Source organism: Alternaria viburni, assembly GCF_023758015.1.
Source record: "Alternaria viburni strain BMP 2772 chromosome Unknown scaffold_34, whole genome shotgun sequence".
Lineage (NCBI taxonomy): Eukaryota > Fungi > Ascomycota > Dothideomycetes > Pleosporales > Pleosporaceae > Alternaria > Alternaria viburni.
Window position 1 is genome coordinate 1 of NW_026055803.1, and position 102,962 is coordinate 102,962.

Genomic DNA, 102,962 nt, shown 5'->3' on the forward strand with positions numbered 1-102,962 from the left:
AAAGATCTAGTAATAAACTAATTATTAGTCTATACAATACAACGCATAGACTAATATAATTAGTACTAGTCTAGATTATAAATCTAGAAGATAAGAAGAATTTAGCAGACTTAGATTATAAATCTAGAAATTAAGTAGATTTAATTATAAATCTTTATCTTTAGGCAGAAATAGGCAGACATTTATATAATTATTCTAGTAGCTATTTTCTATAAAAAAAATAGCAATTCTCTATAGTTATTCTTTACCTAGTAATAATATTATTACTTTTTACCTATTATCTACTCTATAATTATTTATTACAATCTTTATTAGTTATACTATTTATTATAGTATTTAACTACTTTGTTCTAACAAAGCTATATTCTATTATTAGAGAATAGTTCTTGTTACCTATCTATTCTTTACATAGATAACTCTATATAGTAATTTTATTATAAGTATATTATTAAACTTCTAATATTTACTATAATATAGTAGTATAATTATATATCTTATAAAAGTATAACTATCTATTATATATTTCTAATAAAAAGAGAATATTACTATTATATTAATATGTTTTAATAATACTTTAATATACTATAGTAAGGTAATATAAAAAAAGAGATATACAAAAGGTTATATTTTTTAAAGCTAAATATCTAGCTAAGTAAAGTAGCTAGACTAAAGGTTTTTTAATATTATAAATAGCAAGATAATAGACTAATTTATTTTAGCTTAGTAAACTAGCTTACTAAGCCTCTAGGTTATAGAATACTAGCCTAAAAATTAGCTTTTAAAAGTTACTCTCTAAATTAAAGTATATCTTTTTATATAGTATAAAATAGTATAGTTTTTTAATTTTACTAGATACTAGATACTTTCACTAATTTTATACTAAGATATCTAAGTAGTAGCTATTTTTAATAATTTTTAAATTAAGATTTTAAATTCTAACTTTAAAGCTTTATAACTTACTTATACTTATTTAGATAAAATTAGTTTAATAGTAAAAACTATATAGTTTTAGCTTAAGATTATAGCTTAGTTCTAAAAATAGTTATATTCTATTTTTAGTATATTAATAAACTTAAATAAAGTTAAAGTAGCTATAAAAAGCTAATAATAAAATATAAAGTAAAGTATACTAATAAAAGTAGCTTATATAAGTAAATATTACTAGTTTATAAAAGAAAGTTTCTAAAAATAGAAACTTAATATTTTAAGAATTTTAGACTTTAAAGTAGTATAACTTTATAAAAACTAGAAATTAAAAGCTTAAATTAAAAATCTAGGCTATATAAGATATACTTATTTTTATTATTAAGAAATTACATAATATAGATAAAGTTTATTTATTTAGCTTTATTTTTAATTCTTACATAACTCTTTAAGTAGAACTTCTAAATTCTAAGAAAATTACTAATAATAGAAAAAAATATAAAGAATAATATAAAGAAATAAAATTAGTTATTTTAAGCTTAATTAAAAAGACGTAGCTAGTTAAAGCAAGGTTCTTTTTTTACTTTTATCTTAACTCTAGTTAACTTACGCTAAAGGCATACTAAGTAAGTATTTTAGTAAGCTAATATAAAGAAGAAGCTCTTAGCTTTCTAAAATACTAAAAACCTTAGTTCTAGCTAGTCTAGTTATCTAGATATTAAGCTTTAAAAACTATAACTTTTTTAATAACTTTTCTTTTATATTACTCTACTATAACTCTAATCTTAAAGTTAGTTACTATAACTAATTAGAAAGTAGCCTTAATTATCTTAGAGAAGCTTTTATCTTTATTTTAAATCTTTTTAGCTAGATAGTAGATCTATTATCTACTTTAAAATCTACTTTATAGTAGTAGTATAATAATCTTAATAGTATTAATAGGCTTAGTAGTCTTAAGATATAATATAGAATAAGTAAGATAGACTTAAAAAGCTCTAATAATAGTCTCTATAATAGTCTTTATAATAGTTTATATAATAATTTTTAAAATAGTCTAACTAAAAGCTTTTTTTTTAGTAGTAGTTTTAAAGTAGTTTATAGAAGCTTTAATAAGTAATATAATATAGTATAAAAAATATAATTAATATAGATATAAAAAGAGGTAATATAACTAGTAATAAGATTAGCTTTAGATAAACTTACTAACACTAAAAGAGCTTATAAAAAAGATATTAGAGATATAGTTAAAAGATTATTTATAGTATAGCTTTAGTATTAGATTTAAGCTAATATTTATATATTTTATAAGTTTTAAATCTTTTATTTACTATAAGCTATAAAATAAAAATAAAAATAAAAATAATAATAGAAATTAAAAAGTATATATATAGTAAAAGTATAGTTTTACTAACTAAATATTTTTATATTTTATTACTTTATAATTTAAAGCTTTATTAGTTATTAGCTATTAAGAATATATAATTATATTATAATTCTCTTTACTATAAGTAGATATTAGTATTTATAAAATAGTTATTTTACTAATTTAAATTTTAAAAGCTTTAACTACTATACTAAAAGTAGTAGTACTAAAAACTTATACTTTAGTATACTAAATACTTATACTTTTAAAGATTTAATTTTAACTTTTTTAAAAATATATCTTATTATATACTAGTAATTAACTTTACTTTTTTTAGACTACTTTGCACTATAGAATTAGTTTACTAATAAGTTAAGATTTTCTTATTAAATTAAATAATATAGAAAAGAATAATCTAGGGCTAAGCTTTAGCAAAACACTAGATCTAGGTAGAGAGAGTGTTGCAGGTAGCTGTAGAATCTCGCACGTGGGTGACACGAGTGGGGTTCGTCCGGTGTCGATCCAGACCGCACGCTAAATGCAGACGCTAAGTAGCTCAGAACCCCACTCTCCTGGTTCTGACCTATGTTCCTGCATATCACGATTCCCATATTACCGCAATCCGATCATGTCGAAAAAGGTAAGCTACGGATAGCAGATGCGCTGTCGCTGGAATGCACGCTAAGCCACACGCAGGGAAGCGACACGCCTTCTTCCATTCGGATCCGCGAGAATCAGCGGCGCTCGCGTAATCAGCGGAAAGAGCTCATCCAGGACCTGCAACGACGCGTGCAGGAATATGAAGCCAAAGGCATCGCCGCTACCCAAGAGATGCAACGCGCAGCTCGCAAGGTTGCAGAGGAAAATGCACGTCTAAAGAGCTTGCTGGCCAGCCGTGGTGTCTCGCGCGAGGAGGTGGATGCGTATCTACGATCCTTTGATGCGCCAAGCGCTCCAAGTCCCTCAGCTGCCGCGCTTTATGCTCAGCCAGCGATGCGACCTCAGGTCTCACTTACTCCCGCGCAAAGTCCTGTCGGATACGCGACTTATCCTGTCTCTCAGTCTGTTGTGCGGTCTCCGGCGCAAGTTCCTGAGCCAGCCCCTGCACAGACCCCAATCCAGCAGCGGCCGCACCAGCCAATTCAACATCATGCACAGTCCTTCCCAGACACCCACCATGTTCGTCAGTCAGTGGTAGGAGCCATTCAAGACGCAGCATGCGTGCCCGAGAGAGCGAATGACACGACCGATTCGCCGTCTACTGCTGCTCATGGGCCTGTTGCAATGGAAAACCAGGAGAGGTCATCTTGCTGTAGACCACCCGAGACACAGGGAGCCTTCGATTCTCGGATGAAAGAAAGCTCGATGACCGATCCAAGCGTAGCATCGTCCCGCAGCGTCGCAGAAGACGATGATTGTCCTAACACTACGAGTTGCTTTTGTCCACCCACATCTGCGCCTCAAGGGAAGTCGCTCGACAATGGTTTGCTAATATCATGCGAGACTGCTGCCACCATCATATCAGAGATGCGTGGCGACGGTGATAGACATCGGATACGGGCCAGTCTGGGTTGTCAGGGAGACCAAGAATGTAGTGTCAAGAATACGCTTGTTCTGGAGCTCATGGATGAGAGGTAGCTTGAACCGATACAAAAGATCGTAGTCTTGGTCTTCCTCTTGTGCAACGTCTACTCACACGCGCAAGCAACTTCCTTTTGAGGCTGACAAATGACGTCACGCCGCGTGGCAGCCCGTCTCAACATCGTTACCCCATAATCTTTCAACACTCGCAGCCTCGACAGCCTCCACTTACTGAAACTCTTGACAATGGCGCACAAGAATGTCAATGCGAAAGTGCTTTACTCCTATCCCGTCGCGTCATCAGGTGCTGACAGCCTTCCAAGTCTACAAACGCCGAGCGGGTGCGCAACAATCAGCGTCGCAGTCGCGCTCGGCGCAAAGCATACGTTGCCGAACTTGAAACGAAGCTCCGCGAATCTGAAAACGGATGTAGTCAAGACCCTACGACAGCAGAGCTCGCGAGAGCTACCCAGGAGGTTCAATCGCTCAAAAAGCTGTTGTATACGTTAGGGCTTGACGAAGCATTCCTCGAGGCTTTCTCGAGAGCCCAGCATCTCGCAACACAGTTATCAAGCAACCTAGAGAGCATCACCCACATCGGAAGTACGCCTGAAACATCTTTTCAACATATTAAATCTATATCGATCAGCGAGGTAGGCTCATATATCGCAAATGTCACCACAATTTGACGAGGCTAGTTGGACACAAGCTCTATTGTCCCCTGCCAAAAGCAAGCACATGAGCTTTATTCACCATTCGGCGCGGAGATAGACATACAGAATGCGAATATGCAACTGAACCTAGTAGATTCGTATGCGATCGACGCGTCGCCACCATGGGAATCGCATGATATGCCTGCTATCATGACTCCTCTAGCACACACCAATGGAGGTCTAAGTTTATTGAGCCCGATTCAGGAAAACTCGACTGACTTTTCGCCAGCATCGAACGGACTACCAGCGCAACTTTCAGGTTCGACGACGCTTTGTACAACCGCTTTCTCCCTCGTGCTTGCACAAAACCCCGACGGCCACAGCTCAGAATATCTGGACAAGAAGCTAAGGGCGGGCTACCGATTCAGCACGTCTCCGTTGGAAGGTTGTCGCATAAAAAATCATGTCTTGTTGGAGGTTCTTGCAGAGATTGCATGAGCGTTGATCTAAGCATGCATGCTATCGGTCGAGGGCATTTTGGCGACGTTTCACCCTCCGTAGCTGAAACATGAATCCACTAGCCACTACATATGAAAGACCTGCAAAGATCTGAGTATAAAGATACTCACGGGAGGATGAAGACCGTCTGAGCTTGAGTGCGATTCCCTCGGAAACTGCTTCAGTTAGTTAAGGCTCCTCTCGACCTTCAGAACGAGGCGCATACCTGTTGCTGGGATGATGACTGCCGCCCAGGATAGGGAGAGCAACGACTGCAGGTTCTTGATGCCTGCGACTTCGACGCAGAGCGGGCCAATGGTCTGGTTGGGGTAAGTGGTCAGTGGAGCTGTCTGGAGTGCGTCTCGGTTGCGATCTCCACTTACCATCCAGAATACACCAACGATCGCGCCGCAAAGGATGGCAAAGAAGACCGTTAGTGCGTAGGATGTAGCAGGCAGCCAGAATGCAAAGCATGAGACACCGCACAGCAAGGTCAACGCTCCTGCCGTATCTATCCTGCTCCATCGATCACTCAGTATACCGATAATTGGACGCCCTACTGCAGTTCCGACGTTCAAAAGCCCGATGATGTCGGTAGCTTGAGATCGCGAAAGCCCTATCGATAGCGCAAAATCGGAGAGCGAGAAAAGGAGAACAATGTATCCCAGCATGCTGATGAAAACCCATGCAAGCAGCAATACCACTTCGTAGCGCCGCAGAAGTTTGGTATCGAAGCCTAGTTGGGATGGCCGAATGGCCTTGTTCCTGTCGCGTATGAAGACCGTCGCAGTAAGATTGGCCACGAAAGCGATGATGCCCGTGATGCGCAGCGCCCAACTAATGCTAAATCTTTGGATGATGGCCTCGGTGCCCCAAGTGAAGGCTGCGCCGCCGACGCCAGACCCTGCTGCACTAATACCGTTTGCCAGGCTTCGTTTCCGATCAAACCATTGCGACAGGACTGGAAGGCAGGGGATGTATAAGAAGCCAATCCCACAGCCGACTAAGACTCCCTGCGAGAGGTGAAGCTGCCAGATTTGAGTCGCGAATGAGGCAGCGATGAAGCCGCCGAGCTGCAAGACCAGGCCGCAGCACATGGCAACATGCGTTCCAAATCTGCGACAGAAAACTGTCACAAAGGGTGCCACGAGCATAGCAATGGCAAAGTTGAAGCCACCGATGAACGCATAGTCCCAGGTAGAGGCTTCGGGGAAGATGTCGTCGGCTAGGTAGTGCGATAGATAAATGCCATAGGCCTGAAGGTTGTTAATATGATGCACAGTGGAAAGAATGTCTCTTCCAATAAGCGACCTTGACTCACAGATACGGTACCCCATGTGAAGCAGTTTATCGTAAAGCACGCTGCTACACAAACCCAGCCGTAGCCGCCATCGGGGGGCGTATGCTCTGCATTGGTAGTGTGCTCTCCTACGATTACCTCATCGAGCGTCAGTGGCGGTGACACCTCGCTGTGCTGTCGGGGAATGCTGTCTTGTTTCGTCATCTTTGCGGCATGCATTCAGAAGCATGGTGCCTTCTGCTCCAGCCGGCGCCACTATATATGCGCGTAGGAGATATGTCACTTGCATTTGCGGGGTGTCACCACTCACGGATGATCGACAGCACTAGTCCAGAATCGGTCGAGGGCTGTTGATACATTCAGAACCTGCGCTTTACTACCACACTGTATGCCAGACTCCTACTTTTTTGAGGCAATGCTGTTCTTGCATTCAAATGAGGTTTGGATCAATTCGAAGGCCCCGCGTTGGTGGACAAAGCCGCATGCTGCGTGTCTGGGGCAGGCTTATTAGCTTCCTTTGCTTGTTTCGCCCGCTTCTCTTCCCTCTCACTGAACCTGTCGCCGAAGAGATCGAAATGAGGGCGCATCACTATGGTGTATTTGACGAACTCCTCCATGCAGTCGACAAGTCGGTCTCTATTACCGCTGGGCATTAGCCTGCTGCCAGCGTCCTCCTCGGTGAACTGCTTGTATGCCATAGGTATGGAGCTTTGGTTCGGTATGACGAACATGCGCATCCATCGACCGAGTATTCGCAGGGCATTGACTGTATTGAAGGACTGTGATCCGCCGTTTACTTGTGCGATTCCGAGGGTGCGGCCCTGGGTCGGACGAACAGAGCCGGTGGACAGTGGTATCCAGTCGATCTGGTTTTTGAACACGGCCGTCTATAAGAGGACAGCCATTAGCATGACGTTCAGAAAGTATACTGAGTTTTAGGGCACCAGCTTACGAGAGTCCCATGCTGCTCAGGACATATCCATATATGCCCATCGCTCCATTTACTCAGTTCGCGTAACTCTTGCACTTTGGGGTGTGTGTGTTGTACATCGTCCTTGACTGGTAGGCCAGTGGGGTCGTACATGCGAACGTCGCAGCCAAGGCGGAAAAGTATTCGGCTCGCCTCGTACGATAGCAAGCGCGAGTAAGATCTGCCTGGAGTCAGTATATGCCATTGAACGCACCCATGGGGGCACTTGGCTGGAAGTAGTCTGTACCTTGATCGCATGCTTCCGTGCAAGACCACCACCCTGAGCCTGTCGTCTCCACGCTGGAGCAACTGTGTATCGACCATCTTCAGTGCAGTGCTGAGTTCTAATTCAGCCACCCAATCGTCCTCAGCATCTTTCCCCTCAAGTATGAATGGCCGGTAAGCCTTTCGAACTTCCACATCGTCTTCAGAAGGTGGTATCGCCAATGAGCGACCTTGATACGCGGGATCAATGTCGAGTTCAGTTCGTGCACGTTCGGCCGAGGTATTGTTCAGATCTCCGTTCGGTATCGTCGCCATTGTACGTGCGAATTGGAAGGAGATGCGCAGAGGTCTGGAGGTGATGGTGCTGCGAACACCGATACTGAGGATTGAGCGGTAGATTTTCATGAGCTAGCGCATGTGGATGCGTACGAAGTGCGTCGAGATGTGAAAGTGAAATCGCATCGAGCTGCTAGCAAACTGGCAATACGTTCCTGCAAAGGTAACTTCGGAATACCGTTTATAGACGCGCAGGTAGCGGCGACACGAGAGTGCCTGGGAAAACACGTCATGGTTAACCAGCATGTCACTCCACATGTCCGATTCGTCGAGATTTCACGGACCCTGCGTCCCAACCCCGGAGCCTCACTTGGAATGCGATGGCTTCCAAATACTGTCCAAACTTCATAGCTAGGGCTGGGACATGTACCTTAGTCAAGCCATGGTTTAGGTCCGCCCTGCCTGCTCGCATCAGCGTCCATACTCTCCACTTGGCCGTCAGGAGTCTTAGTATGTGAGGTACTCGGTGTCAGTAGATGCGGGATGTGAAGCATCGCATGCAGTATGTGATGACCTTCGCGAAGAAAATTATAGAACACGAGGCATTTGGTAGTGTCGTACTTGCACTTGGTGGGAGGTGCTGTAGTGGGGATAACGGTCGAGCACGTGGAGGGGTAGCCAGAATGCTTGGCGACGTTTTCGCTCCCGGACCCCTGCAAACGTCGTCATGCTGAAAGTTGTAACTGAGAGTATCTTACCCCCACACCACAACTGAGCAGCAACATGGAGTACGACACTTTCACAGCACGTGAGTATACGCGCGTCTATACCAGCCGCTCCATGACTAATCAGCACCAGCGCAGTACAGCACCAACGACGCGACGTCGTTTGCCCACACTTCGGCGCGCTCGCGATGGCCCATCATCATCACCCAAGGCATTGACGACGTGCACCGCTCCCTGCACGACACCAAAGACGAGACGGCCATCACAGAAGGCAAACAGGTCGTTGCAGAGCTTGCCAAGCTGAAATACGAGCTCCAGCACGACCGCGAGCTCACTCCGATCCCCGATGATGGCGAACGCGATGTCGATGCATACAACAAGGAATTAGCGGCGAGAGGCAACCCCAAGTGGCACAATGTGTCTTGGCTATACGCCGAGTGCTATCTGTACAGGTATGTAGGCCTGAGTCGCTCAATGGTGCGTGCTAATGGCCATAGGCAGACGCATCGCAAGCATCTTTAAGCAGACCACCAAATGGCGCTCGTACGACATCTTCGCTCGCCAGAAGATGGAAACCTTCAAATCCTCTCGCCCCGCCGTCATCGAACTCGCTGCACGCTACAAAGACATTGTCACCGAGCTCGAACAGAAGAAGACAATCAAGGGTGCAGAGTCGCAGGAGCAGCTCGAGGCTGCAGAGAAGGTCCTGTTCACCGAGATGTGCGAGATCTGTCTCTGGGGCAATGCGACGGATCTGTCCTTGTTGACAAACCTGTCATACGAGGACATCCAGAAGTTGCAGGGCTCTGAGGCGCGCAAGAACTCCGAGAAGAACATCCTGGTCAACGACCTAGACAAGGCGTTCGAGGTTCTCACGCGGGCTCAGAAGGAGGGCAAGAAGGAACGTCGCGTTGACGTTGTGCTTGACAATGCTGGCTTCGAGCTCTTCGTCGACCTGATTCTCGCTGGATATCTCATCGCATCCGGTCTGGCGACAAACGTTGTGTTCCACCCCAAGAACATTCCATGGTTCGTTTCAGACGTCCTGCCAGCCGATTTCGGTGCACTCCTCATGGCACTAGCCGACCCACAGAGCTTCTACAGCGCGCTATCGGAAGACGAGAAGCACGCTGGCAAGCAGTCCGTACCGCTCTCTGAGACGGAGAGCGCGAATCTGCAATTCCTCTTCCAGCATTGGAGTGGTCTCCACGCAGAAGGCCAATTGATGATGCGACCAAACGACTTCTGGACTGCGGGCGGCAGCTACTGGCGACTTCCCAAGAGCGAGCCGGACTTGTACGAGGATCTCAAGGAAAGTGAGCTCGTCGTCTTCAAGGGCGATCTCAACTATCGCAAGCTAACCGCTGATGTGAGTGCCCTCTTCCACATTTGTTCCTCGCATTACTGACCAACACTAGGCTGCTTGGTCTCCTACCACACCATTCACCGAAGCCATTGGACCAATGGGCCCTGGCTCAGGTCTACGAGTCCTCGCGCTCCGCACGTGCAAAGCCGACGTCGTCGTCGGGTTAAAGGACGGAGAAGACGAGCGCATAAAAGCATCAGAGGGGGGCGGCGGAGACAGTGGGGCGAGAAAGTGGGCTTGGAGTGGCAAGTGGGCTGTTGTCCAATTTTCGGACGGAAAGGCCTAGTCGACCAAGCACATCTGAAGTTATGGACATGTTTGAGTGTGGATAGACTATAGACATTAAACTTAGATATGACAGAAGAAAAGTGAGTACATGACATGATTGAGCGCCGGGCTCTGTCGGCCCCAGGCCGCGATGGAATTTTTAGTAGACGCCTCTCCTGATGTCTGAGGCGATCTGTTGAAGCTCCTCAACCGTCGGTGGTTGCTTGTTGCCCTTCAACAGTTTGATCTTGGAAAGGCTCTCCATCTCTTTGATCTTCCTTGCGACGAGGCCATTTTTAGCAGGCCGTGTTTTCGGAATATCTCGTTGCTGAAGGTGCCCCTCTAAGCTGGGTCTGCCGCTGGTTGGTTGCTGGGCAGGGCGTGCCCTATCTCTATGGAGTACATCTGCACGTGCAGTAGGCTGGTCGTGCGTCTGTCTGAGCTGTCCACGAGGTTGCGAGACTTCTGCTTTCGCCGCCGAATGTCCTAGAGCCCTCAGATCTGTTACAAGTCAGTGTTGGGTCGAGGTGATGGGAGTAGACTGCGACATACCATGCAGGAGTTTGTGACCATCTGGCTCACTTCCTCGCCATTGTCCATTGTCACGCTTAGCCCACAGCCTCCTCATCGCGTCAAGCTCAAGGTGATATTCCAGAGCTCCGGAAACTGGAATGCTACTGCATATTGCTACCATGTCCAGCGTTTGGCTGTGCACTTCGGCGTCTGCATTAGCCTTCACGAGTACAACCTCTAGCGTGCTTAAGGGTTCTCTCGGTTGGGGTGGAGGTGAGTCTCCGCGGCAAACAAACTCCAATGAGTCAGGACGCTTCGCAGATCGGAAGCTGAGCTTGCGACGGAGGATCTTCGGCCCCGCTGGACTTGCCGAGCGACTGCGTTCTGTTGGTTGAGTTGGGGTACTGTCCTGACCAGTAATGAGGGTGGTCACTGTGCGTAGAGAATCGATCACGATGGAAGTGTCTTCCTGTGCATCCTTCTTCCTCTTAGTTGCGCTGCGTACAACTGTAGCTTCTGCGCTAGGGACTGGGAGCTGGATACGGATGTTCGCAGCACGGGAGAGTGCCGACTTGACCATGTGAGGTGGCGTACTGCTCGTCCAGCATCCCCAGTACTTGCCAATGTCCTTCTCGGCACCGACGCTGGCACCACCGATGTCAGATAGATCAATGAGAAAGAGGCTGTCGCGATAGAGGATGTCTAGTCCGAGCTCGCGGGCCTGCTTAGACACCATCAGTGCCGGATGCATCATGAAAGATCGGATGTCGATGGTGCTCGGGCCATGGCGGTGCCGGCGTCGTGGCTGGGGTGTGATACGCGACTGGTATGGTGTGATGGAGACCGCGCGTTCTTCAGCGAAAACGTATGACAATATGTGATTGACTATTGCCTGGGGAAGTTGAAGAAAGGAACGCGTCGACTCTGGGAGACCGCTGGTAGCTTTTGTTGTAGGCGCTGTGCTACTCAAAGCGCTGGCGAAAGTAACGTTGGTGGCGTAAGACTCTGCTGTCGAGTTCGACGAGGCTGAAGATCGATCCGATTCGTCGACGAGTGATTCGTCAAGCATTATCATACACTCTATGGTGTGCGCATCCCACTTGTCGTCAAGACTTTGTGATGCCGCTGAGGAAGGTATCGGCTCTTTTGCCATGACGCGTCGAGGCTTTGCGTTCACATTGCCATGACGCGATGATGCAGCCTTTGGTGGTGGTAACGGCTTGTTCTGACCGGGGAACAAGTCCTGCATGTACTTTTTGGTCGTAGCATATGCTTTGGGGTCGAGTGCGTAGTTCGCAAAGTCAACGCTGAATCGAGGGTCTGGAAGCTGAAGTGCCAGTATCGAACGGGGCGTAACCTGCGCCATAATCGTAAAAGCCTCCTGCCTGTTGTCGTTGGGGGGCTGTGAATTGCGGAATGAGTGACGATAATGGTGATGACCAGAGAAAAAGAGGAACAACGACGAGTGGACGAAAGCCTGCGCCACTAGATATGAAGGTAACGACAGAGTCAGAGTCCAGCTCTCGATGGTGAACGATCGACGTGATCATCAACGAAGCTGGAGAAGACGATAACTCCATTCTTAACCCACATTAGATGGCGATCACACCTCTTACCCTGTCTTCTTCCCATGTACAGACAGACCCATGGCTAGCAGGTTCAAAAGCCGTTACGAAAACGGCCCGGGCACAGATGTGATGTAACCGTATGTCCTTAATATTTGGAGGCGACGTGAGGCCCGATCCTTTACCTTGATCCCATTCGCTCGATGTAAATTCTACCCACAAACATTTCTAATGGCGCTACTAGGGTCTCTTGATCAATTGATAATTGCCGTTGATAAGGCTCCGTCGCGTGGTCGAGATCAAGGTACATTACTCAAATGCGTGCAGCTGTAAAGGAGCGGGAAGGGCCTGAGGCTTCATCCGAGACTCAGAACGTTCGAGCGTCAATGCAGAACGAAAACCTGAAACCTGACGTACCAGATTCGGCAGATCGACATGGCTGGGAACTCATTGCGAAGTGGAGACGATGCGCGAACGCGACCGTGTGCAGGCAAGCGTTTGCTGCCTCAGTGGGTGGGGATGAGGCTGTCCAGAACGCACAAGCGACGTGCAATGTTTCATGCCTTGGGCATTGACGAGACCCATGGCGATGGGCGGCTGAAGAGGTAGCCGAGATGTACCGACTGCATATGGAGATGAGATATACTGGGATTGCCGAAGCCTACTATGAAGCTAGTCGCGTAAAAGAGGTCGCCCACGCTCCTCTGCTGCAGGTACTATTAAGATCGTGCAGGATGAAGGAAACTTGGAAGCCGCCCATGGCGAGTTGAGCTAGCGCCTGTCACGCCAAGCCCCCGTTGTTTTCGAGGCCTGAAGCCTTCCGTCCGGCCCCACATGCGCGTCACGACTATGCACCTCGCCTCGTCGGGTTTGCCTTCAAAGTCGCGTCTTCTCCCTTGACACATCACTACAATATGCGCCCGATGCCAGGCGAAGCTGCAGAGGGACTCACCATCGTCTGGGCTGCCTTTACATCCGTGTCTGCGGCGAATTGAGAATTTGCACCAGGGCGAGTGGTCCCTACCCATTGCATAGTTTCTTAATGTCCCATCCAGTATTGGAAACAGTCGACAAACACCCCAGCCACTGTCCGGATAAGCCCGGGAAGGCTTTCGCATATCAAGCCAAATCAGCACGCATCGCACGACCATACGCATCGACAAAACATCGTCGAGTCCGGGGCCCTGGTCCACGTCCAAGAAGGACACCCTGCGGCGCCAGCATCATCAATATTATAGCCACTCAACATAAGTAAAGGTGTTTGTATATCTCAATGGGTCACTCGATGGGCTTACAAGTCAGTGCCCCAGCCTCCCCGTTCATGCAAAGCGTTGATATGGGCCATGATTGTCATGGTCAAATCCAAACACATTACCTGCAGGACCGTCAAGCTTCTATAGATCACTACTTGTTAAGACACCGATCTCCATATAACGACTCCATCAGGATACATTGTCCGGATTCCCGAATCATGAAGACTTTTGCGCTCTTTCCAGCGCTTGAGCAACCCGCGTGCGCGAGGGGTCCTGTCAGGAAACGCGGTAATCGCCGTGAACCCGCTCATCCAGGCTAATGATGGTCAGTTTCACATACCAGTGACTGCCCAGGTGTGAAGAATCACCCGATATCGGACGGTTCTTGACTTGCGAAATTGCGATTATGCATTCGCTGTCGGAACAGAGAATGATCATCTTAGACGTGCGAATCGATCCTGTTCAAGTTCGTTCTCAAGGGGATGATGGTCATTGGCGATACCTTGGTCTTGGCATCTGCGCTCCGCGCTGGAATGAGTGTTACTTATCAAAATCCTGCACACATACTGTAAGGCGAACTTCATCAGAAATGTACGTATGAAGCGTTCGCTCGTGATGATGCATTTTACAAGTCTACAGGTCGATCACTAATCTCCATATTCACCGGCATCGGCTTAGACGACTACTTACTTTCCGATGCGATGTCTCGAATGAGCCTGCGTACTTCATCGTCGTTCATTCGTTCCACTCCCAACAGCTTGTTGTCATCCAACTGCTCCCAGCGTAGCGCAGGGACTGTTCCTGCAGACCATCGAATCATATCACCGATGACCTCCATGTCGATCTTCCCCGCCATCATGGCCTCAGTCGCGGCCTTGAGCTTTTGATCCATGTCTTGGCTCGACTCCTCCCAGCGATCGCTGCCCAGGGTCTCCTTCGCCAGTGCCACCATCTGCTTTTGGCTCTTGATCACGCTCGAGATGTAGAAGGAGCGGTTCTCGGTCTGTTCAGCCTTCTTTAGCACGTTGGCGACGGCAGTACTGATCGAAGAAAGCATCGTCCAAGCCATCGGAATCATTCCATCGTTCATGTATTGAACCTTTTTGCTCCGAATGTCGATGTTGATGAATCCAGTCCGCAGGTTCCAATCAAGGAAAGCTCCATTGGATATGGTAGTGTATGTGATCTTGCCTTTCGCGGCCAGGTCCTTGATGTGCTGATAAGCCTGGTTCTTCCCGTGGTGAAAGAGCGGCGATCTCGCTACGGGGTCCTCAGGGTCAACGCTGAACTCGCCCATTACTATACGATAGACTCCCGCGGAGACAGCAGCTTCGATGATTCGTCCCTGGAGGGTCGGATCGGGCCCAGATGTCGTATCCACGATAGCATCGTGACCGCGAAGGGCTTCGGCAATCGCCGCGGCAGAGTTAGTGTCGACGACCTTGACTGACACGCCAGCAGGAAACTTCTGCCCCTCCTTCCGAGCAATAACGGTAACATTGAACTTGGCTTCAAGAAGACCCTTCAAGACCTCAGACCCAAGACTGCCGGTCGCCTGAGCAATGTCAGTAGACCGCCTTCTCCTGGTACTCGTAGCTATGAACTTACACCTGCAATTGCGACATTCGTGATCTTGCTGGACATGATTGGTGTGCTTGGTGTCGATCTTATGGAGAGTATAGTTTGAGAATGTGGTGGTGGTGTAGGCGATCCTGTTGTTTTGGTGGCTTGATGTGGTCTTTTCTGGTTCTGAGAAGCAGGCTGTGGCGATAACTATATACATCATCTCGACATCGAAGACTAGGTGAAGTCAACCAAACGTGCGCAGATACCTAGTCATCCTAGATTCGTCCGGATTGCAAAGCATGGCATCAACAGGTTCGCGTTTTCGGCCATAACTCAGTCAGCCTCAAGTTAAGCGTGCCACGATAAGTCCGGTACGCTAGTCGTGCGACGGGACGGCAAGGGCCATACTTCCGTTCCGTCACATCTCTCGCGGCCCTGTCTGGATGACAGCTGGAAATCGCCTACGTCATAAAATCTCAGCTGCTAAATCAAGGTGCTATCTCGGGCAGAAGACCTAGCGCAGTAGGGCGGGGTTCTAGAGAGTCCCCGAGCCCTGGAGATGTCTGTTAGGTAAACGCCGACTAAAGCAAGCTAGACCTCGGCACAAGCGCCAACGTCGGCGAAGGACAACGATTATACAGTTTATATCAAGGTGTGGTTTTTCTCTCGCGCGACAGACACAAAACGCTGATGAGAGCGCGCTCGTACCAAGAAAGTGATAGCTATCCACCGGCAACTGATCAAAAGCGACATCAGTCCCAGACTCCCGGATACGATCCTACTACAACTTTTACTACCACATCAAGCAATGGAGTAAGCCTCCCTTTTCCAGATTCAGCTACCATTGCTAACCAGAACAGGGATGGCCATGCCTCGAACGGTGAGGCCCCATATTACGATCTAGGGGAATACAGACGAGATGCTCAAACGACATCTCACGAAGCGCAAGCATGGTTCGCCCGTGGTCTTGTGTGGTGCTACTCATTCAACCATGAAGCAGCCATGCAGTGTTTTGAGGCGGCGACTGTACATGATGCGAGTTGCGCATTAGCCCACTGGGGTATTGCTTACGCTGTTGGCCCGAACTACAACAAGTCATGGCGCATGTTCACACCGGAAGATCGCACAAATTCCATCGAAAAGATACTTCGCGCCTTGTCGCAAGCCAATGACGTCGCGGCCGCTGCCTCGCCCGTGGAGAAAGCACTCATCACGGCCCTCAATGCTCGCTTCCCAAAGAGTAACACAGATGTTCCAAACGACCTATCGGCGTTCAATTACGCCTATGCAAAAGCTATGCGCTCGGTCTACGAAGAGTACGGGGAGGATCTCGACGTGGTCGCACTATTCGCCGATGCCGTCATGTGCACTCGTCCGCGTCAGCTCTGGGACCTCAACACCGGGAAGACTACAGGCACAGATGTGGACGAGGCAAGAGCCGCTCTGGAGAGAGGCTTGGCACGTTCCGATGGTCTCAAACACCCGGGTCTGTGTCATCTGTACATCCACATGATGGAGATGTCGCCTTTCCCAGAAGTGGCTTTGCCCGCGGCTGACAGTCTGCGACGACTTGTACCTGATGGCTCTCACATGCAACACATGGCCACACACATCGACACGGCCTGTGGCGACTACCGTCGCTCTGTCGATTCGAACTTTGACGCTATACGTGCGGACGACAAATACTTCGGGAGTGGGGCCAAAGCAGCTCTCATCTACAACGCGTATCGATCGCATAACATCCACGCTATGGCCTACTCTGCCATGATGTCTGGTCGGTCTCGGGACGCTCTCTATGCTGCGACACGGATGTCTGAAGTATTGACTCTGGAGTTCATGTCGATCAAAACGCCACGAATGGTAGACTGGACCGAGTGGCAACTTGTAACGCTGCCTCACGTGTTGATTAGATTTGGTCGCTGGGAGGAGATTCTCGAGCTCCCGGAGCCGGTAGATCCGGTTTTACTCTGCGTCTACAAAGCGACAATCCATTATGCCAAAGGGATTGCTTTCGCAGTACTTGGGAGGATAGATGAGGCAAGCCAGGCAAGAGACGCTTTCGAAAAGACCCGTCAGTCCGTACCGGAGGACCGTATGTACAGTCCCTCCTCTCCAGCAGAACCCATTCTAGCTGTAGCGTCGGCCATGCTGGAGGGCGAGTTGGAGTATCGCAAGGGTAATCACTCTCAGGCATTCTCCGTCTTACGACACGGCATTAAGTTGGAGGATAACCTCGCCTACGCTGATCCGCCACTCTGGATGCAACCCGTTCGCCACGCTCTGAGCGCACTCCTTCTGGAGCAAGGCCAGTCTGAGGAAGCCGAACTGCTTTATCTAGAAGACTTGGGATACAGTGATAGCCAGCCTCGTCGGAAAGCGCGCATCAACAACGTTTGGGGACTACATGGTCTTTATGAATGTTTCATGCGGAATGGAAAGCAGGAAAAGGCCAAGAGCATACGCCTCCAGCGTGACATTGCCGTGGCTTCCGCTGACATTTCCATCGAGTCCTCATGTTTTTGTCGACTGTCAGCGTCAAGCAGTGAGCAAAGCTGTCATTCTACATAGATAGCAACTTGCCGGATCGGATGAGTGGAACACTGATGCTATTTCTGTTCCTTTCGTCGATAAATCTATGGCGTGGCGCTGTCAACATCAAACTTCGGTTCTCAATCGCTTGGCATGCGTGAAACATATGCAAATACTGCTCTACGATGTTTATGATCACGGCGTAAGACTTCATGCAGAGTTGATGGCACAGATGAATAACACTGGGTAGCATTCCAGTAGGCTTTCTTTATAGTGATTGAATCCGACACCGTCATCCATCTTCGACAATCACTTTCCGTCCAAGAACTGCAGCTCCTCGGCTGTAGAAGTGCGACCCAACACCTCGTTCCGCTGCGGGAAGCGCCCAAACCGACGAAGTGCGTCCAGCTTGCTTTCACAGATGCTAGTAATAACACCCTTCAGCTTCGCAAAATCGCTCCTTCGTTTGAGAAGCACGTCGCGGTACTGGGCGAATTTACCGTCCCATCCCTCGACATCCCTCTCTAGCAGCCTCTCATAGTCACGGAACATGTCAAAGTGTGCTTTGTGTAACGATTCTGCTACTGCCAGGCTCTCGCAATGTTCCATCGGCATGTAAAACCAGAATCTGTATGCCAGTCGGAAGCGAACTTCTGAATCCATGGGGGCACCGGAGTCAATCGCTTTGGAAGCCACTTCCAAAGCCAGACTGTCGAAAACGGTGAAGGCTACACGAGCTTGAGCACCTCGGAAGCAGTTTCTTGGGAGTTGGTCAAGCAATATGATCAGACTGATCCAGTGCATAGGCTTGCATGGCTTTGCTGCTGCTATGATTTCCGCTCCGTTTGGTTCTACGACCTGAATGAGTTCGAGCAATGCGCCAAATTTATCCCTGTGGCTAAGTAAGCTTCTGTTCGCGGGAAAGTATCTAGGATAAGCTGAGTACTTACATACATTCCTGGTCGTAAGCATCATTCTGTGAGAACCATGGCGCCGAGTCCTCGATGCTAGGGCTGATGATGTGGTCGTGGTCTTGGAGATGACGAAACCAAAAGGCTGAGATCTCATCCAGTTTAGCGTGCGACAGGTCGTTTTCGAGAGATAGCTGCGACATGGCTTCAGGGTGATGGCTGCAAGAGTTGTGAAGTAGCTTGGTCGTATGAAGATGTGTGGGGTGGGAAGGCAATCCGGGTATTCTCAACACAGACACGTACTTTACTCAGTCCATGACCTATTGCACGACGCGTGATGCCAAGCTGATATGTCAACACAGTTCGACTACATTCGTCCGCTGCCGTAGAACTCGTCCGAAATTGCAAGAGGTCGTCTTGGCTTCTATCGGTGTTCGCTGCGGACTTAACCATCTTTCAAGGTCATGTTTAGATCTAGTCGGCCCGTTTACCGGCACCGCTAAGACGAACGTACTTCCGTTCCGTACTGCTAACTGGGTACGCTACATTACCGTTTCTGGACTCTGTCGACAGATTTGGTAATACTAGACTTGCGACTACGGGTGTTGCCGTCCCCGACTTCGTAAGCAGACTGTCCCAAAGTCGACTTGTTGACTTTCAAACTCTACTCCACGACCAGAGACCCCGGATTTACCACCAGAGTACGAAATACTACATCACGCGCGGTTCATCGAATGAGCCACGCTCGTATCATACGTAATCGCGATCCACTGCGTTTGCTGGGCATTGGTCAAGGCCTGCGCGAACGAGGAGAAAGTTCGTCCGCCTCATCGACGCAAGACGCGAGACGAAGAGTAGCATGAAAGTCTGTTGGAGAAATGAACTATGCGTAGGAGCGCATGCTCAGTATATAGATCGTTACAATAACAGCCTTTGTGTCCATCACATCTCTTCTCAATCTCCTGCTTGTACTACCAATCTCAGTCAGCTTTCTCTTCCAATCACCTCGAACAAAATGCTAGCAACCCGAGCATTCTCAGCTCTGGTGGTGGGCTTCTTGTCATCCAGCTCGTTGGCCTTACAAATACGCCAATCCGAAGTACCTAAAGACCTTGTACAGCGTGGTCTTGCAGCCATTGGCATCAACTCCAACACGTCGGATGTGCGCAATGTGAGGATCAGTGGCTCTCAATTCCGCACCAAGTCTATCGTCACAACGATAGCCCTGGATGGCATGGACCAGACAGTCGTCCCATACGGTAGCCAGACGATCACGTATTCGTACGAGACAGGCAGTCTGAAGCAGCGCATTGACAAGGTTTCTGGCTTAGGGAGTAGGTCTTCTCTCTCGATACCGTTTGATGGGAAGCTGACTTTGAGATCCTAGCTCTTTGGATGTTTGCCCGACCTGAACTCGAACCTATGGACTACTCTGTAGTAGTACAAGGTGGTGATGACGCGTTTGCTGCTGTGGTCAGGGGAAGCTATGCGCTTTTTGACCCGACGGCTGCTCCAGAAGGCTACTTGGATGGTACTACGTCCACTGAGATATTTGTATCAAAGTCTGACGATCAACAGGATATCTCGCGGCGTATATGATCTCCGATGGTCAAAAGTGGGATCCGTTGCTGCTAAGCAAGATCTCTGCAAATGACTCCACTCTCCGATTCGAGCCGGTGGAAGGGGGCTTACTACTCCCAGCAGGTTGGTCATCACTTACCGTTCTTGCTATAACCTTTCTAACCTGAGTGTAGTGTTTGACCAAGCACTGAACATGTCAATCATCTTCAACCCCGACACTTACCTACCCTTCGCTATCCGCACATACGAAGACCATCCCTTTTTCGGTCCTTCGACGAACGATCTCCGAGTATACGACTTCGTCTCAGTTAACGGCCTCATGATACCCCGTCACTACAAGACCATGTACAACAACGAGCGCTTGTGCATCGACTTCCTTGCAGACGAAATATCAGTCAACACTGAAGTCGAGCCATCGTTCTTCGATGTCTCCGTCGAACGCGGCGAACTGAGCATTCCCGTCGTTGACCCCGCCCTGACTGCTGAGATCGGTGAGAAGTACACGAATTACATCTGGTTCGGTCGGAACAACTTCACAGTCGAGTCGCTCAGTGGATCGCAACCGTACGCAGATCTACCCGGCGTCTGGGTCGTCCGACCACCTGGTGTATCCGCGTACCGCCAGATCCTGCTTGAAACTGACACCTATGTTGCTGTTCTGGATGCTCCCGCTGAAATCGTGGCGGTCTTGCTCGAATGGGTCAGGATCAACATTGGAAAGCCAGTGTCGCAGGTGTGGGTAAGTCAGCGATCTTAATCCGCCTAATTACTACTCTGATGAGCTTTGCTAACATTGCATAGCCTACGCATCATCATCACGACCACGCTTTCGGTGTCAAGGGCTACGTCCAGAACGGAGCGGAAATCGTCTGTCCTAAGATGGCTGAGTCGTACTACGCCGATATCCCCGGCGCCAAGTTCGAAACCTTTGAGTACGTTGTCATCTACGCTTGTCACCAGACCAAGCGCTAATCTACTTCAGACGCGGAGCGCCACACATCATGGAGACCAACGGTTTCAGGGCCACGTTCATCCACATTGAAGGCAGCATTCATGCCCAAGACCATAGTGTCGCCGTCATCATGCCTGCTTGTCCCACCGAGGACAGCACAGTCGTTGTGTTTGATGCCGATCATGTCACCCAAGCGCAGTTGATGGCAACACACAACGACCATAACGAAATTGCTCAACTGGTCAACGCTATGGTGAAGCACCGGGTAGCGAAGTCAGCGGTGTAAGTTCCCAAAATACGCTCCCGAAACGTGGTCACTAATTCTCGGTACGCAGTCTAGTCTCTGTTCACGGTGACTTGGCCAACATGACTGATGTCTATGACGGGATTGGTTACTTGTTTCCCGACTATACGCCATTTGACTTTGAGTACCGCGGCGACAATTGTACCGTTTGATGAGGAAAGCGAGGAAGGCGACTGCGACTACCTTGCAACGTCGCCTTCTTTGCCTGTGCAATCAGCTGTGCGAGTAGCTACGTCGTCCAATGCAGCAATGGAAGGTCATGTCGAGAAGGTGTCGCCTTTGAGCAGACAGGGTGGTTGTATTGATTGAATCTGGGCCATTACTACCGAGAGGGATAGGCTCTGAGACTAAGTGAGAGGACGCCTTGATACTTAGAATCTGTCGCGGTGAGGTATCCGCATGGAAGCATGAGCGATGGAGGAATGACATGCCAGGTGTTCGGTCGCTACTCAAGCAAGCTTTTAAACTCCACTGCGTGGCACTTCGCATGTAGTTCGGTGCTCTCGTGATATGTCTTATCTCAATCTTCCAGTCTTGGATCCTTTCTATTCCTCTCGCTCATTCTTTCACTCATCTGTGTGATCTCCTCGGACGCGTTACTCTCAATCTTCTGAGATCTTTGATCCAACTACAGATATGTCAGTAAATGACTGCGATAGGATTACCGTAATACTCACCCAATGAACAGCCGCAGTCACGCCAAAGAACGCAAAGACGACCACGATCATCGCGATATACCCTTTCTTCCAGTACGGCGCATCGCTTGCTGGATAGAGTGCAATACCCCAGAAAGTGTACAATATCGACTGCACCATACTCATGATGTACAGCGTGACCGATCGAGAAGCGTCATCACCACTGCGTTGAGAGATCACGCTAGCCCATCCGTAGAGAATGGGGTTGACGATGTACGAGGTACCGGCCAAGTAGAATGCGAAGAAAGTTCCAGCGGTCGGAAGATTGGGTATCAACAACAGGATTGAGACTAGAAGCTGCAGAGCGCCAGCTAGTATAACCATCGGTATGCGGCGATTAGTCATGTCGATAACGTAGCCGGCCCCAACGTTGGAGACAATAGACACGGCCTGTATGCCTAACGGGTAGGTCGTAGTCGCATACGAGGAGAATTTCTCGCTGTTTGCTTTCATCCAGAGCAAGAATAGACCTTGCAGAACGATGGCTTCCAATGCGCAGGCTACTACTGAGTAGAGAGTAAAGATGTAAATATCCGGTTTGGCTAACAGTCTCTTAACAAGGGATTTGAGACTGATGTCATGGCTCCAATCTTTCTTCGGTGGCAGGCGACCTATTGCTAGCTGAATTTCCTCTTTGCTGAGATAGGGGGCATCTGTAGACTCCGGCAAGTTGGGGAAGAACATGAGTCCGAAGATGCCGAAGGGGATTCCCATTGCACCGTCTGAAAGCGATTAGTGGCGATGGTCTACCTCAAGAGGTGGACGTACTGATAATAAACACCCATTGCCATCCTTGAAGCGAAGTCTGACCATGCAGACTCTCGTTCATCGCGGTCATCATCACACCAGCGAACATGCTGCCAATCTGCCCAATAGCCGTAAAGATGGCTGTACGTTTGGCAATTTCCAAAGGCTTATACCAGCTACCAAGGATATAGATGGTGCCGCTATAGAGACTTGATTCGAAGAAGCCCTGGAAGAACCGAACTACGCATAGCTGGGCGTAGGTCTTGCATGCCGCAGAGCACATTGTTAGGCCGGACCACACTAGCAATGTGAAGGGCAGCCAGAACCGGGGCGCGACTTTCTGAAGGATGAGGGCATGCGGTATTTGACCAACACAGCTGCCCGCAGTAAACATGGCAAGCAGAATGCTGTATTGGTCGCCCTCGAGTCCGAGAGACTCCTTCAATCCAGACACGTAGGCATTGGCGAAAGCGCTGCGATCAAGGTAGTTGAAAAAGTATGCAGCGCAGCAATACACCTGGGATACCATCAGCTGCCATTATGTCAATTGATATCTTCTCCCCACCAGTATAAAGCAATCTGCGGTTGGTTAGATGCGCAACGTGGGGATCTGACGGGTGGTCCGACGTACCGAGCTTGCGAACCAGTCGCCTTTCGAGATCTACCATGTTGTCTAAGCGTGTGTAACCAGACCGATCATGGTGAGAGCGAAGCATAGCTATTGCATTCATCTGAACTCATGCAGGGACGGCGCGATGTGGAGGTCATGGTGACGGTACCTTGCTGGCCACAAACGAGCCAATCATGTCGCCGATTTTGCTAAGCATGAGCAAGTTTCCGTTATCGTAAGAGAGGGTCCTGCCGCAGCCAAGTCGCAAAATTTCGGGGGCGACTATCGTGACCCGTCGACCACGCTTGCCTGGAATAGACACAGAGTCACTAGCTTGGGTGTGGCGCCGCTACGGGGGGATCTCACGATGGCTGCCTTCACGTGCGCGATAATCAGGCACCACAACCACGACAATGCGCACAGACTCCACGGCCCGATATGAGGCTACGGGAGAATCGCACTCACCAGATCTCACTAGATCTCACTGAGCGACCAAGATCTCTATCAACTCTCCGCATCACCAGCCCAAACCATAACCAAGCCTCAGTCTGAGTCAAGGACGTGCTTTACTCTACGTCGATACAACCCACCACCCAGGTAGCTACATACCACCTTCAATATGGCCTTCAAGATGGCGACCACTCCACACATCGTCGCCCCCACAGCCCCCCACACCCACACCATCATCTTCCTCCACGGCCGCGGCAGCGACGCCAAAACCTTCTGCTCGGAGCTCTTCGAAAGCGAAGACACTTCCGTGCGAAAATTCACCGACATCTTCCCCAGTATAAAATGGGTCTTCCCCAACGCACCACCATCCTGCGCAGTTACCGAGCGAGAAGTAATACCACAATGGTTCGACATGAAATCCGTGCAACGGCCCGATCAAGACGCCGAGTCGCAGAAAGAAGAGCTATGGCAGAGCGTCGCGCAGATTCTAGAAGTTCTTGAAGAAGAGATGAAGCCCGTGGGATTGCGCAATGTGATTATAGCGGGGATGAGTCAGGGGTGCGCTACTGGTATTTTTACTTTGGTCACTTCTGGTATTCGCGTTGGAGGCTTCATGGGGCTGTGTGGGTGGTTGCCGTTGGCGGAGGAGCTATCTACTCTGATGGGGGTGCCTGGACGGGAGCGGGGTGTGTTTGAGATGCCGTTGCTTTTGCAGCATTGCAAGGACGACGAGGTTGTGCCTGTTAGGAATGGGGAGAAGCTCAGGAAGAAACTTGGAGAGTGGGGTGGGGTTGTGGATTGGAATGTCTTTGAGGATGGTGGGCATTGGCTTAATGAGCCTGGGGGTATGGATGGGTTGGTGGAGTTTATTCAGGCGGTTATGAGGGCATCACCTTTCCCTATACCCGTTAAAGAGGAAAAGAAAACAGAGGAGAAACCGAAGAGCAGAGATTGGTAGAGCGGGGTAGACGTCTAGGAGGCAAGTGTTTGGATGTTTCCCTTTGAGGGTACACGGCTACAGGAAGACGTCATTGTAGATATTGTTCCATATCCATATATGGCTTGAATAGACCTTGGAATGAATATTACACTCCTACAACCTCTCCCTCGATGCTTTGTCCTCCATCGTATTCATCGTATCCATCGTCCTGCATCTCCCCTCCACACATCCAGAGAACATGTCTACAGCAAAGTCTTCCCACTCCTCAAAGCCTCCAAATCACCCATGGTAAACCTCACATACCGATCCTCACCAGGCTTCATCCACATGACGACGTCATCACCGCCACCCACAACCTTCGTACCAAACTTATCAATCTCCATGCCCTCCGCCCGCAGCGGCGCTTTGTTCTGTTTCTGGTTATCCGTATTACTTGCTTCCTTGACTAAGCGCAAGAAGACCGGTACTGCGTATCTCGGCAGCTTACTCCTCGAGTACTCCAACAACGCTTTCCAGTCGAACGTCTCGGGGCTGACCCCATCGGCAAGTCGGAGGGCTACGCAGCCCGCGCGACCATCGTGCCCAGGCACAAGTGTACCGTATACGATGGCCTCACCCACACCAGGGTATTGTCCGAGGACCTCTGCTACTTCAGCTGTAGACACGTTCTCACTCTTCCATCGGAATGTGTCGCCTAGTCGGTCAAGGAAGAACCAGCGCCCATCGTCATCCCGTCTGAGCGCATCACCAGATCGGTAGAACAGATCGCCCTTCTTGAACACGTTCCTCTCGAACTTCTTCGCCGTAGCCTTTGGGTTGTTGTGATACCCAGCAAATGCTTCTTCACCCGGTACAGCGACCAAGATCTCGCCACCCTCGTTATACGGATTGCGCTTCACGAACCCAGTCTTGGGGTCTCGGAGTAGTTCTCCAGTTTCCGGGTCGATGGGAACAGGAATGTATACGTCGTGAAGAAGTCGTCTGATGATAGCACCGTGCTGTGCTACTGTCGTCGCAGTGAAGGGACCTTTGCTGTGAACCACCATACCCAGAACGCCTTCTGTCGAATTGAAGAATTCTATTACTTCAGGGACGTTGAAGCGCTCTTTGAATCGGTTCCAGACATCAGGTCGCATGCCGTTGCCGTACATGGCGCGTAATCGGTGGTCTCGCTCCCGTGGATGTGGTGGCGCCATAAGCAGATATCGCGCTGCTTCGCCGACGTAAACGAAAAGGGTAGACTGGGAGTCGTGGATGTCGTCCCAAAATGTGCTAACGGAGAACTTTCGTCCTATCGCCACGCTAACACCACCTGAAAGTGCTGATAGCACAGATAGGCCACCTGTACCGTGGAATAGCGGCATGCAGCAATACCATCGGTCTCCGTTTGGCCCGGCTTTCTGGTCAAAGGCAAGAGTTTGCGGGTTTCCTCGTTCGTGGAAACGGTTTACCATGAACTTTCCTCCTTTTGGTAGGCCCGTGGTTCCTGATGTGTACAAGAGACATGTCGGATCGGAACCCTTAACATTTTCTCTGTACTGATCGCCGGGTACTTGAGTGCTGTGCTGCTGAACCTTGCTAATCAGGTCTCGATCGACCCTGAAAGCTGTGACACCCATCTCTTCGACTGTCGTCCTCACGCCCTCGAATCGTTCTTGACATCCCTCTTCCTCGTCAACAAGCACGACCTTCACATCCGCGACTTTGAGACAATGCACCAGTCCTTCTCCTTTGAGGTTGTAGTTAAGGTGGGCAGGCGCGGCACCGATGGAAAACAGACCCAACCAGATAACCATGAAGTCTGCGCTGTTCATCATGTAAGTAGCGACCATATCCCCCGGCTTTACGCCTTGGGAGAGAAAGAAGTGTCCCCATTGGACGGCGCCATCGTGGACTTGTTGCCATGTGTACGTTTTCTCCCGCGACCAGATGGCTTGGTTGTTGCTGTAAAGTGGAACGTGAGTCGCGAAAGCGTACCAAGGGGATAGCCTCTTAGTTTTCTCTATGTTGACTTAGCTCCGAACTGCGTTTCAACGTAAGTAAAGGTATCGCTGGAACTACATACCGAGTTGCTCATAGTAGCTAGCTGCGTTCTTCTTGAACCTCAGTCCCCTAAGGTCTTGTGCAATGTGGTATTTCGCGTTGATGTAGGCTGCTAGCCCGGAAATAGCTGCTACAGATGCAGCAGCCGCTGTTGCATCCATCTTGACTGATCTCGGTCTCGGATTCCTCTTTCGGGTAAATGTTGGACGTGGGTGTGAGAGAGGCACTGGGAGTGAAAAGCTTCAATTCAAGGAGGAAACGCAATGGCCCGGTGTGATCGTCTTCCACAGTTGCCGTTTGTCGGTCCTACTGCTGGCTGAGTCCGGAGCTAATAAGATACCGAGGTCGAGTCAGTTTAGTGGGTCTTGCGAGACGCGTAGTGAGTGCGGGGGTGACCTAGCGCGTCGGACATTTGTACAGCGATTGCTTGTCTTTCGGGGAAAGCTTTGCGAGGCGTGGAGCGAGGTTTGACTTATGACGGTGTGTTTGCTGTGGCAGAAGCTTGTGGCTGAGATGGCTACAGATTACGGTCAATGTACCGACGATAACCACGACTATATCAGAATGCGGCCACCCTTGCATACGGATGACAGCTATATTTCCTTTCTTATCTGAGAAATGTATATGCTGACCTATGGGTGTCATTCGACGCAGCTATAAAACGGCTCGAAATCTCTCGATCGCAAAACGCGTCTTCCTAATGTCTTGAACATAAACTTGGCACAACACGGCCATTGTCTTATTTGACTGCCTTCTTCTCCTTCTTGCCAATGTTCTCCGTGCCCGGTGGCACCTTGAGTCCTCCAAACACCAATGCGCCGACTCCGACCATGCCGGCAGCTCCGGTCGCATATGCCGTCTCGCGGCCCGCCCACCAGTAGAGAGTGCAGAAGATGAGGGGTCCGAGGGAACGTCCGATTTGACCTGATATACGTTAGTAGATGTTCCGATGGAGATGGGAGTCTTGGCTTACCGAAGCTCCGATGGTTGCCCAGCTTGTTGCCTCGCTCATCAGCGCTCGCCTCGAACGACGAGAGACTGTTGAGGCCGGTAACGACCGTCGCGCTTGTTACGGCAAGAAGGGCAGCGGCCCCGTATAGTGCGCCCTGCGTCTGGACCCTTCCGAGCATGAGGAAGGCGATGGTGCAGCTTACCACTCCCATTTGGACCACCTTGAGAGGGTGCATCCGCCGCACCACAGATCCTTGGAGGAGGGACGCGACCAGTCCAATGAAACCGAGCAGTCGGCCAGAGTCCTTAGCCTGGTAAGAGAAGAGATCGTATGTCATGAAGGGTAGCGAGAACTCCATGCCGCTGAAGAATAGGATGAAAGTGAAGTGCGTAGCGTTGAGTAGGAAGTGCGAGTTCGTTCGGCCGCGAGGTTTTGGTGCTTCGCTGCCTTTCGCATGCCCGTTCGCGGTGCCGTTCTCAGCCTTGCTCGCCGATGGCAGCGTCTCTGGGAGACTGATGTAGAGGTAGATGGTCTCCGACACGATCAAGAACAGAGAGAAGCCCGCTGCCATGGCGAACGGGTTCTTGTCCATGACCTGCAGGGTGGACAGGTATGCGCCCAGCGCTGGCCCGAAGGTGAAGGCGATGCTGAAGCATACGCCCACAAGCGCCATGGTCGAGCCTCTCTGACTGTCGTCGCTGATGTCGGTCGCGATGGCCATGGCAAGCTGCACGTTGCCCTCGCTCAGTCCTCCCACCACGCGACTGGCAAGGAAAGTGCGGAAGTCGGTCGCTGCGACCCAGAGCGCAACGCTGAAGATGTTGCCCACCATAGACCACAGAAGAGCTGTGCGCCTGCCATATTTGTCTGAAAGTGTTCCGATAAAAGGAGACGCGACTGCCTGGCACAGCGAGAAGAGCGATCCGAGTGCGCCGCCGAGCAGGACTATGTCGTAGCGGGAGTTGATGGGTTTCGCGAACGAGTTCTTGTACGCATTGAGGCCGGCGAGAATCTTGGAGAGAATCGTGTTCGGGTCTCCGGTTTCATGGTTACGGTAGAACTCGATGAGTTTGGGGAACAGCGGGAGGATGAATGTAAAGGATATCTGTCAGGGTCAGCCCACGCGAGCGGTTACACGCGACGGGGATGACGTACCAAGTCTAGCAGCAGCGAGATGAACAGCACCTTCAACACCCTCTTCCGCAGTGCCGGCGGTACCGGAGTCGTGTCTGAGCCCATGTCGAAGATGTGCGATGGTTATCCAGCCCAGTCGCAAGAACCCCGAAGCAGCGAATGGAGATGTGGACACAAGTAATCGGCGGCAGCTGTCTGGTTAAAAGCAGCGCAGCGAACGAATAGAGGGGAAGGGTCTAGTTCAGCTTGGACTGCAGACCCTCATCTAATGATACACTAGAAATAGAACAAGTCGCGAATTGTGGTCATTGGTGGCAAGCGCCGAAGTGTATTCGGGTCATGACGAAGTTTGGCCGTACACGGGTGGCTCTGTTCGTGAAACAGGTGGAACAGGTGGGCACGAACCACGTACTTGAAACAAGACAAGAAAGTATCTGAGGCAGCCACGGCACCCATGCCCACATGGACAGAGTCATTGTATTGGTCTGCTGCGAAAAGGAGATGTGGCTTCTGTGAGCGCGCCATGGCTTGAGCAAGTATCGCAGGCGCGGATGCGACGCTCGAGTAGACAAGCCGAGGCAATGTGGAGCTTCACGCCGATCATCCATCCCCAGCATCACCCGACTAAGCCGATAGCGTACGTGTAGACGGCGAGCATTCCGACATTCCAAATGGTCTACCAAAGATACTCGTAACATTCTACATTGTTCCAGGCTCACGATGGGCAATCCGGAGGCAGATCGGCTAAAGGCAATGGCAGCCGTACAGGCCATGTTCGAGAAGTACAAGCTACTTGCAGCTCGTAGGCCAAAGGACCACGTGGTATGGAGATATCGATACCATTCACGAAGCTGCTGTTAATCATGACCAGGACTTTGACCGCGAGGTCATGCTGAATCTGGAGCTTGTGGACGCTACTCTCGATGGCACCGTTACCTACGAGTTCTTCATCGCGCCCAACCTGTCCAACTTGAACAGTATGTAAAGGGGTGTTGTCCGATCTGTTCACTACTTGGAGCTAAACTGTGGTAGACGTTATGCATGGAGGTGCTGCTGGAGTTATATTCGACATGTCAACAACGACAGCACTTTGTCCCCTAGCTCGGCCTGGCTTCTGGGAATTCATGGGCGGTGTCACACGAACCCTCAACATCTCCTACCTCAAAGCTGTGCCAATCAACACCAGAGTGCGGCTCAACAGCAAGGTAGTGAGTATCGGAAAGCAGATGGCCATGATCAGAGGCGACATGACCAGTCTGGACGGAAAGATCACATATTGTACCGTGGAGCACCACAAGGTGAACGCGCCCGTGATCAAAGAGCACCTAGATGTAAAGACAGCATGGGATGAGGAGTTTGCCAGAGAATGGAAAGCGAAGGGACTAGACGACGTGAAGAGTAAAATATGATGAAAAAGCTCAGGCCAAACGCCGAGACATGAATTTTGTACACTTGCTTGAGAGCATGCTGTGACATCATCAAGAGTCTTTGCTCCATGGTGACTGTCGCCAAGGGTGGTATCATATGGCCTCCGTCTATTTCCTCTTGTTGAACTTCTTGGATTCTGTGTTGGGTCAGCATCGTCCGTACACCCCGTCTTAGAGACATGATGCTTACCAGCAGCAGTTCTCTTCTTCTTAGGCGCGCCCTTTCCTCTCGACTTCGCAACATTGAGGTGCTCTAGCCAGTCTTCCTCCTCTTCATCGATGATCTGGTGCTCGGGGTACAGGCTTCGCAATTGACTAATTGTTCCTATCCGCGGCGGGTAGTATGAAGCGACGGCGGGACCCTTGAGGCGCTGGTGCAGGATGCGCGATCCGAGACGGATGCGTTCGGGGTTGTATGTGGTGTTGAAGACTTTGCATTGGACCTGCACGTGTCAGTGACATAGACAGAGACTTGTCAGTACTCATACACACCCTCATCAGGTCCAAGACCCTCTGCCGTGGGACCGCCATTGTGCCTGCGATGCGGGTCTGCGGCGTTGCGGCGATGTCTGAAATGTCGCGGAGGTGCCCTTGGCGCTCCCGACTAGCGCGACTGACCCTCTCACCAACTTTCGAGGCACCATATCGTCACCAACCACACACCCAAAGACTAACCACCATTCCTGGCTATGGCGTCGCAAAAACGTGGCGGAGGCTTCAATCACTATGGCCGCGACCAACAGCACAAGAGGCACCAGCCTCAGCCTCAGCATCGCAATGGCGCGAATCACAATTCCCATCCACCCCAGCCTGAGCTCTCGTCCATGGACATGCAGACTGGACTAACGGCTCTGCTGGACAGATTTATCGCAGAAGAGGCGACTGTCGGGGCAGACAAGGACATCCTCCATCACGCGCACGAGCTCCGCCGCCTACTTTGCGCCCGGGACAACCCAATCTCTGCCAGAGCGAAGCGCGAGCTCGACGAGAAACGGCCTGACAAAGCAGTCAAAGTCGCCATACCCGATTACATCGAGCGCAAAGTACGCGCCGCCCAGGACCTGCCTCCCCTGCCGCCTATCAAAGAACCCCACCTGCACGAAGCCGTCTTCACGCATCGATCCGCCATATTCGACCCGAGCATCCCTGGCTCCACGCTCGGCGGGGACCTCAGTCTAGACTACGAGCGACTCGAACTCCTCGGCGACGCGTACATCGAACTCATTGCCTCCCGCGCCCTCTACAACCGCTTCCCACACGTCGACGTCCCAGACCTCTGCACCTGGCGCGAACGACTAGTCGAGAACTCGGCTTTGAGCAAGTTCTCCAACGCCTATGGGTTCCCAGACCGACTGAAGCATCGCTCTCAGTGGGACAAGAACTCCAAGCAATACCAGAAGGTCGTCGCCGACATCGTCGAAGCCTATGTCGCAGCAATCGTGCTATCCGACCCAGAGAACGGATTCGAGACCGCAGAGACATGGCTGACTGAGCTCTGGGCACCACAACTTCTTGGCTTCAAGGAGAAGATTATCGAGAACCCTCAAGCCAGAGACCAGCTCAACAAGCTTGTTCTCGGCAAAGGCGTCAAGCTCAGCGCCAAAGAGGAGAAACCCATGACCTACGACTCGAACAGCGTACAGTGCTACCACATCGGCATGTATCTCACCGGCTGGGGCTACGACAACGAATGGCTCGGCAGCGGCGATGGACAGAACAAGGTGCAGGCTGGTGTTGCCGCGGCCGCAGACGCCCTGAAGCGGAACAGCCCAGTACTGCAGGACGCGATACGGCAGAAAGATGAGCTGCGAGCGGCGCGTCTGAAGGAACAAGAAGTGAAAGACAAGACTGCAGGAGGCACTGAACCGCAGAACACCCTCAACACTGAAGCGTCAAATGATAAAGTGTCAGACGATAAGGATGCTACACAGAAGAAGCGGAAAAAGGAAGATGACGATGCATCACATGAGAAGAAGAAGCATAAGAAGGAGAAGAAGCACAAGGCTACGGCTGACAATGGCAGCTCCTGATCATGTCGTGTCACGGCGATTGCCAATACCCTTGCTCTCGGATTGAGCATTGCTGAGTACAATTGTTCACGTAGCTAATTCACGATGTCTTCCCATGTAGGCGATGGCCAGGTAGGTAGGTAGGTAGCCATCAAGACGTGTTCTCTTCACTCGATGCTCTCGTCATGAATCTGAGCATCCAAAGCCTGTCCTCCACCATGAAATGATCAAAAACTCGGCGCGGATAAGTAACTCGGCCTGCTAAAGTCTCGTCCCCGGCACGATCATCTATACGTAAGAACACAGCGCATCAGCGCAATATATGCCTGATTTCCTGTATAGCAGATCCAGACTATCCATACTTCGACGAAGAGATTCGGATATCCGATAGCATACATCGAATGCAATGATCTAATTCCCATCACTCACTGTATTCAATTCTGATGTAACGCATTTCGCGCCTCCAGCTTTTACTTCCTACGAAGTCTTTGGTATGCCTACCCTTAACGCCATGTTTTCCCAAAATCCTCCTCTACTTCTTCAGCGCTCGCCCAGCGATGTCCTTGCGGTACTGCATGCCCTCAAAGTGTATGCACTCGACGCCCTTGTAAGCCTTCGCAACAGCTTCTTCCAGCGTAGGCGCCGTAGCCGTAGAAGCGATGACGCGACCACCAGCAGTCTTGAGCGTGTTATCCGAGAAAGAGGTTCCGGCGTGGAAGAGGACAACATCTGTGTTTTCTTAGCATCATCACAACCTCCATAGATAAGAGGAAAAAAAAGAAACTCACCCTCAGGAACAGCATCCAACCTCATAACCGTGCCCTTCTCATAACTCCCCGGATAACCCCCCGCAGCCACAACAACCGTCGCCGCACTCCTACCCGAAACCTTAACATCCACACCCTCCAGTCTCCCCTCCGCACACGCCGCCATAACCTCCGCTAAATCCCCCTCCATAAGCGCCAACAGACTCTGCGTCTCTGGGTCTCCAAACCGGACGTTGTATTCCAGCACCTTCGCCCCGTTCTTCGTCATCATCAGCCCCGTGAAGAGCACGCCCTTGAACTCGTAGCCCTCGGCGCGCATGCCGTCGACGGTGGGTTGCAGGATCTCTCTGTCGACGCGCGAGAGCACGTCTTTCGGTGCGATTCGCGTGGGCGCGTATGTTCCCATGCCGCCGGTGTTGGGGCCTTGATCGTTATCGTAGATGCGCTTGTGGTCTTGTGCGGGTGGAAGGGATTTGATTGTGCGGCCGTCGCTGAAGGTTAGGATGGAGAGCTCGTCGCCTTCTAGGAACTCTTCGATTACGACTTCGTCGCCTGCGGTGCCGAATTCGCGGGTTAGCATTATGTCTTTGAGCGCGGCGTGGGCTTCTTGTTTGGTTTGTGGGATGATGACGCCTTTGCCTGCTGCGAGACCCGAGGCTTTGATTACGACGTTGTGGGAGATGGAGTCGAGGTACGCTTTTGCGTCGTCGTATTTGCTGAAGTTCTCGTAGGCGGCGGTGGGGATGTTGTGCCGTTTCATGAAGTCTTTGCTGAAGGTCTTGCTGCCTTCCATGCGCGCGGCGGCTGCGCTGGGGCCAAAGGCTTTGATGCTGCTGAGGCCATTGTCGCGGAAGTAGTCGACGATGCCGGCGACGAGGGGGGCTTCGGGGCCGGGTATCAAGAGGTTGATGTTCTTTTCTTTGGAGAAGGTGACGAGGCCGGCGAAGTCGTTGTCTTTTACGGTGGTAACGTTGGTGACTTTGTCGGAGAGGGTTGCGGTGCCGCCGTTACCGGGGCAGACGTAGATGTGCTCAATCGAGGGGGATTGGAGCAGTTTCCAGGCGATGGCGTGTTCACGGCCGCCGTTGCCGACTAGGAGAACGCGGAGAGATTCAGACATGGTGTGTGATGTGTGTACAATGGCTTGTTGCGGCGTGAGGGTGTTTGCGCCTGGAAATTTTTGGGAGCGCATGCCCCGCCGTGGGGTAGCATGCAGGGATCTGCGGGAGTGAGGTCACTCAGCCCTACCAGGTCCCTGAGCTGTCGCGTGTCTTCCACTCATGACACTGTATATACACTCACAGTAAAGACGCAGTAGACACCCCAGTTCACATTTTACTGTCGCATGGTCTAAGTGCTGAAGTATAAGAGTCTTCACAAAGCCTCAGCGGGGAGAAGTCATGACCGACGGTCAGATGAAAGCTAGCATTCAGTCGAATGGTCTACACTATTGGATTACGGATGAAGATTTGGGATAGGGTATCGATGTAGTAATAGTGTACATACGCTGAAACGTGCACTGACAAGCAAGCTGACCCCAGTTCATACGACGATGGACCTGCCCTCATATCGTCGTCCACAAGACTTCCGGCACCTGCAGTTGCACCTGCAACCTTTCTTGAGAGATCCATACCAGTAGTCCTTCAAGCTTGCATCAAGCTGCAGTATCTGGATAGACACAAGTATATAGATGATCTGCCGATCTTTGCGCTCTTCGTGTGTAGCCAGCCAATAGAGTACGAAGATGGACACAGATCTCATCAACATCCATGTGATGTCGTAGAGGAAGTGGCCAATGATAAATGACTATCCATCATTCTCGCGCTCAATACTGCGCTCGTGTTCTCTGACGGAATGGCTTGAAGCGCTCATGGGTGGTTGCGGAGCTGATTTGACTTGAGCGTCGAGCTCTGAAGAAGGCACAAGCGTGTCGTCTGATTGCGGCTCTGCGGGCGAGCATTCGCGTTTGCCGAATAATTCCCGTTGCACAGCACCTGGAGTAAAGTCACATCAGCCAAGGCCATTGTGATTCTGCTTTGCCTTCATGAAGAGCTGACCTAGCACGTCAGGCTGTGCTATGCCAGGATTCTGCATGTATGGTTGTTGCTGATGCATGGTCGGCATGTGTTGGGTGTTGTGGTTGTGTATGTTGAAACCGGCGTCTTGTTCGCGTTGTTGGCCGAAGAGCTCTCGTAGAGACAGTTGGCGGCCCATTGGGGCAGAGGAGGCGGCCTCGGGAGGCACGGTCGCTTGTACGGCAGGCTCGAGGGCTTCGCGGCTCGCTCTTGCCCTGTCGGCGATGTCCATCATCTTGGCGGCAGTCTCGACACGGCAGTTGGCGGTTGAGGCAGGCGGCGGGTCGGCGAAGATCCAGATGCCGTAGACCTGCTCGCCCTGGATGATGACATAGGGATCGGAAATCTCCATCTCTTCACTGCTAGTGAGCTCCTGGTAGAAGTTGTCTAGGCCGCGACGGTTTAGGATGATGGCGCAGTATCGCTCAGCCCCGATGGGCGAGGGAGTCAGTTGGCAGATGAAGAGAGTACCCTCAATGCCCATCTTCTCCCATGACTGCGTCTCGAGGTTGAAGGTATACAGCGCGGCATAGGGCGTGACGTGCTCTATGGCGACGAGATCTGCGTACTCGCGACGCAGGACGGAGAAGTTGAGCTCTTCGTTTGACCGCGGCGGTGGGAGGGGCACGTCGACAGCAGGCGGCGCGTCCGTCTCGTAGTCTGACGGCTGGGGAGGCGCTTGGTTCTGGTTTGCGCGGGCTTTGCGGTGTGGCGCCATGGCTCGATATGGATGTTTGTTGTGGTGGAGGTGAAGGAGAGGGAGAGTGTGGACGGGATTGGTGTAGTCAGGCACCGGGCCCTGGAGAGCTCCTGCCCTGCAGCGTGGGGTGTCGAGGAGCTAAGCACAGCCATGCCGAAAGCCACTGCGCCGGTGTCCTGGCACTGCCCGGCTCTTCATCATCGTCATTGCCAGCAGCGGACTGTGGCTCAACCGCCTGGTGCCCGCTTACCCACTCAAATCATAACCATGGGGTGAATGCCTTCCTGTTCACGCAGACCCTGCATCCCTCCCTGCAAACCTTCGCCGCCCACCCTCGCCCGCCGCCATCCTCCTTCACCCCGCCATGGCGCCCGACGCCTCTTCCGTGCGCTCCACTGAGCGCCTCGATGCCACCATCCCCGGCGCATTCGACCCGCGCACGCCGAGCATAGCTTCCATCACCACCCACCAGACATCCCTCTCGCAGGCGTTATACGAGCGCCGCGCCGAGTACACGCGACCGCGCAACGTGCGCATCAAAGTCGGCACCTGGAACACGGGCGCGCAAAAAGGCACCGAGCAGGATGTCGGCAAGTGGTTCGTCCAGGGCAAGGGCATTGAAGAGTCGCTCGCTGGGCTCGGCGTGTCCGACCCTGGAGAGCACGGCAAGGGTAGCAGAGAGAGCATTCCCGCCCAGGAAGCACGGCATAGCACGTCAGAGCCTACTGTCCCCCACCGCGAATCAGGAGAGGTCCCGGGCAGAGAAGAGGTCGACATCTACGTGCTAGGTCTCCAAGAGATCGTCGACATCACGTCTGCCGCAGAGGCTCTGAGACCCTTTACCGACCCCTCCACGGCGAACAAATGGAAAGCCTCGCTGGAAGCTGTGCTGCCCAAGGGCTATCAGCTGGTATCAGAGCAGCAGCTCATTGGTCTGTGGCTAGTCATCTATGCCTCCCCAGCCGTCCTACCGCAGATCAAGAATGTTAGTACCACAAGTGTCGGCACTGGCTTGATGGGATACATGGGCAACAAGGGCGGTGTCACGACCCGCATCGTTCTGGGAGAGACAACTCGACTAGTCTTCATAAATTCCCATCTGGCGGCTGGAGCAGACAAGTCATCGTTGGAGAGAAGAAACTGGGATGCAGCTCAGATCAACTCCCGAACACGCTTCGATCCTGTAATAGATTCCCTAGGCTCTTCGCAGAACACCGGTGAAGGTTTAGGTGACGAGGACTTTGCCTTTTGGTTTGGCGACCTGAACTATCGTCTCCATGGCATGCCAGGCGACGACGTGCGCCGCCTACTCACCATACATACAAAAGACTTGGACAAAGAGGAAAATGCCGGTCGTACTTCGACATCTGACGACTCCGGGTATGGCTCGAAGCAATCATCTGAAGAAGCGCGCGACGCCGTTCCTATGCCGCCAGAACTCGATCCAGCCTCACTGCAAACCACCATCTCATCCCTACTACCGCACGATGAGTTGCACCAAATGATGAAGAGCGACAAGGCTTTTCATGATGGGTGGGAAGAAGGCCCTATTCGGTTCTTGCCGTCCTACAAGTACGACGTCGGCAAAGTTGGCGTTTTCGACTCAAGCGAGAAGCGCCGCTGTCCTAGTTGGTGCGATCGCATCCTTTACCGTACGCGAGCAGCCAAACAGGCCCACGAAGCCAAACTTAGAGATCGGGAAGAAACGCGCAAATACCGCGAAGAAATAGAGGGGATCGACCTGCCAGGCGACTACGACGTCAACAGCGTCAAGAATGTCTTGTACGCGTACGACGAAGACAACGATGGTGACGACGACTATGATGAGAATGAAGACCCAGAGCCTGAGCCGATCAAGACCAAAGATAATCTTGAGGCTGAGCTACTGCTTGAGTACTACACCACCCACATGCGTGTTCTCAGCTCCGACCACAAACCCTTGGACGCTGTCTTCAAACTGCAATACGACGCCGTGATCCCTGAGCTGAAGACTGCCATTCATGCCGAAGTCGCTCGTGAGATAGACCGCCAGGAGAACGAAGGCCGCCCGTCGATTGCAGTAGTGGTAGAACGGGCGACTGGCTCTCCATCTGACGGGCGAGACAAAACAGACAGCACCTTCGAAGGTGTCGACTTCGGTGACGTCAAGTTCGCAAAGTCTACAAGACGTAACATCACCATCGCAAACACTGGTCGGGTACCAGCCACCTTCGGGTTCGCTGATCGTCCGGTGGACAAAGACCAACCTGCCGGCCCATTCCCGCCATGGCTCTCTGTTACTTTTGACAAGGCCCAAGACAAGCTTGATAAGCCAAGTCCAGACGACATCCATCAGTACTTCACACTCGCGCCTGCCGAGGTACTCAACGTCGAACTGAAACTCAAGATTGAGAGTACAAGTTCAGTTCGCGATCTCAACGAAGGGGATGCCCTGCTTGACGAAATCCTCGTCCTCCGCGTTGAAAACGGACGTGACCACTTCCTCCCAATACGCGCCCACTGGCAACCGTCGGCACTTGCACGGTCCATTGACAAGCTGATCAAGATCCCCGAAGGCGGTATCAGAAAGCTGCAAAACCAGATACCAGCCCGTGGCGAGGTAAAATGGAGCGTGCCTAGGGAAGTATTTCGGCTGACCGAGGCGATAGAAGACCTGACGGAGCGAACCCTGGCCGAATGGGACATGACCAAGAGCGAAGGGGAGAGGGCGCCTTGGCAGGACAACGCAGGGTGGCCTTTTGTTGAGGGTCGAAATAATAATGGACATGACAGAGAGGACGAGCTTGCAGGGATTTATGAGGCGCTGGACTGCGATACCCCATTCGTCGACGCATTCTATCCGGAGACCCGCAGCACCGAGCGGGTCGAAATGTTAGCTGAAGCCCTCATCACTTTCCTCTCCAGCCTCACAGACGGCGTGATCACCAAGAGTCTGTGGGAAAAGTTAGAAGAAGCGTTAGCCCGTCAGGAGAAGGCCTCGAAAAGTGCATCTTCCCCGTTCTTCACATCTGACGATGAGAAGATGGCCATCTTGGAGGTACTAGCGACAGCGCCCAACCACAACGCTACCTTCCTTCTCATTCTCTCCTTTCTCCAAAACATCGCGAACCAGATCACTGAGGTGTCGAAACCGCGCCCGGAAGATAGCAACAAGAGAGCAAGCATGGATATGAGCCTTCCGTCCAGTCCGCAAGCCAAGGTCAGAAGGAAGACGTTGAGTCGGGTGCCTGAACAGGCTATCCGCCAGCTTATCGTGAGGAACTACGCTGTCGTCTTTGCAGATTGTCTGGTCAAGTGGAAGGATGGTGGTAGAGAGAAGGAAAGGGCAGCTAGGAAAGAGAAGATGGTTGGAGTGCTTGAGTTGTTTCTGAAGCAGGACTAGTCATTGGAAGATGTAGTGATACCCGATCAGTACCTGGTAATATCAAACGAAGTTTCCTGTAATGCGCTCGATATTATCTTGTATAATGTCAACGCTTGACATATTTTCGAAGTTCGGTGGTCGATCTCTGTCGGTCAGGACAGTCCGTGGTTCTAGAAGCCGTCGACGCACGCTATACCCCACGCAGCATAGCGCCACCATGCACGATCCCCGGTTAGAACATTAGCGCATCCGAGATATCAAAAGTCGCGCTTCTTTAATTCGCACTTCAGCCCCCTCCACAGCCCTCAATCATCAGTTCGATAATATATGCACCACCAAAAATGTCATCCACAGCCCCCGCCTCACAGATCCACCTCCGCACCCCCCCAGAGCCCGGAAAGAAACCCGCATCCCGCACCTACCTCATCTACTTCGTAACCGGCAACCCAGGCCTCGTAGAATACTACCGCACCTTCCTCACCCACCTCTACGGGCTACTAACCCACAACACGGCCTCAGACCGGTCCACAGAATTCCAAGTCTACGGCCGCAGTCTCTCTGGCTTCGAAATGAACGACGCTGAGATCAAGACGATGAAATGGCGGAAACAGCCGCCGTATGGGTTGCAGGACCAGATTAGGCATTCGGAGGATGAACTTGCGGAACTTGTGGAGGAGGTTAAGGAGAGTGGTGGTGCGAGGGATGTTAGGGTTGTGCTGGTGGGGCATAGTGTGGGGAGTTATATTTGTTTGGAGATTATTAGGAGGTTGAGGGCGCATGGGATGGTGGGGGAGGATTTTGAGACGAGGGTTGTTGGGGCGGTGGGGCTGTTTCCGACGGTGGTGGATATTGCGAGGAGTGAGAGTGGGATGAAGGCTTCTGTGAGTACATTTTTTTGTTTCTGTTGTTGGTGGTTCGGGTTTATTTTGAGGGGCAGTCCGTTCTCGACACTCACATGGGCTGGGTTCTTTGATTGTTGCAATTCCTCTCATTTGAAGGGTACCTTTCCGTATGGGATGGTCAAGTATTGCGGGAATCATGAGTGGCTCGTCGCTCTGCGTCATCAGGGATGGGCTCTGTTACAGGCCCGTTTTCGTACTGCTTGTTTTCGTACTGCTTGTTTCCGCACTGCTTGTTTCCGCACATGCTGACAGTGTCGTATAGCCCTTCCTGAAGAACTCCAATTTTGCAACCTTCGCAGCCCTCTTCGTCAACTTTCTTACAATGTTCCTGCCCATTTCTCTTCTCACGACCCTAATCGCAAAATTCATGGACTTCCCTACGGACGCCGCGCAGACCACCGCCGCCTTCGTCAAATCCCCTCACGGCATCCACGAAGCACTCCACATGGCTCGCGACGAGATGTTCCAAATTGACACCGACATCTGGGACGAGGAGATCTGGGGCGCCGCCGCTTCAGAGCCCGCAACCAAGCATCCGCACCCGCGGCCCATCTTGCGCTTCTTGTTCGCGCGAAAAGACCATTGGGTTGCTGATGCGACGAGGGATGCTCTCATTCACACTCGTGGGAGGTTTAGTCGTGGGGATGGGGTTGAGGAGGTGGAAGGGCAAGGCGAGAATTGGAAACCCGTCATGGAGATTGATGAGAGGGAGGGGTGGCCGCATGGGTTTTGTATTCGCCACGGGGTGCCGGTGGCGGAGAAGGTGGCGGGGTATGTTCGGGCGATTGTGGCGCAGGATATGGCGAGGAAGTAGCGACTCTTATTGGTGGGTTTCAAGAAGCATTTCACAGCATGGGGTATATGTACAGGGGCAGATCAGGTATTCGCGAGACCGAAGAAAAACAGAATCTTTATGTTGCAGTAGATCTGACTAACATTCCATGCAAGATAGTTGGGATTGATGGGGATGCTGGTGTGATTTTGGATACGTTTTTCTTAACAAGACATAGTGTTGTGTATGCAGCAATGCGGCACAGCCCCTGCCATCATGGGTAGCAATGGTTGGTTGCAAATATCATGCACGAGATCAGAAGTCATCTTCCCCGCTTTCAGCCTGTTCATTCTCAATCTCTTCCCACTCCCCAGCCTCACCGTTCACACCCTTCGTTCGCTCTTCATTTCCTCAATCGACGTCTCGCTCCGGTACTCAAGATCACTTCAACGCTCTTTACCTCCCGCATTTTATACGACTCATACGCGAGGAGATACTCTACGAAAGAGAGAAGTATCGCATCTCCAAGAACCCCCTGGCCACGCGAGCGAAGCATTCACAATGCCACGCAAACCCCACAAAACCCCGCCAGCTCAGCCATACCAATATAACGAGCTGCCTCGTGATGGGTCTTTCCGCTACATCGTTCTACACCGAGGCACCGGAAACGACCCTCTCAAATGCAGTCTACAGACAGCGCCCTTGGCCAAGACAACATTCGAGGCTATATCCTATGTCTGGGGCAAAAGCAAGAAGAACAAGAAGATCATGTGCGACGGCCGCGTGATCAGAATCACCAAGAGTCTTTCCAATGTGCTGCGGCGACTTCGACTCCCTCATAAACGGCGTAAGCTATGGGCTGATGGCATTTGCATCAATCAAGATGATTTGGAAGAGAAGGGGCACCAGGTAGCCATTATGGGGGATATATACCGGTCGGCGAAGTGTGTCTTGATCTACATTGGACCCGAGGACTATGGCGATGGACCATTGGTGTGCTCTTTACTAGATGACGTCAATCGGATGTTCGACGAGACCTGCAAAGACATCAATATGGCGCGGGATGCTTTTCCTTGGCCCAAGGATGATGATGCCCTCCTGTCCGACTCTCGGTGGAATTCTCTGAACAACTTATTCCGTCATAAATGGTTCGAGCGCGGTTGGGTTGTCAGAGAAGCGGCATCTGCGCGGTACGGTCTAGTCATTTGGCATAATAGCGAATTCAACTGGAAAAAGCTGATGCGAGTAAACATATGGCTGGTAATGCGCGGGGAACGAATAAAGACAAAATTTGAAATCAAAGCACGGACCGTGTGGTCCCATTCGGAGGCTTTCAAACAGAAGGACGAGGCCTTTATTGCAACTTTATGTAAGGCGCACCAATGGCGGTCGCCGTCGTTATTAACACAGCTCAGCGCTGGAAAAGCGCTGAAGCTATCAGACTCTCGCGATAGAATATACGCTTTCATGGAATTCTCTGGCGGCATCGAGGGTGTGGTTACCATAACCCCCAACTATCACGAACACGCTCTAGACGTGTACCATCAATTCGCAGTAACATATATTCAACAAACAAAGGATGTACAGATGCTGGAATATGTTTGTCACCACCCTCATGCAAATTTTCTTGGCATACCGTCATGGGTACCGCGCTGGGATAATCGTAGATGGTCAATTCCGAGAAGAGGAACTTCACGCGGGGTGACTACCACTCCTAGTGACGGATCATATTGGAATGCCATGATCTATGATGATCATGACATCCTTTCCGTAAGAGGTGTCGTTCTCGATAGCGTTCTGTGGGTTTCAGACATCTTCAAAGGAGAAGAATGGGATATGTCGGACACCTTGAATGAGGTCTGGGACAGTATTTCTCAGACGCTCAACACTTCGCCTTACGGAACTTCTCACGGTTTCGATGCCTTCTTCGATTGTCTAACCTGCACTTCATACTACGGAAGATGGTCAGATTGGCGTCGGACTAGGGCTACATACATTACCTATCGCAAGACCCTGCTGCCTCTGTACGGCGGATCGGCATCCGGCGACCCCGTACACGACGATGATCTAGGATTTGATGCAGAGGAAATTTGGGATCACATCAAGGGCAACATTACGGACAGGCGATTCATCTTTACCAGGCGCGGATACTGGGGCCTGGCTCCTGACGTTACCAAGGAAGACGATTCATGCGCAATCATCTTTGGTTGCGAAATGCCCTGCATTTTGCGACAGACTGATCGAGAGCAGCACTACGAGTATCTCGGGGCGTCATGGATATTGGGCTCACATACGAATGAGGGTGATGACGACGACGTCGTTTTTTATTCTCACCTAGGTGGTGAGCGCAGCAAGGAGTGGGAAGATTGGGGCGTCGAAGAACAAGACATCCATCTAGTGTGAAGTAGAAGACCCCATTCTACCAGCTTGCAGAAATTTGAGATGCACAAACGCTCGCCTGACCGCTACGACCAATGCACGTCTTGAGCGACACACTCACTTCATCGGTATTAGCGGTAACAATACCAACCCTCCTGGACATACGCCTTCCCCTTCCACCCTGCGGTATGTTGCCATCTAAAAGCTTTCTCCGGTGAACCAACAACGGGATCCACCCTATTCCGCTCAACGTCGCCTCCGCTTTGTGCCCCGTAGTAGCGAAAGTAATTGCTCTTACAGGCTGCCGCAAGCTTTCAGAGATTCAACAACCGGATATGTGTATCTATCATGGTTAGGTACGTGTCCTCTAATCAAGAGAAGGCAAGCTGGAATGCAGTTCGGGACTTCGACTGCGTTTTGACAAGGTTAATTTCGTTGCTATGCTTATGTTGCTCCATTCGCGCAGCTGAATCCATGGTATTGGTTTGGTCGAAGGATGCGATGCGAGATACGGGGTTGGCATACGCTGATAAGATAGTGTGATTGGAATATGAAAAGAATTTAAGCAACGATCGACAGAAGGATTGTACAGATTATCAGGCAACACAGAGACAGATAAGGTTCAGTTTGGGAACCTACCCCGTTCTGCGCTGTTGTGACGGGTACCGGGCATAGCTATCACACGAATCACGCCTACTGAAACCCATCTTCTAGGTTGCAAAAAGCACGACACCGCCGCCACCGATTCTTTCTACCCTGTTGCTATCATGACACTAGGTTTTGGAAATGATCAGGCTCATTTTGCGAGGACGGCTGATGCTGTGGCTTGTCGTATGTCTGCGTTGTCTGCGTTGTCTGCGTTGTCTGCGTTGGCTGCGTTGGCTGTGCTTGGTATGAAGCGTGACAGCTGTTGTGACTTGCGATGGTGCCCGTGGGGCGTGTGAGGTGGTGGGAGGAGAAGGTGTAGGCTAGGCGTGATTGTTGGAGGGGATGAGATTCCATCAGGGTTTTGCCTTTAGGTATATGTGAAGGAAGATGCGAAATCACCCATATGAACCTTTTATGATTCGGTCATAAAACTGAGGGGAACGGGTGAGAGAGTGAGGGTTCAAAGACTGAGATAAGCGAAATCTTGTCTAGATGGTGTCGGGACGTTGTGTGGATGATTTGGATGGTGGAACCAGGTGATAGGAAAGAGAAGAGACTGCCTCGGCGAAGACTGATTGAATTGAGATCTAGACGCTGTAGGGTGGCTCGACGTTGAGTGATCGATAATGCTTTGCTTAAAGAAATGCCTGAGATGTGCCGAAATGATAGGAGGATGATGACTCGCTAAGATGCATCCAATTAGGATATATGACGTAAGAGATCAGAAAGAGATGGGATCTTGACAGCGATTTCTAGAATGGAAGAAAGGGTAGCTTGAGGGACTTGGTAAAGTGCGACGGACTGGTCGCGGCGGGTTTGGCAGCTGCTCAACCCAAGCACAACAGATGCGGGCTCAATGCGATGGTGCTAGACTTGGGACTAAGCATTTCGTCCCACCATCCGTCGTCGCGCTGGCATGCCGCATCCTGATTTGCAAGCCAGGTACGCATACCGCTGATACGCCTGAGCACGGGTGGGAGTGTGTTCTTGTCGCCCTCTCGTATTGGTACGACGCGCTGGTATAGGCGGTCGCGTTTGTCTGAGTTTGCAGTGACTGCAGCAACGAAGAAGGGCCAGACGGGGTAGATGGCGGTGTATAGTGGGCCTTTCACCGGTAGCGAAAGGAGGAGAGTATGGAGTGCGTCGGAGAGCTCGAGGATGGAGGAGTGGAATCTTGTGAACCTGGAGACATGTCAAAATGTGAAAGCTTTAGACTATATAAGATGCTTACCCGTAGACGCGACAGCGCAGGTAGATGAGCGCGGCGAGGCGAAAGGCTTCTGCTGTGGCGAGTAGGATTTCTTTCTCTGGCCCATCTGGCTCTGAACTCCACTGCTTTAGATCTTGAAGCTGTTTCTCTTGTGCTTGGGCGTACATGAGTTTGTTTAGTCTATATGGGCCCGTCGGAAGTGATGTTATGGATGAAATGAGGAAGAGCAACTGAGGTGAGACTCCCAGAGTAGTCGAAATCCTGGAAGAATCGCTTGGCGATATACTGTCCAACCAGTTTGTCGTCTCGAATGCATGCTGCCGAGTGTTGCTTAACTGGTGAGAAGTTCGTGCGGTACGAGCCAGGATGAGCTGAGCGTGCAGGAACATGACGGGGTCAGATTTGTGGGTGATGGCTTCCGGGGGAATCGCATCGAGCACATTAGCGTGACATGACCAGCACATTAGAGAGTCGTCCTGATTGATCAGGCCGTGATGCATCAGTAGCATGCTTGTGGCCAGGGCACCGGTATAGTGATGACCATCGCTGATTTGTGATGCTAGAGCTTGAAGTGCTTGCGTCGAGTAATACAGTTCCGCTTGGTGATAGGTATCCTTGTCTTTCGGCATCTGTTCGCAGAGGTATGATGCTGAGAGACTGAGGATAGCGTAGCGTGTGCTCAAGCAAGTATCCGCAACCTGTAATAACGACGTATACACATTCGTCTGCGATGCAACGGTGCGACCCGGGCAGATGCCCCTGACATAGAAGTCGATGAGGAAGTTTTCCATATCTCCAGCAGCGGGGACCATACTTGGTGGGAAATACTTGATGAGACTTGCGGGTCCCGTCTCCTGTGAAGATATGCTGTCACGAGAACGGACAGATCGCGTCGGACTACGTGAGCATATCTGTAAAGCTTCTACAGTTAGCATTGGTGAATCGACTGCTCAGATTAGCAAGCTATGTTTGGTACTCGTATGGTGAAACGCATACCTTTAGCGCCGATAAGATCCGACAACTCGGACAGAAAGTCTTGACAAGCGTCCGCCTTTGATCTCTGGATGTATCGAATGCGCTGAATCACTAGTGCTACTGCGTTCGCATCTTTCACCAAATTTACGTACGGCTGTCGTTGATGAAGTGTCGCTTTGAACTTTTCGAACTGGTTGCTATTGAGCTCGCCCAACCGCCAATATAACTGGCCCAGGACTTCGAGAAGCACGACGCCGGGGCCTTCACTAATCATCCACTGCCGGATGACAAGCAAATTTCGTCTGCTGTTCCTTTGGTTTCCCTCGGTTGGTAGATCGACTACTCGCCCAAGAAGTCGGTCGATATGTGTGCAGTCTAGACTTCCGAAGTCCGCGGTTATTGAAAGATGTTGGAGAGCGTCGTTGGCGGCCTCGAGAGCTTTGGCGAGTCGTCTGTCTGCGTCCATAGTGATGCGCTGCACGGTCGATCGCGTCGGTAACAGTACGTAGTATGTGTTGAACAATATGTGCCGGGACACTGGAGAGATAATTGCAACCGTACCAGACGGGTTTTGCGGGCTAGGCTCCACCGAGTATTGTTATATCGCTTTTGGCCCAGAGAGAAAATATGTACTGAACAATGGGCCTGCACTGAAGTAAATGGACAAGGGGAGGTGAAGCATAAACAAGAGACAGAAGCGCCAGAGGCACGGTACCTTGTCCAGCATCGCGTCTGAAACTCTGCAAGCATACGGTGCCCGCAGGTGAGGCTCCGCCTTGCTCGCCATGATGAAAATGCACATCAAGAGGCTGACTTCATGCAGGCTGGGCTGCAGATGAGGCCGTGTAAGTCCCCGATTTAGGTCACCACAACGCTAGCTAGCGCGGATTTGGCGAGATGGAACGGATGTGGTCATGAAACAACATGTCGACTTCCAGTTTACCAAACGCTGACAGGAGATGGCGCGCCACCACCTGGGCGTAGTACCCGTAAGGCTGGAAGGATGGGGCTATTCAACGCAGACATGCGGCACAGCGTTTGGGACGCATGGAGCACATGGCACGGCGCATGTCGACAAGGAATTGTTCGCGATAGCAAGAAGAACGTTTATGGACTTGAGTCGTGTCTCGCCGGGAACGGCTGCGGTTGGCGAGTCTCGGTCATTGTTGTTGGCGAGGTACAGGAAGGGCGAGCTCGAAAGAAAGGGTGAAAGCCGGCGAGCCAGCCGAAAGAGGAAAGGTGCATAATTTAGCGACGACGGTGAGGATCACTCAGCCACATCCCCAGCTTGACTTTCCCTTCAATCGGGATTTCACCCAAAGACCATGCCATCGGCGCGCCGCTTCTGCAACGTCGGTGCACATTGCTCTCCGCACCACCGACGACCTCATCAGGGCCCGAGCGAGGCAATCGCTCTCCGACGTAAAGTACATGCGCGCAAAGCCTCGGATGCCGAAGAATGGCCTGTCGGGGGCATCCGCTCCTCGTGGGTCTGAGCGGCAAGCATCGACCTCTCGTTCCTACGTAGCTGGCTTGATACCAATCCGGCTGTCCGCTACCTGCCTTTACAACGATCGCGAACTTGTTGATCATTATGAGGCAGGTGTGATCCGCTTAAGGTTCATGAATGCCTCTGCTAGCTCTCGAGACGACGACCGACATCAAAGTCCTTTCACCAGGTTGACCGCTAGATGCACTTATCACAGGATCAAGACAACACAGCCACGATTTGGTTCCAGGCATTTCCAGCTGCGGCTCCAGGGATCTCAAGGTCCAGGCAGCTCTTATACATCTAACAGGTATATCTGCGCAGGGGCCGAGTCGATTGTGAAACGCTAAACCGGAACGGTATAAGGAAAAGTGACTTCGATGAACAGTGCATTTGTTGAGAAAAGTATGGAATTTGACGGACACTGATGACTCGCATAGTCCTACCACAACGCCACAAGGGCTGCCACAGGACATGGCCATCATTCCATCTTCAGCTGCTCGACGCAAAATGACATTCTTAAAGTCTATTCAGCATTTGGTCCGCTTCAAGCGATGTCTTCAGGTTGTTAGACACGCTGGTACGCCGCACTATTCCACTTTTACTCGGCAAGGTGGTCTGTACTGGCATTATCATCAGTAAGCTCTCCCATTGACCTAACGCCCTTACCAGCAGGTATCCAGAGGTCTGAAAATACTCGACCGGGATGAAACACTGTCAATGCAGCAACTGCAAGGACTATCATTGGCCCTTCAGATACCACACATGTGGCTTCGTGATCAATCAGAGCTCCGCCGAAACCGGTCCAAAGCTCAACGACACGATATATGCAGCGCACATAGATGGACACAGTTGCAACAAGAAGACTCCACTGGAAACAGATCGAGTTCTTTGTCGAACGAAGATGGATGCACAATGGTGGCTGGGTGCATGACAAGCTGCTCGAGAACTTCGCATGCCGCACACGGAGAAGAGATTCGCCCCAAAGAGCCAGGAAAAGAGTCATGGTGATGACTTGGGACATCAGACCAGCAATTTCGATATTGATTCCCGTTCTTGAGCTATCCGTGTCTCCTGCAGTTGCCGCCATGCCACCACCAATAACCTGTAGGACAAGAGCGAGCAGATCGCAGCCGACAAACACGTACGTGTAAATCTTGTGTTTTGACTTCGGAAAGTCGGCCCTGAAGATCACGATGATGCGTCCTAACGAGAGATAGATGCCGGCGGTCAGGAGAGCGGGTGATATGGTAAGCGTAATGCAGTTACTCTCTCCTGCTAGACATGGACGTAATACACGGACGGGCTAACTTACGCAAGGAAGAAGTTTGAGCTGAAAGGGTCCAGGTTGAGCATTATGCGGCTAATATATCCCACTGCCTCTCGAGGACGTCAGCGCACATGGTACCCGTGAAAGACCAGGTCATGTTCCGGACGCCATACCACAGCTGTCCACCGAACATTTCCAAGCAACAGAGCATAGAGATTACGTTTCCCCCCATGTTGGTCGATATTCGATGACTTGCCAGGACTCTGGACATTCGCCAACTGAAGACATGTCTTCAAGGTTGTGCTCGAACACGACTAAGCCCTCAGCGACACCGTGATCTCATTCTATCCGTTCGATGCACCGTATTAGCGACCGCCGATTTCGCAAGTGGTTTGCGCATCACTGCTGTGAGCTTTGGCGTGTGCCTGCGGCTGATACATAGCCACCGTAGTTCAAGCGAACAGAACTGGCGCAGGCGCAGCGGGAGGCTGCCGTTTACAAGCCTTCAAACATGCGGAAATAACCTGATTGGTCAAACGTCAGGAACTTTCCATCGGCTTGACTGGTTGAATTGAAGTATCAGAATAGCAACGAAACAAAAGGGTGCAGGCTGAAGCGAAGAGATCTACAACGGCGAACGCCATTGTTGGGGGAGCTGGCCAATGACGCACAGTCCAACTTCCCCACTTCGCCTTGTCTCCGTCCTCAACCCTAGGCCTCCCAGGCGCAGCGATCCTTCGCACAACAAACATCACTTCTGCATTGGTGTTGTCGACGCAGATAGAAGTCGGGAGCGGCCTTTGCGATCTTCGCAAGCCAGCTCGTCGTGCAAGGATCAGGACGAGCCTGCCCTTCAACGAGATCAACACGCCGGTTGCAGCTTCATGAGATCTCCTTACTCCTCGGATCTTATCTTGTCTCTTCACTTCGCTATTCCACTATCTCCACAGCATCTACTGCTTTTCAAAGGGTGCCGCGCTAGCTGCTGAGCCCACGGGATAGAGGCGAGCTCATTTAGCGGATAAATAGTTAGCCGACTCGGACTAGGTGTTTACAAGGCATGTGATGAATGGTCAGCCATGTTGCAACATTGGTGGCCAGTCAAGCACGAAAGAGGAAGAGCTCGCATTGGACTTTTGTGACATTGCCATTTGATCTATCGGTATCCACATGTACTCCCAAAAGATTTAATTACGAAGAACCCTAAATATTGCGCCTGGATGCTTAAGATTGCCAGACCGTGATATCGCTAAGCTGTGGAACGTTGAAAAGGACAAGCATGACAAGTTACCTGGCGCGCACGCATATCGGGCTCGAAGGGAAAGATTAGCACCGAAGTTGAGCAATGGATCTCACCCCTCCAAATCTGATGATCTTCGAGCACGGCTTGTAGACTAGAGGGAAATCTACCGCTCGTAGGGCGCTTGATTTGGCGCTCTGAGAGAACGGACAAGAAGGCGAATAGCGGATGGAGTAGTTACATGGGATGTATAAAGGCAAATTCCGTAGCGACCAAAGAGGGTACAGATGACCAAACTGATATTGCCCAAGCGAATGACGCCTTCCTAGGTTTCGTGGTATGTCGTTGATCGTTCGGTAAGGACGGAAGCCGAGAAGCCTGGGTATAGCTGGGAAAATGTACATGGAAAGGGTATCGAAGTCCAGAAGCGTGAAACAGCTCGCCATTACTCTTGTGGCCCCAACTGGAAGAAGTCTTCATGTTGTAGTGGCGTGCCCAGTAGGGTTTAGTGGCCGCCGTTCTTCCTGAAGTTGAGCAACTGAGATAAGCTCGCCAGGCTGCATCCGCTCTTGAGGAAGTCGTGGCTAATCAACTCTCCGGCACTTGCTCGTGACTTTACGTCGACGCAAAGGCAGACCGACAAGAAGGCCTTGAGCTCCTTCGAGAGCTTGTCTGGCTTCTTGAGACGAGGAGTGCCATTGGTGGCAATGAGATACAAAGCCTTGAGCGGCTCCTCATTCAGGTAAGGTGGTTCAGACTCGATCATCTCAATGGCCATGATACCCAAAGACCAGATATCGACCTTGTTGCCGTACTCTTTTTGCTTGACGACTTCAGGGGCCATCCAGTATGGAGTTCCTACCATAGTCGCACGCTTGCTGCGCTGCTCGGTAAGCTTCGCACTGAAACCAAAATCGGCTGTCAAAGGTTAGCAAGCTATCGTTAGAGGATACGTGGCGGATACATACTAATCTTGACATTGCCACGGCCATCGAGCAAGACATTGTCACTCTTGATGTCTCGGTGGATGATGTTCAAGTTGTGGAGATACTCAAGTCCCTTGCAGGTCTGATGATTGTCAGTGTAGATTCCCGAAAGTCCGTGCTACGTAGCTTACCTCGAAGCAAATAGTCGCGATCTGGTCTTCGCTAATGGAAGGGTTGTTGTCAATGATGTCGGTCAAAGCACCTCCCTCCATGAACTCCATGACGACCCAAAGCTCGGACTGCTCCTCTTGCAAGAACGCGTCCAAGAAGTTGACGATGTTGGGGTGTTTGCTGTCCTTCATGACGATAATCTCATTTACGATAAGTTCTTTGCGTGGCTGATTGCGGAGATCCATCTGCTTGATAGCGACCTGTGCACGTGGGCCATTTTCTTGCATAACCCTTCGGGCCATGGGCGAAGTGGCACCTTCACGGATGCGAGCGACATACACGGAACCACTAGCACCTTGACCAATCTTCTTTTGCTTGTTGTACGAGTCCAGTGGCCGTTCTTTGGATACGACCTCCCGGAGCTTCGCCATGACCTCGCCTTCGGACATGCTGGACATGCGCACATCCTTCCGTGCTGGCTCCTCCTTGGGCTTAGCAGTAAGGGCCTGCTCGGCCTTCTTCACTGCATCACTGACAGGAGCATTCTGGGGCTTAGCAACGTTCAACGGCTTGGGTGCAGCACCTGGCTGGTATTGCTTTTGCTGTTGGCTTTGGCCATTGGCAACCCTGGGAACCTGGCCACTCGAATTCTTCGAGGCCATGGGCGGTCGCTGCTGAGATGACTGCGGTTTGGAAGGAGATGTGCTGTAGCCACCATTCTGTTGCTGAGGTGCTGGAGGCGCTGGACGCTGTGCGACTGGCTGCCGCGGGGGCTGCTGCTGTGGGCCTCTTGCGGAACCAGGAGTCGATGGCGCAGGGCGGCTGGGGTTGTACCTCTGACCTGACGGGCTCTGATCTCGCGAATAGCCGCCTCCGCCAATTTCTTGTTGTGCTCCTCGAGGAACCGTTGTTGGAAACTCCGCCTTCCACGCAGCATCAGCTTCATCCTGCAGCCTTTTTTGGTGCTCGTATTCCTCCTGCCTCTGCTTCTGGAGTTCGCGTTCGCGCTGTGCCCTGACCTGGTCCTCTTGCCTCCTCCTATCCTGTTCGTAGCGATCTTGTTCGTAGCGATCCTGTTCGTAGCGGTTTTGTTCGTAGCGGTTTTGTTGCTGCGAAGCCGAGTTTTGTTGACCGCCATAGCCTTGACTGTAGCTGTCTTTTCGTTGATAATTGCCAGGTGGTGCAGGGCGCGGGGGCGCAACAGAATTGCCGCTGCCACCGTATCCAAGCTGCTTCTCCATTCCAGCATTTGTTGGCGGGGTCGGAGTGAGACTCGGGTATTGCTGAGGGTCCTCGGAGCGCTTGACAAGCTTTTCAGTGTAGAACTCCAAAACTTCCAGAACAGCCTTGGGGTTCTTCGCGTAGTCGTCTTTAGTTAGGGCGGATGCGGTGAGAAGCTTCTCCCATTCTACCGGCAGACCGACGAACGCTCCGCTGTTAGGGTCGAAGCCTACGTGCACTCTGTGGGTGAAGTTGGTGGGGTTGCTGACACCGCCCATGCTGGGACAGCGCTGGTAGATGCTGTCGATCCACGAGTAAACGTCATCGTCAGTCTCGACCTTGCATGTAATAATCTTTGTGGGGCCATCGCGGGGCGGGGACGAGCCCTTGCTGGTGTTGGCAGCCCTGGTGATTTCAAAGGACAAAGGCTGCGTGTCTGATCGCTCCACGCCGAGGATGTCTCGCAGTTGAATCGTGGTTGATGCTTTGGAGGCATTAGGGCTCTTGAAAAAGTTCAGCTCGAATTCGCGCAGTACCAGCCACCGGTCGGTCCAGATCAAAGCTTTGACCCAGGATGCATCCTTGACCTTGACCATGCCCTCTTTGACTGTGGCCGTTGTCGAAACGCTTCTCTCGGACTGTGTGCGTATAAGCGACATTTGCGAGCCGTTGCTGAAAGCAGGCGACTGCATACCCCGGCCGGCCATGTTGCCCGGCTTGTTGGGGTTGGTGTCGGGGAAAATGTTCCTGGTGGATGATTGCGGTGCTTGGATGGGTGGTTTTGGTGCTGCACGGGCGTTCTCGAATTGTCCATTGGGATACATGCTGGAGTAATGTGGTCAGCGGCCGGTCTCGCGAGTGGCAGTCTGATTGAAACGGGGCAGGTGACGCTGCTGCCGTTTGGGGTTGAAAGGCGGTGTTTGGAGCAGCCAGACGACAGCTGAGGAAGGAGCGCCAGGGGACTCACATGGGCAGACTATCGTTGTAGCAACAACAGTCGAATTATACAATAGCTACAATAGCTTCCTGAGTCGTTCACTGCCTCTGGTGCGGCCAGGCAGTCGAGGGGTGAGTGTGGTGAATAGCGGGGGACCCGTGCTCAATGGAGTGAGCAGGTAAGTGGCGGGGCGATGTTGAGCGAGGTTTGGGTCAACTCTCACTGAGACAGAGGGCGCTGGGGTGGTGTCGAGGACGCAGCGTACGGGGATGGGGGTCGCGTCGAGTAAGCAGCAATGCGAGGGTCGGGCTGCAGCAGAGCGGGATACCAGTCCTGATCCTGAAAGCGAGGGGGCGCTGCTGCCAATCCAAATCGCAAAGCGTCGCGCCGAGTCGTCTTCAGCGAGGATGCCACATTCGAGAACTGCACAAGCAGGGTAAATAGGAGAAGCTGGCAGGCTGCGGGCGAGAGCGCAGTCGTGTCTGGTGCACGCAGTCGTGGTAGGGCCTGGAGTGGAACCCTTTCTCCTGGCACCATTGGCTTTGGGCACTGGCGCGCTAGCATCCGGCACGGAACTTTCTCTCACGTGCGCTCGACTCCTCTTCGGACGTCGAGCCTGAAAGGAACGCGATGTGCACTCATTGGCTGTTGCCACTCGCGAAGCGGATGACCACCAGCGGCATGAGTCTACTACAGACGTTTCATCAGCAGACAGGCGCGACAACGGCAGAGGGTCCGGCTTGATCGCCCGGCGGTTGCAAGTACACCATCTTGTTCAGCGTTTCAGAAGAAGGCAAATTGACGTCTGAAACCCTTCTGGCTGGCCGCCAAAACCTTCCACAGCCTCCACCGGTGCATATTTAGAAACCGTGCCGCTCGCGACGTCGGTGGCTGCTTGCCTGCTTGTGCAAAAGAAGGGTTCTCTACCAAACTACGGGATTTCACGTTGTGTCAAATGTCATTGATGTTCGTCTACATTTTTACAGTTCGCACTATGCATCCATTGCAGCTGCGCACATGGTCGCCATGTATATATGGGAAGGTATCGCGACGGCAACCACTATATATCATGTCCTATTGTTTCACGTCCCACGGCGCTCGATACACCGAGTACAAATCAGCATGTTTCAACCGTCTGTTGGATGATGCCCGCCTCCGACCCCACCATTACAGCCGCTATCCCTGTCGCGACACCCGGCGATGCACGTCATGACAACAGGGGCACATGTGCACAAAGTGAACAGTTTGCAGCAAAAGTCGAGCGCACTGAACCTGCCCGGGCATGTTGCGACCGCATTTCGATAGCTTTGGTTTACTCCGGAGATTACTCTATTCTACACCCCAAACGCCCAAAACGTCCCTGCCCGCGCCCTCCTGTTCCTTGTTCTTGCGCGCTTGGAGTGCTTTTACCCTGCGAACGGATAGTCCAACAGCCAGAGGACCCAGGATAGTGCACAGAACGATGGCCCAAGTCACGATAAGAAATATGTCGGTTGGCTCGCCTGAAGTCTCTCCAAAGACGCCCTGGGACTCGGCGACACCGGAAATTAGAAAGCCAATCTCTCCACGAGCGCACATTGCAAAGGCGAGGATCAGTGGCGGGTGCAGCGAAAAGGGCTTTGGTGGATTGGGCGAAGATCGGGCCTCGCTTTCGGTACTACTTGGTGAAGTTGTCGGGCGGGTTCGCGATGGGGTAGCTCTTGCCTGCGTTGGAGTGACTGCTTCTTGCGCGGGAGGTGCGCAGCCGCTCTTTCCCCACAGGTGAGGCACCGACGGCAGGCGCACCTTGAACAAAAACCTGCCGGGTGCTTTCTTGCCTGGAAATATGGAAATCCGGACGAGCCAGAGACCACACACAAGCTTTGCGAAGGTCATGAGAAGAGCGTAGACGATGCCTCGCCAGACTATCGCGCCTCTGAACATTCGTGTGATGGGTATCGAGAAGCCGATTGATGCGAAGAAGAACGGTTGTAGGATCTTCGACACTGCGGGATGGTAGTACTGCTCGTAGATGGCTGCACCACCGGTCGCAACCACATGCTCTTCACTCTCCATGTTGGTGGGTCGAGACGGAATTGCTCCTTGATTTTTGTCTGCTGTGGTCTTTGACGCATCGGCAGACGAGCCTTCTGAGCTCTCAAGCATTGGACCGACAGTTGCCTGTCTTTTCTCATCTACAGCATTCGTAGCTGAAGTGCTTGTAGGATGGGGCACGTCAGAGTCCCACCAACTAATGCTAGCTCCCGCGATATACGCAGCGAACAGATTCGATGTGCCCGCATATGTAGCTCCCGCGACAAGAGCAATGAGAACCAGCGTGTGGATCACGAAGGCTGTTTGTGTTCGCTGTAGCAAGGTACTCAGATGTGCGCCCGGGTGAGCTTCGCGGTATGTGTTCAGCCATGCGGTCAAAGGCTTCGCGACAAAGAGACAGACAAGAGGTGCGATAACCGCAAAAGCCATCGAAACGAAGACTGGGCGAACGACTGTTACCCAGCTGAAGTTGTCGCCACCTAAGTTGGAGATGACTTGCACCATGACTAGCCCCACGACGTCGTCCATCATAGCGGCGCTTGTGAGGACAACGCCCAGGCGGGTGGTAGCCAAACCACTCGACCCGAGAACCGTGAAGGTTGTGCCCAGGCTGGTGGAGCATAGAGCGGCGCCAGCTGCGAAAGCTTGCACTGGGCTAGCATCCAGTAAGCCTTGCAGAGTGTACGAGAGCCCGATAGGAAACAGAATTCCCGTAAGTGCGACGCCAGAAGATAGAAGCAGATTTGCCTTTAGAGATTGGAACGAAGTAGAAAGTCCGCCTGGTGAGCGTTAGCCAATGCCACAGATATGGGATGGGTTGGCTGATGCAGCGCATGCGGACCTTCATAGACAAGCAGTATCAATCCCAGATAGCCTAGTTGCACGACCGTCTCTTCTAAGCTCTCGGATAGCCACTTCGCACCTGGCGTGCCCCATGCAATGCCAACCAAAACCTGGCCCAGCAGACCGCAGTACAGCACCCTGTCGAGAGCAGCATTGACGACGTTAAGGAGGAGGAGGAAAGATGTGAGCACTAGGATGACAACGATGCCCGGCTCGTGATATGGCAGCGACGCGGCATCTTGAGACGCGTCTACAGCCATGATGCAGGCAAGAGCGATGGAGGACCAATATGGCGCGTGTGGCGCCTGCTGTACCCGGCGTGGTGCAGCCACGAGGCAAGCGGATGCGAGTAGATAGATAGGCTAGATACACGCGCTACTCCAAGGGTATCTTGGGCATTGTCTCTCTGTCTCAGCAAGCATTGGACGAAGAGACTGTAGACCAGATATCGCGTGTCGTCGCAGCCAGCCAACCAGAGGCGACTCGGGCGCCCAAGGCCGTGTGGATCCAGGGGCCCCGCTACTGGGACAGGGGTGCAGCGACAGCCGAAGCCGCGCCCGCAGTCAGCCATTCATTGTTTTGGGCCAGGACTCTGGAAAACACGCCCGAGTAGTCGCCAGCTAGCATCCCGTATCCACCCAAATATATTCCTACCTGCATGCGCCCAGTCCGAGTGAGAGGCCTGATGCACACTGATCATGGCGCCGCTTGAACAGCAATGGGTCAAGGTCCAGCAGAAGACATTCACCAAGTGGTACGCTGCAACCCCCGCCGCCGCCCCGGCCCCGACACTACTACTAACACCGCTGCAGGCTGAACAGCAAGCTCAAGATCCGCGAAGTCGAGATCAAGGACCTCATCATCGACCTCTCGGACGGTGTACGTGCCCCGCTTGGCCCCCAACATGGCCTCTCCCCGCATCACGTCCTAACGCCCCCTAGATCATACTCATACACCTCCTCGAGATCCTCAGCAACGAATCCCTCGGCCGCTATGCCTCCCGACCCAAGCTGCGCGTGCAGAAGTTTGAGAACGTCAACAAGTCGCTCGACTTCATCCGGAGTCGGAGGATCCAGCTTACCAATACCGGTGCCGAAGATGTCGTCGACGGCAACAGCAAGATCATCCTGGGTCTGATATGGACCCTCATTCTGCGCTTCACCATCAGTGACATCAACGAAGAGGGTCTCAGTGCCAAGGAGGGTCTGCTGCTGTGGTGTCAGCGGAAGACGGCCTGCTACGATGAGGTCGAAGTGCGTGACTTCTCTACGAGCTGGAACGACGGACTGGCATTGTAGGTGGAGCATTCTTTGGTGGGAGACTGGGCTAACAACAGACAGCTGCGCCCTGCTCGACATCCACCGTCCCGATCTCATCGATTACGACAGCCTAGACAAGAGCGACCACCGCGGCAACATGCAGCTTGCATTCGATATCGCCTCCAAAGAGATTGGTATCCCCGACCTGCTGGATGTGGAGGACGTGTGCGACGTCGCGAAGCCCGACGAGCGTTCACTCATGACATACATTGCCTACTGGTTCCACGCCTTCTCACAGATGGAGCGCGTGGAGAATGCTGGGCGGCGAGTCGAGAAGTTCGTCGCAAATATGCAGGGAGCCTGGCAGATGCAGAACGACTTCGAGCGACGCATGCGCGAGCTGCTAGACCAGATCGCCAAGCAGCGCACACAATGGGAGGAGGCCAAGTTCGACGGGACATACGCAGACGCTAGGAACCAGTCGACCGAGTTCACCGCCTGGAAGCGCAAAAGCAAGCGAACATGGGTAGCCGAGAAGTCGGACCTGGTGGGACTACTAGGGAATATAAGGACGAAGTTGGCCACATACCGGTTGCGACCGTACGATCCGCCCGCGGAGCTCAGCCTCGAAGCACTAGACAGCGCCTGGACGGGATTGATGAAGGCCGAGAGACAACGCTCCCAGGTCATCAACGAGACAATTAGAGACATCAAGAACGCTCTGCGGAAATCCTTCGCCGACAAAGCAAACGACTTTGCCCTGGCCCTCAACACACTCTCTACATCGATATCAGCGTTGGAAGGCGATGTTGAGGACCAGCTAGAGCACACAAAGGAGATCAGCAAGTCGCTGGCACCCCTGGACGAATATCTGAACCTCATAGCGTCCATCGACGAGCAATGCGCCGAAGCGAACATCGAGGAGAACGACTTCACAACATACACATACGACGAGCTAGAATACGAGCTGGGCTTGGTCCGCAGTTCGGTATCGAAGAAGCTTGCCTTTTTGGAAAACCAGATGGTGGCACGTAACATGACCAACCTCACCCCAATACAGCTTGAAGAGTTCGAATCAGTATTCAGGCATTTTGATCGCGATGTATCGAATTCGTTAGCAGAATTGGAGTTCTCTGCCGCATTGGCTAGTTTGGGCTTGGTATACGACGAAGAAGAAATGCACGAGAGATTCCGCGAAACTAGTGGTGGCAAAGACTATGTTACATTTGAGCAGTTTATCCGATTCATGGTGGACGAAACCGAGGATCAAAATACCGCGGAGCAAGTCTTTGAGTCTTTCAAAGAGGTCGCCGACGGCAAGGTCAGTCTATACCCACCTCTTTCCCTCATTTCTCCATGTGTCACCAGCTACTTACATCCCACCAGCCATACGTGACCGAACTCGACCTCCGCCACTCCCTCGTCCCCGACGAAGTCATCGACGACCTCCTCTCCACCATGCCCGAGCACAAAGGCCCAGATATGGCAGAAGACCGCGACATACCCAAATTCGACTACATCACATACATGCAGCGGTACATGGGCGCCGACCGCGCCAACGGCACCGCTCCCGAGCCGGAGGTCAACGGCGAGTAGAACACGACCGATCTCGAGCATAGGGTTCTTCTTACCCCGGCGTTTGTATAGCCAGCCGTCTGGGAACCAACACAAGAGTTTGGATAGGATAATAGCATGGATTGGATATTGAGATCGCTCAGCGGTGTATCGTTTGGTAGATTCTTTTCTTATGGTTCTTTTGCATAGTCAGTGGCTGGTTTTGGAGTCATGAGTCCGCTGTTTAAGTTGGTTATTGAGGTGGTATACACGGCTAGGATGGAGGATATGGATGAATTGGAATTCGAATGGATTGGTTAGGCTCTTTGGAGTAAGGCGCGCGACTTGTTGCATGTTTGACCACGTTGGATACCACGCAGATAGCTGAAGAATTATTGAAATTAGTCGTAATCATGAAGTTGGTTGCTGGGGATGTTTGAGGTGTTGAGATGAAGGGTGGGGCTGTTGTATGCTATGACAATTGCATGGAACCGGAGCCCTCGATCTTCTGCCGCTTCGCATTTACCTCCTTTGACCACTCAGCAAAATGGACGCTATGTCCTGGTGTCGCCAGATCGCGATAGACGGCGAAATAAGGTGCGACAATGTAGAGGTTGACATATTCTTGACGGTTCTCTTCCCTCATCCAGGCATCGTGAACCATAGCACCATAAGTACCCAAAGCCATCAACAACAGGTTCAGAAGATGATCCTCGGAAGCAGGAGGCGTGCAATACTTTTCTGTAAATATGCCAGTGCTAACAAGCATGTGCTTGAACTGAGCCAGCGTAGGCTGACCCGCCAATGCCTTGACCAATGCATTATGAGCGAATTCCTGGAGATGTTTGATGTTCCAGTCATATGCTAGCTTGAAGATATCGAGGTGAACGTGAGCGAGGCACACATCGGAAGGAATAGCTTCAACGGAAGCGTCGGATGTAGGGTCCAAGTACATGAGCTTGTGGCGGTCGATGGGAGTGATGATGCGGTAAGCCTTGTGATGACGAAAGAAGTCCACCATGGCATCGATAGCGTACGCAGGCCAGTCTTCCATAACAAAGATCTGCTTCTATTTTCACACGTTAGAATCAATCCACTTGAAGTCGTGCGTGGACCCCTAAACCAGATGAACTCAAACACTTACATGCTTCTCAATCAGACCCCGCATGATGGGTGAGTAGGTGGCGGCGACCTGCGCATGGCACTTCCATAGGCTTCTGCCAGGACCAGCGATGGGAAATTTCTGTGGCAAGGACTTGGCCAAGTCGGCCAGGCAGCTATGCAAGTTAGTTTGCGATCGTGAACAGAATGAGAAACACATACGAGTTGGTGATTTCGTGATCCGAACGTAAGTCTGACTTGCTGATCTCTCTGTGGTATCCAAGTTTGGCTAGGACCTTGTGGAATCCGCCACGAATAAACGTCTTGATCTTCTGCGCCTCTGGACTGATGATATCCTCGTTATCGACGTCTTCGCCTTTGCGCTTGGTCCCGCGGGCTTCGGTGGGCAGTGAAGTCGCCATTGTTAGTATCGGCAGTGCGCACAGTTCCTTCGCAGGATCAGTGAAGAGGCAAAGCAAAAGCGAGAGAGTCAGATTTGTCAAGGCAGGCGCCAAGATATAGTATAAACATAGTGGGGCTCGGTGTGGAGGTGCGGGAGTGAGTGGGAGCAAACGCTCGGGTGCGCCTATCGTAAAGCGTTGCCAGGTGAACGTGGACAGCAAAGCCGGGTATGTAGCGGATGGCAATACATGTAGGTTGGAATTCTGTAAGACTCCATCGTCAGTTTGCAGGCTTTGACAATGTTCCACCGGAAGGATGGCTGAGTCGTACGCAACACATCGAGCTCCATGTATTTTTGCTTCCCAACTTTCGCGCCTGTTCGATCCCGTGTACTAATGCTCTTTTTTGAACATGTGTTTCTTTACATATAGCAAGACAAGGCAAGCTAAACTATATTCTAAGACTATAACTGCGTTTTAGAAGCATTAATTTTGTACTATAATTACATAATTATATTTGCGCAGCTAAGGCGTGTAGTATTAGTTATTTAGAGAATGCAATGCGGTATACTAGTCTAGGATACGCTGAAAAGATGGTATAACTAGAGAGATAACACGGATAAGAGAAGCAATGTCTTCACCAAGGACGAACCGAGAAAGAAGTGAGATGTCCGCCTTTCGATTCAGTGTTTCTGCTCGATGGCATTGCGGTGTGGTTACAGTAGAGCAGAGTCGCAGACTCATGACTTATTATGTCTGAGGGCTGTGTAAACGATCCGGAAAGTGAAATTCCAAGAAGTAAGAAAAGGAAGAGACTGAATCCAAAGACATTGATTGAATTGAGATCTGGGTAGAGGTGTTGGTTCGAGGCTGGGATAGAACGCTGGGTTGGTGTTGTTTTCGTCTCTTTTTGCGTCGGTGTGTAGGTGTGGGCGGAGTTAGAGGCAGAGTGAAGGTAAAGGCGAAGATAAGACGGCAAGAGCGTCCAGCTTTGATTTATTCTGGAAAAGTAGAACGTGTCTAATAATAGTAGTATCTTCATCGCTCTATCAAATTAGCGCTTGATCTCTTAATATCTTTCTTGTCCTACTACCGCGCACAACTTGTGGTTTGATGTCCACACTTACCTTCACCTCGAGTTCCTTGCGCGTCGCTGCCTAGCCTTCCGCGAGTGGGGTTAGCGTCAGTCTGTGCTTCCCAACCTGGCTACGAGCAGTTGCTCTTCCCCTACCAAATACTCTCCATCCTACTCCCCCACTACGAGTCAATGGGATCGCGATCGAGCCCAGATTGTTAAGCGTCAGCTCGGTGGCCACAACCACTACTACCCGTGGTGGATGCAAGCACCTTGCGCGCCGAAGAGACTCACTTCATTGCGCTGCAACGTAACTACAAGGTAAAGCCTACGGAAACTTCACTGTACTTTGATGCTAATCCAGGACTTTGAAGCTCCACGGTCAAACATGACGAACGCGCAATCCCGACCCCTGGGGTTCCTCGACTTGCCTGCTGAATTGCGACTGATGGTGTATGAGCTCCTGCCGAACCGTACCACTCGTACTCGATATGTGAAGCGCAGCAGCGACGGAACAACTGAGAGCAGCTTCACCCTCATTAATCATGAACCGCCGACTGCCATTCTTACTACATGTAAGACAGTCCACAACGAAGCTGCAGCTGTCATCCGTAAGACCACACAGCAGCTTCTACCTGGAGGAGTGATCGAGCAGCCTCCTTTTGTCGCTGGCACTGCGCCCAAGATCGAAACCGAAATCTCCGCTCTGCCTATTCTTGGTGCGCCGAAGGGAATCATCAAGACAGTCATCGCCTGGTCTTCTTGCATTCGTACAACCTCGTCCGTCAACTTCGATACCTTCTTGGCTTCTCGAGGCTACGACATGTCCCCTCTTCTCAAAGAGTACGGATATTCCATACAGAGTGGCACGTTCGAAGAGGGAGTCTTTCGTCTACTCTACTTCATCCGCGAGGCTGGGTACGTGCTTCACCTTCGCCGGACCGACCCATCGTTGAGTGGCTTCACTTTCCAGGACGGCCACAGAAGCCGATTGAAAGCCCACCCATCTCGCACTTTTCACGTTGCCGTTGCGAAGGGCGCCGGAAACGAAGGCTACAAAGAAGACTATGAAGCGGTCAAAGAGTTTAGTAGAGCGTTAGGCTCATGTGATCACACACGCGACATTCGTGTCAGGATCCACACCCTTGCCTCCGCAGGACACAAGACCAGTCTAACGGTCCGCGCAGGTGAATCAAATGTCGAGTTTCAGCTTGACCGTGAGCATGGGTCTGTTATTGCGTCAGGCTGTTTGTTCTTGGGCAGGAACTGTGAAGAGGATTACAACAGTTTCTGGGTCGAGGGCGAGTGGAAGCTCTGAGATCATGAAGATGTCACAGTGATAAGGCTGAATAAGTGGCGTTTAACGCTCCAAGAGGCTTTACTCTACCCGGTAGTCAGCACTCTGATGTGTATGCTCAAGGGTTAGAAATCAGCCACCGAAAAAGAATACCTTACGAGGAGAACGCTCTGGCGATCTACAAAACCGTGGTATAATCAATCAATATCTACATCCCACCGATCTAATCGTGACAACATTCTCCTCAATTAACCCCCAACAAATCCGGCAACTCAATCAACTCCCTCTGCATCTCTACACACATCTCCAAAAACTCCCTCTTCTCCATCTCCGTCGCAAACTCAATCTTCGCCCCACTGATAACCTTCCCCTTGTCCACACTCTTCCCAGCCCCCACTTTCTCCTTACCTTTCCCTGTAACAGAAGCAGTGGCAGCTTCCGCAAAACTGTCCTTTCTCATCGCGCGATCACCCCGATCAATCGGTACTCTCAGCCCTTTGATCTTGACCTCTCTGTCCCCACCGTCTTTCACTCTGATGGGGTTGACGGAGGAGTTGAGGTAGAAGGCTAGATAACCGTTTCGGAAGTCGGCGGAGAAATGAATTAGGGCGATGATGGCGCCTGTGTCGTTGTCTTCCCAGACGCGGAGGTTCTCCAGGCCGCACATTTGCTCGGCGTAGGAGAAGGATTTGGAGAGGCCTTCGTGGATGCGCATTGTTTTTTCTGTGCGGAATGTCGCGAGCAGAGTGCGGCCCATTAGTTCGTTTTGGAAGAGTGCGGCCGCTGAATACGCAGTTAGTCATCGTCCTCTTTCTTAGATGCTGTTTCAGTAGTCTACCTTGTGGTGAGTCAAAGACGTAGTTGACCCAGCTTGTCTTTTCTACACGCACTGGCCGATTGCCGTGCTTGACGTCGTGAAATATGAGCTCGCAGAGGACTGTGATGGAGGCTTTGGCGGGGTTGAAGTAGCTGGAGTACGGTATGTACATCTGGTCGTCTTCCATACGTAGCTCCACGCGGGTCGTGTTGTCGTCGCTAAACGCCCATACGGATGTCACGACGCGCACTGCCTTCGTCTCAGAGTCGGTTACGCGTTTCCGTACTACGGCGATTCTGCACTCTTCAGAAGCCTCGATCATTTCGACGTCTCTTGGGTCGTCTTGGTTTATCCGGTGCGAGTATTCGACGAGCGAACCGCGACTTTCTGTAGTTAGCATTGCTAAACACGTACACTGAGAAGAACGGACTAAGAGCAAAGTCGGCTTACACATCACATAGAATCGCTGAGTTACGGAAAGCTTCCTTCTCGAAGGCGGCTTTTTGACTGGTAGTGGTTGAACTTCGGTGAAGTTTCATAATCTCTGGTTGCAACGAAGGATAAGGGCTTAACATGGCATGCGATGTTTGAGTAGGTGTTCTTTCGAGTTCATAGAGTGAGCCGAGCTTCATAGCCGGAGGTTGGAGTAGTGTATGATGCCGATTGTCAGCCTTTCGGCCCGGCTCGCATACTTCCGGTGTCCTTGGAAGAGGTGATGTTTTCTTGGTCGATGTCGAAAACTGTCCGCTCAGTCGAGAGTCAGGTAGTAACGAAGATGGACTTTGCCAACCGACTGAGCTGGTACCAGCGTCAGAAGATGCATAGCTACTGCTGGAGTATCGCAAAGATGAGCCGCCAAAGCTAAATTCCGACACACGTTTTTGAGTGGGTGAGGATGTTCTTGAGGCGGACACGACATCCGCCGGAGATGTCGGAACAGGAGCATCCTCGTTGAATCTGACTATAGAGGACTGTTCGTGGGACTTTGGGCGCTGCGGGATCCGTGGCAAAGATATTTCGATATTTTGTGACCTGGGTGGAGATTCTGGGGGAGATAAAGCATGATACATCTGGCTCAATGGGTCGGCGTTTTCGGTGGTCGGTGAACGCGCAGGGTTCTTTGCTGGTACGGGTGGCACATGTGAAGTTTCTGGTGCAATCATTAGGTCCTCTACCATACGATGTACTTCGTCAAGCTGCTGATCGATGCTTCCAGCCAAGTGGTTCATGTTATCGATTCGCTTTGCCATTGGTATGACGGTGCTGTCCATACGAGCCATAGACTTGCTGCACCATGGTCAGTAGATGTGTGACATGGATTTGACAGCACTAGCCTTTGCAATGCTTCCGTCAACTCATCGATAGAGTTCGTATGTGTCTGTAACATCTCTTTCAGATCTGCGAGGTTTCCGCCCTCGGGAGTCCAGATCATCGTCCTGTATGAGGATAATACCAGATCGCTCCACGAGCGCTCGATTGCGAACCCTCCAACTGTGCGGTGCTTCTTGATGACTTGGTATTGGTCGATCAGCGAGTCAAGATCATCTACTGTCCGTTGACAAGACCTTATGATGGTGTCAACGCCATCTTTTATTTCCTGGTCAGCGTCCTGTAACAACTGCCGCACGGACTCCGCGTGCAGCGTCTCTGCCAACGATGCCAGTGATTTTGCGAGGCTGCCAATTTCCGTCTCAACATATTGAAGCTCCACTGGTGCATTCTTTTGGCAAGCAGAAAAAGTGCGTCCAATCTTCCAAGCCTTCTGCGACAGCACCAAGATGTCCCCAATGTTGGGGACGGTCATGGTGGCGGACGATGACGGGTCATGCACAAAGTTGAGCAATCAGCCAGGTAGTAAGACAGCGCACGGATGAGGATGTTGATAGCAATTTGAAGTGTCCATAAGGTCTAGAGAATGGGCAGAGAACATCCGGGGGAGCTCTCGATATACTGTGGACACGGGAGGCGTGGGGGCTATGCGATGAGGATTCGCAGCACAAACTAGAGCAGGCCCAGCGCCGTGCGCCTGGGATATAAGACTCCATAACGACTGCCCGCGTGTACTGTGGGGACCGGTGGCCGGGTGTTCCAGTTCGCAGAGGTTGAGAATGGAGGAGCATGGGTCGCGATGCTCGACCGGGATACCACGTGGGTCAGGTAGCGTCTCGCCATTGGCGTCAACCGCACAACCGGCATTTGCCCCGCGTAGCTGTCAATACCTGCCAACCGGCGCTGGGCTCAATGAGGACCGACGCGCGCGCAAGCTTAGACTCCGCAAGTTCCAGCAATTGTGACACGCATGCGCAAGACGAATGTGTTTGGTGCAAAAAGCGGGCTACCACTCGGACCGGGCAGCCATGGCACCGGCCGTCCTGCAGGGTACCGTCAATTCGTATTAAGACTTTGGTATACATGTACAAATCCCGCCTTCTGTGGGATACGTTTTGCCGACTTCCGTGCGACCTGATAGAGTAGAGGAATTTTCGAACACATGGTACTTGTATAGCCCATCTTCCCGACCACCACGGTCCAAATCATACCCGAGAATCCGTGCGCCTAAAGTGTGTAGTATTGTACAATGAATCGCAAATCGTTGTTGTCATATCGTCGTTTGGTGCTTATGCGAGGGGAGAGAAAAGACTAGAAGGGTCAGCTAAGTTCCCAAAAGTACATCGGCCATGATGGAGCGATATTTTGAGGAAGAAGTTCAGAACAGAAGCGAGCGACTGAAAGAGCAGAAAGACCGTAATCCCCGTAGATGCCTTGGTCTTCCACTGACACTGCTAGGCTGGCCCGTTATGGCTTTGGTGTAATCTTGTAGGAACAAGATCACAGTCTCTTTCTCATAGTCTGCTTCCAGGCTTCGGAAGTCGCCAGGCTGATTTCCACAGCCGGCGAAGTTCTTTCCCATTGTGAAGAGCAACCTCGTGCTGGTATAGGAACGGCGGGAATAGGCGGTGTACTCACCGGATGAGAGAAGGCTTAGGCTCGCTTCGGGAGTATCCGAGGTATAGGATCAAAGGCAGGTAGCCGTAGTGAATAGCGACGCGGGAGACATCGATGATGCGCGCGATGCGCTCCTGTATGGAGTCAACGGAAGCCCGGTCTGGATGTACTTGGCGTATTGACGGACCTTGGACTCTTCTGACAGCTGGTACATGTTGAGTATGTAGTCGGCCTGGGGTTGAGGTGGTCGAGTTGTATGCGGTAATGGGTGAAGGCGGGCCCAGCGAACGAAGTTGCGATGATGCGTAAAGCTCAAAGTTTTGGGATTAGCCGCATGTGTGTTAGCGCAAGCTCAGACTGGAGCTCCAATATCTTCGAGATGCCTTCACTTCGTTCCTGAACACCAATCCCCATTCACGACGCCTCACGACCCCAACTAAATCGCTCGACTCTCTATTGCGACCCAGGATCCAGAGTTTCGAGCCTATAGACAGCAGCCCTTCAACATGTCGGCCCCGAGTGCGCGTCACTGGTAAGTTGCAGCATTCCAAGTAGTCAACATCAACTCACGAAAGCGCAGGGAACAAAATAAAGAAGCAACCGTCTACGTCGGCAACCTCCATGAGCGCATCACACCCCGCATCCTTCACGAGCTGATGCTCAACGCCGGCCGAGTACGAAATGTCAACATGCCCGTCGATCGCGTCAACGGCCAACATCAAGGGTTCGGTTTCGTCGAGTTCCACACGGAAGCAGAGGCAGATTACGCGCCCAAGATCATGAACAACGTTGCGCTATACGGAAGTCGGATACGTGTTAACAAGGCGTCCGCAGATAAGCAGAAGAATGTTGAGATTGGCGCAGAGCTGTTCATTGGTAACCTTGATCCTGGAGTGGATGAAAAGACACTGTACGATACATTTGGCCGCTTTGGACCGTTGGTGAATGCGCCAAAGGTCGCGCGCGACGACATCACGCAAGCATCCAAGGGATACGGGTTCATCTCCTACGGCGACTTCGAATCCTCAGATGCGGCTATCGCGAGCATGCACAACCAGTACATCATGAGCAAGCAGATCACGGTTCAATACGCATACAAGAAAGACGGAAAGGGTGAGCGGCACGGAGACGAAGCGGAGCGTATGCTCGCGAAACAGGCCAAGGCCCACGGAGTTGCGCCTGCTGTGCAACCTCTGCCCGCACATCTTTTCCAACTTCCACCAGGTGCTGCACCGAGTGGACCAGCCATGGGCATGGATGGACGTGGCATGCCCGGCGCACCAAGCGGACCTGGAGCAGGATATGGACCCCCTGGCGGACCTCCCGGCGGACCTCCTGGTTACGCTCCCAACGGCCCTGGAGGCTATGGCCGACCTCCTTCCGCAGCTCCGGTCGGCCATCCAGGTCTTCCACCACCCCCATCTGGCTTGCCTGCTCGCCCTCCAAGCGGCGCTCCGACGAACTTCTTCCCTCCTCCGCCCGGGTTTAACGGCCCACCGCCAGCTTTTGGAGGTCCCCCAGGTTTCGGAGGGCCTCCCGGCTACGCTCAGGCACCGAGGTAGAGAGACGAGACGCGAAGGGACCAATGACAATCGCGTTGAATATGGGCGACGTAGCTTGAGCAGTCTCCAAGATGCTAGAACCGGTACTTCTGCGAGCCAGGGGACCAGGCCCATCGATATAGTAGCCGTCCGCTGAGATCGCGGAAGTCCTGGCCTTTGATCGACATGAAGCAGCATGAGACGATAGGGTCACGATTGCGAGGCATGATGTTCACCAGGCTTCGAGTTGAATAAGGGAAAACATCAAAAGTGTATTCGAAAAGGCGCTGAAAGGTCAGCGAAGGAAAGACGCAGAACTCGGAAGAACAGAAGACACAGGATATCTGGCGTCCAAATCCGTACTCGCAGAAAGATACCCGCCAAGAGCATGTCAGACAGAGATAGGCCACTGAAGGCAACAAAGGAAATGTAGTAATGTGTCCAAACCCCATACACAAGAAAGAATTACGAAAGAGCCCTGTGACTGAAACCCGCCATTGAACCCAGTCGTTGCGATTATGAGAAGCTGACAAACTTGGGGTCACGGGGTATCCCATCTGCTCCAATGTTGTTCTTCTTGAACCTCTCCTGCATGTATATTCTGCGTGCCTCGTCGAAGTCGCAGCCGCGTCTCTTCATAATGCGCATAACCTCCTTCTTCCCCGCGTCGTCCAAGCCTTGGCGCGAGTCGCCGGCTTCCACGTTCCCACTCAGGTCAAACGCTGAGGACGAAAGGCCGGCTTCGATGTCGTCGCGGAACGAGGATGGGAGGCGCGTGTAGATGGGTCCGGGGATAGGCAGAAGGTGTATCCAGCGGTGCCGGGTGAAATAGGCAGCTGCGCAGTGTTAGTGTGGCGCAGGAGGTGTTCACTAAGGCAACATACCTGTCGCAATTACCAGAACAAAGAGCGAGACGGAGTAGAGGATGTAGGCCATGATGAAGGTTGCTTCCGAGGCTGCACGAGAGGTCTATAGCGTATGCGACAGAGCGGAGGTCTTCGGGAGTGCGGGAGGGAGCTGCTCGGCGCGACAAAGGAGTTGGTGATGAATACAAAAGAAACGGATGTGAAGTGAATTCAGCGGTAGTGTGTAGATGAGGGCCTCTGAAGCCAAGGCATTAGGGGAGGTTGATGCAAGACAACGATGGTTTGTAACCACGGAGTCGCGGACAAGAACGCTCGGCTGCACCGCCTCACGTCGCGTTCATGCATCGTCACTTCCGCTCCGCTCTTGGCGTCGGCACGCACGTTGATCCATCCCCGAAACACGCACTAAGCGCATGCGGTAATGCAGACGAGGGCCCTCGATTCAATATTGGCGAACTTTCCCAACGTCAAGCAATCGACATCGTCCGTATCCACATTCCATACAGACACAATGGCCACCACTATCTCGCACGATCTTGCCTGGGAGGTTACCAGTGAGTGAAAGACTGGGACGCGCATTGGGGAGGGACTGGGGTTGACATATGGCAGAGGGACGCAGCTCCACGCTCGTCAAGAGGGCGAACGGTATCCAGTTCTCGCGCGATCCTCTTAACCTGAGGAACGTGTACAGCCGCAAGGTATGTGTGGATGTTGTGTTCTTGGGGACAGTTGACTAATTCTGCTCAGAACGAGGGCTCCATTGCCAACAAGGTACGACTACCACGAACCACGAATGCGCCGCGCGCACATGCGAACCAACACAGGACACCGTATTGACAACGTTGGAATAGGCTATCGGTGTTATCCCCGGCCCCGAGGGTGGTGTCACTCTTCTCATCAAGAAGGCCGACAAGCACCACCAGCCCGCATCTGCCATCCAGACCACCACCTTCGGCCCCAGCAGGTCCACCCGCAAGTACGTCTTCTCCAAGCCGCGGCTGTCCTCGCTCGACTGCGCCGATACCGCATATCAAAGGGCTGCTCGCTGACCAACGTAGGACATACTCCGCCATCGTCAACTCCACCACCAAGCGCAACTACCGCCCCGACCTCCGCCAGGACGCCGTCGCTAAGGCCTCCGCCATCCGCAAGAGCCAGAAGCCCGTCAAGGAGTCCAAGCCCACCAAGGCCAGGGGTGCCAAGGCTCAGGCCGCTGTCACCGAGGCATAGATCATGAAATACTGAAGAGCGTGGTGCATGTGAATTGGTTCGGAGTTTTACTTCATTCGGTTCATCATCTTCTGTGGGATTCGGAGCTCATGAAAGAAAATGAGCATGGGTTGCATGAACGAATAAAGCTAGAGTCTTCACGACGAATCGACTCGGCGAGAAATGAATATGCTTCGAAAACCAAATCCTGGTGCCGTGTCAATGCCGGTGTGCACGTTGTCCCAGTGAAGGGTGTGGTTTTATGGATATTTCCCTGGTCTCATCCACATGTTGCATGTTCGTAAGGGCAGATCGCTTACATGCACAAAGCCTTCTGGGTGTACTTTCAACACAACACACAGTCACAGTTCCATGCCTGTGGAGACTAACTGTGACTTACTGCATAGATACGTAAATATGACATATCTCCAGTGAGGCAGTATATGCAACGTGAGGTATGCTTACATGGCCTTTTAGGATGAGCCCTGGTGGAAGGTCTCAATCCAAATGGAGAGTGACAGCAGGGCGCGGCAGAACACAACCCACTTAGTCCGTAAACATAATACAGCCAAGTTTGATTCAAGCGGGGCTTTGCGTCTGAGCATGGTGACAACTAGTGCGTACCATGGTCTTGGGCCAAGCTTTTGTATTCAAGTATACCAATTCGAAAAGAGTATAAATGGATCCTAGATAATCGCAGCAGCTTATGTAAGCTGCATTGGTCTATTCGCATGCCATGTGCCGTAGCTAAAATAGCCCTTTCAGAGCTGGCTAGCCGCCCACACCTGGGCATGCAGCACGCAGAACTTTTGCCTATTGACGCAGTAAGTTGACGCCGCAGCGCTCGCTACGCTGCGCAAAAAATATGGTATATATTATTTGAAACCTCAACGTTTTTCATCGAATCACCTACTCAACCGTCTCGGTTGCTCAATCTTCAGTAGTATAGTGGTCAGTATTTCCGCTTGTCATCTCCACAGACAACTCGCGGGAGACCGGGGTTCAATTCCCCGCTGGAGAGCATCTCATGCATTCTTTTTTTGTTTTTGCTCCGGGTGGGCCTTTGCAAGTTGGCCATGAAGGTCAATTCGGGGGGAAACTCGTGACGATGTTTTTTGCCCTGAGTAATGCATACTACCACACTTCATAAGCCTGCAATGGTGCCAGTAACTTCGCATGTGAGTAATAAGTCATAAGGAGGAACGTGAAGATTTTCACAATATGTACAAAAGTCTACTCTATCTTGACAGAAATCTACTCCATCGCTGCCGTGGGCCGTCGTCGCTTTCTGCTCCTCTGTGTGGGTGATGGCGGATTAGCAACGACCGATTTGTCGAGCGCTTCTTGAATCTTCCTTGCAGACCACCCGTCATCGGTTGGCGTCCAGCTCCTCAGAAAGGAGGCTGAACCAGCATGCCAGATAAGCTGTTTCACGGTGCCTGGCGGTGCGACTAGTAAAATTTGGCATCTTCCCTTTGACACCATGCGAATGCGCGTAGCTACACGCTTTACGAAGGTACTCATGCACGGAAGTGCATAACCCGGTCCGCCATGGTATGTGGGACTGGAATTGCAGTCCATGACTATTGTTGTGAGATGTGTAATAGGATATTGAAGCAGCGCTTCCCGCCAACCATCAAGTTCCCTTGCAAGTTTCGGCTCCTCCTCTGTATACTCCAGCCAATTGCTCTCGGTACATTTGAACAGTTTCTGGTTCTCGGAGAACAGTTTCAACCTGATCTTCTTCGGCAATCTAGCTGGGCTCTGTGGGGCTATCGCATCCTTGATCGTGTCTGTTGTTTGCTGGCTCTTGTGATTCGTGAGCAAGCCCGATAGTGCAGCATGCGTCTGGAACGTGACGCTTCGCTCTCGGAGTATTGTGGATATGGCTTCCTCACGAATCGCTTTGGAACAGCCGAGTAGTGGGATTGGCACCGTTTCGGTAATTGCATGGTACACGATCGTGGTGTCGGTGAGTGCATATGACCAGATGGCCTCGCGCAGTTCCACTGCTAGAATCGAAAGTGTTCCGAGTGGATTCTGTCCTGACTCCATGTCTATTCTGGACGAATGGTGTTTGTAGTGGTTTCCCCAACGTTGCTCAGGTGGGACCAGGTTCTTTGTTCGATTACGCCGTCACCGTGCAGTCGTTCACACCAACTCTTTCGGGAAAGTTCAAGTTTAAGCTCAACGCCGCAAGATGCTGTCCAAATCCACTCGTGTCGCGAAAGGGCTATGTGTGGCTGAAGAGTGAAAAGCTGTTGAGGGGGAGAGCCGAGCAAGCGGAACGCTGCGGGCCGCGGGCGTAGACCAATCCAGCGATGGTCATGCACTAGCCGCTAGCGAATCGCCCGTCTTCACCTAGGCAGTCGCGATGTTCAGCAGTTGCATACACCCTTGACCCGAGATCTTCCCTTATCAGTATACTTTGAGCCTGGCGATCGATCCGATCGCCTCTGCGATGGGAGTTTTTCGTGACGAACGCACACGCAGGGATGGGCCGGGTATCACAAAGCCCTTGTCTCACAGATCCATCAAACTGCCCAATTGCCGAGCGGCCTCGTCCATACACGTTGCCCGTACAGGGCCTCGCCTGGCCGGTCAAACGCGGCCGCATTCTCGCTGAAGCGCTACGCATAGCAGCATATTTTGACGAGCTGGCGCAGAGCATACCTTGCAGGCGGGCCGTTTGTCGCGTAGCGATTGGCTATACAATAACCCTTCTCAGAAGCGACTTCATCCTGATTAACGGTCTAGCTCCCAGCGGCAGCTAGTGGCTTACCGCATGTTTCCTAGGACTGCCGTCTGATCCACCGCTGCTCTCACTAGATTGCCAGTACAAGGCTGAGTGCTGCCTCAATTCCACCTCTCCGTCTACCGGCTTGTCCACTGGTACGCGCTATAACCACCATACAACAGCATGTCGTGGACTCCGGTGGACTTCAGCTGTGTCCGCTACTCGGCGGTGGAGGGCACACACTACTTTCATGACTCCGCCTTTCCTTCCTCGATACAGTTTTTGCTGTCTGGTCGGTGGGAGCCTTGGGACGTCAGCTACGTGAAGTAGTACGTCGCGCGTCTTCTCCAGATATCACCCGTAGTGAGACTAACGTATCGAAGCAAGGCTCAAGATCCGGATGTCCGACGCGTTGCAGAAGAAGCAGAGTTGCGACTTATCCGGGATCCTTACTCTGGATACATTCCATGGCCGTCTCCACCTCCCTCTGCTACAGGGCCTCCACCACTAGCTCCCATATACGGCCAGGCTCCATCACAACCGATTGTCACCCATACTACGGTAGCAGGTCTCATGACACCTTCACCGTCAACGGTGGTTGAGAATGCTCTCCCCGGCTCGCCACGCGATCATAGTACGCCTTCGTCAGCAACGACAGCAACCGTGTATGCTTCCCCGTACGCATTTCAAGCTGCGGCGCCAACTGGCGCTACCCAAATACCACCAGAATCGACTCCCACTGTTCAAGCAGCTCCTGAAATCAACGCGCGCCCATCTTCGCAGTACATTGATCCCACCTTACGTGATCCGCCACCAAAACCAGCAGCACCTCTACCAGCCATACTTTCCAGGACAAGAGAGACGAAGATTCTGCTTTCCATTGACGGTGACGGTATCCGAGGGTTGTCTGCTCTCCTCTTAGTTGAATCGCTGGTCAATGCGATTTGCGTCAAAGTCGGGCAGCGCTTAGACAGCCACCAGATTTTCGACTTGACAGGTGGCAGTTCTCTTGGCGGTATAATAGCCATCATGCTATGTCGATTGCGCATGCAAGCCCATAGAGCAAGAGAAGCTTACAAGCAGATCGCCAAACAAGTGTTCGACAATAAAAGGGCCTACTTCAGATATCTCGACCCTCATGCACAGATACAGAAGCCTGACGACAGCGCGTTAGAGAACGAGATCAAGAGCGTGGTTCAGCAGGAGCTAGGCAGCGCAGACGAAGTACTCCTAGATGGACGGCCCGACTCGGGCGACGTGTGAGTAAACCCTATTCATCCGCGACGTACATACTGACTCGATAAAGTTTCGCAATTACGACACAAATGGATATCGGTACGTACTGAAGTGAGAAGCGTGGTGAGTTTCACTAACGAAATGAAGGCACGAACAAAGCTGCCCTTATCCGATCTTACCAAACACGGCGCATAACTGGACCAGACTTGGAACCCAACATGCCCATATGGCAAGCGATGAAGGCGACCTCAGCGGCCCCACGATACGTGCAATCCGAGCCAGGCGTACCGCAACGCTTCGTGATTGAGAAGGGTCTCGTCGACCACGGGACTACAAAGAACAATCCAGTCCGCGACATCCTGTATGAATGCAGGAAGCTGTTCCGATATGCGAACGACATGATGATCATTGTCTCAGTCGGTACGGGCGTCGGCCTGAATCGCAAAAATGAGATTCCCGAAATGGCGAACAGCGTTGAGGATAGGAAGGCTGAAGCAAGATCGTGGGGTGATAGATTCGAAGCCGAACATGCTGCGTTGATGGAGCGCAATTGGATGAAGTACTTTCGGTTTGATGTGACGGGGTTGGAAGATGTGCCACTGGAGGAGTGGAGCCACGAAGATCTGATTAAGGAGAAGACTTCAGCATACCTCGCTCAGCCAGAGGTGGGACAAAAGTTCTATGCGTGTGTTGATGCGATAACGGCGCTGCTGTTGAGCCCGCAGGGGAGGTAGTCAGACACGGCAACGGTAAATATGGCACAGCTGGTGGACGATAGTCGGTCGCAAAAGTGCTCCTAATAGTAATCCGATCCCCATGAGGTACATGTCGGGTTTTACCCATCTATGCCGCGGATTACCACTCTCGGATCGGTGTTGCCAGGTCGCGTGCGCCTAGCGCGCCTGCCGTCCATTCGTGGGCCCGTCCACCACGTGTCGACATCCTTTCACACTCATCTCCTAAACAACTGCTTGGGTGCATGACATCACGCAAACCGGCGTCAAACTCCGCGCCAGGCACTCTGCATGTATCGACTGTATGAGCAGGATCCGTCTTCCTGGTCGACGCCGCGTAACCGCAGCGTACAGAACGCCTATGACGCCATGCCTCATTCCTTCTCTTGGCCCAACACCCGCATCGACCAAACATGGGAAACGCAACGCACATCGCATTCCCCATCATCGGTCGATGCACCCTTATTTACCCCGCGATCAGTTGATTACTCTTGGCTGCCACGGCTGTGTATGCCTTGGCTCAAAATGACAAGCCTCACATTGGCGGAGTAAGCTTACCGAAGATGTAACCAGCCGCCTCTTGACATCAGAGGCACGGAGTAACGGGCAGCCTGATGTCGCGTAGAGGGTGAGCGTAAGGCGAAGAGGCGTATGCACTGTGGGCGAGGTGGTGTGAAGTATATCTCGTACACTTCTTCGTTTTCCGCCTTTCACACCCCTTTCTCTCAATTATCCTCCTACGTACGTGCGGACTCCAATATGGCTACCGTAGACGATGGCAAGCCGACAGCTGTGCCTGACACAGAGCGCGACCCCAACTATGGCGAAGGCACAGAACTTGAGCAAGAGAAGACGGACCGAATCATCACAGGCGACAAAGTCGAGCTACAAGACAGTGATGCTTGGGACAAGCTTGGTTACTCGTTCCCAACTTGGCGCAAATGGTGAGTTGCGCTTATGTCTCTTGTCTGGATGCCGCTTTGCCGTGAGACCCGACCATTGTGGCGGCGCATGTCGAGAGCCTACCATGGGCTTACAACCTCCTCGCAATCACTCTCTCCATGTTGCGATGTTCAATGTACGGCGCTGACAATGATTCCACGATAGGCAGATCCTCATCGTCGTCTTCTTCATCCAAATCAGCATCAACACGAATGCGTCCATGTACTCGCATGCCGTTAGCGCCGTGTCCGAACACCATGGCGTTAGCGAACAAGCAGCTCGCGTCCCACAGGCAGCGTTTTTGATCGCCTACGGTATCGGTTGCGAACTTTGGGCTCCCTGGTCAGAAGAGTATGGACGATGGCCCATCCAGCAACTCAGTCTGTTCCTTGTCAACCTCTGGCAAATACCAGCTGCTTTGTCGAAGAACTATGCGACATATGTGGTGGTCCGGACGCTTGGAGGCTTATCAACGGCTGGCGGCTCGGTCACGCTTGGTGTACTCGCCGATATGTGGGAGCCGGATGAACAAGAGTTTGCTGTCGCTTTCCTAGTGCTATCATCCGTTGGTGGGTCTGTTGTTGGTGCCATCATCGGAGCGTTCGTAGAAAGGTGAGTACATCATTGGCAAGTTTCGCTAGCAATTATTGACTTAGCTCTCTAGGTACAAGTCGGTCGAGTGGATATTCTGGGTCCAGCTCATCATCGGAGGCTTCGTCCAGCTCGTTCACTTTGTCTGCAACCCCGAGACTCGCTCGACAATCCTATTGGACCGTGAGGCGAAGAGACGACGTAAGACAGGTGAAGACCCGAATATCTATGGCCCAAATGAGATCCGAGGTGGCCATAAGATGAGCTTCAAAGAGGTCGGCACTATCTTCTGGAGGTATGTAACGGCTTCAAGACTTGATGGTTTCGATGCTAATGATAAGATAGACCTTTCTACATGTTCTTTACCGAACCAATCGTTCTATGGCTCTCACTACTCAGTGGTTTCAGCGACGCCTTGATCTTCACATTCTTGGAGTCTTTCGGTCCCGTCTACGAACAATGGGGCTTTGGCGTCGTTGGCGCAGGTCTAGCCTTCCTTCCCATCTTGATCAGTTACTTCCTGGCTTACGCTTCGTACATGCCGTCGATCATCAGTTTCCGGAAGAAACGACGACAGAATCCGGGGTCTGTCGAACCGGAAGCCCGACTTTGGTGGTTGCTTTTCCTCGCTCCGCTGGAGACTATCGGCTTGTTTGGGTTTGCTTGGACGTCACTTGGCCCAGACTATGGCATTCCTTGGATCGCGCCGATGATCTTCTCGGCAATGGTTGGCATGGCGAACGTAAGTTTTGGAGCCTTTCATGTGGTGTTCAGTGTTCAGTGGCTAATACTTCCCAGTATGCAATCTACCAGTCTTCAATCGACTACCAAACCGCCGCATACGGTCCCTACGCCTCCTCGGCAACCGGTGGCAACGATCTCGCTCGTGATGCCCTAGCCGGTATCGCTTCTCTATACTCAACACCGCTTTACTCGAATATCCCTGGTCGACCGTTGCAATACGCTTCCACTATTCTAGCCTGCCTTGCTTTCCTGGTCACCCTTCCCATCTACATCGTGTACTGGAAAGGTCCGCAGATCAGAGCCAATTCGAAGTTTGCGCAGAGCCTCGATCAGAGTCGGCAGCAGAGAGATGAAAAGAGGAGGAAGAGTGTTCATCCAGGTGTGGAGGGGCCGCTGGGGGAGAAGGAGCAGAAGGTTCATCGAGAGAATGCGTAGGTGTAGGATCCGACGAAGATCGGATGGCGGCGAGCTAAGTGATTTGGCTGATGCCCTTCCTCTGTACGATACAGACACAACGCATGATAATAATAAATAAGATCGATGTACCAAATCTTTGGTGGGTAGACAAGCTTGTGCCGCTTCCGTAGCTCATGCCCAATTCGAAACGAAAGGTGTAGCCTCCACAATATCTCTCAAATCGAATTCTGCATTGCCCAACGGCCTCCGATGGTCTTGATACCAATCGAAACTGATCCACGGTGGGACCCTGGCCCAAACTATCCTTTTGCCCGAAATAAAGCTGAAGATGAGGTTTGGTCTTGCATTCGCAAGTGTCGTTAAAGCAAGTCCTAAACCTTCCGGTTGCATCCGTTTGGGATGAAAGAACATCCTGCCTGACGATAGACTTAATTCCCGCAAATTGGGTACCCACTCTGGGTGCTCGGCGAGAGCCCACAGTTCGGCTGGATCCGTATAATCAGAGTCCCCAGATAGGTGGATGCTGAGGAGAGCTGGGCACGAAGAGACGAGTGCGAAGAACACGTTTCGACTGCGGGACTCTTTCAGATGAGCAGATTGCAGACTAGGGCTGTGGTGAATGAGATGAATCAGACTTTGTTCTGTGCCAGTTTGTCCCGTAAAGAATCTGGATTCCCAAGTGCTGATTCGAGTTAGCAGGATGACTGCTTCCTGCAGAAAGATAACGCAGCTTACTTTTGGCCAGAGTGGATATGCTTTATCTTCCCATTCATGTTGACCGCCAGAAGGGCTTCATCAGTCATGCTTTTGGTTATCAGCAAGCGGTCTGCCGAGCAAAACACGTCCAGTTGACTTACATGCCTACGTCCAACTGACGACCCACAGCGCATCGCTCGCAAATGAGCTTACTCCACTCGAAACTCCAATGGCATTCTGGTTCAATAGTGATACCGTGTCCAGTTGAAATATGAGCTGGTTTTCGCCAGTTGGATGATTCAGTCGAAATTTCGGCGACGCATTGTCGCCCGCATGAACAATCACTCGGATCACGTTCGCTCCCCGGATTACTGCTTTCAGCGTCTGAGCCAGTTTCCTGGTTCTCGTCCTCTTCGGGTGTATTTGACGTGGTTGGCGGTGTGATAGGAGGAGTGGGTAGTATACGACTGATCGGTGCCGAACGCGACTGCGTCTTCGCGCGACGAGTGCGCTTCTGGCGCGGAGGTGCCTTTGTTTGCGCAATTACTACTACACTCATGGCCGCTGCTACAGCTTCATCTCGCGAGACTACTGGAAATCCCAGTCTTGCAAAGCTGCCCGCTGATGCGATGTTTGTGTTTTGTGTGCGAATTGGTGGCATAACTGCGGAAGTTGTCGAAACTTCGAAGGGGAAAACAGAGATTGAAAAGTCAAGAACAAAAGAACGATGTTCAGGTAACCTAGATTTTATAGCGGGTACCTGTAAGTGGGTCTCTGCCGTACCTTACATTGGGGCATTGCTTTTTCCAACGGCTGAAACTCAACCCAGCTGTACCAGCCCCCCAATATCTCGACACCAGTTGCGATTGGTTGTTTTAGTGCATACAAACAGGTTTGGGCGATGTGGCAGGCACATGGCGAACGCCCTCTCGCGATGCTTGTAAGCCACCAATCCTTCCTGTAGTTCTGTCGTTGGCTAGCGCGGCGCTGTAAATTTGACAGTTCGTGACATCCTGCTAGTTGTGCTCCAATAAGCCCAAGATACTGTCCAGCCAAAGAAAGATATATGTTGATAAAGAAAGTACCTATGACCTGGCCCGCTTAGGTATAGCTCATGTGTCAACAGGGATACTAGTAGACACCTTTCTACCATTGATGTATGTTGTATGACTAGTCGACATGTACCACGAATCATACTTCTTGTAATGCGAACGATGAACCTGCTCGATTGGTAGCGTCGGTCGCGACCTTCCAAACTCTCGCATGCCACGCATGTAGTTTTTGTCCGAAGACTGGTCGCTCAGGCGTAGTTTCTTCAAGTTCGGCGCCAGATCTGGGTTAGCGGCCATTTGCTGGAAAGCGGCTTCGGTAATACCACGACCGGAGAATTCCAGATGGGTAATGTCACGACAGAAGGTAAGAAGGTGAATTAGACCTTCGTCACTCATGCTGGGACCGCTACCCCCGGGTAGGAACACCTTCTTCAAGTTTCTGCAGCCTCTAGCAAGGCGTTTGATACCCTCGTCTGTCACGAGGCAGGCTGTCTTCAATCAGCAACATTTTTATTAAGTCTTGCATAGCCATCGAGCCGTACCATTGTGAGCGTCGTAATCAGTATCCAAGTATTGGAAATGAATTTCCGTAAGCACGTCGCAGACTTTGGGACCCAAGAAGAGGATGTCGTCTATATGTTTACTAGGGAACGCAAATTAGCACTGCATTGTATACACTGTAAGCATTAGGAAGGGGTGCGACTTACTCCGCCAGTTTGAAGCCTCTTCCAAAGATGATCTTTCGTGTCGATGTTCCAACGATTTTGTGGTACTTGTCGTCCCAGTGGTATCTGGAATCTTCGAAGGCGGCTTGTTTATTTCCTTTGACAAGGGGCTTCGGAAGACGAGGTTTTGGCTTCGGCGCGTCTTGTACTACTTGTGCTACTTGCTCTACTTGGACTGCGGCGGGTCGTGATGCGACTGGAGGCTTTGCTCGGGCCGCTGCGGCTACGACCTCCTCTTTCGGGGCAGGTTTAAAGCCAAAGGCAGCGAGACCGCGCGAAGAAGCAGCTTGCGCAACACTGTTCTTCTTCTCTGTACGGATTGGTGGCATGGCGGGATTTTGTGTGTAACGACGGGAGGTGAGGAAGGAGGTTTGGTAGGAAATGAGATCCTGTGCGAACAAGATGCACGGGCCGGGATTGTACAAAACAGGGGCGTCTTGTCCATAAGGATATTACCACTTCAGACGTCGCCAGCACATCGGCGCCATCACATAAGTAGCCGTCCCAGGTGGGCTCAAAGTACCTGCAATCGGATTATCGCGAAATGAGATCGCGAATACACGCAGAATTGACGCGTCGAGGCTGCTGGGACGCGTTGCAGCGGACAGAATGGCATCTTCACGCGCAACTTTCGGGCCTTCGTATCAGAAAAGGGAGCTATCATTGTTAGACCTCATTTCAATAGATGGTCGACGTGGATATTCACATGTTCGTTGGAGAGGTGATCAACCGTTCAGAGACGCGCCCACAAATGCCATCGCGACAGGGTGGGGAAGCACGCTAGTCGCCAGCTACCCTCACGGAGACGTCCCTCGCACCTCCTGCATCCACGCATCACGCTTCATCTCAGCAACACGGCCATTGGGGAAATTCTCTACGGCTATGCTACGTAATAGATCGAACACACGCTCCAATGCCCTGCAATAGCCCTGCAACCTGTCTTCCGGCTACCGCCACCCTACTCTTTACGCATCGTCACCTCGTGGCTTCCTCAGCCGGAAGTATCGCAACTGTGAGACAAGATGCGGGAGTTCGCAGCTTCCGATGCCACAATCATGTCTACAGATGGTGAGGCCCCTCTGAGAGCTGGAGCATCTTCGCAACCTCCTGCTGATGTTGCTGTCCTCGTCTCGCCCTCTTCGCCGCCCTCTTAGTTTCTGGTCGCGTCTTCAGCACGTCTTTGTACTCATCTTCGGCAAGCTCCCAATCCACTTCCAAAGCGGGATATGCCCGAGCATGGTGTTTGAGCCCTTCCACTTCCTCCTCTTCCCAGATCTTCTGATGGACGTGTCGCAGGATACACGCTACGACCAGTTCTTTCAGGTTGTCATCCCCGAAAGTATCGTTGGGCTGCTCAGCTATATCTTGTGCCATCTCAGTTGAGCCATATATCCAGTTAACGAGGATTTTAGCCATTCCCACGTCGATCTGCATCTTCAAGAGCATATGCTCTGCCATCTTTGTATGCGCGACCGCTACCAAGGATTGATACCGTAAGGTCTTGCCCATTTTGTACATCTTCATATGGAAGGCTATCGGACCCTCCAGTTCCATGGGATAGCTGGCCTTAGTCTTACCGATGGGTAGGCTAGTCGGATGATGTAAAAGCGTCGCTCGTCCGCCCTTATCGAGTTGATATGTTCCGGTGTACATAAATTCCAAGAGGCGGTCGACCATCATAGGACTGTGTACTCGTGCGTCGAACTCGTACTTCCAGGTAGGGCGACTTTGTGTACCCTAATTACCGTGAGTACTCGTTCCGTTCATTTGAGCCAGTCCTGAACTTACATCGGCAGGAAAAGCATACTCCTCTAATACCTCCGAGCCAGTAGCCAAGAACCCCGAATGGACATCGAACGACACACCATCTACAACGAATGCGAAGTCGCAACCAAGTCGCTTAGCAAGGAGCATTTGATTATGACTACAATTTATCAGCGCATATACGACCAAGACGTGATCAGACCTTACTGAGCACAGATTAGTTGCGCTTGTGGCAGTCTGGCGCTTTTGCCTTCGAAGACGTGGCCCAGGAGGGCCTCCAAAGTCACTAGCTCTATTTGAACAGCGTTTGTCCGGGTGCGAGAGCCGCCGTCTATCAAGTCAGCCTCCGTGCTTTCTGAATGGTGTCGAATATCCCACCTGCTCGCATAGCCTCCTTCCCGTCGCGTTTGTCCGGGTTGCAATTCGCAACGCGAGCTAGATCTCTGACTGGATCTGTAGGGTCCATCATGCGCGGTTGCGCTTCGTGAGAACGCAACTCCGTATCTGAAATCTTCTGGTCCATGCTTGTTTCGCGTTTGGCAGCCGCGTGGCCCTCATGCTCTGGCTGTACACTCAGGCCTGAAGACGTGATGGGTAGCGATGCCTCACTGACTAGTGCTTTTGCAGGATCCGGTTTCGAGATCTCGCCTTTAGGCCCTGGCTGCGGAGATCGATTCGCCATAGTAACGATTGAGCTCTATCCTTGAGCGAAGGGATAGAGACGTTGGTGTGGAAGCGCCAGCAGGACGATATCAAGGCAGCGTTAGCAACGTCCGGACAAGCCCCACTTTAGCAGGCCGCAAAGTCACCACGTTTGTCCTTTCACTTTCGCCACAAAGCGCATTAAAAGCAAAAAGATGTTGATAAAGCACAGAACCGAACCCCTGGCCTTGGGTGTGCGCAAAAAAATACTTACATTGACTCAGTTTGGCAGACTTAAGTCATACATCACAGTCAGCGACTTGCGTACTTCTACCATCCGGGTGCTCATCTTCAGGTAGAAAGTAATTCAGAGAAAGGAGTCAAAGTTTTCGACAATTGATAGTTATTTGTACATGTTAATCAGACGTCAGCTGTGCTCACGCACTGCAAACACACAGAAAGTGAAAGGCTCAAACCACTTATGACTCCACCACACCCCACTCCCGCTTGCTGGAGCCTACGCAGGTGACCGCACCGACACTAGCGCTAGTAGAGGCGCTCGTTGTCTTTCCACACAGTCCCATCGCTTCCTGCTGCTACGTGTCTAAACCCTACCTGTACTACGACGCAGCCTCTACGGACATCTTCGGCAGGCTCACGAGACGACATGGCTAGCCAGGACCTCAATCAGAGCGACGGTGGATACGCCGCGGAGTCTAAACGCGATGAGGCTCAGTCACTGGTGTCGACAAAGCGCGTCCGCGGTGCTCACATGGAGATGATGGCTGTTGAGTTTGGCCAGCTGTCGGCTTCGAAGGCCTCCCCGATGCCTTTTGAGTGTTACAACTTGTACTGTAAAGCGCATGTCGACTGCATGAGTATATCACTGACAAAAGCAGGTATCGTCGCGAATTCGTAACAAACCCACTCAGTACCGTGACCCTTGTTGCTAAGCTGGGTGACGAGAGCGCTACTTGTACTCTACCCAGGGAGTCCGCCGGAGTCTTGTCGAGGAAGTTCAGAACCCAGGTTAGTTCCAGCCCTGCAAACCGCTCACTTCCACGACTTTATGCACAATAGACTCGCACCGCCTTAGAAGCCTAGACTAATCCTTCAATAGGTCGAAGATCCACAGAACACCGACTCCGTTGTCACTATGGATGGCTACGAGTACATCGTGGTTGAGATGATAGTACAATACATCCTCGACGCCGACTACCATCTAGACGACACCCAAGAGCTAGCAAACTACAAGTTGACGCACCTCAAGAAAGCTCAGCTCGGTACCGGAGACGACAGTATCACCGTACGGGTAGAAGAGACACCAACAGAACTTCACCTCAAGGTCTATGTTTGCGCGAAGAGGATGGAGATTTCGCAGCTCCAAGCCCCGGCTGCTAAGAAGTTCTGGACGACTCTCCGCAAGGACCGACCTACCGCCGAGGAGTTGGTTAACATGGTGGAGAAATACAAGCTTTACGACCCGTCGGAGAACACCAAAGAAGAGATCCTACACGCGATCGCGACTTATGGAGCAATGCGGCGTTCTGTGTGGCTGCAAGAAGACGATACGAAGTACCTTGACCTTCTCGGGACACCACGATATGCGATATACGAGGCAAGGGCCGAGCGAGACTTGGAAGGATACAAGCTCGAACATGATATCCCGGAGCGCATAATCGCCCCCGACCCCACAAGCCGACACCAAGCGAGCAGGAAGCGACTGTTGACTGATTCTACTCCTGACACGCGCTCGCCCAAGTCGCGTACCGTCGGTTCGGGACCAGTTCAGCGTGGACATATCAGCAGTCCTCTTCTCCAGCGTCCTGGCTCGAGCAATACCTACCAACCTACTGTCGAGGACCACAGCGATTCGCCTACCCCCCGTCGTCGGGACCATGGAAGCTCGGCCACTCATACCAACAAAGCACTGCCGCCTACACCCACGCCATCTGAGCTGGACAGGTCTTGGCAGTCTATGGGCGGATCCAAGGCGTCTCAAGGTGAGAAGGCAGCCTCGACCCCCATGAAGCCGGCATCAGGTCTCCTGCGTACCCCTCGTCCAGGCTCGAGCCTACGACGGAGCCAGACAGTCCGCGGTGAGGCCGATGGCTCTGATGATATCGATGGACCGAGTCTCTACGATGACTTCAATCCCCCGTTCGCCTCTCATAGTCCACAAGGTCCTAGTCCCGTTGCTCCGCGAACTGCGCGCAACCAAGGAGGTGATCAGCCGACTAGGGATCAGACCAAAGTCGACCGTCAAGATACTACTGAGCACGCTCTCCCCGAGAACAACATCTCCGCCGATGAGAATGCCGACGAGTCTACCTTCATTCCCCTGGTCAGTTCATCTGACCACGGCATGGACGACAACACCGAGGTCCCACGTATCGAGTTCAGCTTCGATGAAGGGGATACCATCAGGCAGGTTCCTCAGGTTCCCGTCCTCGCTCCCGTTGCCTCTGCCCGTAGCACATCAGATGAGACCGGTGGTCAGAAGAAGAAGGAAGATACCAGCATGACTGACGTGTCTGGGGATGGAGAAGATGGCGTCAAGGTCGACGATGGCGCCAAGATCGACGATGGCGTTAAGGCCGAGGATCGCATGGAGGAATAAGGGGCGTGGCAGTGACAGCGACGTTTGTAGGTGATGGGGTCTCAGCCCATGAGTCTGTGTAGACTTTTGTAGTCCATACCTGCTCTCCCGAAGACGGGTACATGAAGATTGTATACTTCAAAGTCTGTTATACCTCTTGTTTTGAGACTGCAGTTCTAGCTGAGATACTCCCAGCATACGTAGTGTGCATGGAATGAGACTCCTCGACTATCATGTAGGCGGTACAAGCTTCACTTATTTCAGGGCGCTTGAGCGGCCATCTCGCGCGCTCGGTAGGATCAGATCGTCAAAGTGAATGTGCAGCACCCCATCAGGTACGTCATCGCAGCATCGCAGTCCACGGCCTTCGCCGCCATTCCCTCTGATTGCTCTTCCAGGGTCAAGCAAACAGCGATATGGCGCTAGCTAGGCAACCAGAACACGGTGACCTCTAACGTGAGTACCTGCTTCCGCATCTCCATCTCCGACAACCGCTTGCGCCAGCTGAGAACGCCCTTGCCCAATAGCCCTTATCGACGAGCCTTCACAGCCCGAGATATTAGGCGCTCTACCGGATACGATGTCGGGAACACAGAAGCTGCAGCCGGCTACCGTTCAAGATGAAATGATGAGAACAGGAAACATCAAGGCCGATGTGGACTATCTGCATCACGCGTTCGGTGAATTATCAGTCGCCGAGATGGACATGCACAGCAGTGAGCTCCACAAGAAGTAAGCTGGCCTTCCCACGGACACCCACAACATTACTGTCGCTTACCTTTCTATAGGCTCCGCGACCAGCGACTCAGTGCGGTGAAGCAAATGTTGCCTCTCCCTTGCTCTGACGGTGTGACCACCTTCACCGTACCCACGGAAATGGCGATCGCAGTGTCTTCCTGGCTTCAGAACAATGTGAGTTGGTGGCAAAATCTTCACAGGCCATTTGACTAACTGGAATGTAGTACGAAACCAATCTCGCGGAGCTCCCGACCAAGAACTACAGTCCCACGGTTGTCATGATCATTGCCAGTTCTGTCACCGAACCGATAAAAGACGCCCCGCAAGACAATCTTGACGGTCCAACTACACTCGAATTCCACTTGCAAGTCTATCTCTGCGCGACAGAGATGGGCATGGACGTCCTCCAAAGCTTTGCTTTCAAGTTCATGAGAGGAGCCCTTGCCAGAGAAGGACTCACAGTGCAACAGCTCAAGAACTTGGTCGAGCATCACAAGATCTTCACCCCGGATTTCTGCAACAAGGCACTGTCGGTGCCACAGTATCAGAAGGTCATGTGCGCCTTCGCTACTCATATTGTTGCGCATCAAGAAGACTTCGATGGCAATCCTGTGTACGGAACTCTGATGGTTACCACTGAGGGATATCTGCCGACTTACCTCAATATCATCCATAGTAAAGCTAGATCTGTCATGGAGGAGATCAAGGGGTTCGATGACGCGGAGACCCTCGAGGCATAGGCGTCCATGGGTAGTCTGTGTCGCGATGATACTCGAGAGGATAGCAGGAGGATGGCGTTCATGTAGTTCTACACATCCAATGAAACATCTTGAAAGTCATCACGCTGCTCCATCACGATCCCTATAGCCCTCTCACAATATCTGTCTGCTACCATCATATCCACAATATCATTCATTATTCCTGTTCTAACATCGCGACACAACTCCTTAGCAACGCCATCAACCTTAGCTGTATACTCCGTCCAGCAGGTGTGTCCGCATGTTTACCAGCACCCCAGCCAAACGGCAGCACTAACCTCCTTCTACCCTTCTTATCCAGCACGACGAGTGCGTCTAATGGAAATTTGCCTCCACCAAGGGGATGTAGTAAGCCCAAGCGGACGAAGTGGTTGTTCGACGGAGTCGCGGCTTGTATTAAGGGTAGCGAGAAGGGCGCGGAGGAGGGGAGTCTATGTGTCGAGGGGTCGTGGCAGAGGACGAAGGGCTGAAGGGTGGGCGAGAGCGCGTAGAGGTCTGGTAGAGCGGAGCTGTGGGTTGTTAGTAGTAGTTTGAAATGGTCCAGGATGATCTTACCAAAGCAGGTCGTAATGGACCTGAACGTTCCCTTGCACGCACAAAACAACTATAGACGCCTGCCTCTTATACCTTGCCCAGTTATCATGCGCTTCCAGCATACTGCCTACAGGAGTCGCGAGCGTACTGCTACCCAGTATCGCATCCACATCCACGCTCCATGCCTCCTCCGGACTTATAACATCTAGCTCTTCCAGCTCGCACTGTGTCTTGGACCTCTTCAACGCATCGCCCAATGGCGGCAGAGCTGGCGACGGCTCCCTCCTCCGCTGGACCTCGTCCTCGTCCTCGTCAACAGTCAGGCGCGAGCGTTTGCGGCTAAGAGCCACATCCATGGTCCAGCTGTCGTGCGTAAGTAAGTCACCCATCTACGGCGTCACGTCATACATGCGTTGTGGGTGGAGAAGAAGACACGACCAGCGCCCATCTTCCTACGACAGTCGGTCTGGGGTGGTCGCAGAGACAGACGCACGCACGAGCGAAAAGACCCAGGGTTTCCTGCACGTCAGGCCCAAGCTCCCCTGCATACCCCGCCATCAACGCGCCTTTCCGCCTTGCCTACGCAGCGACCTACCCCACTATCCATCAGCTCAGCTGCGCCTAGGCTACCAGAACGGCGGCTGGCGAATCTGCCATCTCGGATGCTTCGCGCCCATGGCTGAGAGAGACGTTGCGAGTAGACTGCGCCAGAGCACTTGGAATGGCAGTATCCCGCTCGAGATACGCCTGCACAAGGGCGACTGTAGGACGTACGACGAGTCGGATCCTTACTTAGTACGTGCAGTGTCGACATAGTCTGGCGATGATACATCAGATGAGCTATGGCTGACGAGAGGTAGATACAATTTCCACGCATATCATATCTCGGGCTGCTCATACACAAACTGCATGCCTTCTTCGCACGCAGCCTCATCTACCCAGATGTCACGCCCAAAGACGCATGGTTATCCTACGAAGACGTGCCGCTGAAATGGCATTATCCACTGGGTCTTCTCTACGACCTCTACTCTGGCGCTGAGCCGGCGTATCCTTCAGCCACGGATACGGAGGCTGAGCAAGCGCACAAGATCGAGAATACAGAGGAAGAGCGTCAACATTTACCATGGCGACTCACAGTACACTTCTCCGACTTCCCGTCCGAGCAGCTCGTTCTGCTTGATAATGACGACAAGCATATGCATGACCTATTCATCCACAGCGTGAAGGAGGCCGACTACCTCAGGACAGGAACAGGAAAGACAGTCATGTTTCTAAGCAAAGAAGACAGCACGCAGCTCTGGAGCGGAGTGAAGAACCACGACTTTGCGGTGTACAACCCCATCAACCAGAAGCTGCTGAACCCGCAAGGAGTCAACCTGAGACATCTACCAGTGCGGCTCTATCTCCCACACGCGTCGTCGGAAGGGGTGCAAGAAGAGACGGCACCCGGGAGTTTGAGAGTAGTGCAGAGGCTGGTGACGCCGAACCTGTCGTCTAGTAGGTGTAATTGCGGTGTAGGTGTGGAAGGCGCTGACGGCAGACAGGGCAACCACAGACCATCGGGACAGCACTGAACGCGATATTGCCGACACTATTTCCGAGCAGACGCAGTCCGCTGCTGGCGCAGGCCGTGTTGCACGGAGCGGTGCTGCCGCTGAGCGCGAGTGTGGAGGAGCTGGTGCGCGCGACGGCATATCTCGATGGCTGGCTGCACATTGCGGTGGTTATGATGGGCTGAATAAGGATTTATGCCAACAGCGACGGCGGTCACATGGGCGCCGAGTCATGTGGCGACGCTATTCCACGATCCCGGATAGCAACAATATTGGCAGTACGGGCAGCGTCACGATAGCGGACGCGGCAACACAACTCAGACGTCCCAAGGCCCGCGTGCAGCTCGCGCCACTTGCTTCTGCTGATGGTGCCTGTGACATGGTGATGCTCTGCAGCGTTTCAAAGGCCGTGTAGGGCTCGTGTGCCATGCTTCGCCAAGATGCGGGGGCACAGGCACAGCAGAAGCTTAGTGAGGATCCCGGCACTGAGCTACCAAGGCCACCCCACGCGTCTCCAGTCTGCCTGGGCGCTATCGGCGTAGCGCGTCGCCCTGTCGACGCGAAGCCAGCGTCTGGAAATGAGGCATTATTGACGTGCGTTGTTTTTGGCTCCGGTGCGCTAGGCCTGCTGTTGCCCGGTTGATGCTGCCCACGGTTCGGCTGGTGTCAAACGGCCCTGGCGAGATATCCGAGGGTGCAGGTGGGTTCGCGCCGCCTTCATCAGTCATGGACGATAAGCAATGGGCGATGACATCGATGCTGCTTCTGCCGCACAAGAACGGTTTAGAGGTGGCAGGGGTGCTGGCTGAGTGGAGCCGACGAGTAGCGTCAGCGGCTTGCAGCGCCAGACGCACCTGGGCAACTGTGTGGAGGCGCGAGCGAGAGGTTCATGGGGAGTGCTGGGAGTGCTACGGTGGATGGCTTGGTATCAACGACCGGTGAAGCTCTAAAGCGGCTCTTCTCGTGACAGGCAACTAGCAGATAGTGACTACACATCAGAACGTGAGTATCTCCGACGTGAGGCTGCGATCGTCGGCTCATCTACGACGAAATGATGGCATGTCGCGCCATTGGCTGCACTGGGTAGCTCCCTCCTAGCTCCCTCAACCCTCGCGGGTGGTTGCTAGGCCCGACCCAACCTTCATCTACTCTTCACGCTGCTCCTCGCCCCGAGTCTCCAACATCCCCCAGCGCCCACTATCCATTACCCACTCGGACGAGCCTCAGACGTAAGTACCGCTCCCTACTCCCTCCTTCCAGGCCCGCGCCCATTCCCCGGCCGAAGCGACGCTGCACCCACCCTTGCAAGCTTGGAGCCTCCCGGACAACCCGCTAGGACCCGGGGCCAAACAAAATGCCTCATCAACTGTGCAGAAATTTTCGGCGAGCCGGCGCATTTAAAAGCGGACATTCACCCTCTTGCTATTAAGAGCTTTTTCGTTCTCACTCTTTGATGCTGCATCGCTGTCGACCTGCGCCTTTCAATTAAACATCGCCGAGTCCCTCTGCCTAGCGACCGTTTCCGTGGGTTTGATCCGATCGCGCTGACCAGCTTCCGTTGCCATCAACAGCCAAAACAAAGCTTCCCTCAGCTCGATATTCAAACAGTGGACCGATTCAATTCGTAAATGTAAGCTCAATGCCGCCTTGTTCTGGAGCTGCCGGGGAGAGTTCGCGTCACGTTGTCGCATCCTGTCGCGTCGTGTCGCATCGCATCGCATCACCGCCATCGGGACCAGTCTCGCGACAAGCCTTGGCCGAAGATCGTTACGCTCGAGACCTCTCTTGGGAGTGAATCGCACGCGCCCAATGCGCCTGGCCTGTGCTTCTCCAGCTCCGGGAATCCTTCCAGGTCTTCATAGCTGCTCGTACGAACAACCTTTCTAACATCTCCACCCCAGAAACCCACAAACAAACACAATGGCCGCCATCAGCATGCCCATCGCCGCTCGCGCCGAGTACGCTCTCCACCAGCTCGCCAAGCGCGACAAGAACTGGGCCCAGCGTGAGCCCGGTGTCATTGTCGTCTTCGTCATTGTTTTCCTCGTCGCCATCCTCGTCATTGCCATGTTCATCAACAAGAAGGTACGTTTTCCCAACCACCCCAACCACCCAATTCTTTCTCCCATACAGCCTCCTAACACCCACCACAGAGGCAAGCTGGCAAAGGCATGGCATAAGATACCCCCTTTGATTCGAAGTTGGAGCGAAGCCGAGCAGTACGATTTCAAGGCGGACAAGACATGACCCCCGATACGAAAGTCATAAGAGCTGTTATGTGGACCGGGCAAAGAGCTTGTGTATAATGTGTTTGAATATTCGCGTATAGGATAACACGGGCTGACCCTGCTGGGGAGGCACTGTGGTGCGAATGCCTCTTTGAGAGGGCTTCGTGGTAATAATGAACAAGTCAAATACCCATTGAGCAATTCGCGTTATTTTTCTCTGAACTAATAGCTAACATTGAAGATGGCTCAGTGAAGCTTCATTGATAGAGCGGGCCGCGCGACAATCAACAAATATGGCATTGCTCAATCTACACCATGCGTCTCATTGCCTGCGCGAAGGAAGCTTCCATTCATCATCATGCTTCGACGATGCAGACCGTTGCAAACAGCCTCGTCACCGCCTTGATTCTTCTAGCTCCCCTCGCTAAAGCATCTGCGAACCCAAGTTCAGTCTTACTGCATGCTTTACTGCAGAACAGGCTAGCACACACCGGACACGATCGTCTGCTTTTTTCTTTCTTTCCTTACTGCTTCCGGCAACCTACCTCTTTCCATTCGCTCCCGTCTCGAACCATGCATTATATCCAACGCGGAAGCCTGGTTGTCGTTCACACCAGCTCAAACCACTCATCTCTCGCATAGCTTCTACCCGCCATTGCTCGGCCATTCATGTATCCATCCAAATAGCACTCACCAACGAAATTCCATCGGCCATCCTCCGAAGGTCTTAGTACGTACGGTACGTTTCCGCCGAACAAGATCGCAACTGTATCTCCAGACATCATGCCTGCTGGTCCTAGACCAAGAGTATCCGATGAAGTGATGAAAAGGCGTCTGTTCATCAGTCGTTGGAGTAATGCGATGTAGCTGTTTATTTGGCGTTCCCTGGAGCTGTTGGGTGATGGAGGGCATACCTCAGTCGAATGCCTGGGAGACCGGTCCTTTGTATTTGATAAGGGTGTTTGTCCTTTTGCCGATTCTTCTTGCGGAGAATTGACAATGGACCTGAAATCACGCTGCGCGTTAGATCGAGCTGACGATCGAAAATCCCCGTAACAAGGCGCCAGACCTGCAGTGGTTACCATGAAGAACGTGAAGTCGAATGAATGCGTGAAGTCTTTAACGTGCTTCTTACACATCCTGTACAACTGCGGGAGAAGGTTCGACAGATAATCTCCATGACGCTCTGGTACTCCTGCCTGGAACTTGGTATTATCTAGCATTACCGTAGGGAAACACATGTTCACTGTGTCGATCCGCATACCCAATAAGCGAAGAACGCCCAATGGGGTATTTTGATCCATCTCAACCCCAGTATCCATGGATGCTGTGTGGGGCATTTCTTTGAGAATGCGAGTCCCATCAGGGTCCTGATGCAGAGAAAATGTACTGATGCGGCGTGTAGAATCCGCAAGGTTCCATCTCGGTACCCAGGAAGGGAGTTGTATATACGGTGAAGTAGATTCTGCCGGCTTGTTGTGGACGAACTGCGAAAGGATACTTAAGCTGCCGGTTTGCCGGATACAGTACTTCGCGGCACCCGCGTATACTTCGAACATCGACCTTGTATAGTCAGGTGCTACTTCTTCCGGCCAGTTCTCCGGATCTCGACTTGCGCTGCTAAGCCCGAGAAGCGCAAAAACTTTATCTCTTGGATCGGTAGATCGGAATGAGCTCGTCAAGCGTAGCAGGACGTATAGGTGAGAGAGATTGTCTTCCTGTCCTGAGATCCAGTGGTGTCTGCCGAATAAGATGGGATGTGGTTGGTGTCTGCAGATGACTTCCTGGATACTTTTGACAAATTCCATGCGTTCTGTACGATACTTGCCGCCAGAATCGTTTAGCCACTCTATAGCTCTCTGAAGATCCGACCACGATAATCGTTGATTACCGCAAAGCATATCGGGGCATCCTCTGGACACTGCCATCTCTTGTAGGATCCAGCAGCGCTCGAACCATGGTGACTCCAGTAGCTGAGCTAAAGCACTCCATCTTTTATCATCCAGTGACGGTAGTTGAGCGTCGACATCGTAGATGTAGGAAAGCGTAGCATCAATAATGCTGTTTGCGGCCTTAGCAATCTCTTTAAGCTGTCAGTAACTGTTGGCAAGATTTTGGTACTATCATGATGTCGCAGAGACGGGGCAATCAAATACCACTTGACATGTTCCGAGACCCTGGCAGAGAACACTCACCGTTCTTGACCGGAAGCCAGACTATGGTGTGCGTACTTCGTTTATAGATAGATCGCATAATGCGAACTTGCTGGGTACGCTCGGCGTTGTCTTCTTGATCAATACAAATTTGATCGACCCAGAACCACCCAGATGTTTTCCATCCTGTTTCCACCGAGTACGCATGTAGCTTCCTCAGCCCTTCTGCCAGGTTCGATGATATTTTCAGCTTGAACCCGTTGCATCGTAAAGTGACGCTTTGATTTGGAGAACCCCAACAGTAACTGAGAGCTTGATACGACGGAATGTGTTCATCCGGCGAAACCGTTTTCATCTCGCATTTGAGATACGGAAAGACAGCAACGATCTTCATCAGGCGAAAAGAGAGTGGGGTAGGAAGCGTGTGGTACAAGCAATCTGGTGCGATCTCCGCCGAAGTTCCAGGCAATGGTCTATCTCCTCCGGTTGCTCCTGGAAGAGCTAACGAACTAGAGCTAGACATTCTCGATACTCGCTGTATGAGGTATGCTGTTGCAGTAGACGTTGGATCGGCCGTGTCGTTGAGGTTCCTCTGCTGTGACGCCACATGCTTGGCTATGCTGGTCAGAGTGCAGCCTGATGTCCTGCTTTTCGCACGCTGTCAGTCGTATTGTGGCGGGGAAAGCGCAGATGCGCAGTCGCTGCTTCTCAGTCGAGATCATTGGCCACTGGTAGCCACCTGCAGGACGGCATCGTCTGGTCGATTCTCTCGGCGGGGCACCAAGCTGCCGATGGACCTAATGATGGTCCCGTAATTGTATTGCAATCGGCTATGACAACTGTGTTGAATATTATTGCACCGGATAGGTCTCTGTCGCAGTAAATTGAGGTGTTGAAGATTAGGGACGCGATTACCCCGCGAAGCGTTGAGCAACTGCGCAGACGCGCATCGAGATGTTGGAAGGCACCAATCCACAAACATCGGCTGATCTAGGCATACCTAGGCAGCAGCAGCCTGAAGCTCACACGGCACCTGGGCATGCATATTAAAGTCGAACGTAGCTACATGAAAGACCGCACATCTTTCTCATCCTAGAATAATCTCAAAAGTCCAAAGTCAAAATCATCCATCACGTACTCCTGCAACCATGCCAACCACCCTCACAGTCGCAGACCACGACTCCAAAAGCTCACGCAGCCGAACCTACAACGTCGACACCCCAGAAAAGCTCCTCGCACGCACCAGTGAACGAGACTCCCAGGCCTGCAAATGGCTAGTCCGGAGTTCGGTCTCCGCCGATGAACTCCAGAAGTCATGCGTTGTGGGCTCGAACAACGGGTTCGTCCACGCAGCTTTCGATGCATACAGCTACCACCACCATCTCACCATCCGCCCGGAAGACGTATGGTTCGCAATTCTCTCACAACTCAACTTCTACATCAACGCCAATGCCGAAGCCCTACGTGATCATTTCGTCTCGCACCAAGGACAGAAAGAGCTCGAGGTCAAAGACGTGGGCAGCATTCACTCCGTGGACATCGGTGCCTTAGCTCGACGGATGACAGGACTCATACAGGAGAATGTCAAGGACCCCGATCTGCGCGATTGGATCATGCCTGCGTTCAGCACGACCACAGTCAGCGACCGCACAACAGCTGCGGTACTCATGATGGGCACTATGCAGGCGTATTTCTCGTACAAAATGAGTATTATGTGTGGTATTCCCTCTGTCACTCTACTGGGTGAACGCGAGGACTACGAAGATATCCTCGCCAGGCTGGAGAAACTCGTTGAATTGGGTCCTGAAGCGAGTACATTCGCCGATCTGCTTCGCCCTGTTCTGCGCAACTTCATCGCAACTTTCGATCCGGAGCAGGCCGTTGCCTCCCGCGACTTCTGGCAGAAGATCGCCCATCGCTCCGGCGGGGGCAGCGGACCGTCATATCTGGGAGGCTGGCTAACGGCATTCTGCTTCTGGGACGACAAGGGGAAATGCATGTATAATCTGAAGACAGGAACGCAGAGTTGGAACGTCGATGAATCCGATAAACAGCTGTTGGAATTGGACGGAGTTTCGTATCATCGGGTGGACACTGATGATATTCCGAGTGGCTTTGCTTCTGTGCCTGTGTTGGTGAACGACAATGGTACAGAGTACAAGACGAAGATGGTCGCTGGATCGCTGGGTATCGAGATTACTAGCAGCAATGACTCCGGTGCTGGGGCAGAGGAGAAGAAGCTGGATTCGCTGCAGTCGCTCAGTGGGTGGATGATGTATGAGATCGATCCTGCTCCCAAGAAGAACCCCTGGGAACATGACTCGGAAGGGAATGATTCTGAATAACCAGTATATGAGGGTGTTGGATAAGGGTAATGACATCGAGCATGATGGAAAAGTACCACGGACTTGTTTGTAGAGAATAACGATATCGGGTTATCCTGATGGTACCGTACAAGACGTAATTCGTCATGTTTATTTCTCTAACAATCTGCACATGTGTTAGCATACTCACAACGAAAGCCTCATGAAAGTTCCAAGTTTCGTGAAGTACAAGCTCGAAGAAACAGCCCACTTCGTATAAACCGCATAGACATAATTGAAGTAATTGCTTGAATTTGTTTGCATATACATCTCAAAAAGTACAAATCAGGCTCAAAGAATATCAACTTCTGCGCAAAATCGCAGGTTCATCCAGCAAACAAGATGCGATGGTTCTACCCCTCTACTACAACGATCCAAATACACTCTATGTGAAAGCCATGCTCTTCTTGATCTCGGCAATAGCCAGCGCAGGGTTAAGTCCCTTGGGGCATGTCCTTGAGCAGTTGAGAATGGTGTGGCATCGGTACAAGCTCATGCTGTTGTTAAGGGCGTCCTGGCGCTCGGCCTTCTTCTCGTCTCGCGAGTCTGCGATCCATCGGTAGGACTGGAGGAGGACAGCGGGGCCGAGGTACTCCTCCTGGTTCCACCAGTAGGACGGGCACGAAGTCGAGCAGCAAGCGCACAGAATGCATTCGTAGAGTCCGTCGAGCTTCTTGCGGTCCTCCTTGGACTGGCGGAATTCACGGCCCTGAGATATTGTTAGCAGATGTCTATTGGCCGACTTCCAAGGGTGTACGTACGTCTGGTGCGGCGGTGTCGCGCTGCAGGTATGGCTTGACTGATCGGTATTGCTTGTAGAAGAGCGTCATGTCCGGCACGAGGTCCTTGACAACGTACATGTGGGGGAGCGGGTAGATGCGAGATTCCTTGGTTGTGTCGGTGGGGATACGGCCTGTCATGACCTGTTAGCCTTCCAAATTCCTTCATAAGGTGCGATTCCACATACAGAGACATGCCAGGGTGTTGACTCCGTCAATGTTCATGGCACAACTTCCGCAAATACCCTCGCGACAACTCCGCCTGAAAGTCAAAGTGGGGTCCACCTCGTTCTTGATCCTGATGAGCGCATCCAGCATCATGGGTCCGGTCTTGTTCAGGTCGAGCGTGTACGACTGCATCTTGGGCTTGGAGGTCGGCTCATCTGGGTTCCATCGGTAGATGTGGAAGGTCTTGGTCTTCGCATCTGCGCTGGCCTCGGGGTCCTCAATCGTCGATGTCTTGCTCTCTGGGATGGGCGATCGCGACGCATTGGGTACAATCTTTTCGGCGGTCTTGGAGATGGGCTCGCGGGCGTGAACGTCGTTTACGGAGGCGAAGCCGCGGGAGAAAACTGCCGGCCGTACGGCTGTCGAAGAGCGTTAGCAGTGCTCAGCTGTCGCGGTGACACTGGACGGTGTACGTACCAATTCTCCGGGTAGCCAGACGGGTGAAAGCGCGTGTGGAGGCCATTGTGTGTGGTGTGGAGTGGAGAGTGCGGGCTGGGGCTTAAAGATCAAAGTGTTGCTATCATCGAAGTTGTAGCGCCAGGGCGCCACTCAAGCTTCCTCGGTTATGACAACTGCCAACCCGTGATTGGTCGCGCATGCTCGTCGGACGATTCCGGCTTCTTCGGCCCTTCGACGCCACTACATCATCGTCGAAAACGTCAAGACTTGTGACAGTCATCTCGCACATAAAGATCGTTCGCCCAGTGTGGTTCTTTCCAGAACGCAGGTCTTTGAAGAAGTCATATTGCGATAGATTGCAAAGCTCAGCAAGGTCCCAGCACACGATGGTTTCGGCTACAAGCAATTTCTTTGTGCTCGTGTGATCAATTGCGCGTAGCCAGTGTTGGTATTCATATTAACTATAAGGTCGGTAATATCGTAGTGGCTTGCTGTACTCATATCACGCCGACGTTAGAGGCATATGCCATATAGCCGATCGGCCTTGGTGAGGTAGAATTTTCTTGCAATGCCGACTCACTCAGGAATAGCCGATGTTACATATCCTTGGGGGTTTGATTCTCTTTGCACGTACTGTGCTTTTACTTAAATCTCACGGATGCTCCTCTCTCGTTCTGCCAAAACTCTCCAGCAGTCCAGTCTCCATCTGTCGCTCTGTCTCAATCACCGCGCGTATCTCCGGGATTACTCTGCCTTGCAAGGTCGAAATTCCACTGTTCTAAGCCCTACTCCCACAAGTTCAGTATGAAACGCATTGCACTTTCTCTTCATGTTTATAGTGCTGAGGTCGCATGTGCGCACTCTCGTCCTTATGGTTCCACACTACGTCGTGATTTTTTATAATAAGAACAATAGTTTTCGACATGCCCAAGAAGATTTCCGCGTTATACCAACTTTAAATTGAACTTTGTAACAAACCTCTGGTTTAACGGCAAGCCAGTGTCATGGTTTCGCTCTTTCCCCTTCCGGACGTGGACTCATCTTCACCACGCGGACCACCAAAGCAGAAGGCACGACGAGAATCTGGGGTCCGGGGCCCCACTTTGAGCTCTCACTTTCACCTTATCGCGACTGAATCTCTTAGAAGCCTGTTTGCTCAAGCTGTCAGCTTGGCGAGGCCTTTCGTCGCCGCGTCCATCCTCTTCCCTCCGCCACCGCACCACGCTCACACGGTCGCGTCGCCCCCAAATCCGCACCATCCGCACCCGCTATAGCGCTGTTATCGCATCATTGTTGCTAAGATTGTGGAAGTCATGTCTCTCTCATCACCTCAGGTAAGTCGTCTTCTCTTTCGTCTGCTCTTGCATCTTCTGTGGAATCTTGTTGTTGACAGTCCTCGAGGCACTTACGCCCACCAAGGGTAGGTTCATAGGCGGTAGCCCTACTGGTGGCTATGGCAGTCCACTCCGTCCGCGCTTCGAGCGGGACGAGCAGTCCTTGCCTACTGTGGCAGAAGACGGATCCAATGGAAGCGCTTCCACTGATTCACATTCCGTTTCGGGAGGATCATCGTCGCAGCTCAGCTACACCAATGCCATGAGCCGTCCTATGAATGCTTCTCGAGGACCAGTCAACAACCAGATGCCACACGCAAAGCAGCAGCTTGTGGGTTTCGCTTCACCCTAGCATGTCGAGGGACTGTGGCTAACATACACGAAGCCAACAACTCCACAGCGAGCTCATCCTATGACATTCAACGGAAATATGCCGCCTTCTCTTGCGTCTCCATCGTTCACTTTACCCCAGGGCACTCAGCAGTACGGTGACTACACGCAGAAGATGGCGTCCGCTAAGACCAACCACCTCAAAGACATTGGTTCTCAACGTGGCATCTCTCACACAGGCCAGAGGTCCGATAACTGGCGTTCATCCGGTCACGCATCGTTCAGCAAGTCCAAGCGTCATCCATCCACCATGGTCAACCCTGCGCCAGCATTTCCACGCACGATGACCGACATCCCCGAGTATCTGGCTGTACAGGAGATGGCTTTCCGTCAAGGTCAGTATGACTCAGGAAACTCTCGCAGCAGGGTCCCAGCAAGCCCCTTCGCAAGCCTCTTCGACCAGGTCTGGGAGCGCTTCTTCCAAATGGGTGCAGCCTACGGAGGAACGCCTGCTACATCGCCCGTAGAGCCGTCTCCCACTCACGAGAACTTCGTTTGGTCTATCCTGATCAACCCCGCTACACAGGATCTAGCGCATCTCAACGGTTCCGTGGACATGGGATGGGCTCATAAGATGTGCAGCATGTCTTTGAACTGCATGGAAGAGCTCATCCGCGTCGTGCGCAACCGTCCCAAGGACTGGGAGAAGATTGTCTGCGACATTCCTTTCCCGGTCAAGCAGACCATAGTGGCCTTCCCTGACCTCTGCGAGTACTACGACGCCCTCCAGCAAGAGGCCAACGATGCGTTCGGCGGCGGATTCTGAGGCTTGTCAAACCCGACAGCTACAACTTCGTGAAGTGAGATTATTGTCCCACATTCGGAGTTATGGCCCCCTAGCAACGGTAACAACACTCGCGTGCGTTCTGTTGGTGGTTTCGCCTAGGCGATGTTTACACGACGATCAGGGGTTTGGTTGTATGATGTTTCTCTAACGAGATTTTAATAGTGGGTTGATTCCTTTTTGTTAGCATGGCGTTTCACGGTGGGCACTGATGGAGTTTCGGCGCGATCTTGTTGGAGGAGTATCCCGGCAGCATCGTCAGTTTCTATTCATGTTCACGCCCACCGATCTCACGACGTCATGTAACCACCCATGTACAAGGAATGGCTCTGGCGCAGAAGCCCCAGATGTACTGTAGCAAAGCTACGCACCAACACGTATAACAAAAATAATTTTCGATACAATAGCCCAAAAGCAATAAGACACACTTCGCGTCGTGATACTGCCACGCCAGATCACGTGGAGACGCGAATACGGGAGGGAATGGCTCCGGGCCTTTCCAAGATTTGCGAATATCCGCGTCATGCACATCATATCAGATTTTCATCACCATCTACTATAACCGTGTCCAGTCGCGCAAACCGCCCCTCTGAAAATGACAGCAACAGCACCAGCACGTTCGCATGGCTTCGATCGCCAACACAGCCTTTTGCAGCTCGACTGCAGCGCCGACCTGCGACACTATTCGCGCAACCTCGGGCCAGGCGTCCAGGAGCGCATCTTCCAGACCACGAGCGACGCCCTGCGGAAACAACTCGACGAGCATCGCGACTTCCTGCTCCGGCATCAGCAGCAGCAACCGCGGCTGGCTCCTACCTCGTCGGTAGTCAGCGGCCCAGCGCCGCCAACTCCTCAGGCATACCCACAGCCTCATCCCTATTCTCAGGCGTCGCAGCCCCCTCCCCTCCAGGCCGCCGCACCGCAGCTCGTCCATCGCCGCCCCGAACCCGCCATCGTCCCCGGCGACATCAGCACATACCCGCTCGCCCTGCGCGATGCCCTGTATTCGCAGAAGCTGATTCCGCGGGCGCACGACGGCCGGTCAGCGTATCATGTGGTCGTCAGCAGCAAGAACCGCGACCTGGGCGAGGATACAAAGGTCGTAGGGACTTGCCCGAGCATGCTGGCAGCGAATGAACTCGCGGCGCGGTACTTTGTTGAACATTGCCTGGTCGATGTTGTTGAAGCGAAGTTCACGCAGCTGGCGAGCGGCGCGTTGCACTGCGGTGCGGGACCTCACAACGTGTATGTGCAAGAGGGTAGGATGGAATGATGGACGCATTTGGGAATACAAGATGTCGTGGACCCGGGGCAATGGTCTGGTCCCCAGGTTCCACGGTACCCTTTGTCACCTGCAGGGTCCGCTGCCGTCCTGCATCATACCCGTGCTTTCAACCCGTCAGGCGGTATGTCATGTCCATCAAACATGTCGGACAATCGCATCTGGGATGCGCATCGCCACCACAACCTGATCGACGACTCGCGCGCGATTTCAGAGCTCAGCGACGTCCCTGGTCAACCAGAAATCCGACAAACCGCGAAGTCGTAAGATAAGAAGGGCCAACACGCACCGGTCAGTCACAGGACGTGTCGGGCAACAAGAGTCAGACAGGTAGCATCCTCTCATCGGCGCATGCTGGGGTACTACATGCACAGGGCGAAATCAGCTTGGAGGAAAGGAGTTTTACATTCTTGGAGCGTTTCGTGTTTTTGGGCGGATATGTATTATTATAATCTATTTCGATGATCCATGCGCATCATTGCTGGGACCATAGAGCCCAAGAGCGAGTCAATTAATTCTGTAATCACCTTACAACACCGTCCACTGTCTATACCGCGCTTCTCCGCTTTGACGTCTTTTTATTACACCTGTCCAAGCTGTCATGTAGACTTGTCAGTGCCGCCTGTAAGTCGCGCGCGTGACATGTCTACCAGTACCTACTCTCGACCTCTAATCCCTCGTTACCCAAAAGTTACTTGCACCCACGCCAGACGTGAAACGAAGGGAGACGATCAGCATATCTTCACCGGAAGTCCGTTTCATGCCCACACTTCCCAACAAGGCAGTTTACCAACAAGTGTAGATTGCAGTGTTGGCATGTTCCGGACTCGTTTTGCTCGTCCGCCCGCTACTTGCCGTGGTAGCAGGGTCATGCGCTCCGCAACTTGGCATGCCCTTGTCCCTGTGACCGGAACCCTCGCATTGCGGGCTCATCAGCTACGTCATCAACATCGTTCACCAGAGCGCGCTGGTGTCGCATAAGTCGATTCATATCCTGCGAAGAAACGGACGAAGCGCATCATTATACCGCGTCGCATCACGTAGATCCCAGACCCTCACTGTACCCAGCACAACGGAACGAGCGACCATCCCTTGCACAAACCCTGCCTCGCCACGCATAACCTCCTACCCACGCCGCAGCCACGCAGCCCGCCATGGCGCCCCCAAACACGCCCTTCGTCTACCTCCTCTGGCACCTCTACCTCGAGCCCATCTTCGCCCTCGGCGGCACATACCACCTCCACTGGGCGCCCGCCGAATACTTTACCTTCATGCCGTCCACATCCGCGTACCACCCCGACTCCCAGATCGCGTACGACCAGCTCGCATCCGCATACCTCTTCTTCGCCTTCACGGAGGGCGTGTTGATGCGCGTTGTGAAGGATCGGAAGACGTGGTGGTGGATTGTGCTGGGGCTGATACTGTGTGATTTGGGGCATTGCTATGCGGCTTGGTGTGAGATGGGGACGAGGGGGGTGTTGGATTTGGGGAGCTGGAGCCAGAAGGATGTTGTTACTAATTCGCTGAATGTGCTGCCGGTGCTTGTGAGGGCGGCGTATTTGGTGGGGCTTGGTGTGCCTGGGGAGGGGGCGGAGAGTAGGAAGGTAATTGAGGGTAGGAAGGCTCCGAAGAAGGCTTCGAGAAAGGCTTGATCTGAGATGTGACCTTACTACCGTTGAGATGCATATATATATTACGGTTCGATCTGGTTGCATGCAGTATGTCATGGTCAGCCCAACGCAGCCTACATGTTGAAGTCGAGATTCTTGCTCGATTGTGTTCCTCACTTGATACACATGCGTTCGTCTCTATGAACTAAGAGCTAGTGATGCGGTCTTCAGTGTGTTCGTGTAGTCGACAAGTTCGGGTTGTCAAGGAAACATCATGTTGGCGCATGTACCGCGGCCGAGACAGGCCGTGGCAGGGTAAGGCGAATTTTGTGTCGATTCCAGGTAGCATGATATCTCGATATTTACGTGAGACGCTGTACGCGGTCAGAGTTTCAAGGCCTGCAGCATACACGTAGTTTCTCCAATCTTCTCGTCTATTCCACGCGCGCGTTCAGCACGGCTGATTCGTCAAGTCTCTGCAGACGGCATGCATGAAAAATATAGCAGCATGTGGGGGGAGTGAGCCGCGGGAGGGCCACGCTGCAGGTCAACATCGAATTCTGCGCGCACTATCGGATTCTTTGAAATGCCATGACGGCGCACTAGCCTTGAGTCGCTCTCAACACTTTCCC

The 102,962-nt window shown here is 52.2% G+C and overlaps 43 protein-coding genes and 1 non-coding gene across 44 annotated transcripts; 23 read left to right on the forward strand and 21 right to left on the reverse strand.

The window, feature by feature from the left end:
- Nucleotides 1–5,040: 5,040 nt before the first annotated feature.
- On the reverse strand, nt 5,041–6,523 carry J4E79_010835 (uncharacterized protein; the record flags this gene model as incomplete). The annotated part of the gene is made up of 4 exons (XM_049359668.1): nt 5,041–5,195; nt 5,246–5,339; nt 5,403–6,275; nt 6,341–6,523. 4 exons carry the CDS (start codon nt 6,521–6,523, stop codon nt 5,041–5,043), a joined length of 1,305 nt encoding a protein of 434 aa, XP_049205767.1.
- Nucleotides 6,524–6,765: 242 nt separating this feature from the next.
- J4E79_010836 (uncharacterized protein) lies at nt 6,766–7,829 on the reverse strand (the record flags this gene model as incomplete). The annotated part of the gene is made up of 3 exons (XM_049359669.1): nt 6,766–7,206; nt 7,272–7,470; nt 7,537–7,829. The coding sequence occupies 3 exons, from the start codon at nt 7,827–7,829 to the stop codon at nt 6,766–6,768; spliced, it is 933 nt and encodes a 310-aa protein (XP_049205768.1).
- Nucleotides 7,830–8,573: 744 nt separating this feature from the next.
- J4E79_010837 (uncharacterized protein) lies at nt 8,574–10,167 on the forward strand (the record flags this gene model as incomplete). Its single annotated transcript, XM_049359670.1, has 4 exons — nt 8,574–8,598; nt 8,649–8,967; nt 9,017–9,884; nt 9,934–10,167. 4 exons carry the CDS (start codon nt 8,574–8,576, stop codon nt 10,165–10,167), a joined length of 1,446 nt encoding a protein of 481 aa, XP_049205769.1.
- A 141-nt stretch (nt 10,168–10,308) lies between these two features.
- On the reverse strand, nt 10,309–12,027 carry J4E79_010838 (uncharacterized protein; the record flags this gene model as incomplete). The annotated part of the gene is made up of 2 exons (XM_049359671.1): nt 10,309–10,649; nt 10,701–12,027. The coding sequence occupies 2 exons, from the start codon at nt 12,025–12,027 to the stop codon at nt 10,309–10,311; spliced, it is 1,668 nt and encodes a 555-aa protein (XP_049205770.1).
- A 2,134-nt stretch (nt 12,028–14,161) lies between these two features.
- Nucleotides 14,162–15,123, reverse strand: J4E79_010839 (uncharacterized protein; the record flags this gene model as incomplete). Its single annotated transcript, XM_049359672.1, has 2 exons — nt 14,162–15,034; nt 15,088–15,123. 2 exons carry the CDS (start codon nt 15,121–15,123, stop codon nt 14,162–14,164), a joined length of 909 nt encoding a protein of 302 aa, XP_049205771.1.
- Nucleotides 15,124–16,047: 924 nt separating this feature from the next.
- J4E79_010840 (uncharacterized protein) lies at nt 16,048–17,613 on the forward strand (the record flags this gene model as incomplete). Its single annotated transcript, XM_049359673.1, has 1 exon — nt 16,048–17,613. One exon carries the CDS (start codon nt 16,048–16,050, stop codon nt 17,611–17,613), a length of 1,566 nt encoding a protein of 521 aa, XP_049205772.1.
- Nucleotides 17,614–17,883: 270 nt separating this feature from the next.
- Nucleotides 17,884–18,688, reverse strand: J4E79_010841 (uncharacterized protein; the record flags this gene model as incomplete). Its single annotated transcript, XM_049359674.1, has 2 exons — nt 17,884–18,466; nt 18,525–18,688. 2 exons carry the CDS (start codon nt 18,686–18,688, stop codon nt 17,884–17,886), a joined length of 747 nt encoding a protein of 248 aa, XP_049205773.1.
- Nucleotides 18,689–19,500: 812 nt separating this feature from the next.
- Nucleotides 19,501–21,474, forward strand: J4E79_010842 (uncharacterized protein; the record flags this gene model as incomplete). Its single annotated transcript, XM_049359675.1, has 7 exons — nt 19,501–19,819; nt 19,873–20,016; nt 20,064–20,189; nt 20,240–20,805; nt 20,868–20,998; nt 21,049–21,300; nt 21,354–21,474. The coding sequence occupies 7 exons, from the start codon at nt 19,501–19,503 to the stop codon at nt 21,472–21,474; spliced, it is 1,659 nt and encodes a 552-aa protein (XP_049205774.1).
- Nucleotides 21,475–21,842: 368 nt separating this feature from the next.
- Nucleotides 21,843–23,432, reverse strand: J4E79_010843 (uncharacterized protein; the record flags this gene model as incomplete). The annotated part of the gene is made up of 5 exons (XM_049359676.1): nt 21,843–21,950; nt 22,000–22,739; nt 22,786–23,281; nt 23,330–23,343; nt 23,396–23,432. The coding sequence occupies 5 exons, from the start codon at nt 23,430–23,432 to the stop codon at nt 21,843–21,845; spliced, it is 1,395 nt and encodes a 464-aa protein (XP_049205775.1).
- A 561-nt stretch (nt 23,433–23,993) lies between these two features.
- J4E79_010844 (uncharacterized protein) lies at nt 23,994–24,782 on the forward strand (the record flags this gene model as incomplete). Its single annotated transcript, XM_049359677.1, has 2 exons — nt 23,994–24,356; nt 24,540–24,782. 2 exons carry the CDS (start codon nt 23,994–23,996, stop codon nt 24,780–24,782), a joined length of 606 nt encoding a protein of 201 aa, XP_049205776.1.
- Nucleotides 24,783–25,006: 224 nt separating this feature from the next.
- On the reverse strand, nt 25,007–26,968 carry J4E79_010845 (uncharacterized protein; the record flags this gene model as incomplete). The annotated part of the gene is made up of 2 exons (XM_049359678.1): nt 25,007–26,766; nt 26,830–26,968. The coding sequence occupies 2 exons, from the start codon at nt 26,966–26,968 to the stop codon at nt 25,007–25,009; spliced, it is 1,899 nt and encodes a 632-aa protein (XP_049205777.1).
- A 578-nt stretch (nt 26,969–27,546) lies between these two features.
- Nucleotides 27,547–28,998, reverse strand: J4E79_010846 (uncharacterized protein; the record flags this gene model as incomplete). Its single annotated transcript, XM_049359679.1, has 3 exons — nt 27,547–27,731; nt 27,781–28,864; nt 28,915–28,998. 3 exons carry the CDS (start codon nt 28,996–28,998, stop codon nt 27,547–27,549), a joined length of 1,353 nt encoding a protein of 450 aa, XP_049205778.1.
- A 615-nt stretch (nt 28,999–29,613) lies between these two features.
- Nucleotides 29,614–30,302, forward strand: J4E79_010847 (uncharacterized protein; the record flags this gene model as incomplete). Its single annotated transcript, XM_049359680.1, has 3 exons — nt 29,614–29,715; nt 29,765–29,870; nt 29,926–30,302. 3 exons carry the CDS (start codon nt 29,614–29,616, stop codon nt 30,300–30,302), a joined length of 585 nt encoding a protein of 194 aa, XP_049205779.1.
- A 126-nt stretch (nt 30,303–30,428) lies between these two features.
- On the reverse strand, nt 30,429–30,851 carry J4E79_010848 (uncharacterized protein; the record flags this gene model as incomplete). Its single annotated transcript, XM_049359681.1, has 3 exons — nt 30,429–30,457; nt 30,511–30,763; nt 30,813–30,851. 3 exons carry the CDS (start codon nt 30,849–30,851, stop codon nt 30,429–30,431), a joined length of 321 nt encoding a protein of 106 aa, XP_049205780.1.
- Nucleotides 30,852–31,009: 158 nt separating this feature from the next.
- Nucleotides 31,010–32,350, forward strand: J4E79_010849 (uncharacterized protein; the record flags this gene model as incomplete). Its single annotated transcript, XM_049359682.1, has 1 exon — nt 31,010–32,350. The coding sequence occupies one exon, from the start codon at nt 31,010–31,012 to the stop codon at nt 32,348–32,350; it is 1,341 nt and encodes a 446-aa protein (XP_049205781.1).
- Nucleotides 32,351–32,861: 511 nt separating this feature from the next.
- On the reverse strand, nt 32,862–34,216 carry J4E79_010850 (uncharacterized protein; the record flags this gene model as incomplete). The annotated part of the gene is made up of 2 exons (XM_049359683.1): nt 32,862–33,058; nt 33,118–34,216. 2 exons carry the CDS (start codon nt 34,214–34,216, stop codon nt 32,862–32,864), a joined length of 1,296 nt encoding a protein of 431 aa, XP_049205782.1.
- An 890-nt stretch (nt 34,217–35,106) lies between these two features.
- J4E79_010851 (uncharacterized protein) lies at nt 35,107–35,889 on the reverse strand (the record flags this gene model as incomplete). The annotated part of the gene is made up of 1 exon (XM_049359684.1): nt 35,107–35,889. The coding sequence occupies one exon, from the start codon at nt 35,887–35,889 to the stop codon at nt 35,107–35,109; it is 783 nt and encodes a 260-aa protein (XP_049205783.1).
- Nucleotides 35,890–36,235: 346 nt separating this feature from the next.
- Nucleotides 36,236–39,253, forward strand: J4E79_010852 (uncharacterized protein; the record flags this gene model as incomplete). The annotated part of the gene is made up of 1 exon (XM_049359685.1): nt 36,236–39,253. One exon carries the CDS (start codon nt 36,236–36,238, stop codon nt 39,251–39,253), a length of 3,018 nt encoding a protein of 1,005 aa, XP_049205784.1.
- Nucleotides 39,254–39,576: 323 nt separating this feature from the next.
- Nucleotides 39,577–40,951, forward strand: J4E79_010853 (uncharacterized protein; the record flags this gene model as incomplete). Its single annotated transcript, XM_049359686.1, has 2 exons — nt 39,577–40,116; nt 40,400–40,951. 2 exons carry the CDS (start codon nt 39,577–39,579, stop codon nt 40,949–40,951), a joined length of 1,092 nt encoding a protein of 363 aa, XP_049205785.1.
- A 3,812-nt stretch (nt 40,952–44,763) lies between these two features.
- Nucleotides 44,764–46,587, reverse strand: J4E79_010854 (uncharacterized protein; the record flags this gene model as incomplete). Its single annotated transcript, XM_049359687.1, has 3 exons — nt 44,764–45,118; nt 45,168–46,092; nt 46,143–46,587. 3 exons carry the CDS (start codon nt 46,585–46,587, stop codon nt 44,764–44,766), a joined length of 1,725 nt encoding a protein of 574 aa, XP_049205786.1.
- A 4,038-nt stretch (nt 46,588–50,625) lies between these two features.
- Nucleotides 50,626–53,262, reverse strand: J4E79_010855 (uncharacterized protein; the record flags this gene model as incomplete). Its single annotated transcript, XM_049359688.1, has 3 exons — nt 50,626–51,038; nt 51,089–51,188; nt 51,238–53,262. The coding sequence occupies 3 exons, from the start codon at nt 53,260–53,262 to the stop codon at nt 50,626–50,628; spliced, it is 2,538 nt and encodes an 845-aa protein (XP_049205787.1).
- A 1,442-nt stretch (nt 53,263–54,704) lies between these two features.
- On the reverse strand, nt 54,705–56,512 carry J4E79_010856 (uncharacterized protein; the record flags this gene model as incomplete). Its single annotated transcript, XM_049359689.1, has 2 exons — nt 54,705–56,188; nt 56,251–56,512. The coding sequence occupies 2 exons, from the start codon at nt 56,510–56,512 to the stop codon at nt 54,705–54,707; spliced, it is 1,746 nt and encodes a 581-aa protein (XP_049205788.1).
- A 438-nt stretch (nt 56,513–56,950) lies between these two features.
- On the forward strand, nt 56,951–59,107 carry J4E79_010857 (uncharacterized protein; the record flags this gene model as incomplete). The annotated part of the gene is made up of 5 exons (XM_049359690.1): nt 56,951–57,006; nt 57,065–57,131; nt 57,194–57,546; nt 57,593–58,832; nt 58,898–59,107. 5 exons carry the CDS (start codon nt 56,951–56,953, stop codon nt 59,105–59,107), a joined length of 1,926 nt encoding a protein of 641 aa, XP_049205789.1.
- A 430-nt stretch (nt 59,108–59,537) lies between these two features.
- J4E79_010858 (uncharacterized protein) lies at nt 59,538–60,588 on the reverse strand (the record flags this gene model as incomplete). The annotated part of the gene is made up of 3 exons (XM_049359691.1): nt 59,538–60,134; nt 60,210–60,342; nt 60,389–60,588. The coding sequence occupies 3 exons, from the start codon at nt 60,586–60,588 to the stop codon at nt 59,538–59,540; spliced, it is 930 nt and encodes a 309-aa protein (XP_049205790.1).
- Nucleotides 60,589–62,030: 1,442 nt separating this feature from the next.
- Nucleotides 62,031–62,960, forward strand: J4E79_010859 (uncharacterized protein; the record flags this gene model as incomplete). The annotated part of the gene is made up of 1 exon (XM_049359692.1): nt 62,031–62,960. The coding sequence occupies one exon, from the start codon at nt 62,031–62,033 to the stop codon at nt 62,958–62,960; it is 930 nt and encodes a 309-aa protein (XP_049205791.1).
- A 223-nt stretch (nt 62,961–63,183) lies between these two features.
- J4E79_010860 (uncharacterized protein) lies at nt 63,184–65,560 on the reverse strand (the record flags this gene model as incomplete). The annotated part of the gene is made up of 5 exons (XM_049359693.1): nt 63,184–63,722; nt 63,778–64,143; nt 64,449–64,496; nt 64,634–65,043; nt 65,142–65,560. The coding sequence occupies 5 exons, from the start codon at nt 65,558–65,560 to the stop codon at nt 63,184–63,186; spliced, it is 1,782 nt and encodes a 593-aa protein (XP_049205792.1).
- Nucleotides 65,561–67,208: 1,648 nt separating this feature from the next.
- On the forward strand, nt 67,209–68,264 carry J4E79_010861 (uncharacterized protein; the record flags this gene model as incomplete). Its single annotated transcript, XM_049359694.1, has 2 exons — nt 67,209–67,234; nt 67,283–68,264. 2 exons carry the CDS (start codon nt 67,209–67,211, stop codon nt 68,262–68,264), a joined length of 1,008 nt encoding a protein of 335 aa, XP_049205793.1.
- A 495-nt stretch (nt 68,265–68,759) lies between these two features.
- On the reverse strand, nt 68,760–69,179 carry J4E79_010862 (uncharacterized protein; the record flags this gene model as incomplete). Its single annotated transcript, XM_049359695.1, has 2 exons — nt 68,760–69,079; nt 69,128–69,179. 2 exons carry the CDS (start codon nt 69,177–69,179, stop codon nt 68,760–68,762), a joined length of 372 nt encoding a protein of 123 aa, XP_049205794.1.
- A 441-nt stretch (nt 69,180–69,620) lies between these two features.
- On the forward strand, nt 69,621–70,339 carry J4E79_010863 (uncharacterized protein; the record flags this gene model as incomplete). The annotated part of the gene is made up of 5 exons (XM_049359696.1): nt 69,621–69,663; nt 69,719–69,807; nt 69,857–69,880; nt 69,961–70,085; nt 70,168–70,339. 5 exons carry the CDS (start codon nt 69,621–69,623, stop codon nt 70,337–70,339), a joined length of 453 nt encoding a protein of 150 aa, XP_049205795.1.
- A 913-nt stretch (nt 70,340–71,252) lies between these two features.
- Nucleotides 71,253–71,339, forward strand: J4E79_010864. The gene has a single exon. It is a non-coding gene; the product is annotated as a tRNA-Asp (tRNA).
- A 2,745-nt stretch (nt 71,340–74,084) lies between these two features.
- On the forward strand, nt 74,085–75,025 carry J4E79_010865 (uncharacterized protein; the record flags this gene model as incomplete). The annotated part of the gene is made up of 3 exons (XM_049359697.1): nt 74,085–74,314; nt 74,362–74,390; nt 74,439–75,025. 3 exons carry the CDS (start codon nt 74,085–74,087, stop codon nt 75,023–75,025), a joined length of 846 nt encoding a protein of 281 aa, XP_049205796.1.
- Nucleotides 75,026–75,784: 759 nt separating this feature from the next.
- J4E79_010866 (uncharacterized protein) lies at nt 75,785–77,737 on the forward strand (the record flags this gene model as incomplete). The annotated part of the gene is made up of 5 exons (XM_049359698.1): nt 75,785–75,969; nt 76,133–76,579; nt 76,632–76,853; nt 76,904–77,300; nt 77,357–77,737. 5 exons carry the CDS (start codon nt 75,785–75,787, stop codon nt 77,735–77,737), a joined length of 1,632 nt encoding a protein of 543 aa, XP_049205797.1.
- A 1,790-nt stretch (nt 77,738–79,527) lies between these two features.
- J4E79_010867 (uncharacterized protein) lies at nt 79,528–80,521 on the reverse strand (the record flags this gene model as incomplete). The annotated part of the gene is made up of 2 exons (XM_049359699.1): nt 79,528–79,906; nt 80,175–80,521. 2 exons carry the CDS (start codon nt 80,519–80,521, stop codon nt 79,528–79,530), a joined length of 726 nt encoding a protein of 241 aa, XP_049205798.1.
- A 730-nt stretch (nt 80,522–81,251) lies between these two features.
- On the reverse strand, nt 81,252–82,638 carry J4E79_010868 (uncharacterized protein; the record flags this gene model as incomplete). Its single annotated transcript, XM_049359700.1, has 3 exons — nt 81,252–81,929; nt 81,981–82,060; nt 82,335–82,638. 3 exons carry the CDS (start codon nt 82,636–82,638, stop codon nt 81,252–81,254), a joined length of 1,062 nt encoding a protein of 353 aa, XP_049205799.1.
- A 627-nt stretch (nt 82,639–83,265) lies between these two features.
- Nucleotides 83,266–85,218, forward strand: J4E79_010869 (uncharacterized protein; the record flags this gene model as incomplete). The annotated part of the gene is made up of 3 exons (XM_049359701.1): nt 83,266–83,447; nt 83,498–83,627; nt 83,719–85,218. The coding sequence occupies 3 exons, from the start codon at nt 83,266–83,268 to the stop codon at nt 85,216–85,218; spliced, it is 1,812 nt and encodes a 603-aa protein (XP_049205800.1).
- Nucleotides 85,219–85,777: 559 nt separating this feature from the next.
- On the forward strand, nt 85,778–86,675 carry J4E79_010870 (uncharacterized protein; the record flags this gene model as incomplete). Its single annotated transcript, XM_049359702.1, has 3 exons — nt 85,778–85,929; nt 85,986–86,109; nt 86,160–86,675. The coding sequence occupies 3 exons, from the start codon at nt 85,778–85,780 to the stop codon at nt 86,673–86,675; spliced, it is 792 nt and encodes a 263-aa protein (XP_049205801.1).
- A 175-nt stretch (nt 86,676–86,850) lies between these two features.
- On the reverse strand, nt 86,851–87,583 carry J4E79_010871 (uncharacterized protein; the record flags this gene model as incomplete). The annotated part of the gene is made up of 2 exons (XM_049359703.1): nt 86,851–87,202; nt 87,249–87,583. The coding sequence occupies 2 exons, from the start codon at nt 87,581–87,583 to the stop codon at nt 86,851–86,853; spliced, it is 687 nt and encodes a 228-aa protein (XP_049205802.1).
- Nucleotides 87,584–87,902: 319 nt separating this feature from the next.
- On the forward strand, nt 87,903–89,195 carry ATG5 (autophagy protein 5; the record flags this gene model as incomplete). Its single annotated transcript, XM_049359704.1, has 3 exons — nt 87,903–88,022; nt 88,088–88,724; nt 88,768–89,195. 3 exons carry the CDS (start codon nt 87,903–87,905, stop codon nt 89,193–89,195), a joined length of 1,185 nt encoding a protein of 394 aa, XP_049205803.1.
- A 1,505-nt stretch (nt 89,196–90,700) lies between these two features.
- J4E79_010873 (uncharacterized protein) lies at nt 90,701–90,960 on the forward strand (the record flags this gene model as incomplete). The annotated part of the gene is made up of 2 exons (XM_049359705.1): nt 90,701–90,865; nt 90,934–90,960. 2 exons carry the CDS (start codon nt 90,701–90,703, stop codon nt 90,958–90,960), a joined length of 192 nt encoding a protein of 63 aa, XP_049205804.1.
- Nucleotides 90,961–94,309: 3,349 nt separating this feature from the next.
- On the forward strand, nt 94,310–95,506 carry J4E79_010874 (uncharacterized protein; the record flags this gene model as incomplete). The annotated part of the gene is made up of 1 exon (XM_049359706.1): nt 94,310–95,506. The coding sequence occupies one exon, from the start codon at nt 94,310–94,312 to the stop codon at nt 95,504–95,506; it is 1,197 nt and encodes a 398-aa protein (XP_049205805.1).
- A 403-nt stretch (nt 95,507–95,909) lies between these two features.
- Nucleotides 95,910–96,994, reverse strand: SDH2 (succinate dehydrogenase complex, subunit B; the record flags this gene model as incomplete). Its single annotated transcript, XM_049359707.1, has 4 exons — nt 95,910–96,233; nt 96,286–96,437; nt 96,492–96,890; nt 96,949–96,994. 4 exons carry the CDS (start codon nt 96,992–96,994, stop codon nt 95,910–95,912), a joined length of 921 nt encoding a protein of 306 aa, XP_049205806.1.
- Nucleotides 96,995–98,676: 1,682 nt separating this feature from the next.
- On the forward strand, nt 98,677–99,420 carry J4E79_010876 (uncharacterized protein; the record flags this gene model as incomplete). The annotated part of the gene is made up of 1 exon (XM_049359708.1): nt 98,677–99,420. The coding sequence occupies one exon, from the start codon at nt 98,677–98,679 to the stop codon at nt 99,418–99,420; it is 744 nt and encodes a 247-aa protein (XP_049205807.1).
- A 613-nt stretch (nt 99,421–100,033) lies between these two features.
- J4E79_010877 (uncharacterized protein) lies at nt 100,034–100,987 on the forward strand (the record flags this gene model as incomplete). Its single annotated transcript, XM_049359709.1, has 2 exons — nt 100,034–100,697; nt 100,797–100,987. The coding sequence occupies 2 exons, from the start codon at nt 100,034–100,036 to the stop codon at nt 100,985–100,987; spliced, it is 855 nt and encodes a 284-aa protein (XP_049205808.1).
- An 887-nt stretch (nt 100,988–101,874) lies between these two features.
- On the forward strand, nt 101,875–102,372 carry J4E79_010878 (uncharacterized protein; the record flags this gene model as incomplete). The annotated part of the gene is made up of 1 exon (XM_049359710.1): nt 101,875–102,372. One exon carries the CDS (start codon nt 101,875–101,877, stop codon nt 102,370–102,372), a length of 498 nt encoding a protein of 165 aa, XP_049205809.1.
- Between the last annotated feature and the right edge of the window lie 590 nt (nt 102,373–102,962).